Source organism: Macrosteles quadrilineatus, unplaced genomic scaffold, assembly GCF_028750875.1.
Source record: "Macrosteles quadrilineatus isolate MER2022 unplaced genomic scaffold, UCM_ALF_1.0 Scaffold_3__2_contigs__length_128488019, whole genome shotgun sequence".
Classification (NCBI taxonomy): domain Eukaryota; kingdom Metazoa; phylum Arthropoda; class Insecta; order Hemiptera; family Cicadellidae; genus Macrosteles; species Macrosteles quadrilineatus.
In genome coordinates, this window is record NW_026542596.1 from 83,365,720 (window position 1) to 83,509,898 (window position 144,179).

The 144,179-nt window shown below is 32.0% G+C and overlaps 1 protein-coding gene across 1 annotated transcript; it reads left to right on the forward strand.

Annotated features, from left to right (window-relative positions):
- Nucleotides 1–25,239: 25,239 nt before the first annotated feature.
- On the forward strand, nucleotides 25,240–101,874 carry LOC128990625 (serine/threonine-protein phosphatase rdgC-like). Its single transcript, XM_054413098.1, has 16 exons — nucleotides 25,240–25,409; nucleotides 74,725–74,888; nucleotides 75,552–75,727; nucleotides 77,615–77,742; nucleotides 80,288–80,387; nucleotides 83,035–83,192; nucleotides 85,773–85,940; nucleotides 90,213–90,379; nucleotides 92,144–92,180; nucleotides 92,596–92,745; nucleotides 93,502–93,588; nucleotides 93,995–94,180; nucleotides 95,062–95,317; nucleotides 96,162–96,325; nucleotides 96,680–96,764; nucleotides 98,148–101,874. Exons 2-16 carry the CDS (start codon nucleotides 74,827–74,829, stop codon nucleotides 98,369–98,371), a joined length of 2,148 nt encoding a protein of 715 aa, XP_054269073.1. The 5' UTR covers nucleotides 25,240–25,409; nucleotides 74,725–74,826; the 3' UTR covers nucleotides 98,372–101,874.
- The last annotated feature ends 42,305 nt before the right edge of the window (nucleotides 101,875–144,179 follow it).

The following is a 144,179-nucleotide window of genomic DNA, read 5'->3' on the forward strand; positions in this document are numbered from 1 at the left end:
CTTCAACTAATCAGCTATTCAGGCCAATTGTTGAGTGGTGCAATTAGTGGTTAGTACAACGAGTCTTTGCATCATTGTCAGTGGCAATTAGAGGCTATAAACGAAAAAAAAGATCTCTCTTGGAAGTTATGAGTAGTGATTTTTAGAAATTAGAAAACTGTCGTAGGTAAAGTAGTGTACGCAACTCGCGTAAATAGTCTTAACCACACTTGTGACTTTTTCGGGCAATATCTTTATTTGAGCGGCAAGTACCATAAATGATCCCGCAATATGCCAATGGGGAATATCAGATAACAACATTAGTTCTGTGGTCAATTCCCAAATCCGGCCTATAATTTGTCCCGGGGCGATTTATATCTGGCGTCAGGACAGCAGCTCCTTCAATTGATAACGCTCGACTGCCATCCCCCCTTATTATGTTATATATTTATACTTTAGAAAGTATGTGTCCTTTTTCTAGTTTTTAAAACATATAATTGATAACTATAAGCCTAATTACGGAACCTACAAATCGTAAGAGGAGTTAGAGTTTCAAAAAAAGTTTAATAAATTAAAAAGGTGAAGTGAGCTTCTAACAATTATGCACATACTTTAAGCTTATTATAAAATGAGTTTTCTAAACGTGATGGGAAAGAAAAATAACTATCTCAAGATTCTGTTTGTTCCCTCTAGTGTTTTCCAATATGAAATGCATTTGTAGAATTGCGAGTTTAGCCAACATAATCTCCCTGATGGCATCTTGAAACCGCACTTAAGAGAACACGTTTTACTTAAGTGAGAAGACTACCACTTTGCTCCCATCTAGTGAGATGCAGCCTTCACAGGAACCCATCTGTTATTGTAAAGTTTCATCTTGTAACGTTAAGTTACTCGTTTATTATTTAACGAAAAACATATTGACAATTACGTTTTTTTCATGGTACTATCCACGATCAAAATTTGACTCTATACGTCTTTTCGTTCCAAAATATAATAGTTATCAAAGTTATTTTTTGGAATAATTTTGTATAACATAAAAATATATGTGCTTGGTTTTAACTTTGTTTACATTTGGTACAAAGTATTATGTTACAAACATTATGTTACCGGACGAAAACGATTTTTATGACAAACTAGTTTGGACTAGGATAATTTAGTTTTTTCCTGATGGCCTTAGAATAAACTAGTTTTTCCTGATAGCCTTAGAATAAACTAGTTTGTCCTTATAGATTACAGGCTAAACTGTTTTGGCAGGGTCGCATTAGGACAAACCAAATTTATATTGTGTTCAAACCTTTACTAGAGTATTATATAAAGTTTAAGGGTAATGAATAGTTAAAATCTTGATATTCTGAGGGACAAAACTGAACGTATCTATTGTTTACTTATTGTTAGATTACAATCTCGAATAACATTTAGCATTACACAGGACATTTTTTCTTTTTTCAAAGACATCTATTTTTTCGCAGCCTAGTTTTCCCCTTAACCTATCTTAACCTTAACCTGGTTAGGTTAAGGTTAAGATAGGTTAGGTTAGGTTAGATTTAACCTGACCTTAGTAGTTTGACCTCAAATTTCAATCAGAAACTAGTTTATCCAGACGCTATTAGGCCCAACTAGTTTAACCTTTGAAAAAGATGGCTAAACTAGTTTATAGTAGGGTGATAAGGAAAAACTAGATCATCCTAGCCCAAACTAGTGTGTCCTAAAATCGGTGTCGTCCGGTAACATATGTTTATAGATACATTTTATAATTGAATATTACAACGCAGCTTCAGACGATTTAATGTTACTATAGAGGGTCATTGATATGATACAATGGTATTTGACTAACGAGTAGATAGGTGATACAAGTATCTTACTAACTGTCACTTGAGTTAAATTATTAGCTATTTGATCACAGTATTTTCGTTAATATATTGGTGCTATGTATATTATAGCTTCGCAAAAATTGCTTACTCTGGACACTAATTAAAATGACTAATCTTTATATATTTTATGATCACTATCCATACCTTGCGTCCTCATTATTTCATGGCCATCATTATACGTTCATCAATACTTCGGCCACGCAAAAGTAATTATTCATCACATGTATGCAAATTATAATCAACGTGTTTTAAAAGGGAAAACATTGGTTTTATTATGTTGGTATTCGTAGATTGCTAAACAGCTATGCAACAAAATCTTTTCCAAACTTTTTTGCCATTCGTGTTTTATTCATACTGTAAAAAAACCTAAATTATTTATTGGAATATAAATTTTTTCAATTAACAAAAACTTTAGCTAGCATTCGTTTAATGGTGAGATTATGGTATTTGTTTTTTTAAACATCAAATGAATGTATTGTTTCCTTTTTTAACACAACAATGTTTTTGGTGGAATGCTTGTTTGGAGAACACCATATACAAAAATTTCCGTAAAAATTTGTGTTTTACCTCTCGGTATTTCAGACTGGATGGTTTTAGTTTGTAATTTTATTTCAGAAATAACAACTCAACGTGCACGTATAAAACCACTTAATTTTTATACAGATTAAAACACACTATTAATCATTTGACAATTTCAAGCCAATAATAAATAGTTCCAACGTAGTAATCACGACTGGACGGGATTCCAATTTCCCAAAACTAATAATGTCGCCGTTAATTACCATTAAAGCTAACTATAGCTAAACTAAATTTATATATTCATGTAACATTTGTTCGCCAACGTAAGCACTACTGAAGTTTACCTAATAGTTTAAAGATTTGTCATTAAGAGCTTAAAGCAATAGAAAAATGTTGGATACTTTAGTAATTACCTCGTTGTACATTATAAGTATAAACAATACACAAATGTTCATAAGTACATACAATAACGGCAATTTACACGTATGTACTTATGGGGTGTACGCATTCAGTTAAAATACAATAGAAATGTTATGCAATGTAATATGTGCAAAAGGCAATAGCAACGATTGCCAGGAAAACATATAATTTAAGTTTTAATTTGTTCTTAGTTGTTTCTCGCTGTAAATAAATCATTATTAGCTTAACCATAACGTTTTGCAATTAATTCATGGAAACCTTTCTTACAAAAAAATTGTTTTAGACACATAAGCAATTAGTTTATCCTTATTGACTCACTTATTCGTACCAATAGTCAATAGTACCACCCTCTTTTGACAAGCAATAAAAGCAACAGAAATTAAGACAATTGAACTTTTATGGCTAAAAACACAACTATTCTTTTGACGTGGATTGTAATTACCAGTCCAAAAATTGGAGGTTTTCTATATCCACCAACATGATTGAAGGTGAAGGAAGATTGTCAGTAATCCTAGTTAATTACTACTTGATTGGCTCGCGGTAAGATATCTCACGTAGTGTATTATCTCTCACCGGAATAAAATGTAATCTATACGCGTATTGCAGACATGCACTGATAAGACAACAGCTTTCTATATTTTCAATATTCCTATAAAGTACAAAAATCTCCCTTACTATCAATGTCTCGAGGGGAAACATTAGGATCTCTAAGGCATTTGAACTGATTTATGTTTATACGTATATGTATATGGGAATGCCCCAAAATGTATTTAGATACAACATACAAATTTATCTTGACTCAATTCACCAAAACAATCATTTTAAAAATCCAGCTTTACTAGGCATAATTTTAGTAGTTTAGTATTTTATTTCTGTCTATTGTGAGAATGAAATAGTTCCTACTATAGTTACATAAGGCGCAAGATATGCTATACCCGCAGCACATGGCTGCATCAGAATCACCGCCAACGCCGTTGTAATTGTGTACAAACTACTCTGTAAATTTACTTCTTACGTATTTCATACCGAATTAACACGCCACGTTCAAGCTATATTTTTTAATTATTATTTTATGTCTATTTTTATCAGTGTTTCTGGGTATGTGAGTCTGTCTGACTGTGTGGGGCATATCTATTTATCTGCTTGTCACGGGGTTGGTTTTGAACTCAAAGATACGGAACCAATTAGGCCGTAATAAAAAAAATGCAGGTCAAGAACCCGGCCTACTCATAAACTTAAAATCCTCTATGACAAAAGATGTGTAGGAAGCTTTTGGAGGTTGTCTTTTAAAATAACAATATTTAATTACCCTTAGCAACATATTTTACACTCCTCTATACTATGTGATCTTGGTAGTCTCTTCACATTGTCAGACATTCCTCTCTAATTCATTTTTGTAGTATTTTAGCCTCCCAAAGGAGGTGTTTGTATTGTTACGTCTTTTCATACCTCTTACAATAATTATACACAAACAAACAATTACACATCAATCTCATGTCAAATCACACACGACGCGACGGACAAGTTGATTTCTGAGACATCCAATTTCCGCTTCGTTGCCAAGTTGATGTGAGCTGTTGTGACATGAGCACATTGTACAGTAATTCAGAGTGTAAAATACGTTAGGATGTAAAATATAATATTATATTTAGTCAACAATGAAGCGTTAATTATATGGCAATTTAAATTATATTGGAAATAGACATAGGCACCGACTAGTTTGAACGTGTTTATCAGTCAAATATAACTTTATCATTCATACGGAAATTTAAAGTGAAAGTAAGTAAAAACATGTTTTCAACTAAACATTTACCATGCATCAACGATTTTTTTGTCTTAAAAGCTTTTAACAACGAAATCACATGTTACTTCATAAGCAGTGTGACGCTTCCAATATGTCAGGTGATTTAAAGGAAAATCTTCTGAGTTGTGTGATGGTGAAATACACAAGTTGAAGTTTGTGATAATTTATACCAAAAGTATGAAAAATAGTATTGATATTTTAGCCGAGAAAATCCAAATTTGACATATTACCAAGGATATAAAAAAAAACCATCGACGATGATGTTCACACCGACACAAAATCAATTGAAACTTAAGTTGATTTGTATTAGATCCCTTAAGAAGTTAAGTACAGCACTTTTGTATAACAGTATTGCTCTAATTTAATGGTGGTTATAGTGGTGGTAAAACAATCTTGATTTGGGACATTCAAAATTTGCAATAACCTTAAGGAATGTAAACGATTTGCAGAAATCAATTTCGCAGTGCTTAAATGAGGAATTCCAGATTGACTAAATAGGTTCAGTCTTTCGAGGAGAGTCTGAAACCATGGAACAATTAGTCAATGTTGGCTGTCTGTCAATCTTCCCTGGAGGGATGAAAGACACAAATATGGAGGCAATTTTCAGCTCACCTCCTAGGGTTTAGCTTTACCTGGTAACTTTCAACTACTCCCTCTTGGAGATAGTATACTGTACGGTTTGTATTAATTAAAAATACTATGTGGCTATCCATAAAAGCATGACTATTTCTTATATAAGTGTGCATGAGAAACTATTTTATAAGAATACTAATAAAATAGTATTCTCCTTACCAAGAGGTTAGGAGATCGGCAAATAACGACATGTTTAAGATTAGTAGAAAAGTACGGAAAAGAGTATCTTCGAATTAAGTGTTTACATGACTCTAAAGACACAGCGCTGTGGGAGTTGATAGTGGCTAAACAAGGAGATCTGTCATAGGTCTTTAACAATGTAAGGGCAAATTAGATTTTTTAGAAGAACCCTAAGACTTACATATTTCTCTACCACATTAGCATATCGACACGTTTGCTTAGTGCTAAAGATAGACGTTTTGAAACAACTCTTATTTATTGGCTAGAGCTTGAGGCTTAATTGTAGTTATAACTCTACAAAAAAACGCGGTTCTACTAAAAACGGTTCAGGGTAGTATAGTAATTAAGTTCAAGATACAACTATATTTTTAAACATGGACCATTACTGTTTTATAGAACTTACTCCACGACAATCCATACGATATTTCGTGCACAAGGATACAGCGACAATATAATCATGTATAATCTGACGTGTTGTATCAGAGATGGGCATTTTAGGCCAGGCAGGAAAGAAAGAGAAACGGTAACAAATGTTAGAAATTGTTCACATAACTCAAAACAAATAACACCAGGGGGTTGATTATAGCCAATATAGAGTCGTTACCGATGTGTCCCGGTTGGATACAAATGTTTGTAAGTTGTTTCAGTTGGTTGGTTACGTAAAACGTGATGGTTATCACAGAGGTTCGTAGCCAGTTTATTCCATAGATTAGGACGAAATATTAACTTATAATAGAAGTTGTGTAATAAGATGGATTTTTAATGTTTTTAATTTTATATTTTTTGTGTATTTTGCCATTGGCATATTTTACATTTTGTAAGGTGACGGTCCAAACCCTGGTCTTGTTATTATCTACGTTGGCCTTTTTTGTTAGCATCATTAATTCATATCCCGATGACAAATGGCATCTGGGTCTGGACACGATCTCGCTTGGAATCGAACTAGCTACCTTCAGATTTGAAGTAAGCGCTGTAACCACTCGACTACCTAGACATTTGTTTTTTTATAAGCATTATATTATAGCTTAAACAGAATATAATTTGTAAATGTGGATAAAAATAAATAAATAAATTAATGTTATAATATGTTTCATACTCTCACTAGCTAGATAATTGATATGTTGTCTCTGTATTTATTAATGACTCTTGTAGATGACTTGATTAATTCACATTTAAATTTTTATTTGCAATTCCTTAATATATACGTCCGATATTAATTAAGGGCTTAATAACTTCCTTCTCTCAAAAGCAGAAATGTATTCGATTATGGTTTAATGATTGTGTGCTTTATACCACTACATCCTTTTACAATAAAATATTGTTGTAACTAATTATATTTTATTGCAAAATCATTCATTATAACCTTTAAACTAAACCTAATATTGGTAAAAGGGACTAATTTACTGCCCTCATAAGGATCCTAATGCAAAGGTGTTCACATTATCAAACAGCCCCAGGTTCAATGGTTACTGCTCGCATTCTATGTGTACATACAACGCAATATCAGACACTTCATGCAGAACTTTGAACTTTCGAAAACTCTTACGAGAATGTAATACTTCAAAACCGATTCCACCAAGTTATATCTAAGATGTGTTTCTATTCCAAGTTTTATATTAATACTGATATGCAAACAAAAATATCACAGCGAATAAGGATTTAAAATTTGACTAACCTTTTTCATAGTTATGTTTTGCATCTCAATTTTTTTTTGGTTTAGTCACAACGAGTTTTTGGATTTAGTCTTTGTGTAAAAGTTTATTCGTGAAATTGTAAAACTTCCGAAAACTTGTTAATTCATAGTTTGACTACACACGAAAGCCTGGCAAAAGATATTCTACTCAACGTTTTTTTACTAAGAATTTGAAAGTTACAAAAGTGTATACAAAATTAAAAGTTTGTTAAAGTATGATAAGTATTGGATAAAACTACGCCAAGTTAAGAACTGGTTCTCCAGAATTGGAAATTGTGTAAAATAGCTTGCCCGAATACAGAGGAAGTACCAGGGTAGTAAACCTTGTTAGTTATAATCTTAGATTTACTTGCGTCATTTGAAACTTTTTAGTAATAGAATTCTTTTCATACCTGATATAGATACACAATAGAATCTCTAGAAAGCTTTGATGGGTGTTCTCAGCTTTCATTTTAAGGAACATAGCTTTAAGATATTTCCGATTGATAAAATCTTAGAAACAAATTGGTAATGTACTTTTACAATGCTCCGCTATCCCATGAAGTGCTAAATAAGGCTTTGTATCGGAATTGGTTGTATTTGTTTTTCGATTAGAATAATTAAAATTGAAAGACCTTGCATAATAGCTCTCAAAGTATTATACTTTTTTGTACACAATTACTTTTAACTGGAATAATTTAAGGCGTTGAATAACACATACAACTCCCCTAAAAAGTAGACGACTTCAATCAATCGACTTCAAATCTTGTTATGGTGAACTACGAAATAGAATAGTTTGACGCCACAACCAATATCAAGCAGTTCTAACATGGACCAGATAGGTATATTTCCTATGTAAAAACAGGAACACAATTTATGAACATAGTTTTAAGGTTTCTTATTACATTTTAGGGAATTGGGACATACCACTTTGTTAGGTATATTTTAAATTAAATATTGTTGTTAATTAGTATGATAAACTTAAAAGAAATATTGGACACGTATTGATTTCAAACATAAAATAATTTCGGAGCTTTGTAAACACATTTTCACACACATGCCTTATTAATTCCTCACCAATCAAGTTGTAAGAGTACAGTTATTAACTGCAGCAACATAAGTTTCTATGCTAATAAAGTGAAACTCCAAAGCTCTAGCACGTCACAGAGTCATTTGTTTTGGTTGGTTGGCAACACTTGGAAACTTGCGACATCTGAGTGTCCTGTTAGTAAACAGAAGACACTTTAGTTAATGTTGAAACTAACAACTCAATACTCGTTAAACGTTAAAAGCTAAATAATACCCCCGCCGCAGCAAACCTGCAGACTAAGCGAATTTCCATTTGCCTGATTGGATTTACACTAAAATATCTCCTTAAAAATATCACATTTATTCTCTATTTAAATAGAATCAGTTTAACACATACTTAGGTTTGCTGCAACAGGGAGGGTAAAAGTGTTTTTTATGTAAAATGTTAATAGTTAGTAAGAAATAAAAACATTTTCCAAATTGGGGCAAAACATGTTAATAAACAAGCAAACTACAACAGTTTACTTATTCTCCATAAGAATAACATGAGAATTTTAAATTTAAAATTTTTTGGAATTTTCTCCGTAACCATTAGGCGCATTATAACGCTTCAATATACTAAATTATTTGTTTTTTTAAGCTCTACAAAATTGTTTGGAAAGAAATTAAAAAATTTTATGTTTTTTGGGTCAAAAATGGGAAAAACCCATTTTTACCCCATAAAAGCCCCAATAAACCCCCGTTCCCATGGTCCGATCATGCTGGTTCGCGAACTCGTTCGAATAAACGTAGGTTTACACGTTTGTACCAAATTTCATCAAAATCGGATCATTTTTGCTCGAGTTATCGCGCTAACGGACACACATATATATATATATAAATATATATATAAATATATATATATATGAATTTGAACGGATGGTGTTTTTGGCCTCTAGGGACCTCAAAACGAAAAAAATATCGGTCCCGGGTCCAGGTCTTACCATGAGTACTACGGTAATAGCTTATTCCCTATATGGGAAATTCGCTAAAAACAAGTTCTGACTGTTTATTTTATTTTACTGTTTCAGGTTTGGATTGAGGCAGTCCATTTGGAAAATATATTATTCAATGAAGCAGTTCTAAACATGAGCAGGAAATCTTTTTACTTGCAACGGAGCCAATATGTCCTCTTATGTGTCTAATGTTGGGGGAAAGATAATTATCTGATAGCAAGTAACCAGCGGTTTATGTTCACTATACTTTTCAAATTTGTATAGTCAAAGAAACATATTGGCTAGGAGAATTGCAACGGCAGTCCAGGAAATATCTATTTAATTCTCACCCTGAATAAATTTCCAGCAGAAATAGCACCTATTCATGCTTTGATGAATTATTAAAGTGATATATTTAAATGATCTAATATTACATTACACACCGTCACACCGAGGTATTAAAAAGCAAACATATTGGAAAACTTATGGAGTCATTATGGAGTCATTATGGAAAACCAAACTTATGGAGTTTTAGTTTAGTGACAAAATGTATGTAAAATACGTTGCACTATCTAATTAAGTTAGTTTGTGACATGTGTTCAACTCATCTGGCACTATATGTTCCATCCATTACTAGGTATTACGTTTTATTTTCTGTCACAAACTAGTTAGGATAATTTGACCGATAACTTTAAATCGAATTTAAACAAAACCTCCGCTTTACACCTACACAATCAACAACAAGTACACAATCACGCCACTTATTCACGTGTGACGTGGTCACGCAGTTCACACGTGAGTCACGTTAATGTGTTACTGGTTTGATTATTGTCGACAATAAAGTTCAAGGTCACCTTATCGTCTTATAAGCTCACATAGCTTAGCTGCCAATGAAGGTCTGCTTTGCAGTTATAAACGAATGCCAACTTCTAAGTTTTTTTTTGCGGATAGAGAAAGAAGTGAATAGAAAAGGAGGAAATGCATCAGAAAAGCTTAAGATATATTAAAGGTAACAATGGTTAAGTATCTTAAGTCAAGTTTATTTTAAGGTATTGCATTCAGTAGATCATCAATTAAAGTGACCTATTGATTTTCCGAAATAAAATTTTGGGACAAAAATATTGATTTACAACCATTTAAAAAATTACAAAACTTACATAACAATTGAGGTAACCTTGATTATAGATATTTCTACTCATAACTTCAGTACAGTGATACTAATAATTAGTGATGTTCTGTATGTAAAATATGTTCTCTTAACTTTGGTTCGAATAACATTGTGATAACAGTAAATGCATATAAAAAAATTTCACATTCGTAATAGCTGTTATATTAATGATCACAAAATCATAGTATTAGTTTTATTTAATTATAATCTTTACTTGAACGTCAATAAGATGTGGTTTGAAAATATATTTTTTGTATAGGTAAAGTTCTATGATTTCCCTAGCTTAATCTTGCCTCTCGATGAAGGAGTGATGGAGGTCATCAAGGAAGTGTTGTACTTGTACTCCCGCTGTCTATTTTATTTTATTAAACCTTCATTATTGGAAATCAAAATTTCTTAACCTGTAAATTTGTCTTTTAAAATATAACGATTGTAAGAGCTCACTCGTAGTAAAGTATCCTTAGGTATTACCAAGGTTTCACAAACACAAGTAAGTAAGAGAGTATGTTTTATCATAGATAAAACATAGTTGGTTAAACTATGGTTTTATCTTTGGTATTACCTAAAAGAAATAGATAATTTACTGTATAATCACGTTACATAGAATGGACTTTTTCCCAAAAAATGCTACGGGTAATTACAGTTTTGAATTTACAACAATTAAAAAAAATTAGCCAATACAAAGAGCATAATTAACATTATAACACAATCATCCTCAAAATATAAGACCTCTGAAGGAAATCCTGTATAGAGGTTCCATAATTTAAAATTAACATCGTAATAAAGAGTCAAAGCGAAAATACTAACACATTAATAAACATGAGACACAGTACCAATAATAATATTTTTAAATAGAACGCCACTACACAATAACACTAATTTAATTTGTATTTCAATAACACAATTTGGGAGCGTTTCATAAACTCCAAATTTCACAAACTCCAACGCTTAAAATATTAAATGAACAGCGTGTTTCATAATGTCCAAATTTCATAAGCTCCAAAACTATAACATTCAAATAATCACTAGTTCACAATGTCCAAGTTTCACAAACTCCAACGTTTAAATATTAAATAAACAGAGCGGTTCATAACCTCCAAATTTCATAAGCTCCAAATCTATAACATTCAAGTAATCACTGTTTCACAATGTCCAAGTTTCACAAACTCCAACGTTAAAATACCAAATAAACAGTGTGGTTCATAATGTCCAAATTTCATAACCTCCAACGGTACAGTCTGGGCCAGAAGTCTCTACAGTGGTTGCCACAGTCAGATATCAGGCACCGTTCGCCAGCGCTCAACTACTGATTATACGTGCATTTTAATGATTGAAGAACACTCTGCTGTGTGACTCAAATATGTGTTAGCACACAATGTGCAAATCAAATTTACATTTTTATATTTTTAATAGCTTTAATTCACTGAGTTTCTTAACTGTTCCGTCTCTCAATTAAAAAGCCACTACAAATATCGTAAGAGATTTTTTTTACCGATGAAAAATTTTAAAACATATAAATATATTTTATAAGTATATTTTCTAATAGGTGTTAAAATTTCATGATGATTACATCAGTAGTTTTTTTTGTTATGGCACGGCAACCTCTGCAGCGACTTCTGGCAGAGACTGTACCGTTGGAGCTTATGAAACTTGGAGGTTATGAACCGCTCTGTTTATTTGATATTTAAACGTTGGAGTTTGTGAAATTTGGACATTGTGAATCGGTGATTATTTGAAAGTTATAGTTTTGGAGTTTATGAAATTTGGAGGTTATGAAACGCACTGTTTATTTAATATATTAACGTTGGAGTTTGTGAAATTTGGACATTGTGAAACTGTGCTTATTTGAAAGTTATAGTTTTGGAGTTTATGAAGTTTGGAGGTTATGAAACGCACTGTTTATTTAATATTTTAGACGTTGGAGTTTGTGAAATTTGGACATTATGAACCTCACCCCACAATTTCTGTCCATATTTTAGCTATAAAGAAAAACTAAAATATTATGCGTGGATTTTTTTATAAGAAAATCTGCCAACATTTTCATTGAACAAAAGCCATATTTCAATCGTTTAGAAACAAACTTAAACTTTTACATTTTGTTTATGCTTCAGGAATAACATTATACATTTTTGAACCTAAAAAATTGTAACAATTTGTAAAAATACTGAATTAGGTTTGTGTACTAATACTTTTTGCTTACTTCTTAATTTGTCTTTGAACAATTATGTATTATGTTCAGTACAACTTATAACATAGACAATTCTTTAAAATAGTCACCTGTATGGCGGGGTAAATAAGTTTAACAACTGATAATAATGAAACAGGTTCCATAAAACAACTTGATTTTACAGAGGATCCACTTAGTTATACGTTATTATGATACACGACAACTCACGCAGCACGATGTCGCCTTATATCTTGCCACAGTTGGCTGCACTGCGTCACCAGCTGTTTGACTAAAACTTCATAGTTTCTATACTATTTCCCTGCATCAATATTTTGACAACCAAATAGGATTCACGTGTTTAGGCCTATAAATGTTATAAAGCTACGTATGCAATGTTTAGTTTATTTTCATAAAATCCTTTGATATTTTGTCTTTGAGTAGTTTGTATTTTAATGATGACCAGCTTTCTTGGTCTACGATATTTTCACATTTCATAGCACTATTTAGTGTATTGAATTAAAAAAAGTTAATTATATTTACTGTAAATGGCTTAAGAAGTTATCTAAGTTAAGATTACAATGGATTCAGTGAACCGCTATAATGCAATAAATACATAACACCCCCTACTGTCATTGTCAAGCATTACTTATGTATGTAGAAAAATGTACCTTTACAAAATTTGAGAACTTTTAAACTTAAATATAAAAAAAACCAGGAAACTTACAATTTGTAATATAAATCTTCCTGTCGTTGTTTTAGATGTAAGGTCCATCGAAGTATATGTGTTTTGTTATATACCTCGATGATGAGGTCCCTACATTTTGATTTCATACATTAACCCTTTAACAAATTCACAAGCCTTGCGAATAATTCAAAAATTTATACTTAAATATTAAAGTTATTAGTTTCACGTGCACTGGTATGTGTCAAGTAATTATAATAACCAGAACCAATAAAAGCAAATTTTAAATATTCAAGGTATCGTGACAACGAAAAAATCCATCATTAATTTCCCTTGAGTATGATCACGCAATGTGGGAATTCTATCTGATAAATAACTGAATAAATAGGAGATTTGAAAATGATTCTAACTTTACAATTTATGCTGGTACTTTATTGGCTATTAAGGACTGTAGTTTTGGAATAATTCTGTAAAGCTAGTTTAGAGAATAGTGTCTCACATTATTTTAGTCTCTTACCTTAAAAATGCGTGGAAGAAATTATGAATCTCAGTTAGAAGAATTGTCTCCATTTTCGAAAACTTTCTCCCATTAAAGGTTTTTCAATGTTTTAATTCAACAGACAACCAAACAAAATAACGAAAAACATGTAAAAACTATCACTAATTGAGTATTTGATTATCTTTATTAACATACAATTGATTAATGTAACAAGTAATACAGAAGAATATGTATTGTTAAAACGTGCATCATTTTTATGATTTATTGTTGTGAGGGTATAACATAATGGTTTCAGCTAATAATAGAGTGAACCATCTGGTCTCATTAGTGCTTTATCGAGACGAACATTGCATTTGCCGCAATGATTGAAACCCATAATACATAATTTATCTATAACCTTTAATAGGGTAATAACCTTCACTCTTTATTGTACCGTTTCTGTAATAATTATCTATACAATGATATAACTCTTACAAGTGCCCTTGAGACTTAAAAGTAATTGCTTGAAGGTGTAGTCGGTTTATTGGTTAAAATGCGGAAAATAAGTAGTACAGGTTTCTGTTGTAATCCTGTCAAACACGAAAACAAAAAAAGCTACACAGATTTTGCACATTATCAGGGCTTTATTTGGCCTCCTCCCTACGGCTTGATTTTTACAATGATTTGTACATTTTAAAAAAGCATTTAAATGCATAAACTAGAAGTCATTTTAACATACGATAGATCCAAAAATATCGATAGTACTCAAGACGGATTTTCTTACTATAAAGAGCAAAGTTGTGCTATAGAGGAGAAAAAATGATACAGTACAAATTATTTATGTAGAGTTTACAACTAATTTACTTTAACCATAGACAAACTATACTCTTTTAGTAAAGTTTCCTTCCCTGTGGATCAGCTAAAGACAATTTTATTGTTAGTTCTGTCCGGTACACTGTAGAGGTCGTGTTTCTTATAAATTTTTTTATTGTTATTTCAGTAATTTAAATCCTCGTTTACCCAAATAAAACGATCTATCATAAACATAAACTCGTCTTCTAGTTATATAACCAAACAGTAAAGCACAAATCATGAAGTTAACCCTAAAATAATGGAAACAAAATGTCATCGACACTAGCAATCAGTGTCACCAACATAAACTAGACACGAGAAACGAGCTTCAAAATTTACAACGGGATGAGAGATGTAATTGTGTTGGTTATTCTATGCTATAACTATTTTCTATAATAACATTTATAAAAATGAAGTAACCAAATAACTAGCCATTGAGTCATCAATTGCAAAGTCAATAATAATATACCGTTTTTCTATTTTAGATAAATAAACCAATCCATCTCTATTTATGTAAACATATAACCATGAGTCATCAACTGCTAAGCCTGCTCTGTTTTAGATTATAGTATGAATCTCCATTCGAAAACATGCAGAAAATTATAACTAATATGCATATTACCATTGATTAAGATCTGACCTGAATAGTACTAAATAGAGTAACTAAGCGATATATAAATACCAACGTGTAACATATGTATAATTTATTACCACCACTACAGCAACATGCTACGTTTACGCATTTTTATTTTATATAGGTTTAGGTAATCAGAAGATGAAGTTTATAAATTCTTTTCAAATAAATCTAACAAACGTGAAATAACTAGATAATTTACGGAATGTGTAACATTTATAAGTTGCAGACTATACATACGGAGTTCACTACAAGAGCGCATAAAAGTAATGTAAATTAAGTAGTGGCTTCATCAGGCTTATAAATATGTATGTTGGTCTGGCCTAACTAACTCATACCTCGAATACAATTTGTTTTAACCCATTTATTACTCTTTTGCTTGATTACTTTGTATAATATTATTGATGAAACATGTAGTGTATCGTATTCTTTTTAAGTTTTAACGTTACTGTGTGTTGATGTTTTACAATCCTTATCAGTTCGTATATAAATTAAATGTTAAGTATCAAGTTTATTTTTAAATGATAAACTATTTTCATGAGACTAAACATTTTAGTATGACAATTGAATTGTTGATAATTATACTTCTGTCTGAAGTTTGTTCAAAACACCTAAAATGTTATCATAAGTTGTTTTCTGTTTTAACAGCAGAAAAACTGTGTCGATCATCTACTTCAGCTATGGAACCAACCTAGTTATAGAACTATTTGATAAACAAGCAAATGATCATCACAGGCCAATATCCAGCTCTCTATTGTTTGAGGATATGACCAGTGTTTGCAATCTCCAGCACACAGGGACATCAATAACTGCTTGTTATGTGGATAGCCTAGATAACAACAGCATAGTTGATGCTTCAGTTATGTTACGTCATTTGTGAAATTGCCACCGGCATTTTCTATCGCGATTATGAAACATTTTTGTCTACCTCGTCTTTGATCCTCTTATCATGTTAGAAGTTATACAAGTTTTTTTGTTTGTGAAATGGGGTAGAATAAGGCAGAAGCAGGTCAGGTTTGCCCCATTTCACAACTAAAAATCATAATATTTCAGCTATTTATTTTGCGATATTTTTGAATTTTATATCGTTTGATAGGAAATTAAAAATAGTAAATTAACAGTGTTCGTGACTTTTTTTCATAAAATCAGCCGTTTTTGAGTAATTTAAGCTTAAAAAAGGGGGGATGTTGAATATTGCAACCCAACTCATCTAGTCTGGATTAGTGATGGACCATCATATGTTTTTATATTTTACATATGCAGTTGTTTACTAAATATATTTTCAGTGTTGTGTTTGTAAGAAAATAAAAGAGTTTATAACAATTTATTCTTTCATTAACTTTAATTTCACCAACAGAATCAATTAAGATGATTTTTTCTAACATGGGTCTCTTTTTACCTTAACATACATACCAAGTTTCATAAAGATCGGTTGAAAATATTAAAAGATATAAAAAAATGGTGGATATCTGGTTAACGAAGCGATTTTGGAAATAACGTTATTCTTGATTTTACCTTTATTTTGACCCAAGGAATTACTAGGTAAAATATGTCCCCAAATTTTTTGAACACCCTGTATTGTCTTATCGATTAAAAATAGTTGCGTCATTTAGTATTAAATTTCATCACTAGAGCGAAAAGACACCTGTGACCTATGTCCATGTGATGAACTATATTTTTCGTCATATTGTACATTTATTAGGGCAAACGAAGTTAAAAATACGAAAATAATTTTCATATAAAGAAAACCTCTAAAACCGACTTCCTTGTTTTAAATTTTGATAATGCAAACAAGCAGCTGTTTTGTAAGTGATTCAATCATTTCGAATATTTTGATTGTGTTGGTGTACTTTATACTATCGATATGTCAAACTATTAACAAGAATGCAACAATTAGCTTTAAATTAACCGATACATGCAATTTAATTTATTACAATCGAAGCTTACAACTTGGGTTTACACAAGGCCACACTAAAAAATCTTTTTTTAGTGTGGCCTTGGTTTACAACAGCTGACTTTTACTCCCTAGGGACTAAAAGGGGGTTAACTCCCTAGGGAGTAGAGGAGCCACTTCAGACCCACCCGCAAAGCATGTAGTAAAATGCCTGTTATTGCTGCAGTATGACGAAAAATTATTTTATGTTTTAAGTATCGTGTTGTATGTTTCAATACATCGACCTTGACGTAAATAATTTTGGTAGATGATTTATAAAGGTAAAAATGTAGCTTGTGTTATTATCATTTTGTTTATTAGCTTAGACAACGGTGCATTATGATGTTACACATTTTTTTACACGGGCCATAAGTGACTCTTCGACTCCTTTTCATTTCCCAGCGTCGGATTTTATTCGTGAAGAAATAGTGTTCTCTTTGGTGTTTTGAAATTGGTCAGTATTGTGAATGAAAGTTGTAGGGTTGATATTACATCAGGTCTATGTGATGATATCAGACAAGGTCAACATAAGATCCATGATTGTCGAATTTCAGAATCACCGTTGACCTGGAAAAATATAACCCTTCACAACTTTCCCCAATGTCATAAAATATTACTCAAATATTTTCGCGTGCTATGGGTTAACATGACGTGTGGTTTTAATGTAATTTATTATTAATAGAACGTGACGTTTACACACAAGTTGAAATTACAGTTAATTTATAATGTGTTACCAATGAACTTCAACCGTTCTAATCGCACATTTGCATGACTCTAGGTAGTCTCTATGATCAGATAAAGCTCTTAGAGAAACACATTTTTTTTACTCTGCACTATGGTGATAGTATGTTCAAATGGAATACAATTATTATTTAAATGTATCAATAATAAACTCAAGCCAGAATACTTCCAAAGCTCATGGTAAAATCTGAAAAAAATAAATCCGCAACACTACTTATTACCTGCGAAAGTTCATCATAACATTGTTTTTACACAAAAATGAGTGTTTAATATGCAAAATCAGTGATCACTATCTTTTGGATCTTTCCGACATTAACGAAAAATATTTGTTATTGTTTCATCAAATTAATTTTATTTACAACAAAAACTGTTCAATCAATGTAAACTTGGACATTAAATATATGGCCTCACCCAAAAAAAACTTCAGTTTGAAAATGTTCCTAAATGTAAGAAAGAAATATTCTTATATATATTTTTAACAAAGAAATAAAAATTAGACTTTGTAGTGTAGCGAAAGTTAACGTTCAAAACGTGAGTAAAAAGGGGTGATTACATAATATACTCGACCATTTGTAAAGTTCTCGATGCCTTGGACATGTAATGTCCACATTCTCCTCTTGTCATGAAATAGTTCTGTTCTTTAATAACAAATCTTTCAACATGGAATCATACAACATTAAGTTCACAACTTTGTTATTTTTTCTTCCCTGTATTCTTGATCTTTATGAAGCTTAACAGTAATAGTTAAACAATTTTAACATTTGTGCTATGTAGCAAATTTTGTGGACGAATCTTATTCATTCTTTCTTTTATGTTTTTAGTTATGTTTTAGGAAGACAGTAGTGATAATTAAAAGAGAAATGGATTACGATTTAACTTAAATGACCTAAACTGTGTATATTGATTGACCTTTAAGTAGTCAACAAGATTTCACTTACAAATATCGTAAGAAATAGTTAAAGAATCTAAAGATCCTGCTTAGATACACTCTGATCCTGATACAGGATCAACAGTAAGGTGAACCAATGAATCTTCCATGAGAGAAAATCGGGACTGTTTTGAATTTCCACTACCTTGGAACTAAGTAGCTCGAAAGTTCCTATTCACTTAGAACTATAAAATAAACATTGCAGTATAGACAATTCAACTTTGAGTTCCTTTGAGTAACCCTAAAGAAAGTTTGTTTACAAATAAAGTGGACTGTATAAGAAGGGATGATTAATTTAATTTTGGTTACAAAAAAATTATGTTTTGGAATTTTGATTTCAATTTAGATACAGTTAAGTAGTTAAGTTACCACACATGATGTTCTGGAAGGTCTGGTAGAGGATGTACGAGTATGTTTCTTCTTGTGAGATGATATATTCTTCAAATAAAAATTTTAGAGTTTAGATTTTATCACATACACAACTTAAATTCAAAATAAAGTGGTTAATTTGTTAAACAAAGAAAGGGTTAATTGAATGAAACAATATTAGAAGAGAAAATAATGAAATAGCTACACAAAAAGGTATGAAGAAGGTAAACATTTTTAAAAAAAGGGGGTGTTTACATTAATTTTTAAATTTTTATTATCGTATTGTTGCGGCCATGAGGGGGATTTTGTAATATGCTCTATATCTCTCTCACAATGATCAGCTGGCCTGCTAATGAATATTGAACAGTTATAGTTAACAGAACTTAAGTTATTTTATTAATCTATTCTTGTTTTGTGTTATTTATCTTTCCATCTTATAAAGCCAAGATTTATTTTGAGAAGAAGGTAAAAAACACTTTTTCAAGACACATGCTTTTAGCAAAGTTAATTGTTGTTTATAAATACACATTTAAACTTATTTTGTAAAATATTTTTATAGTAGTTTATGCATAGGCAGTTTTAAATGTTTTGCAATAAAAAAATAACCAGTTGCAAAAGAGTAAGGTGCCTTGTTTTTGTACAAAGATTGAAATTGTTATTTCATAATCACCTTAATTGGGAATCTTAATTTACTTGGCCTTACAAGTATATTTTATTTTCATTGACTTAAAAAGTTTTACCAAAATGGGGGGAATGTGAGATATACATGCTCCTTGGTTTTGACATATACCTAATATATCTTACTACATTACAAATATTTAATAGCACTTTTCTTCACCATTAAAACTTAACTAATAATCAATAAAAAATCAAATATATTTTAGATTGTGTGTATGGTATTTAATTAATTGTCACATTGGAGGAATCAGTACTAGAATAAGTGCAAATTTAAGAGTGGTATGTAACATAGTAGGTCTTCAAGCTATTGTAAGGTGGAATTTATTCTTCGATAACCCCATTTCATAACATACAAATATTTCATAAACTGTGACTATGTATACAATGATACATAATTAATTATAGAAAATACAGTATTAACTGGTACGATATTTTACCATGTTTAGTAAATTTGTACGATTTTTGAAATATTCAGGATGAAAAATATTTATCAAATTCAAGGAGAGAAGAGACGAGTGCATTCAGAAGGAAAATTAAATTTGTCAAGGCAGCCTTAGGCAAGAATGTGATTGGTCGACGAGATTTTTGGACGAGAGGGTTCTCTTAGTGGAGTTTCCCCCCTCTGTAGGATTTCACAACTTTAATCATTTTAACGAATTTAAAATTATCTATTCATTCATAGCTATATTGATTTTGCGTAAAATTAACACAGGGTTCAATCATTTCAAATACACTGTTGATTCATATTGTTGAAGTAAATTTACTTCAGAAATATTAAAATGGAAAAAACGAGTTACCAATAATTTTAGAAATATATACAGTGGTAAAAGTAGGGATAAGTGGTACAAATGCTTAAATAATGCATAAGAGAGACATTTTGGTCAATGAATTTTGTAGGTATCAAGCTTCCGCTTAGGTTCATAGATTACGCCTCAGTTTGTTAAGTTTTCAATCGCAAAAATAAAATATCCATCATTATTTGGAAATACCAAAAGTTTTTATTAAAGAATAAATGCCTGTTTTTCCATAAGCGGCTGGTGCGTCTAACGCCCAAGTTAGATATGGAGCACATGTCTAATAATATATAATTTGGTGTTTACATTAATTTTTAAATTTTTATTATCGTATTGTTGCGGCCATGAGGGGGATTTTGTAATATGCTCTATATCTCTCTCACAATGATCAGCTGGCCTGCTAATGAATATTGAACAGTTATAGTTAACAGAACTTAAGTTATTTTATTAATCTATTCTTGTTTTGAGTTATTTATCTTTCCATCTTATAAAGCCAAGATTTATTTTGAGAAGAAGGTAAAAAACACTTTTTCAAGACACATGCTTTTAGCAAAGTTAATTGTTGTTTATAAATACACATTTAAACTTATTTTGTAAAATATTTTTATAGTAGTTTATGCATAGGCAGTTTTAAATGTTTTGCAATAAAAAAATAACCAGTTGCAAAAGAGTAAGGTGCCTTGTTTTTGTACAAAGATTGAAATTGTTATTTCATAATCACCTTAATTGGGAATCTTAATTTACTTGGCCTTACAAGTATATTTTATTTTCATTGACTTAAAAAGTTTTACCAAAATGGGGGGAATGTGAGATATACATGCTCCTTGGTTTTGACATATACCTAATATATCTTACTACATTACAAATATTTAATAGCACTTTTCTTCACCATTAAAACTTAACTAATAATCAATAAAAAATCAAATATATTTTAGATTGTGTGTATGGTATTTAATTAATTGTCACATTGGAGGAATCAGTACTAGAATAAGTGCAAATTTAAGAGTGGTATGTAACATAGTAGGTCTTCAAGCTATTGTAAGGTGGAATTTATTCTTCGATAACCCCATTTCATAACATACAAATATTTCATAAACTGTGACTATGTATACAATGATACATAATTAATTATAGAAAATACAGTATTAACTGGTACGATATTTTACCATGTTTAGTAAATTTGTACGATTTTTGAAATATTCAGGATGAAAAATATTTATCAAATTCAAGGAGAGAAGAGACGAGTGCATTCAGAAGGAAAATTAAATTTGTCGAGGCAGCCTTAGGCAAGAATGTGATTGGTCGACGAGATTTTTGGACGAGAGGGTTCTCTTAGTGGAGTTTCCCCCCTCTGTAGGATTTCACAACTTTAATCATTTTAACGAATTTAAAATTATCTATTCATTCATAGCTATATTGATTTTGCGTAAAATTAACACAGGGTTCAATCATTTCAAATACACTGTTGATTCATATTGTTGAAGTAAATTTACTTCAGAAATACTAAAATGGAAAAAACGAGTTACCAATAATTTTAGAAATATATACAGTGGTAAAAGTAGGGATAAGTGGTACAAATGCTTAAATAATGCATAAGAGAGACATTTTGGTCAATGAATTTTGTAGGTATCAAGCTTCCGCTTAGGTTCATAGATTACGCCTCAGTTTGTTAAGTTTTCAATCGCAAAAATAAAATATCCATCATTATTTGGAAATACCAAAAGTTTTTATTAAAGAATAAATGCCTGTTTTTCCATAAGCGGCTGGTGCGTCTAACGCCCAAGTTAGATATGGAGCACATGTCTAATAATATATAATTTGGAGTTAGCTGCTTTGCATTGTTTCGGGTTAGTCTATTTTGCCAGGAGCGTCTATCGCGGACCACTGCTCCTATTTTTGGGTAAATAATACAGTTTCAAAAATCATAGATGTGTTCTAGAACACATAACAGATTGGAATTCGGACTGAAAGGTTAGTGAATAACTTCCATCAGCATCGTACGTGTTTTTAAATTACCTGAAAAAATAAGCAAATTATATGTCTAATAACACTAGTAAAACACACTAACACTAGTCAACACAGTAAAAAAAAAACTAGTGTAACACAGTAACACTAGTCTAATATAACTAGTGTAGACGTATAATTTGTTTATTTTTTCAGGTGAAAGTATAGTGGAATCGCTCTCAATATATTTTTCATAAAATATCAAGATAAATAAATAGATAAATTGCAATAAACTTTACTTTCACATGATATCACTTGGAGGGTAAATTTACTTGAAGATAAAAGATTACGTCAGAAAATATATTTATAGGACTTTTATTAGTTCTTCAGCAAAGTCCATTAAGTCAGTCGTTTTCCTTCACCGAAGCTGCCTCGCCTAAGGCTGTGTTTGCTGAGACGGATTTACTTTTACTACTGACAAACTTACTTTCGCTTATCTTATTCTGAACATTTGAACGCTGAACATTCTGAACGTTGAATTTTATATCTTTTGGAAATAAACGTTATCATTATAGAGTAGAGGCATACATTGTGTGTAACTATAAGTTTAACGGAAGGTATATGTATAAAATATAATGATTCACTATTTTACAGAAGAATTGTAAAGTCAATTCAGAAATTTTATCATGGAAAGTGGTATATAAATATCTTATTTTGTTAATACCAATGGGGGAGCGAGCTGGCGTAGGGGTTAGAGCGCGGGACTCCAGTCCCTGAGGTCCCGGGTTCGATTCCCGCCAAGTCACCAATGGATTTTATCCAAGTGATAACGCCGCAACCCATAGGTCTAGCTTGAAGTAATGTGAAAAACAATCCCAGGCTCGTGCCTAGGGTCCTAGGAAAAAAATACCAATGAACATTTTAGGAGGAAACATGAAGCAAGGTTAGATCTTTGGCTACGATAGCTATTTCACGATTTATTGGTATATTTATTTAATACTGTATAATAGAACATCTTTTTTATAATAGATTTCAACCTACAAGTATAATAAACAATATTTAAATTGTATTTAGTTATGGTAAGATATAAGACGTCCAAAAGATATATCTGAAACTACAAGATTGTTAAGCCTAATAACTGTTGATATACTACGACAAAACATTAAAAATAGTCACTTACGAAAATTAATCGTACAAGCAATGAAATAATACCTGAACTATAGTAGTACACTAAACTTAGTTTTAGTAGAAAATAATTTAACGTGATACATATTTTAAACAGTAAAAATAATATTATCACGAAATGATTTAGTTTACTTTTATATAATATTGCACATTGGATACATAGGAGACCACGTTTTTAACGTAAATAAATCTTAACTTTGATACATCGTCCAAAGGTAACTCGATGGTTTAAAGCCCAACTGAAGATAAAAGACCAACTATAAAAAAAACCTTTCTCAAATTCGGGGAAATCGTCTTCTGTAACAAAGGAGATTGTCTACACTTAATCATATAATACCTAGAGGGGAAAATAATAAACCCACTACAATAATAAACACTAACATCATTACGATATTTTTCATGAGCTCTCAAAATAAAATTGGTGTTAGATCTAAATCTTGCGAAACAAATATTGGAGTATATAGTGTTTCTCAGTTTCAGGAAGTAAAATAATTTAGTAACATTTTTACTTCCTCCGCCTCTACCATAGTTATGGAAAAACTATTGTTTTCGTCAACATTTCCGAGTTTGAGTTTTGGGTCCCCATGAACAAAAAAACATTGTTTTCGAAGTGATTTCTGTCTGCGTGTCTGTCTGTTTTTGTGGATGTGTACAGAGCTATAGATTACACATATGGTCCGATTTTGATTAAATCTGGAAAGTCACTAATCCATGTCATCTCCAGGAGTTTTACAATTTTTTTTTATTGTTTATGGTGATTTTCTCATAAAAATCCACAAAACAAACAAAAAATCAAATGTTATTAAAATTGGACTGAACGATTTTGATTAGACCTTGTATATACTACTTTTGACCAGAACAAGTTGGTATAACCCCAATAGCTCCACAAATTACTGATAAAAGGTTATTGCAACTTTTGTGATTATCCTCATAAAAATCTATTCATTTTCAAAATAACCAGTTGAACTATTATTCAAATTTTGTGTATGTTATAGCCCTTTTAACTCCAAATGTGTTGATACAACCTTTATTGCGGGGCTTACAAGTTCTTACAAATTTTGAGATTTTCTCAATAAATTATCAAAGTTTCGCACACTGATTACCCATGTGCCATGATATACACACACATGCTCTCTGTTTGACATTCTTACGGGAGAAAGTATGTGTCAGATAGCTGATATCATTTATTATAATCTTTTGTTGCCATATTGTTCTTAATATTGTATGTTTTAGTCACCGACGTGCATTTCACCTCATTAAGGCATTCGTACATAATCTGCCTCATTATGGACACTCTTAAAATACCTCAATGAGACAAAATACGCATCAGTGACCAAAACAAAATCAAGGCCCACATCAAAAAGTATCTTAAATATTTGTGCAAATTAACGCAAAAATCTCTTTATGCGACCCATCTACGTGCAACGATGGTTCAACAGTATTTAATGATTCGGTCAAACGTCCAGTTTATTTATTTCATAAATTGTCTTCTGAACAATGTCTCAACAGCAAATCCTCTAATACTCAAGAGCTGTGGACGGACATGCGCATGGCGGGGGCGGCCAGTCGTAGGCGTCGCGGCGACAGTATCGCGTCGTCTGTACGACCGACCGGACGTGACATAACGTGTACGTGCTTTGTACACGACGTACTGTACATGTGCGACTGTGACGTGCAACTACGTGGTTCAACCTGCGCTGACAAGTTTGTGATCAACTGAAATCTCTCAATTTCAACTCACCTTTTGGACTTCCCTCATTAAAGGAGGTTGCAAGGTAATGTTGTTAACATTTTATGGGGGATATATTCTTTAAAAAACTACACTTGATTGTTATACCTTTCAAGGTTACTTTTCACTCACTTATACGCTTAAAGTATGAAAAATAATTATAAGTAGCATTGACTACTTTATACCATTTCGTAGCAAGGAGCTATGTTTCAATTTAGAAGAAAATGTTCTTTAAGAGGCTATTTTTATTTGATCAATGGTAATTATTATTATTTTGGCGTTTTTACTCTTGCTTTTTATACTGTGTCTATCTACGAAATTGCCGTAACCACGATATTGTTACGATCAAACATCAATCTGTTGTTACAAAGCATCATTAAAATTTTAGTAAAAAAATTGTAATCTGGGAAAACAAACTTAAACAAACTTGATATATTATTTTGGCAACTAAAATAAATTTATTATCTGTGGACCAGTCATTAGTAATGAGGGTGGAATTTATGGATCTATTTTTTTATCCACTATAGGCTATCTACCATGGGTTTTATACAGAATCATGAGTTCATAATGTTAAAAATATATGAAATTATCAACAATCATTGAACAAAACTGTACATTAAAACAGTTGACACATTTAAGAATACAAATAATCAGTTTAGTTTACAACAAGTTTTTTTCAACCAATAGTTGTTATTTTGATGAATTAGTATGCGCATTACCGTCGCGGATTAAACAAAATCCTGACCCATCCCAACATGAAGCCGTTGAGACCCTATCTATCCGTGGTGAGATGTTTTATGCTCCAGTGACAGATTGGTTTCTTTGTCAATCTAGCTTTATGCCTCTCTCCACTCACAAAAACAGCCTCCACTTTCATGAATGTTTGAATATTTGATCCCAACACGTTGATGAGATATTCAGGCGGTTTCAGTTTGTTTAAGAGAAAAATGTCTACGTTACTTTAAATCACCACCATAAATAATAATTGAGCAATCAAATTAATCCAATTTAAACTACCCTTGTAAATGAGACTGTGTTAAAAGTCTGTCTTCCCTATTTATGTTTTTTATGCCCTTCACGTTCTAGGACGCTAGGCTCTTGCCTAGAAATATTTTACACATTAGGTTACTTTAGGCTAGTCTAGGAAGGTAGTGTCATTATCACATATACAAAATCCACCTCTGATTGACGGAATTTTATCCTGGGACAAAATGCCCGCCCTCTACCACTATACAGTGCGAATTATCTTTAGAATATATTTCCTTGTGATACTTCAAAGTCAAATATAGCTTCCAATTTCAAGGATTTAGACTCAAGCTACCTCAAATGATAATACTTGTATACAAGATTGTTCACTATGTGACTCATACCAGAGTTCCAGCCCTCAGTAGCTTTACAGCTTCATTCACCTATCCTTACAAAATGTTCAATAGATGTCATTAACGCTTGGGAAAGTGAGAGGTAGGAAATTTAATCCTAGGGGAAACCAACCCCTCCATAAAATAGTGCGCGCTTAATAATAATCGGTGACGGCAAACTGACACATACTTTCTCCCATTAGTCTGACGGAAAAACTGAACTCCCTACTACTTTTATAAAGAAAATAAATTACAAAGGAGAAGCGGTGGGATTAACTACTTGTATGAGGTTTTTATGGGGAAATCACAAAAAATTTTATAACTTGCAGAGCGGTGGGGGTTGCCTATTTTGTTTAAAGTACGATAGACTCTAACATACCAAGTTTAATCAAAATCGGTCCTAAGTTGGAGTCTGTACCTCTCAACACACACACAACATCACTTTGAAAATCCCCTTTTTTATCAGGGGGGTCCTAAACGAGTATTTCTATTTAAAACTGAAAGTCGGAATTGTAAACGAAAATAATACCGTATTAAAATAGTGATTTGTATTTTTTATACTGACAACTATAGTAATTAGTAAGGTAAATGGCTACTCTGGTTGTAATACATATGATTCCTCAAAAAGTATATATAACAAAAATTTGTCTAAGTAAGCACATCTGCCAAGTGCAAATCTAACATCAAACCCACACAGAGAGTATATCATGTTGACATTGGGGATTGGTTTACACATCTGTCACATATACATCGAGATATACATCATTGTGAATGTAGCATTGTTGGTCCAAACTATTCTGGTTGTGTAAAGGATTTACACCTTTAGACAAGGAGGGGGTTTTATAAGTATATTTTTTGTGGTTATGCTAGTTAAGTATTATAACGATATAAATAAGGTAAAAAATAGACTCGGCTATCAAGGCAATTGCTCAAAACTTCTCAGTGAAAATTCTACAACTGGTTAGGTTTTATGCATTAGCATTTATGATAAAAGTAGAAAATGGAAAACTTATAAAAATCAAAAATATAGTAACATGGACAAGAAAACGTATAGTTTAAGATTTACGGGGCAACAATGTGAAAATTTTGATTATAAGGGATGTTGTGTATTCGAAATTGGATACAATACTACAATACTATTATTTAAATATGAATTATTCCTTCAATAAAAGGATGTCAATGATAGGATTTAATATTATAATGTATCATGTATATATCATGTAGCTTGGTCATTCATTAAATTAAAATTGTTTATTACTCTAGGAGATAATGGATTGGATAATTCATCAACTTTGGGTAGTATCTTATGAGTAGGGCCTACACATAATCTTGAATTTCTCACTTATATTTTATTTGTTTGTTTTAAAATTGCATCGACAAACGGCAGCATAATCTGGATTAATAATATTTTCCTTCTTCACAGAACATAGCTAAGCGTTTATGACCATGTACATTTCGAAGCACTTAGCTTAATCAGATCTGAGTACAAATCTTCATCCGTTTTGTAGCATAGCATTTAAGTATCAATTTGAATGTTTAAAATTTACATAGTTATAAGAGATTAAATTTTACGTGAAGACGGACGAGTTTAGTAACTTAGATGATTCTGGTAATAGCAGGTAAGAAAGCAAAAATAAATATATCCAACCATAGCTGCTTGGTTAAATATGTATTCAGTAAATAGTAGAAATGAATAATAAAATATCTGTTTATTGTAAAAATTGAGGAGACATAGACATTAGTTTGTAAAATAACTGAACATATTGGTTTCTTGCGTGTTTTATAGCTTCTACCATTGATCTCGTAGGGCCATTAAATATTACAGGAGGCCACACCTACCATATATTTCTGCGATCTATTTACTCGGTGATGTTATTAATAATAAATTAGAACGAACTATCCGCAGTGGTGGAAACCCCTTACTGCATTGACGAGACTCATCTAGCTTTTGGAATATAATTTCATTTTACATTTTTATTTATTTTAATAACACTATCATGGACAACAACTAAACTAATGAAACCGCAATCCTCTTGCTTTATGTAAATTTGTATAACTTTTATGTGCAGTACAATATATCTGGTATCGATACATTAATTTATGTAATCGGTTGCCGATTCGGGTAGAAAAATACTGATGATAAAAATTACCAAAGCCATGTGCTTAGTTCAGTTATTTATATTTTTTACATACATTATTTTCTTAACAATAAAGAAGTATAATATTTCAAAGCCAACTTGAAGAGTTAGTGTAATCAATGTGTTTAATGAAAAGATTACTTGGAACAAGTAATTACACTCGTTTTTTCAAAAGGTATGTTACAGAGTGAGGTTTTTGTGTGTAAAGGTAAATCTAATTAAGTTTGTCCATTATATGGGATAATTATTCTTCCTCTTGCCGTGGTGACAGTGTGAATAAATGAACAGTGTCGTTAGTGGTTGTCACTTCCCGTGATTAAGACTTGTTTTAGCTTAATTGGTAGTTTCTGTAGTCAATGTATTATTGCACCTTGCTTTGGATTGCAATCCTAATTTCTTGTTTGATTATATGATAAAATGCAGAGTTAGGGGCTGATTATATGAGTCATTATTACTATCACCTATTAAGATTATTAAGCCACCAAGGTGTATATTTTACCCCAAATATGAGTGAAGGAAGAGTGTAGAATGGTGTGACGCCTTGTGTGGCTTTGTTACTTACTAAGAACATGTTTCATTAGCCAGGACCGTTATAAAAAGTCCAATTATCAAGGAGAGCTAAATCTAGTTTCGTACAATCAAAAAGCTACACTTGCTATTCTTATTTTTTGCTTCATTTATTGTAGTTTCACTGGAGTAAAACATATTTGAACCAAATTCCAATCCATACAAGCTCTTGTTTGCCCCTTCTCTTATTGTTGTCAAAGAACAAAGCACATATTGTAATATCGACTGTAAAATAATTGATACAACACTTGAGTCAACATTAGTTCACCAACAATGAAATGTAAAGCAAACATCAAAACAGACTTTAGATTTTACGGTAGGATGAGAAGTATGTTTGCAGCATCCAACAAATGTCACTCATTTTTTATAATATAACATATATGATATGTATGATATATGATATGATATATAAGATAACAGTTTTTGAACAACAAATACAACCATTAGTTTCTTATTCTGTTTAATATTAAGGATACAATACACAGGCTTAGAATAGTTCAAAAAACTGAATCATGTGCTGTATTGGGTACAAGTTAACTCGGCAGCCACATCTGTGATAAGAATACAATGAATAATTATTTGTGTTGTGGCACAAATTAATAAAATACAAATGTTCTAATAATAATTAATTTAAGAAATTTCTAACCGAAATTGCAATAAAAGGATGCAGTATTATGTGGATGTGATCTGTGATATGGCAGTGTTTTAAAATATGTGAGTAGAATTTATCCCTGAAGATGCCACACGCCGTGGTGAAATATATTGGAGGATAATACAAAAATCTTGTAAAAGCAAAGGATAGCAAAGAAGGTAACGAATAATTTAATTAAAGTTCATCTGGTGATTGGAGAGTACAATGGTAAATGAAAGTGGGCCAGGATGGTTATTTTAATCTATAAGTATAATAGCTGAGTTCCTAAATATCAAGTGGATATTTTTCATATTCAATGTCCCTGATTTCATCGTGCTAAAAGTCAGTTGCTTTTTGAAGGTTTTAAACTAGACCCACCTGTCTTTTGACTTTGGGCTTTTGATAAATGATTAAAATAAATTCTCTAAATAACAAGTGGTTTTAATCAGAAAAAAGATACACAGACAATCTCATGCAAAACCACTCACTACACTCACAAATTTGTTGTGATTTCAACCACATCCGTCATACTTAAAACAACATCAATAATTTACGTGATTTTCACCTAATTCTTATTCAACAATACGCGCCCATGTGTGCATAGTTATTTTGAAGAATTCAATTAGGAAAAATCTTTTATCGAGAAATATGTAACTAAGTTCATATCGTAGAATACGTAGGTTTCAAAGTTAATAAACTCCTAATTTACATTTTAGGTACTCTACTTGTGAAAATTGTGACATTTTTCATTATATAGATTTAATCTTTTATATTTCATATCCAGTAGGCCTAGTTGGTGAATAGTGTTTATTTATCATAAATAAAAAAAAACATTGAAATATTTCATTCAATAACTTAAAAATGTTGACTAGTTAATTGTTTATTTTTAGTTGTCTTCCTGACGGCCTCATTTACTGGACTTTATTGTGTCACTCTCATTAATTCTGCGTTGGCAATTCTTTTGAGGTTAATGGATGTTCAATATCCTTTGAAGGCATATATTGATAAAAACAGTCTTTGTTACTTTCCAGGTTTGGAAGCCATATAAGAGTACAGATTTTAAATTTGATTAAAGTATTTTTAATTGACCAAAATGCTTCCTAAATATTGAAATTGCTTAACTTGATTAATAGTTTTGTCGTTCACAACTACAACAGCTTACACAAACGCCACTCAATTACGCGATAAAGCTATATTTATTATTGTCAAATTTGCAAACGATAATGCTCATAGTTTACATTATTGTCCTAACAAAATAGCATTTATGTTTCTCACATCCTCTACCCATTATGCAAACCCATTATGGTATGACAAGAAGTGTATGGAGGGATCTACAGGCCATTATTTACCCATCAGTCCTGATGACAGAGGTGTATTTTGGCGGGAGAAAGCTCTTCCCCACCTGGATGTTCTGGATGTTTGTTGTTTTATGTGTATCGATCCTTGGTATACATTGGCCACACCATCAATCTCGCCTGTCGTGTAGGATGGACAGCACTCTATCATATTGAAGGCCTGTTTGTTACTTAAGCCTGAGGTGTCAGTAACCACCGCTTGTCATCATTTATGTTTTGAAAACAATCCCTAGATGAACACAGTTGAAAGGGAAGCTATGTTTACAATGTGACAATACATCTGTATTTATTTATGAGTATTCTGTTAATGTTAATTTTAGTGAAATAAAAACGCGGAAGTTATGTCCGTGTAATGGTTCCTAAAACTAGAAAAATTGTAAAAAACTTAGAAAAAATTGGTCTAAAAATTTAGTCCGATATTTAATTTGTGGTACTCATAATCTAACTCTGAAACGTAAGCTTAAACGTTTTGATAAACACTTTAAGTTGAACATTGCAGTTTAAATATTTGAATCGATTTTTAATTGTGAAATAAGTAAACTAGAAACAACTATTCCGATTTCCTGAACTGAACCTGGGCTGTCCAACTTTTCCAATCTGAGGAAGTGAATTGCAAGACTCAAGTTGTGTGTCGTGGTGAGGCCTGAGTAAATATAGGTCTAATCTTGTTAGGTTAGCGGCAGCTGCAAGGCTTCGTAGGCTTGCAGACCACAGTTTGGTCTTAGCATATACAGTATATAGCAGCGATATGTTGTCTAAGGGTATTCTTACAAAAGTCTTCGCTACTTACATAACTGTTGGGTTTTAACAATAAATACCTATACAGATAATGAAACAGGAGGTGATGTAATTGCAATAAAAGTATTGTAACACATTTTGTGAACATAACTAATGGGTAATTACTCTTTTTTTGGGGGAGCAAAATCTTTGTCAAAAGGTTAGTGTGTCCCGGCTGGTTTCGAACTGGAGACCTCCTAAACACTAGTCAGACTCGCTATCATCTATGCCACGAACGGCGCTGGAATCAAATCGTCTCGTACGGTAATCGTGTTGCCTCAAGAGAAGACATTTGCCACTAGAGATATTACACCACCATAGCCATAGTCCCTCCCGTATGCCCATCCGCACTAATTGCAACACTAATTAACAATTATATTTGTCTTAACAGCTGATTAGTTAAGTGAAGCAATACAATTTTCTTTTCTCTCAATCCTTGAACCTTATTGGTCCGTTACTCGTGTTGTTAAAAAACAATGCTGTTAAGTGAATCTTATAAATCCTACGAACTAAACTGAACGACTAGAAAAAAAGGTAAACAAGTTAATCTAACTGTTTTAGTATCTAACAGTTTGTACAGAATGTCTCATTGAATGGTATGAGTCATAACTTCAAACAAACACTTACTTTTTGACCAGCCTAGTCTTACTGTGTATGGAATTTCCAGAACCATACTATTAAATAACAAACATTTGAGTGTCGTATTGAGCCAAAAATATTACTATTATACGCTTAGCTAGACTCCATTTATTCTTGATTTTAAACTTGTTATATTATATATTATATATTATATATTATATATTATATATTATATATTATATATTATATATTATATATTATATATTATATATTATATATTATATATTATATATTATATATTATTATATATTATATATTATATATTATATATTATATATTATATATTATATATTATATATTATATATTATATATTATATTGTTCTCTTGGGTAAACTTGGTAAAAGTTTAACTATTTATCCATAATTGCAAGTTTAGATATGAGGTTATATTATTTCTGTCTATCTAAGAGTGTATTAAAAACTTACTTGAACGATTAAGAAAGAAAATTTAAGTAATGAAGGCAAATATTTTCACTCAAAAAACATCTTTTCCTACTAAGAGAAAACAATCAATACATTTTAAAACATATGAATTTTGAAAATCTGTTGATGTTAATGACGTTGGCGATTGGATTACCAAAAGCTCGTTGCGTAACATGTAAAACTCTACTTCTCGTTTTACCAGGATTTGCTTTTATGACGTAATATGTTTAAAATACATCGCTATCTGACTTCGGAAAGCAGTTTTCCCCATGGAAAAACTAGTATTGGTACAGTTATTGAATTATTTTGAAATTTTTAGTAACAAAGTAATAATTTTTGGGAATATACATCTTTACAACCGTCTTGTTTTTAGTACACCTTAAACTTTAAAAGACCATACTATAATATTACCAAGGATAGTAAAAATTAAACAAACTTAATTATTAACAGTTACTTAAAGGGATCAACCCCCTTAGCTGATTGAATAACGCTATAATAAGCTGTGTTGAATAGGTGTTGTTAAACTGTATTTAGGCCTTGACCGGACCAAACTTAATGCGTAATAGCCTTCCGCGAACCAAACAATTTCATGCTCTGGTAACTCTAAATTGAACCCACTTGATCCGCCTAAAATAATTGTATTAAAAATATCAATTTTTGCCTCCAAAAAGTGAACAATAGAGAGAAATTACGATTGAAGTTGAACAGTTCATACTAATTGAAGTTATAGTTTACAACTTGAATGTACCGGTACAATAGTACATGTTTATTTATTCTCGAATATTATGTTTAATGTACAATTAATTTCTTATAGTTATTTTGTTATAGCTAAATTCGTATTTAGATATATAATTTAAGACGTTGTTGGTTGAATGACAGTATTTTAAGTAATCAACAAAGTGTTAAAAATATGTACATCCAACATATTTTTATATGAATATGAACTAATCTTTCAAAGGTGTACACAACAGAGAATTCTGTACGTTGTAGGGCATGTGTTTAACAATTATTTGGCAATTCAATCCTATCTTTCTAATATTATAAATGTGAAAGATTGGATGTCTGGGGGACATGGTGAATCACGTTGGACTACTGGACCGAATGATCTGAATGTTTGCAGGAATACAGCAGCATACCACAGATTGTCATAAGTATATTTTGAAATTCTGTTATGCCTCTGCCCCCCTGGCCTCCAAAGTTTCCAAATTATTCCTATGAATATGCCTCATTAATATTAGAGTTAGCATATTGGTCTAAACCAGCTTTTTGTAATTTTTTTATGTATATTTTTGTTGTGTAAATTTGTATGATATTTCCTAAAAGGGCTATGTTTCAAAGCAATATAGTAAATTCTTTTATATTTTTGCTTAACGTTTTCTTTGAATCTTTTTTATGAGGTACAAGTAACAAGACTTGACTTTGTCGAAGTAATAGAGTAAAACATGTTTAGCTTATGTTGTTAGATACCTTTGGATCTATATTTCAAAAGTAAGAAGGGTTTTAATAAAAAGTAGGACCAGATTGATTTCTTTAATAATACACAGCATGGATGAGTAGATTCCACAAAACTCACAACTTGAATACCTTGTTTACAAACATGTCTAATATAGAAAACCAAATTAGTAGTATTTTCGTTAAATCTTGATAGTTAAAAAGATGGACGAAAGAAACTAATAAAAACAACAAGGGACCTTACTTAGAATGATATATGATGAAATAGAAATATTTCACTGGTAACTCATGATACGTTACAGAGTAGACTATGCAGACATATATATTCAAAGTTTTTTCGTAGGTACCACAAGATATTCTCTTTTTACTTCAAGCAAATGCAACTTAATTTTAATTTAACACCTACCTACCACAGTCAGAGCTAAACAACACTAAACAACAATTTAACCCCTCCTGGATTCTTCTGCATCCAGAAACATTAATTGTTTTTTTTTATTTTCAATATGAAAATGATAAATAATTACCTGATAGAAATGTCAGGAGTGATTTCCCTCAACTATTAGTGAGCTCTAGATTACAAATTTAATTATAAATGTCAGGTACGTGAGCCTCGCGTGATTTACCCCCCCCCCCTTAAATAACCCCCCGGTAACCCCCTGGGCCAACAGTAGTGCGACCGCGATATATATTTTCCCTTGATTGATATTGCAGACTGAAATATAATCAGGAGGTAGAGTTGAATAATTTTAAAATGTCTGACATACTTTCAGCGAATTTCCCATATAGGTATTAAGCTATTACCATAGGTCTCACGGTAAGACCTGGGCCCGGGACCGATATACTTTTTCGTTTTGATGTCCCCTGAGGCCAAAAACACCACCCGTTCAAATGCATATATATATATAAATGGGCGTATTTTTATGTGTCTGTTAGGACGATAGCTTAAGCAAAAATAATCCGATTTCGATTAAATTTGGCACGAACGTGTAAACCTACGTTTATTCAAACGAGTTGGCGTAACCAACATTATCGGACCATGGCCACGGGGCTTAATCAATTTATAAATTTTTGGGGTTAAACTTTTTTTCTAATTTTTTTACCCTTTAAAAATATAATTTCACAATTTCTCTCTAAACTATTTTGAAGGGTAAAATAAATTATTTATATTGAAGTGTTTTGGTACGGTTATTGGTTATGGCTACGAACTACGAAAAAAATTAAAATTCCCATGTTAATTTTATAGAGAATTGGTAAACTGTTGTAGGTTGCTTGTTTATGGATATATTTTGATCAAATTCATTTATTTTATACTAAGCTATTAGCCTAATATTTTATTGAAAAACGCACATTATAACCCTCCCTGTAGCATAACACCTAGGTACTCCTTGAACTAACGAAAAAGTATTGAAAAAGTACTATAAAAAGTATTGAAAAAGATTTATTTGAAAATAAAATTAGGTAAATGGAAATTAGCTTAGTCTTCAGGTTTGCTGCGGTAATTTAATTTATTTCAGGTTTTATAGATGAGTTTGACATCATCAGCTGGAAGTGAGAATGTGAACAAATGAGAATGATTTTGCACAAAAAGATCATGACTTTCTAAAGAATCAAATGTTCAGTTGGAAATAATGTAGATGAGAATTAAGTTTTGCTAATGATCAAACATTCAGATAAAATACCCTGATTATATATTCACCCAAACTAACATAATTTTTTTTTCGTTCTAAAACCACATTATCTCCTTGGAATCATCATAAATATAAATCCAAATGGGAATCGATGTTAAACAAGTTAAAGTCCTTATTTCTCTTGACACACATTTTCATGAGTGACATAATCTTTCAATCTACTAATGGTAGAGAAATTGGCAGACAACAATGAGGAAGTGCGCTCTTTGCGCATGTCAGGTCACCAGTAGTCTGTGTACTAGATATGGAGGGAATTATATTACTCCTCTAAAGTGATTGGTGCGAAATTGCATACTACATACAGTACATTACTTCAGGACGTAACCTAGCATTAGGGGTGCGTCTGAGCTATTTGCACTTTATACAATACTCAGAAGAACTTTGTAATAAAATCAAATAATATCCAATTTTCTAAATGGAATCGTTACATCGATAAAGTGTACTGAATTGTGTTAGATTCCCTAGCACATTTTGTTGATGCACTCATTGGATATGCTACAGTTCAAAAGTCTACTCCCCCGCTTAGCCTTTGTTACTAGGGTAGATAATGAAGTTATTAAGTTAGTTGGGTAGTTAATATAGTGTAATAAAAATGAGTATTGCTAGTTTCGCCGATTTATTCCGAATCAGTTCTGTATCAGTGTAATTTATCAATGGCTCAAATAAACTACATCACTTTTATTCTAAACCTGGCTGCATGTTTAACATGGGAATGGAATGGATAGTTCCATCCAAGCTAAAATATTTGGTCTAGAAACATCTTAAAGAGATTTTATCGAATGAACGCGAGTGAAATCCATTGATTGTGAAGAATGAGGCTGTTTACTGCGAGCGGAATGTCGTCACCAGATCGACACAGATTCTGTTGTCTGTTTGCCAAACTTCCCAAACTGGGCTGTGGAGTTTAATTTATCTTAGAGTAGCCAAGGTTATGACTACTTTTCGGAATATTAGTGTAACGAAACATACTTTAATTTCAGATTAAATGAATATTAAATCTTTTAATTACATTTATTTAATCCTCTGGTAACTTTATTTCTGAATGTAAATTAAATTTAGGTTTATATTAGAATGACAAACACATATATGTTTTTTTTTAATATTATCTTGGAAAATATTTCTTTGATTATTTGTGTAGAGACAAATTATTTTCATTTTAATTCACGAAGGTTACATTAGTTTAACGAATCTTAACGGAAATTTAAACGTAAGTAAAATTGTTTAAAATGGAGTATTTAAGATCTAAGGTGTTGTATCATTTTAGAATATTCTCTTGAGTACATATCTTCTAAAGTAGAAGAATGTCTCTAAGAAGAAATGTTTTTCCTGAGATTATGACGTAATTTCATTGCCTAGTAACTTAGAGTTACGGAACGTAAATTTTATTTTAATTTGAATTCTAGTAACCCCGGTGTCGTATACTTCTTAGAATTTTCACTTGAGAATATCACTTGGATTAAAGTTATTGTGACAAGATTTTTTTATATTTTAAAGTTGACACAGATTAACTTATTTGTTGTGTAATTACGATATAATTACATTAATTTAACTGCATATAACCTAGAAATATATATTAATATTTATTACATTAAATAAACCATGGTTCTGTACACGTTTTGAAATTTTCACTCGGAAATATACCGTGGATTGACGTCCTTGGAATTATAAATTTTTTTATATAAAAGTGGAAGAAGATTCGTTTTTTGGAGGCCGATGTATTACATAGTAAAGTAATTTTGGAACGCAAATTAATTTTCTGCTTACTTTGGGTTAACTGAAGTTGTTTGTACTTTTTGGAATATTCGTTTAAGAATATCATTGGATAACGGTTGTGTAACGCGGCAAATGTTTTCATTTCGTTATTGTATTACTTATTATGTTACTATTTCATTCATGTTTTTGTCAAGTAATATAAAATTTGAATAAAATTAATTTCTGTTCATGTTGGAGTAACCAAGATTGTATTACTGCTTGCAATATGCACTTCAAATAACGTAAGGGATTAACTTTCGTGTAAGGATAATTGTTTTTGCTTGAAAGTGGGTGAGGAGTAACTTTTCATGCTAAAGTATAATTGTTGCATCAGTTTGATTACCGTATAACGTATTTTTGGAATACTATCTTTGTTTGTATTATTAATTATTCTAAACGAGATGGTACTTAGGATTTTTCTCAAAGATTTACTCATAATTTGTATAACGTAAAATGATACTGCAATTTAGAATAAATGATCCTTTAAAACGTAGAATTGCTATGACACCTATATTAATCTTAAACGTCGATTTAGCTTGGAAATACCAAGGTAATTTTGTTATAGTACGTTTTTTTTCTTTTAATCAACTAGCTATATACAATAAAAGCTGGTATATTCCCATATTCCTAAGGAACCTTAAGCATGGACAAGTTCTGCGAAAATAGATACGAGTTATTTATCAATGTAGAGGGTTATTTTACTTGTAATACAAACTATAGTGACATTATAAATCTTTTATTTTGTACAATGTCTATCGTATATTGTAACTTTAAAAAGTTTAATATATTATTTTAATTATGATACGCTATGGCAAAACACGTAAATAACACCTCTAGCATTAACATCCACACCAATTTAATGTGAAATAAAATTTCAAATCAATTGACTTTGGACCTACTCATATATTTTAAAAGCTACAGAATATTTTTTCACAACGAAAGGACTGAAGGAACGAAAGGATTTACAAAGGGGAAATAAAAACTGTTATTAGATCAGAAATCATAGAAATGTGACAGCGAATCAAATTGGTATTGCAGCGAGAAAATCACATATGCCTTTGTTATATTGTAAATTTATACATCTCTAGCCTGGTACCCACTAATTTGTACAACATTTGAAAAATATAAATGTTTCACTGTACTACCATGTCAAGAGGCATTAAGTGAAAACATTGCCAACTATAACTTATATGGTAAAATTAAAATGCAAACTACACAAAAATTAACACATTTGAGTCGAAAGGAATTTACCCAGCATAATATCTATTTCAACTATCACAATTAGTCCGTGTAACATACAGGTATTGTGAATATATGGGTATTAAAGAAGCGAAATATCCGTATTAGGCTACAGGAATGTCCATTTCAACACGTGTGGATATGTGCTGGCCACGGTCCAGTGGATATTATAGATTTGTTATGTAGATGTCAGCTTGTCCTGTTGGAGGTATTAAAAATATTTATGAAGGCGGGCGATGTAAAATATTGAATACTGCAGGAAAGTCAATCACAATTTGATGTATGGGGGTGTTGGTTGCAGTAAATCAAATAACCTGTGGGTGTTATATTGTCCTGTGAGAGTTATTTCTATCAAAACACCCGGGTGGGGATGAAAAATATCAATTACTGCAGGGAAGTCAATTTAAAAACCGTGGACATGTGTTGACTGCAGATCAGTAAATGTTGTTGACATGTGTGGCTGTGACATCGTCCTGTGAGTTATTGTACAGGTTTCTTACGCAAACATGTGGAAATGTAAATTACTATTTATAAAAAATACTACAAACTAAATATAACCAATCGTGTGTTGATATATGAACATATTTTGGTTGCACTTAATTTTTTTTATAATATGCAGATATAAGAATTCCGTGATCCATTTTCTGTCAGAGTCATTAGAGATTCTAAGAAAGATGTTGATATAAAATATAAAATACTGTAAAAATAGTCAATTTCAAAAATCGAAAGTCCAATCAAAACAAAAAACCGTGGACACATGTGTCGGTTGCAGATGAAGGATGTTCAATGATGTGGCTATCTATTGCTCTGTAGAGTTTTTTTTTTTAAGTTTCTAACAAAACAGTTGATGATATAAATAATTTAATAGGTTCTTAAAAATCTAAATTAATGTGTTTATTAACACTTGAAAATTATGAAAAATCAAATACGATAAGAGGTAATCAATTTTAACTGGACATTCCGATCATCAGACCCAAGACAAAAATAACATATTTGGTTTAAAATAATTAATCAGAAGTATTATTAATTTCCGTAAAACACTGATCGCCAAAGTCAATCACAACCGCGTGGACTTGTGTTGGTAACAGATGGGTGCATGTTGTTGACATGTGTGATCATATCGTCCTGTGAGAGTCATTGAAAAGGTTTCTATCAAAACATTTGGTCATGTAAAATATTTGTTGATTTTCATTTGGTTGGTAGTTATAATTGGTATTTTAATTTTGCTAAATTCGCTTGTGTGGATTTTGCAAAACAGTTAATAGCAGTGTTATAAAACTTATGTTTTTTCAATAAGTTATATGTTCAACTTTGTATGGTCACCATTTCAATGAAAATTATTAAAGTACAACAGTTAATGGGAGCCCATTCGTTTATTAAACTTATTAGGCGTCTATTACTATTCCAAGACGAGGTTACTTACAAGAGTAGATCATACTGGAAGGAAAGAAGAATGTAACTATAACATATTTGACACAAGTAAAATTAATGATTGTGGCAAGTATATTGTAATGAAATATGTGTCCACATTTTGAAAATACCCTTTACGATTTACAAGATAATGAATCTAAAACAATTTTCAAACTGTAATTAGAGTATTTTACGGCTGATTGCTATTTCGTTTATAAATTATCACTGCAGGCAAAGTCCAAAATTACAAACAATGTTGCCACTATGATAAAGATTATATACTCAGCTTAGCATAAAAATGTTAAGCACACTGAGCGGAAATAATCGTACTCTGCTTTCAATTGCATCATTTCGTATTCTGATCTGCAGATATCTTATATAGGCTGCATCTGCATTCAACCTGTACTTGTATGTCAATAAGCTGGTGGGAGAGATTACGTTAGAGTGCAGCAAAATATTAAGAAATACTGCAGAAGGAAGTAAAAATTAAATTACATTTTGGTTTCCAAGTGGTTACGTTTCTTAGAACTTTTGTCTTTCTCATATTACCCATGTAGTGTTTTCTAATAGTTCAATTTGTGTACAAATAACTTTAGCAGTAGATTAAAGTGACGAAAATAATCCTTTCCTTAATTAAATATGTTAAAAGCGTTTTTTTACGTGATAATCATTATATCAACTGTTATACTTCTTTTTTCACTTAAAATGACGTTGGGCATTACTAAAAAGATTGTAAAAGATGAACCCAATTTCGTGTGGAAAGGATCTTTTACTTTACAAGTTCACCCTAACTCAAGGTAGAACAATCATACAGTCATTCACGGTGAAAATAAAAATAAAAAGTCACAACTATTTATTGCCTATTAATTATTGCCTGTTTGTTTATTTTGTGTTATTTCTTTATTCTATAGGATGCTTTGCTTACATTACTTTAGTCATGTACAGTACCATGTTGCATTTATTGCATTAAGTTAGTGCTATTTTATGGTAAATTAGGCCATATTGGATTGCATGATTATATTTGATATCTGCAATAATGGTGTACACCGTATAAAATAAATAAGTAAATTGTGAGATCTAAGCTCGCGCCTTTATAATAAATCTGTAACTACTAGACCAGCAGTCAAAGAAAATAAAGGATTATCATTTATGTTTGACTGGAAAGTAGTTTCGTTTAAATTAAACAAGTCTTGCAGGTTTCTATAACAGCTTGTCAAAACATATGGCTTATTGTTGTGTTGTTAAATGGAGGGGACTTAAAAAATGACTCATCTAAAGACCACCTACACTGAATAAAAGAAAGGATACGCAGGCTATGAGAATATTTTCTGTAACTAAGTACTCTTTCCTCAAAAGCTAGCCAATTGATTTTTTCAAACAATAGTCAATATGCTATGTGCTATTGCCGGAAGGGGTCTTATGACTCACAAAAGACCAACTGCACTTAATAAAAGAAACGATACAATTCACATCCTATTAGAATTTCTTTCTGTAACTGAGTACTCTTTCCTCAAACTCTAATTGCTTTTACAAATAAATAGTTTATATGTTATATAATATTAGTTATATGTTATTGCCGGAAGGAGACTTAAAAAAATGACTCTCCTAAAGGTCAACTACACTAATTAAAAGAAAGGATACATGTCTTAGGTTACGATAATATTTCCTGTAACTAAGTACTTTCCTCAAAAACCAATTGTTTTTTTTCAAATACGTGCTAAAGACAGGCTAAACCTCAGTCAAGATAGAATGAGGTGATGTTGCTGAGCTCCACAATTAAAGTATGTTTATAATGGCGAAGTTTGAGTGAAGTGATTGTGACGCCAAAGTTAAATATAGACTTGTGAACAACAGAAACTAGAGGTGTGCGACCATAAAACTCGGACACCGAATATCTATCTGAACAAAACACGTTTGATGGTAAGAGACGTTATATTCAAATCACAGTGACTTTAAAGTGATTTAACAACATGTCAAGATCAGCGGTTTCGTTAATTCAATGTGACGAGTTGAACATATCTATGTGCAATCTGGGGTAGAATAATATACCTCGATTATTAGGGTTTACTGCAGTTAGATGATTATGCTCATGAGAAACATTCTATGACTTTTGTTGATGACTCTAAATCATAATTAGGTCGAATTGTATTTCTAAAATAACAAGTGTTTAGTATCACTGTTTACAAACAAAATAAGGTAATTTCCTTGATTTTTTCTCTAAACAGTGAATCTCTGTAGGACTTGTAATTTGCGTTGCGTAAAAAAATACACTGTAGCCTATATTATATTTTGAGATGAATATTATCAGGAATCTAAACAATATTCATAGTTCTTATACATTTAATTCAAACAAAATAGAAAACTGATGAAACTTTGTCCAATATTTAAAGGCTTTGGTAATTTGTACTATGAACTCATCTGAGGCTCATAAATTATTGTGTAATCAAAGCTATCACAGGAGAATTAAACTCTAAATTGCACCACCCATTAACAATTAAATTGGTCTAAACAGCTGATTAGTTGACGTTCGAAGCTTTACCACTTTACTTCTTCTATGCCAATCCTGAAACCTCGTTAGTCCATTAAAATAACAATACTGTTAAGTGATTTTTTTCAATTCTAAGAACTGAAATAAAACGGCTACGTTAAAAAACATTCGTAGGTAAAAGTACATTTTCGAAAATCTATCAACGTTTTATCAAGTATGACTTATTTTATTTCCAAAGTATCTTAAATATTTTCATATCCCGTCTTTGTAAATGCAATATTTATGTAACCGTTTACAAAATGCAAACAAAGACATTTTGGGTAGAGAGATTTAGTTTAGTGCACTCGTACGACGACGCACCCAACAATGGGGTCATCTTGACTGCACGATGTAATAAATCAGTAATAAATACTGATTTGTTACCTCTGAGGTGTAAAGATGGCAATAAAAAACAAATTATGTGTGTTGTAAACTTTGTTGACTCATTAAACCTAATTTGATTTAAACAGGAAAATCCAATATGTTTAAGAACAAACTTTATTTGAAATCCATTGAGACAATGGAATACACTTAGTTTGCAAGTCTACTGTGGTAGGGTTTTTTATTGTGCTCGAAAAAAAAAATAAATGACTAAAAATATTATTATTGATTAAAAATAAAAGTTGTGTGGTTTCATGAATAAAGTTTTTTCAACTAAAAACAATTCTAATCAACCATGTGACAGTGTGGGATTGGATTCTTTTTGACCAGAGACACACCAGTTTTGTCCGGTGTGGGAAGCAATTTTCAGTCCGAGTATTGATGTTGTTTCTCTCTACCAATATCATCGAAGGTGAAGGGAGATTTGTAGTAATCCTAGTAAATTACTACGTGATTGGCTCGTGGTAGGATATCACACGTAGTATATTACCTGTATTGCATGAAAAGTAGTTACCTTACCCATAGATAAACCCGATCATTTGCATTTCATAATATTGAATTTAAAAAATTAAGAATCTTTATTTATATAATACAGAGATTTTGTATGTGAAGCGTGATTATTTTGATGAAATATTCTTGAGTTCGAAGCTAGAGCTTTTTGTTCGAGTTTTGTCCTTTTCGTAGGAAGATTCACTGTTGTCTACACTCATCTCCATTCATACTTGGCTTAAAATACCTACTTTGTATGGTCGCCATTTGATTGAAAAGTATTAAAGATAATTAGACTACATGTAAACTAACAACTTTCGCCAGCGATTTTGTAAAACAACTAATAGCAGTTTTATAAAACTTATATTTATTTAATAAGTTTTATGTTTCACTTAGTATGGTCGCCATTTAAAAGAAAAGTATTAAAGTACAAAAGTTTATGGGAGCCCATTAGTTCATAAAATGTATTATTACTATTCCAAATGAGACGAGGTTACTTACAAGAGTAGATCATATTGTAAGGAAAGATGAATGTACAGTAAATACATTTATGACCCAAGTTGAATTAATTAATGTAAGAATATTAATTGTGACAAGTATATTGTAATGAAATATGTGTCCACATTTTGAAAATACCTTTAACGGTTTAAAAAATAATGAATCTAAAACAATTTTCAAACGGTAATTAGAGTATTTTACGGCTGATTGCTATTTCGTTTATAAATTATCACTGCAGGAAAACTTCAAAATTGCAAACAATTTTGCCACTATGATAAAGATTATATACTCAGCTTAGCATAAAAATGGTAAGCACACTGAGCGGAAATAATCGTACTCTGCTTTCAATTGCCTCATTTCGTATTCTGATCTGCAGATATCTTATATAGGCTGCATCTGCATTCAACCTGTACTTGTATGTCAATAAGCTGGTGGGAGAGATTACGTTAAAGTCCAGCAAACTATTAAGAAATACTGCAGAAGGAAGTAAAAATTAAAGTACATTTTGGTTTCCAAGTAGTTACGTTTCTTACAACTTTGGGTTTCATCATATTACCCATGTAGTGTTTTCTAATAGTTCAATTTGTGTACAAATAACTTTAGCAGTAGATTAAAGTGACAAAAATAATCCTGTCCTTAATTAAATATGTTAAAAGCGTTTTTTACGTGATAATCATTATATCAACTGTTATACTTCTTTTTTCACTTAAAATGACGTTGGGCATTACTAAAAAGATTGTAAAAGATGAACCCAATTTCGTGTGGAAAGGATCTTTTACTTAACAAGTTCACCCTAACTCAAGGTAGAACAATCATACAGTCATTCACGGTGAAAATAGAAAGAAAAAGTCACAACTATTTATTGCCTATTAATTATTGCCTGTTTGTTTATTTTGTGTTATTTCTTTATTCTATAGGATGCTTTGCTTACATTACTTTAGTCATGTACAGTACCATGTTGCATTTATTGCATTAAGTTAGTGCTATTTTATGGTAAATTAGGCCATATTGGATTGCATGATTATATTTTATATCCGTTATAATGGTGTACACCGTATGAAATAAATAAGTAAATTGTGAGATCTAAGCTCGCGCCTGTATAATAAATCTGTAACTACTAGACCAGCAGTGTCAAAGAAAATAAAGGATTATCATTTATGTTTGACATGAAAGTAATTTCGTTTAAATGAAAAACGTCTTGCAGGTTTCTATAACATACGGCTTATTGCTGTGTTGTTAAAGGGAGGGGACTTAAAAAATTACTCACCTAAAGACTTACTACACTGAATAAAAGAAAGGATACGCAGGCTATGAGAATATTTTCTGAAACTGAGTACTCTTTCCTCAAAAGCCAATTGTTTTTTTTTTCAAATAATAGTCAATTGCTATATGTTATTGCCGGAAGGGGACTTAAAAAATTACTCACCTAAAGACCAACTACACTTAATGAAAGAAATTATACAATTCACAGGCTATGAGAATATTTTCTGTAACTGAGTACTCTTTCCTCAAAATCCAATTTTTTTTTCATATAATAGTTTATTGCTATATGTTATTGCTGGAAGGGGACTTAAAAAATGCCTCACCTAGAGGCCAACTACACTAAATAAAAGAAAGGATACAAGTCTTAGGCTACGATAATATTTCCTGTAACTGAGTACTCTTTCCTCAAAAACCAATTGTTTTTTTCAAATACGTGCTAAAGACATGCTAAACCTCAGTCAAGATAGAATGAGGTGATGTTGCTAAGCTCCACAATTAAAGTATGTTTATACTGGCGAAGTTTGAGTGAAGTGATTGTGACGCCAAAGTTAAATATAGCCTTGTGAACAACAGAGACTAGAGGTGTGCGACCATAAAACTCGGACACCGAATATCAATCTGAACAAAACACGTTTGATGATAAGAGACGTTATGTTCAAATCACAATGACTATTTAGAGTGACTTAACAACATTTCAAGATCAGCGGTTTCGTCAATTCAATGTGACGAGTTGAACATATCTATGTGCAATCTAGGGTAGAATAATACACCTTGTTTATTAAGTTTTACTGTAGTTAGATGATTATGCGCATGAGAAACATTCTCTAACTTTTGTTGATGACTTTAAATCATAATTAGGTCGTAGTGTATTTTCAAAAAAACAAACGTCAAAATAAGGTTTTTTTCTATAAACAGTGAATCTCTGTAGGACTTGTAATTTGAGTTCCGTTAAAAATTACACTGTAGCCTATATTATAATTTGAGATTAATATTATTAGGAATCTAAACAATATTCATAGTTATTATACATTTAGTTCAAACAAAGAGAAAACGGATGAAACTTTGTCCAATATTTAAATGCTTTGGTAATTTGTACTATGGACTCATCTGAGGCTCATAAATTATTGTGTATTCGAAGCTATCACAGGAGAATTAAACTCTAAATTGCACCACCCATTAACAATTAAATTGGTCTAAACAGCTGATTAGTTGACGTTCGAAGCTTTACCACTTTACTTCTTCTATGCCAATCCTGAAACCTCGTTAGTCCATTAAAATAACAATACTGTTAAGTGATTTTTTTCAATTCTAAGAACTGAAATAAAACGGCTACATTAAAAAACATTCGTAGGTAAAAGTACATTTTCGTAAATCTATTAACGTTTTATCAAGTATGACTTATTTTATTTCCAAGGTATCTTAAATATTTTCGTATCCCGTCTTCGTAAATGTAATATTTATTTAACAGTTTACGAAATGCAAACAAATACATTTTGGGTAGAGAGATTTAGTTTAGTGTACCCGTACGACGACGCACCCAACAATGGGGTTATATCTTGACTGCACGATGTAATAAATCAGTAATAAATACCACGAATACTAGAAAAATACCGGGATGGATCATAAACATAAACAAATGACGTTGTGGGCCTGAATCCTATAATAATTAAATAGCATTGAATATATGTTTTGGTAGTTAAGCAATGTTAAATAATGTTTATTTTCGGGAAAAAACAACATTTGTTTATGTTTATGATCCATACAGGCATTTTTCTAGTATTCGTGATAAATACTGATTTATTACCTCTGAGGTGTAAAGACGGCAATAAAAAACAAATGTATATGTGTGTTGTAAACTTAAGTATTCATTAAACCTAATTTGATTTAGACAGGAACATCTAGTATGTTTAAGAACAAACTTTAAATGGAATACACTTAGTTTGCAAGTCTACTGTGTTAGGGGTTTTTATTATGCTCGACAAAAAAAATTGCTCGACTACAATCATTCTTATTGATTAATAATAATAATCCTGTCGTGTGGCTTCATGAATGCAATTTTTCAACTAAAAACAATTCTAATCGACCATGTGACAGTGTGGGATTGGATTCTTTTTGACCAGAGATACACCAGTTTTGTCCGGTGTGGGAAGCAATTTTCAGTCCGAGTATTGATGTTGTTTCTCTCTCCCAATATCATCGAAGGTGAAGGGAGATGTGTAGTAATCCTAGTAAATTACTACGTGATTGGCTCGCGGTAGGATATCTCACGTAGTGTATTACCTGTATTGAATGAAAAGTAGTATTACCCATACCTTAAATAATGTAGATAAAACCCAATCATTTGCATTTCATAATATTGAATAAAAAAAAAGAATCTTTATTTATATAATTACAGAGATTTTGTATGTGAAGCATGATTAGTTTGATGAAATATTTTTGAGTTCGAAGCTAGAGCTTTTTGTTCGAGTTTTGTCCTTTCCGTAGGAAGATAATTAGACTACATGTAAACTAACAACTTCACCTATATTTTCGAAGTTTTTAATTTCAAGAGGCCTTTCGCCAGCTATGCTGGCACCAGACACATCACAAGACTTATATTAGTTTATCAGCAGTTTTAATAGTAGTTGTGAAGTGGGCCTTGTTATTATTACAAGGTGTGGATGTGTTTTGAGGTTCATTGTTAAATAATTCAGTACAAAACATGCATTTTAAAATCCACTTTGAAAGATTTATTTGTGGTTTAAAACACATAGCCTACATTCAACACACAACATAAACTACATAGTAAAAAGTCAAGTATTTTCAAAGATAGTTTAATGTTCAATTTCGTTCTTACATGTTGAAGACTATACGTTTTGATGTATACTTATTTTTGTATATTTCACCAAATTTAACCAAAATAAAACTTATATCGTATCAAAGATAAAAGATAGAAGTTTTGCAGACATCAATGTTTTACCATAAACTAACATTAAAAACGCCAAACAGGCATATTATATTACACCAGAGTGAAAATTCTATGATCATAACCAACATTCAATGATTAAAAAAAGAGATTTGTATTAATATAGTAGGACGGCAAACAGTAGATCAGTAAGTTATTGGTTATGTTATACCACGATTACTAGAAAAATACCGGTATGGATCATAAACATAAACAAATGACGTTTTTGGCCCGAAAATAAACATTATTTAACATTGCTTAAATGGAACTGCCAAAACATATGTTCAATGATATTATAGGATTCGGGCCAACAACGTCATTTGTTTATGTTTATGATCCATACCGGTATTTTTCTAGTAATCGTGGGTTATACTAACGAGAAAATATGTGCAAACGTTTAAATCTGTAAATTATTCACAACGAACTCCCAACGTCATAAGGTTGTGGCAATAATCGTTTCAGCTGTTTACTACAAACACGTATGAAAGTTTTGTATATTTTCACTCAAAGCGAATTATCGCAGCAAGCCAATCAGCTGAGCGTTTGTCGTACATAAATAAACAAGTCGAGAGTTTGGCGGAGTTGAACCAGATTTCTTGGCATCGTCGATGTTCTAAAAATGATCGGCCATCATAGTGGAGTTGTGCAGTGTGTGGCAAATCTAGCTTAGTGGGTCCATAGACAAACGTGCTTTGTATAGCATTCAAAAGGCACATCAGGTAGCTCTAGAAAATATGTTTCCCGATCATATTGCTATTAGGTCATTATTATGCTTTTGTGATGACGATATCACTAAAAATTCACTAATGTAATCTAAATTTCATAAAACATTTTATTTTTTAGCATCAATAGTAAGATTTACCCTGATTACTGAGCTTATAATAAACTAGCTGTTGTACCCGTGCTTTGCAACGGGAAGAGAACACGAAATAGAAACATTTTGATCTTTACATCTGTTGATAAAATAGTTACACATAAGCCTTTTAAAAACAAAATTTTACCTTTATGGCCTTAATAGGATAGCTGTTGTCATAAATGTAAAAAAATAATAGTACTGCACCCTGTTGGCAAACCTTGTAACTTTTTAATGCCATTCAATATCATAGAACCAACTTGTGTAGTTCAAACAGCTGACAAAATTCTTTTATTCCTTTTAAATACGATTACTCATAGGGTTGACATGGAAAACTCCAGAGCCACTGGGGCGGAGCCCGAAAGGACTTTTAAGATAAGAATGCGTCGATATGTTAATCGGGAATGTGAGCTATCATCATACCAAATTTCAGCCCAATCCGACCAGTATTTTTCGCGTTTACTTGTCACAAACATACATCCATCCATCCATACATCCATACATCCAAACTTTCTCATTTATAATATTAGTAGGATAGCACTGGCTAAAAGCCGAATGATATTAGTATAACAAAGCAATAATATAATTATAACTCATTTTCGCTTTGAAAATACACACTCATCAAGATACAAATACGGATGCATCCGAAATAATCTTATTTTAATTTCCGTTATGGATAAATATTTAAAATATAAGAGTAGTTTATGAAAATCCAACCCAGCAACTAGGGTAGAGCACTGTGAATATTCTCTTAATCCTAAAGTACCTCTAAATTATACAGTACTAGCAACTATACCCGTGCCTTGCAACGGGGTCAGTATGCAAAAGAGACATTGTCTCTGTTCTTTGAAAATGGCTTAAAAATTGTTTCACTTAGTAAACATTTTCTATTTAATTTAGAAACTAATTTGAAATGAATTCCTGTACGTTTCTCAGACTGTAAACACCTAGTTTAGGCTACATAAGATACAAAAATCAATGACAGATTTAAAGGTATATAATCAAATAACATGTTGAATGGTTTGAGCTATAAACGAAAAGCTATCACAATAGTTCCAAACCTGTCAATAGTGTATTTTTCTAACTATTTTTTTCAAATTATAATCAGGCAAATGGAAAATTTCCTTGGTGTCTGCAGGTTTGCTGCGGCAGGGGGTATCTTATTACTATTTACACAAAAATGCATTTAGAAAATAATTATACAAAAGGCCTTCAATGTTCATAAATATTCTCAAAACATAGAACACATTTAAAACACACATCATAGACCTTCTTTCATTGTGTGTTTTAAATGTGTTCTATGTTTTGTAAATATTTATGAACTTCGAAGACCTTCAGAAGAAGCAATAATATCCTTGAGAAAACCTGAAGAAGGATCCTTAGTGAGCAGAAAATAGTTGAAACACAACCATTTGGATTATCAACATTACAGGTATTTAAACCAATTTAATCGTATCTTGATAATCCGGAGGATAACCGTTCTGAAAATAAAATAGTTATCAGTTTATCATATCAAGCAAAGTTTATTTATGAATATTTTAATTCATTGTGTTTGGTTAGTATGTCTTTAGCGCATCGTTAATTACAGATACTTTAGTTTACAATTGATGACTGTAACAATTTTTGAAAACTATTTCATCCGTAAAATGTATTCTTTTTGTAAGAAATCATCCTAAGAAATGTTGCACACATTTGTGGTCTCAGCGTATTGGTAAAATCAGCCAAAGCCACGAACTTCGCAGTAAATTGTATCAGTTTATTCCTGGAAATCTTCACGGCTAGGATTGGAATCCCTAGTTCACACCACTATACGAAGGAAGTCACGTCTTGGAAAATAGTTACCCAACGATGTGCCACTTAAAAAAATAAGTAATGTAGAAAAAAAAACATTTGTATACTACAACTGAAGAATATACTTGATTCTTACACGATTCTGTATTCTCAGGTCTGATTCTTAAATACGGTTTGATAGTTGTTAAGTGGGTGTGCAATTTTGTTTCTTCATGGACCCTGCTTACTTAAAACTGCGTTCAACAAAATACACATGTTCTTTGACGATCTACCAGATTAATTTATTTGATCGGATAATTTAATACACTACATTTTTCATCACTTTTGGTTAGCAATATGACAAATATTCATCTCCGAATTCCGATGTATATGAACAAAACGGTGTTTAGATTTCCATTCCAATATTGTTTGCATTCTTCAAACAAGCATTTCCAGCCTAATCGTTGTTAAAAAAATACAACGTAAATCGTTGTTTACGTCCTCCAAATACAACCTAAATAACATATCATTTATTGAGATATGTTTTTAAGCCAAAGCAATACCATTCGTTGGACCTTTTTGAATATTTGTAAATTATAAAGCAATTAATTTGTTACAATAGATGGTTAACAATCCCGTTTTAAAGCAATGTTCACACTAATAGGATCGGTTTGCTCGTTTTAAGAATAAAACATGAATGTTAGCTACAACTATGTATCCAATACATAGAATAGAATACTATAATTATTCTATTAATAGACACAGTTTGATAATGAGTGGTTGAAATATTAATGAACCACTATTGCATACCTTATTATGTTGTGTTCGTAGTGCATTAAAATGTCAACTAACTATATGTATGGTCGAAATTATTAGTTCCAAAAATTAGAGATTTAAATAGTGTTCAAGTGTTGAATTTTCTTTACGGGAAGTAATTTTCTTTCTAAAAATTATATCGCAAAATTGATGTTTCCAGTGAGTAATATTAAGAAGCCCACAATTTATACTACACCATCTTTCATTTTTCTCTCGTATAGCATCAGGTGCGCTCTACGCAACTGACCTATTGCATTATTAGGTATCAAATTATTAGGTATCAAAACCTATTTGTCATTGGTGGGACTTATACCCAGGTGCAAACATAATATAGTAATATAATAAAGAATGACTCAAATAGCACCTAAATCTCAGTAAATCTGTTAAACGAAACGTGACTTATGTTAAAGGTGAAATTGAAATGTTTAAACATATTGTTTGAAATGTAAGCCAATAAAATAACTTTTGTTTTTTTAATGCGAAACATTGAACTTTAAAAGCAAGATTGTACTACACGAGGGTTCATGTAATGACTGCATCTTACTGAGAATGGAGAAAGGTGTGTCAGTGTTCTAGTTTAATTAAAACGTGTTGTCTGAAGTTACCTCAGGGAGATTAGTGTTGACAAAACTCACTATCAGACAAATGCATTTCGATTTGTAAAACTAAATGGAAAAAACACAACCTTAAGATATATATATTTCGCTAAGCTTGAATGAGTATTACAAATTAATACCTGGTAAGGGAAGACTTCACATGAGGGTGTTACTGTTGCAATATATTCAGTGTGTCCTTAAAAAAATGTTTCAGGACTTTGTAATATGAATCCTCATACTAAAAGGAAAAAAAAAGTGTCAGTGAAGGTATGTCCGAAAATGCATATTTACCTAGATATCCGCCGTTTTTTTTACATAAATATTTTTATCTTTAAAGTTTTTCTACCGATGATTATGAAACTTGGTAAGCATTGTAACGTACTAAAGACCTATTATAGAAAAAAATAAAGCTGGTCCGATAGGAAATTTTAAAATAGCGGTCGTTTTAATTTTTATAACTTAAATAACTCGAAAATGGACGATTTTATCAAAAGATGCCAAGATCACTTTTTTAGCATTAAATTTCCCATCAAACAACACCAATATAAAAACAATCGGGCCGCAAATAACTTAAATATAACGGTTTTTATGCTTACCTAAATTCATAATGATCTGTTAAAAAGCTTCTAAGATAAAAAAAGTTATGTATAAAAAACAAAAATTGCGGATATTTAGGTAAATATGCATGTGTGGACATACCTTCACATACACCTTATGCCACCTTACGCCTTACGCCTCTTAGTATGAGGATTCATATCCCAAATTCCTGAAACATTTTTTATTAACACCCTGTATATACTTTATTTACTGCCTGTTGAGATTTTAGTATACGATATAAGTATATTGGGTCTTTCTATGTAAAGTTACCTTGTTTAAAAATCTCTCTGAATGGAACCTCCCCCATGAAAAGCCACAAAAACACACGTAATACGAATAAAAAAAATATTGTTTTTTTTTGTCCTTTAGTAGGAACATGACGCCGTGGTACTTATCGTAGGCTCTTGAGAATTCAAAAGAAGTGTTAGTAGTATTGAATTCAGCTAATAAAATTGTACGTTCTGATTAAAAAATAATAATGACACTTTGCAAACTTTTCCTGTATAAGGATTGACGGTTATATTTTAACACAGAGTACTCTGTGATTTTACAAATGTCTTTGGTAGTTTTTATTTTATCAGCTAATCTTCTTTATTCGATTGACTTAATTGATCAATTTATATATTATTTATTATTTGTTACAGCACGGCAGTAAAGTCTGTAGCTATTTCTGTCTTTTTTGTTCAAAAACGACTTTACATTTTAGTAAGAAAAAAGTAAAAAGTAAGTAAAAAATCCTTTACATTTTAATCAATACATTAAATTTATACAATTTTACAAAGAAAAATGCTTCCATGGACCACAAGTTTTAATTTATATCATGATAGCATAGAATCTAAAATAGAGCTTCCTTTTTGTTGTTACAACAGATCTCGGTAACATTTGATAGCCCCGAGATTAATACTTTAATACTTTTAATTGAAATTATGACCATACGAAGGTAGGCATTTTAAGCCAAGTATGAATCAAACTAACGATAAATATTATTTTCCTACAGTTACCTGACAAAGCTGGCTTCCTTGTACTGTTTAAAGCACGCAAAGTAGCTAATTGCTGCATTTACTTATTTTTCCCGCACTCATTTTATTTTTACCACACTCCAGTATTTCAACCAAACAACATCAGTGTGGTTTTAATAGGCACGTAATACATGTACGTTTTAAAATAAGTTGACAACATTACGACAGATACTACGACTACGATCAGCTGTTGCAGTGTTACCCATTTCGTCCAACGCTTGCATTTAACCCTAACCTAAAAGCGTGTTGCTTAGTGTTTGAAAGACTAATTATTTCTATGCTTTGTAATAACTGTAGGAAAAATATAATGAGCAACACCAGCGGAAAGTGCCACTTCACACACTAGTTACACAAATAACTATTGTAAATGATATAGTCAAATATAAAACTGATTCTCGCACGGAGATACCTTAAAGATTGGGAGTCTACAAGGGTGTGTACAAAACCAAGTGTAGGGAGTGAGGGTGTATAAAGTGCAAAGAACGCATTATGCGTCAAAACAAAGGCACTTCATTATTGACAAGGTTCCTTCCTCTCAAAGGAAACTCGTTAGGAAAAATTATTTCTAAAAGCGTTTGTAAATTTTACTTCGAATTTTACTTTAGAATAAATTGGCTGCCACCGATGAACTTTGTCTATGCTATAGTCACGGTACAATCACGTAGGAAAGTCAGAGGTGATATCAGCGATAAGCTAAAAGGTGAACCAGCGATTTCTGTGTTATCAGCCTAAGGCTCTCAACCATCAAGACATTATGATTAAAATTTAAAACAAAATTAAGCAGCTCTTTTGCTATATTTTAGAACCGAAAGATACTTGTACAGTTGTATTTACTTTACAAGTATTAGAAAATGGCGGTTTAGCATTCATATATACGGAGTGTTTGGCAGTCAGTATAAAACAATGTATGCACGCAAATTGAGATAAAACTACGTATTTAAGAAAGTTTAATCTTGTTCCTGGTAAAAAAAAATCATTTTAGATTTTTTTTCGTGACATTGTCGATTAAAATATTTTCAACTTTTATCCAACATAGCGATAATATTTACCAAGTTTTTTTACTTTACATGGAATTACTTGCATTTCATGGAATTTACTTTACTCTCACGAAAGGTATTGCTTGTTACTGTTTCACCCATATAAAGCCTTGTACATTCAACTTGTACAACAAAAATGTTGGACATGCATAAAAAGGGAGTCCTTACTGCAGGGCATTACATTTTATTCCTAACTTACATTGTCTGTTTTAGTCTCCGGATTTTATATCGTTAGATACTTCAACATTTTAAAATAAATATCACATAAAAAGTTATTTTACATTTTTAATTGTAGCACACTATGCCAAGTTTTCATTAGGAACATTGGAATTGCTTTTATAGCATATCTACGAGTAGGACTATGGGCAGCGTATTCGATCTATTCACAACAGTTATAATATCCTGTTAATATTATAATTTCACTAAATATAATTATAAAATTTTTAATACGGCATTTTATACGTATTTTCGTCATTTGTAAATATTTTTTGCAGGAAGACCGTTTCGTGTTAAAACAAGTTATTTAAAACAATTTCAAAATCTGAAACTCATTGATCGCTGTAAATTGATGTTTAAAAGTAGTCGTGCCATTTTCTTTGTTATTTACTATCATAGTACCTTCTAAATTTTATGCCAAACTAAAAGGGCAACTTATTTTAAACTATACACCGTTTTTGTACATACTTTCCGAGTTCGCACCAAATAAACTGGACCAATTTCAGAAACTGATAAACTAAATAAACTGTAAGCAGCTCTCTCAACCCGTTTAAACATACTTATAAAAAATACTATAAAACACGGACTTAACTGGTTTAAATGAACTGAGAAACTATTCAGTATTTAAGGGGATTCGCCACTGAAAATAGGTAAAAATCATGAAAAATTGTAAAAATATTTTTTTGCATTTCTTTGTACATTGGACCCTATTACATCCAAAAAGTATGATATAATCCATGTAAGAATGTTATTATATGTTATAACCAAGGGGTTTCGCTCTTTACGATAACTACAAGATCATAGGACACCTTCTTATTCAAACGCGGTTTTCCGCAACATTGAAATTTCACGTAGTGGCGAATCCCCTTATTTAATATATATCCGTACTCAGTACACAATCCTACGCTATACTCTTATATGAGCACCAAAGACATCGAAAATGGCTTCGACGATTTCCTTCATATGTTGTAAATAATTTACATCTGGCCTAAAAACGTGATTACTGCAGTTAAAACTGCCAAAAAATCTAACTACGTAATAAATGAAATAAGGCAACATTTTTTTTACATTGACCTTACGGGTTGCCAAGTACCATGATGGTCGTACAAAATATCAAGTAAAAAGTGTTTATAATAATCCATCCACAACTAACAAATTACTAAACACAGTACAAAAGGTAAAACATCAGTAATTGTTATTGAGTAAAGATTGCACCGAAGATTATACTCAATATAGGGGTACAATGGAAATAAAATATACAAATCTACCGAACGTTTCCTGCCAATGACTCGGTCTCAGGTACTATATCATAATATACATACATTTTTATATGAAACGATTAAATATAATTCGTTCATAAAAAACCAATATATAAGAGTTACATATTCAATAGACTACTCTTGGTCAAATGTAGAATAGGCTACTGTAGAAGTGTAACAATGAGCTGACTGTACCTCATCTCACTGTGTAATGTAGTCTAGTCTCATTGTATTCAAACTCATACATTGTACTCATTCAAGTCTGTTGTGTATTCAGTGTCTAGTAAAAGTTGGCACCAAGTTAACTCCACAATAGTCACTGCTTCAGATTTAATTATCCGTTACCATTGTTCATAGACTTACGTTTTTTAAGCTTGAATAAAAATCTTGAGAAATTACCACATTGAAATAATTGATATCTAGAATTACTTACTGTCATTAAAATATTTTGAGCTGATGGAAGTAAAAACTAACTTAAGCCGTTTATTACACTACCTAATTAATTCGTGTCATTTCTTTTTCAATAGTATAATTTTTATATTTTAAAATAGAATCTAGTTATCAACTTTATTTGAGTTAATAGCCAATTATATAATTGCATCTTTTAACTCAATGAAATCTGATTGAGGGAATACCTAATTGTAGTATTATGATCCTAGTTTATGTGGTTTTCAGTAAAGATGTTTTGCTAAAGAAGGATGGTCGTTAGTTGTTGTGTAATGATGTAGAAATAATGAAGAAGAATTGTTTTAGCGCTAAAATAAATTTTGGTGCTACATGCACCTTAGTCATAGGAACATATTCTTTTGGCACTGGGAAAACTCTGTTGGGTAAACCAAACGGATGTTTTGTGCCAATCAAGAAATCAACTCATAAAAACATGGGAAATCGATGGGTTTAAAATTGATTTGAAGAGCAATACAATGTAAATATAGATAAATAATGGTACTCCTGTATACATCAAAGTTTAAATAAAAAAAAATAGGATTACTGTTACTTTGAAAATTGTTAAAGACTCTACATTAATAAGCGTAGAGTAGTTACGCTTAGGTCAGTGGCATCCAAAACTATTATTTACACGAAGTGATCGTCGCAAAAAGGAAAAAGATTGTTTTGGGAGAAGGAACTTTAAGTCAAATCCCCCCTAACCTAAGACTGGACAAAGTAGAATCACCGGATATAAAGTTCAAAGGTCTCCAAAGTAATTGGCCCATTGTTGAAAACTGTGAATTATAGGGAAATGAAACTTATTCGAATGAACCTTTTATCTTATTGTACTTACCGGGACTAGTCATCAAGAGATTGTAATACCCTGCAATCATTCTTATAACTTGTGTCTTTTCTATTCACTCCAATAAATCGTTGGTGAGTCAAGATTTGTCTTCAAATATGGCACACCTTTATATAAACAGTAAGAAATTCCTGTGTTGTTTAAGAATTAAAGTTAAACGTATAGTTATGTGTCAGATTTCACATTTATATTTAATCTTTATTTTTCAAACTACTTATTCAGTTACTAGTATAAATATGCAATCTATTAGGAGTAAGATTTACCATAAACCTGATAGTTTTTTTTTTTTTTTTTTTTTTATTAAGGAAAATGTAAACCGTCTATACACGTGGAATATTTTATAAACATAAGTTTTACTATTTAAGATTCTTCTCAGAATAGATAACATATACTGTTCAATTTAATACTTATTTAAATGATTTGTTAAAAAGTGTGTTGATAGTTTATTTTTTATAATAATTAATAAACGTATAAATGTGACAGATTCATATATGTCCTTTGATAAATAAAAGCAATAACTTTCTCGTGTTGATTTTCTTCCATTACTTTCAAGACTGTTTAAATATTAACGAAGATAAAAAAAATCTTAATGTATTATTAGTTTTCGAAAACAAATACTTTTGGCTAAACCACTTTCCTAAAAGTAGTAGAAGATTACAATTTATACGAAAACAATTTTAATAAAAAAATTGCCTAGTTTTGTAATATTTTCTTTCTTCTTACATATTCAAGGTAATGATATAGATTTATATTAATGAAAGCTTAGAATCATCCAGAATAAAGAAGAAATAATTTTAAATTTCATCCAACCATTGATACTTTATTGTTTGGCAACCAATTGAGCCCCAATAGCCATTACTGAAGGCTTATAACTGTATCATGTGCCAAAGCAGTTTGGCAGGTATCGAGTGCCATACAAACAAGCAGATACCGTATCATACTCCTACAGACTTGTCCAGACTGTATATTCCACTTACATCCAGTTGAAACCAGTATAACTAGAGCTTTACTGTGTATCTAAATGTACGTGGATGATAAATATATAAATATACAAGTAAAAATCAGCGAATTTCCATTTGCCTGATTTGATTTTCAATTAATTCTATTTAAATAACATTAGTTTAACAAGTACCAAGGTGTGCTGCTACAGGGAGGCTAATAAAGTGTGTCCTTAATAGAATATTAATAGTTTAGTATAAAATAAGTAAATTTACTAAGATTGATTAAAATATAATATAAAAATATATAACTACAACAGTTTACAATATTCTCCATAAGAATAACATGGGGATTTTTTAAATTTTGTTTACACTTTTTAAAATTTCTTCGCAATATGAATTATTTGCTTTTTCACTCTTCAAAGTGGTCTAGAGATAAATTGGGAAATGTTTTGAGAGTCAAAAATTAGAAAAAAAACAATATTTACCCTACAAAACCCCGTTCCCATGGTCCGATAATGCTCGTTCGTGAACTCATTTAAGTTTATCCCAGCCTTGGCCTTCAAGACATATTTAATTTTAATCGGACGAAAATTACTCGAGTTATCGTGTTTTTGGACACATATATGTGGTCATAGTTTCAATTTTTCATAGTTAAATAATTCACAAGTGTGAAGTTAGTTGATCTAAGTCATTCTTAGTTTACTCTTTGTGTAAGCTTTTTAACACAATATATGAAACGATAAAGATTTCTGATTTCTGATATATATATATATATACATATACAACATTTTGAAAGGATAGTGTTTTTGGCATCTGGGGGCATCAAAATTAAAAAGTTAATTTGGCCCCGGGCCTAGGTCTTACCATGAGACATACGGTAATAACCCTTCCCTGTAGGGATATTCGCTAAAAACCGAAGATAAATTAATCCGGGAGATGTAGAAGCTGAGATTTTGAAATACACATATCCTCACAGCCATACAAACATTAAGCAAACTGTAAGAAACATTCACAAGTTGATTGCAGTAAGAGAATTCCAGATTGTTTTTAAAGATAAACATAGATGTAAATTGAAAAAACTTATTACCGCTGGTCTATGGCACAGGAAAAGCGCACTTAAAAAATCAACCAGAAAGGGAACACATAAATCACCTCTTTGATAGTAAAAAATATACATGGGAAGCACATCAAAATACGTCGTTAACCCGAAGAGTGCTATATGTCTAAGTTTTCAAACCCTAAAAAATATAAAACTGGTACATACAAGCTCTGTAATCAAACTTGATTAAACACGTATCCGTTAAACCAGCTGATTCATCCAATGGATCAGCTTGTTGCTGATTAGCTGGGAATCATCTATATGTAAATCCTCATCAGTGTTAAGACTCGTTCACCATTGCATAAACTCGATCAAAATTGAGTTTAAATACTGATCCAATCAACCTATCAGACACAGGCAGCTGAACAGTGAGTTATCTGTTTGCTAACATGGATTGATCACTGGTATTTATCAAAACGGACACCTAATCACACATTGAATACATCCATACAACACACAGCCCTGGGATGTATTCAGGTAATATACTACTCTATTTTGGGATCATTTTGTATTAATTTATTTTTTTAGCTTTACAATAAAAATGACAATTATGAAATTGATCATCAAACATGACATGTTTACCAATAAAGATGTTTCTTATCTTAACCCTAATAATTCCTCACAATAGTGCATTGTTGTTAAAAATGTTGTAATAACAATGGCAGATTTAGCTTTTAAATGATGAAGAGACTAGTATAATCAAGAAGGGTTTTCAGACTAGTAATATACGGATTCGAAAAGAATGTATTCCGATTGTGAATGATCTATTTATTATTATTAAATGATTAAAATTTAAGGTTGTACCAATTGGGAAAAAACTGACCTTCGTTATATTACAGATTACAAGACGTAAAAATAAATTACCATACAGGGTGTTAAAAAAAGATGGGGACATAATTTACGTAGTGATTCCTTGGGTCAAAATAAAGATATAATCTAGACTAAAATTTTTTCTTCATTAATTAGATATCCGCCATTTAATATTTTTAACATAAACATTTTTATTTGAAATATTTCAACCCATCTTTATGAAACTTTGTATGTATGTTAAGGTAAAAGAGACCCATTTGCGAAACACAATTCATCTTAATTCAACTTGAAAATTTAAAATGGTGGCCATTTTAATTTTTAAAACTATAATAAAAATAAGGCAGATTTTATGAGAAAATGTTAACGCTCTTTTACTTAGCAATTTTAGTTCCCTATCATACCAAGCTCAAAAAAGTCGAATAAGAAATAGCTAAAAAATATTACGATTTTTAGTTATAAAATGGGGCGAACCTGACTAAGTTAACCTTATTCTACCCAATTTTACAACTAAAAATCGTAATTTTCAGCTATTTCTTATTCGATTTTTTTTACTTAGTATCATTTGATAGGGAATTAGAATTCCTAAATAAAAGTGTTCTTGTTATTTTTTATTTCATAAAATCAGCTATTTATAGTAATTTGAGTAAAAAAATTAAAATGATAACCAATTTCCGCCACTTCTAAATACATACCAAGTTTCATAAAGATCGGGTAAAAAAGTTTCAAAGAGAAAAATGTTCGTGTAAAAAATACAAAATGGCGGATATCTGGTTAACAAAGCGATTTTGCAAAAAAAATTACCCTTGATTTTATCTTTATTTTGACCAAAGGAATCAGTACATAAATTATGTCCCCACCTTTTTTAACACCCTCTTTAGCTTCAGGGTAACATAAAAAACATCATCTATAGTAAAAACCTTTAACTAATATTTTTCCATCGTCTGGATAGCCTCTACTTTAGTATCTTGGGTCTTTTTAAGTAAAAAGAATTGTGAGATATAATTACAGGAAATGCATACTAAAAAAAAAAAAAAAAACATTTGTTTATGGGTTCCAGGGCTCCAGCACCCGAGTATATGTTTTATTTTTGCAAAAGGCTCTTGTCTGTGCACATGCTTTTGTAATGGTCGAAGCTGTCAATCGTCATGTTTTGATTGAAGTATTGAATACGATTAAGTGCCTTTGTATTTTATGTAAAATTCTTTCTTTATTTTTTTTAGATATGAGTTTGTAAAATAAAATATTTGTTTTTGTTACTTACATTCATATCTACATGGTGCGTTGTTGTGTAACACTAAGCAATCTGATTTTCCTGTTCAGTGATTGCGTATCTTATCCATTCCATCCCAACAATTCCTTGTATCCGTGTTTGTTCTAGTTCCTTATTCGCACATTTCCTTGGTTGCAAAAATGAAATATACATGATGTTTACATTCATTATAGTCATAAATAAATTGTATTCACGAAGATTATACTATACTGACTGAAGGAAATTTAAAATAGGTATAGTTGAATTGTTTATTTATTTATACTCATCATCTTCCTGTATGAACTAAATAGAGCTTTTTAGGGTTGATATATTCTTATGTACATTTAACATGAAATTTATAGAATAAGTTATGAGATAATGAATTAAATCCATGCGTTGGAGCGTTGGACATCTGTACTTTACATAGTAACAAAACTGTTCTAATTAAAAACATGAGCATTCTTATGAATATTATATAAACCATAAACCTTAGAATGTTTAATTGATAAAAATTATCTGGAGAGGCGTGGGTACAAATATTCTCATAACAAGTGTTATACTTTAAAATGTTCTAAAAAATTACAAAATGATCTTATCGGCGTCCAATATTACGTAAAAAACACGTGCTTTGCAAAAATGTCTTTCACAGTTTTAATTTATAAAATGATGTTGTACAGTTAATTTTTACTTTAATATCTATAACATTTTGAACAATATAAAAAAAAGAATATACCTATTTAGTTTTGGACCAATCTTACTGTCTCTCAAACGGATTTTAATTATTATCTGGAAATAAAAATAAAAACAATTTCTAGATTGCGAAAAAATATTTAAAAGTTAACAAAATATATGTTTTTCCTCATCTTGAGAAACGAAAATTATTATTTGACTAAAACCATTGTAGCATTTCATACTTCTGAAAAAACCGTAATCACCCATTGGTCTCTTTAATGTTTGACTAAGTTTCAACAGGTTAAACTACATGTATTATAGTTTAGATTATACTTTAATTATTTACTGTATAATATATCAATTCATATCCTTATTTGTTCCTTAACGTGTGTTCAAACAATAAATCAACAATTTTTCTCTCATCGTGTGTGGTAGAGATAAAAGTAAAACACCACCAGCAATAGACAGTCACTGAGGTGCGATTCCAAGAAGTCTGTATCAAGTAACAGTAGCTCTTTGCTCAATAGAAAATGGAGTCCTTTTGTTTTAACTGGTCTTTTTCTTCTCTTGTTTGAAGCCAGTCGTCCTTGTTTAAAAAAAGACAAAAATACATCATAAAAATTCTGTATTCATTTTACTTTTTTTTAAGTATAAATATTTCGAGAAATGTTTTAATTAAATACACCAGACTAACAAAGAGATGTACGTTTGAAATTCATTTTTATGTGATGTAGAATATTAGTTTTTAGTTCTGGAGAAGCATCATGCTCTTAAGTCCCACTTAAAACATGTATTAAATTTACTATCGTAGAATATGATTAATTTTTCAAATACCTGCAGGTCAAAAAGCTGGAAACATTAAACTTAAGTAGGCTGGTACAAAAATTTGAAAAAGTCTACGATTTTGATACTCAACCTCTTTAGTTAATACGATTGTTTTTATTGCCCGTCATTAAGTTAAATTAAACCTGACAATGATGTTACAACAAATTATTTCTGAGTAAAGGTTAAACATAGGTCAATATGTCTTTTGACGGAAAACTTATTGTGGTAATTTTCATCTGTTAACATGAAACAGCTACATGCTACATTAGATTAAATTACGACCTACTATTAATGCTACAATTCCTAAAAAACTAAGAACAAAAATATTCTTCCCTTACAGCACTGTATCTCATATAAATATCTAAAGTGGTTTGTTTCAAATTAAAATCCATATTAGCTTAAAGATTTTGCAAATTATTTGTTACCCTTCACTATTGGTTGTTAAACGTATAAACCTGTTTGGAACATAACAGTGTACAAAGTACTGTAAACAACACTTGTAATAAATGCCAATCTGTAAGCACTACTTGTAAAATATATTATCTAAGGTAGGACAAAAATTCAATATATAAGAAAACAATGTCAAAACATCACGTTCACTTGGAGGGTAACCAATAGCATCTTGTCCACCCTCGCCATGTTAGCTGAAGAAGACACACACCAGGATATTACAGCCGTTTGTTATTATATATGTGACGTTTACGAGTGAGGCGGGAGCCCTCTCACCCCCCCCCCCCACGACCCAATACTATGCTTTATGTTTGTCTTGGGGATGTGAAAGAGAGTCAATTATGACTGATAATACAAATGTATAACTTTATCAAGTTATACACTATCAAGTTATCAAGTTAGTCAAAGTTAGTTTATCATGTTTTAGTTCGTGTGGTATTAACGATTAAATATAGAGTTTAAATATAGCTTTTTAAAACCCCTCCTACTTCTTTCTGTATATGTAAATTCTCTATAATTTTAAGAGGATATGATATATTAATAAATATTCAATTTCCATTAAATAGACACTTACTATTGCATTCATGTAAAAGACCAGACGACATGTTGATTAAAGAAATATATAAGTTCATCCTTGTATCGATTTATATTATTGTAGTATTGACGAGATGGAACTTTTACGTTAAAACTGAGATAAAAATTAAATTTACTGTATTTTTCATAGACCTAAGCTAAAGGTGAACCGTCCCATTAGATTATTACATATTTATTGTTGTTACTAGTAGTTGAAGTTATTTTTAATGGTGCTCTGTGTGATATTTTATATTCTATAAAACTCAGTACATCTTTTTAACCTATATTGTGACTATAGTTCGGAAATATTGGCCATTAATTCAGTGGATTTCATATTAAAAGTAACTGAATAAAATATTTGATTATTTTCTCAATTTAAACATTGAAAATAATTACTAGTACTTACACCAGAAATAAATTAACTACTACTAAAATCTAGTTTCCTTAGATTACTGTATTTTAAATACTAAACTAATTCAGTTCAAGGTAATTTAAAAAATACAACTATGGTATTGTTGAAAGATAAAAATATCATGCTAGGCTACCTGTTAGTTATTCTGTCCACATAAGACCAAAGTGAGCAACAACAACTTGTTTCAAGTGGTAGTTTCATTTTATATCGCAGCAATTGAAAGACTCAGCAAACCGTTGCATGACACGCAGAGTTTTGGAGGGTGTGGCTGACTGTTGTTTCTTAGATTTTTAGCCAAGCCTACCTTTACCTCTAGAAAAACTTGGAACATAAGAAACCATGCAAGTTTTGAAGTAACCTAACAGTTGTTTTATCGCTATGTCTATACTATTATAAAAAAGAGGTGGTTGCTGTATGTGTGTATGTGTGTATGGGAAAAGTAAACTCGAAAAATACTGGTCGGATTGGGCTGAAATTTGGCATGATGATAGCTCACATTCCCGATTAACATATAGGCATATTCTTATTTCAAAAATCCTTTCGGGCTCCGCCCCAGTGGCTCTGGAGTTTCCCATGTTATCCTTATGAGAAATGGAATTATTGAATCTTAACAGCTGTTTCAATTAAACAAGTTGGTTCTGTTCTATGATGTTCAATAGCATTAAAGTTACAAGGATTACCAACAGGGTGCAGCACTATTATTTCTTTTACATTTATGACAACAGCTAATTTGCAACCAAAAGGTGAGTGAGCGTAGCGAACGAACTTCAACCTGGAGGCAAGTGAGCGCAGCGAACGAGCTCCAACCTAAAGGTGAGTGAGCGTAGCGAACGAGCTCCAACCTAAAGGTGAGTGAGCGTAGCGAACAAACTTCAACCAGGACGTGATTGAGCCATGCGAACGAGATAATCTTGAAAATTAAGAAAGTTAAACGGGGCAAAGCCCGCGGGTTACAGCTAGTACGTTATAAAAAGGGGGCAAGCTGGTCAAGAGCGTGGGGCTTCGGTGTCCGAGGTCCCGAGTTCAAATCCCGACAATCACCAATGGAAGATAATGCCACAACTCTCTAGCACTAGCCTGTAGCAATGTGAAAAATTTTCGGGGCTAGAACTAGTGTCCTAGGATGTAAAGGTTGGGCATAAAAAAGTCTTACCGGGCGAGTAGCGTATGATCACATATGATGATCACATATAATGAACATCATACTACACCGAAAAATTAGTACAATTCAAACTCATAACACAATTTATTTAAGACATAAAATAAATTATAATATTTTATATTTAAGAAAATAAAGTAGGCCGTTGCGATTAGTGGTTTATTTCATCAGCTGACTAAGTGCACGGTAAAAAAAGTAAATTACGTTACTTTACCTTGTGTAGACACGGCAAAGGGCAACTTTCCAGCCTATCAATACGGACGGAAAAGTACCTGTTTCTGTGTAGTATAATGTAAAATAAATTACTAAGTCGACAATGACTAAACGGTAAATAGAAGATAGTTTGTAAACACAGTTTTTACTTTTATGAATATACTTTTTAAGGAGTCATGGGGATGAGGGTCAACGTTCTTTCCATTGGTCCTCTGAGACCTCAATCTTGAACTATAGACCACCCTAGGGATCAGTTATTGAACAGTGATCCCACTAGCAGAACACGAGTCGACAAAGTAAAAACAAAATTAAACAAAAAAATAACTGCATACTTTTACATAATTTATTTCATATTATATTTAGCTTTGGTTATCATATTAACATAAAAAAAAAAACGCAAACATCTTTTTACATAAAATTGGGACATGTTGCATAGCTTCCATGTACATTTAACTATAATAACTCTGAAGAAATTCCATTCCTAAAGGTCTGGTGACTAAATTGACATAATAACCTAGATTTGACTATAGAACTATTTGAACAGACCCGACTAAGCTTTCTCTATTCATGCCATATGCTTAAACCAAACTGCCCCAATTGCATAGTACCTCTTTATAAATTACTCTCTGACACTATTAGCTCCTTAAAAATATTTTTTCTAACGACCGATGTCTTCATTATCAATTATGACGATATTTTCACTTTAATATAGGTGAATATATACTTCATCAATAAACTGACCAGTTCACTATTACATCAACCAATCAGTAAAAATCAGTGAAATAATAAACATCAGAGTTAATATATTATAAAATTTATGAATAACAAGATGACAAATAGAAATTTTTTTTTTCATTATAACCTATTTAATGATATTTTCGCAATTATTTGTACCAGACTTTTTTAAAAGTTCCAAGTTAAAGAGTAGCTTTAAAAAATGCACTTTAGTGGTTAAACAAGGTAAAGATAATTCTGCCTGCATATATTATATTTAGTGAGATACAAAATAATACATTCTTTACAGCAGTTGATGACAAAGTTTAAAAACCACTACCACAAAATGAAGAATACGAAAGTTTTGGATTTTGTAGGTAAAGATACCATGTAATAGATTTACCCATGTAACTATGATGACGTTCCCTCGACTAAGGGTCGGGTAGGTGAGTAGTATAGGTTCTACAGTATTATAGAATAGCTTGATAAACTTCAAGTTAGCAAAGTCAGCTTATAGTAGTGAATAAGTTTACTTTGGTTACGAGCATATTGAATAACCATCAGAAAGGCAAACTTTAGACTTCGGTAATTACATTGTAACGAGATTATTATATACGAACTAAGAAGTGAACAAGATCTGAAACCTCGTTGTATTTTATTGTGACGGAATCCTGGTTATAATTAAAAATATACAGTTGAGTAATCCATTAACAAAATTCAATAGCTCGTTATGCAAGGCAATAGAAAATTTACATTCAATTGTCTGTAAGTAACTAATTAATTTATCCTATATACAAACTTAAGAGTTATTTTTTCCTCATAAAAATTACAAACATGTATTATATTGATAAAGCAGTTAATTATAAAAAGACCTATGATGTAATACAATGTTCATTCCAGTAAGGGCTGGCAGTTTGGGTTGAAAAAAACTTATATTGAACATAAAGAAAGAATTCTTAATTATTGTATGGAAGTCTTTTTACATAAGGCACTTTAGTTATATGACCTAATGCATTTGTCACACAAAGCATATAAAAGTTGCTTACAAATAATTGGTAAATATGACGTAATAAATTAAGCTTATAATTTATTAGGCAATCAAATAAACTGCATAGTTTGTTTCATTCAGTATGGAATAGCATCACTAAAGCTGCAATCTCTTTTGAAGCAGGGTTGGGTTTGTGTTGATGAACTAACAGAAAGTTTCACCACAAGAGAAGCCCTTTAAACATGACCATGAAAGGATTCCCTGTAACTCGACTATCTGCCTTTCAACTGGCTTTCAACTAATACTTAAATTTGTTTGTATGTGAAACTATGAATTACAACTTTAAACTTTCATCAAGATTAGGCCTATTAAATGAATATTGGTAAAGCAATCTTTTGTTGTAGGGTAGTTGACTGTAGGGATGGTTAGCTCGTGTTTAAAAATTAAATACCCCCGCCGCAGCAAACCTGCCGACTAAGCGAATTTCCATTTGTCTGAATTGATTTTCAGTTAAATATATTTTAATAACATTAGGTTTAACGAGTACCTAGGTTTGCTGCTACAAGGAAACTAATAAAGTGTGTTTTTGAGTAAAATATTGATAGCTTAGTAAAAATTAATAAATTTGCCAAGTTTGATCAAAATATATCCATAAACAAGCAAACTACAACATTTGACAATATTCTCCATAAGAATAACATGGGAATTTTAAATTTACAATTTTTTAAATTTTCTTCGTTACTAATAATTGAACAAAAATACTTTTATATACTAAATTATTTGTTTTTTTAAGCTCCTTAAAAAGGTCTAAAGAGAAATCGGGAAATTTTGTGTTTTGAGGGTCAAAAGTGAAAAAAAAACCAATTTTTACCCCATAAAACCCCCCGTAAAGCCCCGTTCCCATGGTCCGATCGTGCTGGTTCGCGAACTCATTCAAGTTTATCCCGCTTTACACCTCTAAGCCAAATTTCATCAAAATCGGACAAAAATTACTCAAGTTATCGCGTTCACGGACGTATATATATATATATATATATATATATATATATATAAGTCTATATATATATAAATATATAAAAATTTGAACGAATGGTGTTTCTGGCCTCTGGGGACATCAAAATGAAAAAGTAAATCGGTCCCGGGTCTAGGTCCTACCGTGCCACCTACGGTAATAGCTACTTCCCTATAGGGAAATTCGCTAAAACTATTTAAAATTCCAAAAGATTAGGGATGTCTAAGACTTTTAAATTATACGTAGATATAGTTATTTTTAACAGACTTTCTAAAATATAATCCAATAGTTCAATAGTTATTAAGATAAGATTAAGACTCAAAGTTTTCTCATAATCCTAAAACTCTAAGAAAATTTTTTTACCAAACAAACTCAACAATGTGTCATCTAAACTTATTGGTTGATAAAGTTATAAAGTTACAATTTCAACTATAATCTAATCTGATAACAGCATGAATATAGGTCGAAAACGTGACAAAACGTCCAAGTAGCTTTGTAACGTTCAGTATTCAGCATGTTGATGTAAATTTATACTCTTAACCCTTTACTTCCCGGGATTATGAAATTTAAAAACAAAAACTTTTATTGTGAATTTTATTTTAATTTTTTTAATTTCAAGGCTTAACATGTGTTTTTTTTTTAATTTCCCTCATAGAAATAAAAGTTAGAAATATGTATCCATATGGATACCATGGAAACCTAAAGTACCAATGTTCGCTAATTTTCATAAGTTAATAATTTTAATTTTGCCTTGACACTCCCATGGTATCCATATGGATACAAGTTTCTTAGAAGTTGTATCGAATTGAAGAATAAGTTACTTGTTCATCAATTAAAACAAATTTATTTATAATGAGTACAAATAGGCGTATTATGTAAACAAAAATATTACAATATCACTAGATGGCATCATAAGCCACTCGTCAATTTCTTCATTGTCATTCATCTGTAAGACACATCATGATTTTAATAATATTGGACTGAAACAAGCATTACAACACTTATAGGCCTATATTTATCATTGTGCAGACTTAAAAAAAACAGACTTATATCGAAGAAAATACAAAAGAAAAACAGTATCCATATGGATACTATGGGAACACAGACGACTCACCGTAGCTATTATTAAAAATAACCTGTATCCAAAAGGATACTATGGGAGCACAGAGGACTCTTTAAATATTGTCAGCATACTCTGTGTTCCCATAGTATCCATTTGGATTCAGTTATTTTATACCAAATATATAAAAAGTAAGTAACAGGAGACTGTAATTCTATGTATATTTCAGTTGCTAAAGGTGCAATGAAGTGAAATGTAATTTTTCCCAGTTCCCTAACTAATTATAAACATAAAAAATCTTATCTTGAACATCTTAAATTTCAAGATTTGTCAACAACCTGGTTTGCATCACTTTGAAATTATACTTTTCTTCTTTTTGCAGGCTTGCCAACACTAAGAAAATTAAATACCCTTTCTAATAAGCCTAGAAACAAAATGCATAGAGGTATAGACTCAAATCTCTACCTACAGAGAGGTAAAAAAATTAGAAATAATATGTATCCAAAAGGATACTATGGGAAGTAAAGGATACCGAGCGAATATAAATGCTCACCGATCGTTTGAATAAAATCGGGATTAAAAAAGTTTATTTTTTAATACAATGAAATTGTTTTCTAATTGTAAAATTGACTGTCAACTTGTCGGAGATAATGTGAAAACTCTAAGAAAATAAATTACTATTCGCTTTGGAAACAATGGAGAGAAATCTATAACCAATGTGGCATATTTACTACCTAAACTAAATTATTGAATACGTGTGAACATGCCTAAAACATTTACGGCAGCATAAATTATTATCCATACTGTAATATTGGTACGTATAAAAATTTGGATTTTTAACTTCATATTTTGAACATGGAAAATTAAGCAATAATATTCAAATTCTACGAGGCCAAATTAAAAAGTTCATGCGTATGTGATTCTTGTACTCCAAAGTTCAGGAAGCTGGTGGTTTCCAGTGGAAATTGCGCACCCAAGGTTCAATTCTTGACATTTTCCAATGGCTGTAATCCATATCACATCATAAGTTCTGAATCTGTCTACAAAGGGTAAAAAAGCTAAGAAAATTGCTTTCGTTTCGATATTACCAAAGATATTAACACGTGAAATCGTTTAACACAAAACATTTTAGAATTTATTTTAAAAATTATTTTTATTCATATAAATACAACATATGATTCATCTGTAGGTCAAACCAGTTTAATATATTACTATATATTAAAGAATATAAACAATCCTGTGTTGTACTTTTTACAGTATTAACAGAGTAAAGTCACAAGTCTTAGCTCAAGGCTTACTGGCTTAGAACAAGCTAATCAAGTTTCTTTAGGGATTCACTTCCTCCAATAAAATTAGGCTCTGAATAAACAACAAGTTAATGGAAACTCCTAATACAATCAAGACATTCTACTCTTTCGTACGTACCCATAACAATCTAGTGTAAAAAAGTGGTTTGTAAATTTACTGTCTGAAAAAATATCTACCCCTTTTTATCTCTGAAAATTAGTTGCTTATTAGATATAGTTTTTAAACATTTTTAAAGGCCTTAAAAACTGTACACTTTAATGCCATATAGTAATGCACGTATCCCACAAAACTAGCTCTATTTATCCAACTATCTCCAATGAATGGTTCTATTGGTCTTACGTATTGTTATCTTATAGTTTATTATTGTTAAATCTTGAGAGAATATTTGTTGATGTTGCTTTCAAAATCGTATTCCATCATTTGTCTGAAATCCGAATATTAAATATTTTTATGTTAGCAATTCAATATTGTTGTTGTTATTATCTATACTTGTTACGTTTATGTCTTGTTTGTTATTTTTTGTTGCAGTCCTGTTTTTTATGCTTATGTAGCTTCTTTTGTTATTTACAAGGCAATTGTTTCCATTTAATTCTGATCTTGTGCTTAAAATATTGTTTTGTAAATAGTGTACCCGTTTATATTAAAAAATACTAAATGAAAAATATGAGTGGGCTGAAAAATACTATCGAAGCCAACAGTAATCAACTTGTTGAGTGAGCTGTCAATAACTTGTCGGATTGCAAAACATGTAGATCCTGACGTTTATCGTTAAGACAATATAGGCTTCAATATAAAACAAACGTTGTCATTGTAGGTTGTCAGGATGCATCAATGACGTTGATAGAAACTTATCTTCTGTGATGTAAAATACTTATGTTTGTGGCTTGAATATATCAAGTTAAGTTAAAGGGATGTCTTTCAGTACCTTATCCAACTTCATTGAGTTATCTTTAGTTGTTGTAAAAAGTGTTTACTATCTTCTTCTTAGTTGTAAAGTATAATAAATATCTTATCAATTATAACGAAAGTAAATAATTTGTTGAACCTTGTAAAAGTAGCAAACAGTAATTGGTTCACTGGATTGTTAAAAAATTCTATAAAAATGGAACTTAAAGAACAGAAACACAAAGCACATATTTAACTAATTATCAAACAATGGACCGTTTGTAAAAAAAAACTAAAAGCAATAGAATATGGCCTTCAGATGGCAGCTGAAAATGGGTATTCTCATTTTACTGACAAATCGTGATGAAATAAAACATGATTATATAATGAAAAATAAAATTTGCAAGAGTGTCTTGGGACTCTTGGACAATATTTATGAACATTCCAAATCTTACTGGTTCACTACATATTAGATTTAGAGCTTGTCATTATTTTTAAATAAAACAGTTAGTTGGTACAAAAAAGTTAGTTCTCGAAAAAAAAGCTTTAAACCATGTCTGTTAATTGTTCGGAGAGAAAGAAGTGATATTTGGTTTACAAATGTAAATCCCGATCGAGGTTTTGTGTATGTAAATAGGTTTATGTTTCACTTATTTGTCGATCGTCTAAGTTTATCGTTAATAACTATAATAAAAATAAAACCCGATAATAAAAAGTATTACATTTGTTACAGCGGTAATATGAATTAAACTTTACATTTGATAAAGATCTATCATAATTTTTTGGGTTTCAAGGTAATTTAAAATCAACTCTATCTCAAGACGTGTGCTACTAATGTCAAAACATGCTGATAAGTTAGAGACAAGCTTTTAAAGTAATTTAAACATAGAAAATAAGTCCTTTGACGAGTTTCCTTTTAGTTTACTTTCCTTTATTAACTCAAGATTCATGACAAGCACACCTTCACGTTTAGGAATTTTCAATCACTCTTGATTGATCTTAAAACATAACAGTTCTGTCATTGACGTTCCACGAAACTGTTATAGTATGTTATTTTCTCTAGACAGTTGGTTTTCCAAGAAACTAAAACGTAATCTCTGAATTCTCAGAGAAGTTTCCATATTTTAAATGCATAAAAAGAACTTAATAACTTGACTGGAAAATTTTGAGACTTTAATTTTGCCAGAAATCCATTTAAAGGAACTAGCCTACATTCATAACACTATTGATCTATAAACATGTTGTCGCAATACTGATTATATCCTCACATTTATTTGGATATTTAATGATTTAAAATTGTTTTAAATGTGCTAAATCTGTGTTAAATCATTAAATTTTTAATTTTTTAAATATTAAAACTGTATATTGTCTAGTACTTACGTTACATGGTCTAAATTACATTCCTTGCTTACACTGTTGATATAAGGAGTCTCGTTTGGAGTAGCCTACATTTGTACTTCAAGTACACTGATGGATCTAATTAGATATTAGACAAAATTTTATATCATTTTGGAGAACAAAACTGTATATCACTCAAAAAATTAATGTTAAAAAAATATTACTTCTTTTGTTTCTAATTTGTGAAAAATGGATTCACATTTCCCATCAACATATTAAGAGTCTCAAAGATGATCAATTTAAGAAAATCGTTCGGATCAACGATCGTTTAGATTTTTGGAAGAATCTTATTGCTACTTATATTATGTAGGCAATATCTAAGTGATAAAGTTGTTGAACTGGCCCAGTTTCCATTATATCGCCACCCTAATGGCATAATACCAAATACGATATTGTTCCACACATGGATTTTTACTTAAAACTTAACAAAACTTATACAACTAATATTATTTAGAAAGTCTAACATTATGTATCACTGTACAGACCAATGTAAATGTCCTTAACAATACTGTGTCCCCACTGCTGTAGTTTACCCCACTGCCATGCATCCGTTGCCGTGATGCCCGTTAACTTACTCCACAGGTCTAATATTATTTCTTTCCCCACAGAGCCATGTTGATGCCCCCGACACTGCTGTGTCCCTCGCTGCTGTAGATTGCCCCACTGCCATGCCCCCGTTGCCGTGATGCCCGGTGCCCCGCTGCACCGACATGCTTGGCTGTGGAACTCTGCCAAGCTGCGGGTGCCACAACACGACTTCCTCAGACCTCAGGTAAATTTCGTTTACTTTACAGTGAAAATGTTGGGTTTATTCTACGCTGACGCATCAGAGTTCATCACGATGCATCAATATGCATCAGAATTAGTTAAATATCAGTTTTGAAAGAATTAGATACTAGCTTTGTAACTGTCTATCATATACATTTTCTGTAGCCATGACCATTTCTTAATAGCCTAATAATCAGATGGCTCCATTCCTATGAACCATAAAAAAGCTTAAATCCTTTTAATGGTCGATTTACACACATCAATCCAGTCATAGTTCAGTCTCAGTTGCATCCACGATTCCTCAGTTAATCGCCTGTCAATTGGTTTCAGTCAGTCCTCCGTCACTGTATGTTACAGTCAAGAATGTTTAATTAAAAGACAATAAACTCTGATACTAAATCTTAAGATTTTCTAAAAAGCCAGTTTATAAAAGTTTAGGACGAAGAATAGTTATTAATAGATGTTGAGCCTGTGAGAATATTGGTAATTTATGAAGGTCAAGAGACTCTAAAGAAAATGGCAAAACTAGGCTATACATTACATAACACAACACTTAAGAATATGTCATATAATAATTTTTATTCCGGTTGATATTTTTATTGAATTAATGGAATATGAAATTTCAAAATAATACAAATGTTATTTTGGTACCTATGTAATTTCTCAGCTACTCGTCTGAGAGTTCGTCTTCGGACGCAGACATGCGGCGAAACCAGGGAAGCTCCTGCCAGGAGGTGGTCAAACACAACGGCGTCGGCGCCTTCCTGGCAGCGCTGTCCCCCAGGAACCTGTTCCGGGGCTTCAAGAAGAACAGCGAGTTCAGCATGCCTAAGGCAGAACGAAGTAAGTTGAAATACATACAATTGCTGTAATATTGAAAGAAAACATTTAGATGTATTTTCTTTTCGGACGGATGATGTCAAAAGTAGTAACACCTCTTTAAACTTTCATACGGTAAAATTGATTAGTTATTGCTCCAGAAAAACGTTTGCAAATAAAATATACAAAATACTTTTTTAATAACATATACTGAAACTGTTTTACTTTTCATAGTGGATTGAAGACCGTTCATTCAACAAGAAAATAATTACGACTTGTAAATGTCATTACAGATTTGTAGGGAATTTTTAAAGTTTATCCTCACTTACTCACAGATATGCTAGTACTTTAAAATTTAGTGTTACTAAATCTAGCATATACACCAATTATCTGAAAAGCTTAAGATTTTAAAAAATCTTAATAATTTATTAACTCATATATTCAACGTAACGTGATTAAACTTAACTTCAAGACATTTAATAAAAAAAACTTTAGTTAGGTTTTTATCTCGTTGTTTTTAATTAGAGAAAAAGGCAGGTGACACAAGTTTGTTTAGCTCAATTTGTTTGCCACCCCTTTCTAATTACTAAAACAAATGCCCCTATCAAACGGCTAATTACGTTTTGAGACAGACGTTCTTGGAACTGCACTTTCATTGAATTTCTCTTGGTTCACTCGTGCCATGAAAAATTCCATTTTCCTGTTTACATTTTTGTCTTTAATAAGCTTGTTTTAGCCAAAAAAACACTAGAACTAGAACATTTCAATACGTCAAGTTAGGTCGGTTTGTTGATATTCAAATTTAGTGATAACTAATGTACAGAATGAAAATCAATGCATTTAATGTGAAGTTGACACCATCAATCGTCAAAAGTGACAGAACATTCATTTAAATATGAAATACATGTTTGACTCAATGAAAATCGATTTAGAAAGGGAATTGAATGGGACGTGGGCATTGTTGGTCCTATTATTAACCCCGTTGAACTCTCTGACAATAGAACATGGAAGTCAATATTGTAAACCTCAGTTGCCACTAGAACAGGCACGGGTATGGAGACTTCACCGGCTTGTGGTAAAACAATATAATTAATCAAGTTAAGCTGTAGATTTAATGTAAACAATGAGGTATTGGTTTGAGTGCGTGTGTTAGTTGTGCACCTGACGTTGAATTAGATAAACCAACTGCCATATAATTGTTGCAACACTTTGTTAGACTGTGTTTAAAGGTCAAATTGGAATCAAATAATTAAAGATAAGAGGTAGTATGTAGACTGCACTTAAGTGTACGTTCTACGATGTGAGAAACAGTCTCGACCTAGTTGTATAAAATATTGGGCTTTTAAATATTTCTCATTGCTCATAAAACCACCTTTTCTTATAAGCACTTCTATGATTTTAAAATTAAAATAATAAATTAAATCAGTTTTTCATCCTAAACTATCATATTTTAAATAAGTCCTTGAAAGAACCTAGCTCATTTCATACATCATTTATAATTATTGAACCGAGGTTCTTTTGCACACTAGATTAGAAGAAATAACATTAAACACTACATAAAATGAGGAGAAACTTTGTATCTTTCGTTCTTTTAGTACAACTAGACTTAAATTAAAACTTTGCAGACAGTTAACTCGTTACCCTCTTCTAGGCAGAAATGTTCTCGATGAATAATGTCAGTGCAAGATTCCTGGAAACCAAAAATATCTGCTTAATGTTTTCATGTTTAGTGTACTGTGCAAACTCAAATCACAGAAATTCCTTTTAACTATGCAGCAGTAAAATCACTTTAAAATAACATACGGTCATTTGTATGTGGTAACGTAAAGTTTTCTAAACATTAAAACGCATCAATAAAGTAGTATCATATATTTACTGATCGTTTTACTAATAACGATATTTTCCGGACAGCCATGAAGGCGGCCATCTTGATACAACAATGGTATCGCAGATACCTCGCCAGAATGGAGGTACGTCGTCGATACACATGGACAATCTTCCAGAGCATAGAGTATCAAGGCGAGCAAGACCAAGTCAAGGTTTGTACTATATGAAAACCGTTAAGCCTTTAGAGGATAAAATCATTATATAATTTGCATTTTTTCAGCATTTTCAGTTCCTTTCACAAATTCTATAACCAGTTAATCATTTAATCTGAGACTATGTGGAAGTAGTGATAAGTAAGTTTTAAAGGTCAGTTAATTTTTTTTTAGAGCACAGGCTCTCGTTCTAGGACTTTCTTGCATCAGATAGATTTATTACGAAAGGGTTTGCGATAACATACTCATGAGAACCTTCCTGAACATACTGTCATCACTTATACTACAATTATACTATTATAGTACAATTCATATGACAACAGATTGAATAATTCAATAAGTTATTCTACAACAATATTTGTATCTATTGTTTATACATTTTCAGGAAAATTGTTTCTTTTTCCTAACAATTTAATATAAAATGGACATCTATTGTTAAAATCAAATAAAAAGTTCTTACATTTACTGTATTGTAGTAAAACCTTAGCAACAGGGTCCTCGATGCGATAACGTATAATAAGATAAACAAATACATAACAACTAAATTCCTAATCAATCTTTTATAGAATATCTTATAAAAGCACAAACATAAATATTAGCATGGTTCCAATAAAAACTCGTATCAAACGAGTGAAAATTAATTTATTTTGAATAACGGAACGAAGTTGTTTCCTTTCAGTTTACATTGTTAACAGTCCTATAAAACTAAGTTTTCAAGTGGTTTTAACAATGTTTTGTCGTAATCAATTAAACTCAGAGCTATTCTGACAGTACGCTATTGTTCAAGTTTTATTGTTGTTCTTGATTTATTATATTTTATAATTTCGTTATACAAGTTATGTTTTATACTTATTGCACTTTTTTATTTAGTGAAACTATTTAAAAGAATGATATTTTCCATATCAGTGATAACTGATAAATGGATTTGTGTAATGATGGGTTCAAAAAGTGTGTTTATAATTTATGTTTTTGTTTAACAGCTTTTAATTTATTATCTTTAACTATAAGAGAAAACTGCATTATAATTACTACCTAATATCGTTTATGGTATTAAAAAATGTTTATACGATATTTATGATTATTATTGACTTATCGTATTGTATGATATTTTTAACTATAAACAATTTAACTTACTAATCAAATTTCATAACTCATTAAGAAATACTGTTTAAGATATGCAACTTAAGCTACCATATTTTTAAGTGCCTTGGATTCTTCAACCTTTGTTGTTACTGGGCCTCTATTTGTTAGCTAACGTAGAATTTATGATTTTTCTCAATGATTGCTTTTGCAATATTTGAGTCTTGATTCATCATTGTTAAAATTATTTGTGCTTCACATAATGGCATTTTTGATCTGAAGTAAACATCCCATATACATGTAGAGATTTAGCCACTTATTTAAAATTGAACAAAATCGAATGTGCCACTCACATTGTGTTTCAATGTCATTATAAGATTTCCTGTTTTGGTTAAAGTACTCGAAATATGCTTAAGTTTACAGTAAGCTACTCTTACTCTCTCTAACTTTGACTTGCTTTAAAAGTCGATGTATACTTCAACAATAATCAATTGTAATTTCCTTACTTTGTCGACGGCTCAATTCAAATGCGCCCATCTTCAGTCTACAAGCTTGATAAGATGATATTTCTCTCTATACTCAAATCGGGAAGCGGACGCTCTGCCAACGCTGCTTTCTATTGTTTGTTGTGCAGGGTATGTGTCTAGAGGATGCAGGTACCTCACCTCAGCTTGCGCTTTACTCGATAAATCCAGGAATAAAAAATAAAAATAAAAAAATAAAAAAAAACTCGGAAGTAAAACCATGTTTATTTACAACTGCATTTACGACTCAGGAATGACAACGGGTTGTGAACATCAGCTTCAAATAAATCTCGGTTTTTTTTATTCAAGATTTAAAAATATGGAGAAGTGCATAACTTTAACCACGCTTCACAACAATACGCTAGCATAGAAGAGAAAAGATGCCTTTAAAACTATCGTAAAAACAGTTAAAAACTCAATTTATTATAAAAACACGAGTGAACTACGCTGGAGTAAAAATTGTCCGGGCTTAAAGTCGAGAACATCAACTGTAAATTTTTGTAATATATTTGTCCGTACATTTTGCCGAATAACATAGTTTAAATACTAATGTTTTTATATTACCTAATTATTTTGTTGGATTTATGTTTGCTTTGTAGCTTGCTGTGCCACACACCCTTTATTTCCTACTTTCCTTTTACCCACAAAACCTTTTAAAATAACCTATAGGGAATCTTTCGGGGAGAACAGACACAGAGCTATCTATGTGCCCTATTGTTTGTTGCTGAGGGTTGGATTCTTATAATCACTCTTGGCAGACTACACTCGTACTACTAAAACTTATGGATTTTAAGTACATTTATTATTGCTTACCTACACCTATTGACATACAACATAGATTGTTGTAGGGGAAAGCATGGAAGATGCATTTATCCACTTGACTTTAAGTTATTAAAATGTTAAAGTTATAACTCGTATTATTTTAAAACTGTATTTTTCAGCTGTACAATTTCTTCAACGCGCTGCTGACGCACATCCCCACGACGCCGTCGTCACACAAACCTATAACTAGTGATACCACGTCAAAGTCTTCCTCTACAGGTGAGTTCAGTTTATCGCAGGAAAGTGTTATCATCATTTTCTAAGTATACGTTGTATATTTTTTTAACCATTTGGAAGTATTATGTTAGATTTTCAACATTGATGTGCTTATATACTGCTGTAAGTGAAGAATACTATGAACACTATTTTGAGGTAGTAGCTTAAAGCTACACAAATACTCGTTGCAGGGTATTAATTAATTAAACATCCAAATCAATAACTTTCCTCGTTTGGTTTCAATAAATTTCGAGGTTGGAGCAACAAAATTAATGTTCTTTTATACATTTCAAAAGTAACATGGAAAGCGTAATACTCAATACTCAGACTGTAAATAAATACAGAAATGTAGCCTATGTTTGTTTGAACCATAATTGTTTTTATGTAAGTTTGCATGTATAATTTGATCATTTATATACTGTCAAACACTTCTCTACGACACACCTAGTGAAAATTAAATCCAACGTAAACATTATTATGTTACCTATACAATATACATTTTACATCTTATCTAGGCACTGTTAATAGATAAGGTCAGCCACTATAACACTGAGATGAGAACAATAGTGATGTAATCTATTCAAGGGTGAGATGTAACGTTGGAGATGAGAGGGTTGTAGGCGTCGCTCTTCTGCAAGTAGCCTGGTGTCACACTCATGAATTTCACTTTATACAATGTGTATAAAAAGCAGGTTTTGTATCACAAGCTAGATTGTTTAGACTATCACATAGGTCAACGTAGTATGTTTCGAATTAGTGTATACATTTTTACATTTTTATGTTTTAGAGAGATTTAGCCCAGTATCAAGAGAACGAATGAAATGTTTATGGGATTGAAACAACCATTTCTAGTCTAATAACGTAATGGAAATCAATATTGGCCATACTTATTATCTTAATCTCAACAACATACAAGTATAGATTCTTTGTCAAGTCTTGATCTAACTATAGCTCTAATAATCAGAGAAAAATGAAAAAAAACTTTTGGCGCTTGTCGATTGCTAACAAAGTTTAGTAATTAAAATAACCTTATTATTTCTCCCAGGGAAAAAATTGATTGGGTTACGCAATGAAAATTCCTTCTTTGATTTTTGCATTTGTAAAATATACCTCATTAGTTGTTTAAATTATTTTCGGAAATGATCGATTTCCAAAACTGTTTTTTTATTCCAAACAAGAATTGAAACTAAGGGGAATAGTATACGAAAAACATTGTGGTTTTCAACATTGGCGACACAAAATATCTAAATATTAATATCCTCTATTACACACAAAGTATTTGATTTCATTATGTTTATAAAACCTTCACACATCCGACCTTTTAGGTCAGTGTACTTATTCTTTATTCAGGATAAATAAATAATGGGTAACACTGCCCCAGCCTTTGAATATAGAGACTCGACAAAGAACTTCAAGAGTAGGGGAATGTTAAAGGGATTGGTATCTAAGTATCTCTGAAAGATGGGGGCTGTCTTAGTGGAGGGGGGGGGGGGTACAAAGGGAGATTTTGACGTCGCTATATTTTACAAAGGCTTAGCATCTGTCGTGGGGTAAAATGTTGATCATTAACACCCGTTTCTTCGTCTAAATGGCAGAAAAATGGCCTTAAAGGTTAAGCTCTGCATCTTCTTTGCAGTTATCCTAAAGTTTATAATGTAATGTAAACATAAGTATGGAAATTTGTCTCCATTATAAGTGTTCATTACGTGTAATTAGTTTATAAGATTAATTAAGATAGGGATCTGTCCAATCAATGTTTAATTTATCATATGTCAGGTAGACAATGTGCTTAATCAATCTGCATTTAGCTATTTCATTGCGATAATTAAACGTTGTGTTTAATTTAAATTAATTATTAATTGATTGCATTTAAATTTATGGATTTGTGGAGCGAAATTAATGAGTAAAATGCAAATCTAAATACTTTTATACGTTTATCTACATATCTTTTTCTTGATCCATGCAATCAACGTAACTTCTAAAAAATCTAACAGAAAAAGTCATTTATCTGCAAAAGAAGTTTTACATAATTTACCACGAGAACGGTGACGAACAATTTTATTGTTTGTCAAGAACAAAACTTAAAACGAAACATGAAAGAGAACTTCGTGTTTGAGTCGGTGGAGTCATTAATTCTACCTCTCCCCCAAAACTAGTACCAGCAGACTTTGTTAATTTACATCATTTATACCTTACGCTTTTAAGGTTACAAAATTCTGAAAGCAAAGTATAATTGTTTGTAAAATTGAATGCTTTGTTTGTACATGAATAGTTTTACAAGAGAGGGTAAAAGTGTTACCGTCTTAGAAATATTTTTAAATTTAATTGTATTGTGCCTCAATATATATGATACTGAAATATTAGGTTAATGAGGTAAGTACTAAAGTTTTTTTTTATACTTAAAACCTAAGCATTGCACGATATTTATCATTTAAGGAATGTAAAACTCTACATTTAATTACGTTTAATGTATATTTGAAAATTAATAAATTTTACTGTAAATAAACTCAATATGCGTGCAATTTGCCATCTTGTATCATCATTATATTAAAGCCGCAAGGCCTTTACTCAGCTACCAAACCAATAACACATAAGGCTGGATTGCTTAGTAAAGTAAACTTAAACAGACTATAATGCCAACTGATCACAGACACAACAGTAGAGACCAAGTTTGAGGACGAATCTCCTAGTGACGGTGGCAGTTCTCCTAACCAGTTTGTCGAGTCCAACTACAAGGGGATCCATCTAGGAAACCCTCTAAGCCGACAGGACCTTGACAACCTTATAGAGTCCTTCCGCAAGAAAAAGGTAATTTTATTTATTTTGAGTAAATTACACTATCAGGTTTTGTTTTTGTAAATGTACTTAGTCAGCTCTTTAGTACTGTTATAACAATTCAGTGTATTTACAGAGTGCTGAGTACACCGTTTCATATAAGTAAATTTCTCTGATTTGTACACTTTTAACTATGTGACCTATTTAGCAGAGATAACTCATATTATATTTGATCTAATCATGTTAAAATAGTAACAATGAATAGGCAACCCCAAAAATAAACACCCATATATATACTACACTTCTATACTTCAGTAGTAACAACGTTTGATTGAAGTGTGGTATCACAAAACAGCGGATTTTATCTAAATTTTAAATCCATATCTCCTAACGTCAATGAAACGTTTACGTCCAGGTTTATTACATTGTAAAACATCAGATTTGCTAACCCTTGTCAATTCTATCAGTGAAGCTTCAGTGAAGCGGAAAACAGTTTGTATGTGAAACAAATTATTTTCACTATAATACTTTTTGATAGGTGATTTTCTAGGTCCAGCTTGGTTAAATTATTGGTAATCAATCCACATACTTTATTACAAATTACAATCAGTCAAGCTTGGCGCATTAATTTAATTCAAATAATACTAGATTATTTATCTGGTTGTTTATAAATGTTGGTGGTGTGCGACAACGAAATAGATTTTTTCCTCTGATGTGTAAGATAAAATATCCTTTTGTTTACTTCTTTGGCAGTACAGTTTCATCTACTATAATGCTTATAAAAATATTGGATTTTCGTTTACAAAAGTCCCACACACACATTGTATCCACAACTTACCTAATCCATTCCTCACTCATAATCAATTCAGATATTATAGATGCCAAGCTGAACCCCTTGTTCCTTACCTGTTACAACATAACCTGTAATTTTTAACTTGCTCAAAATCATTCATAACCCCTAGGACCCCCTGTGGAAACGGTGCTGCTGTGTGTGTTCTCCTCAAATACATCCAGAGTTTGTAAGTTAGATATTTTCCAAACGAGTGACTTGTTCCCCACGTTATGTCATGTTGTGTCATATTGCTGCTTGGGTGAGAAAGAATCTTTCCAGCTGCGTTCATAAGATTTCATACTTCTTCATACCTTGCACTTTCATATTATATTACACTTTTATTACATAACAATATTCACTTTAAACATTTTTTTCACGACAACCTCAATTATTTGTTTGTAATCATTTCAGTCTCTCTATAATTCACGTTACTTGACTTTTCCTCATTATTATTGTACTTTTTCATGTTAGAGTTACCATTCTTAACATATCTGGATGAGTTTTTATATTTAATTAAATTTGTTCTTAGTACGTAACAAAGGTAAGTAAGGTTCTTGAAGCGTACAACAGTATAAGGAAACAAAATATTAGTTAAGTCTTGTTTTGCTGCCTGTTATTGCAGTATACAATTTAAAAAAAGTGTCCTGCTAGGTGTGAGGCACTAGCTGTAATGCACATTTTGATGGCCATAAACTTTAAACCTAAAGACATTTCTCATTAAGTTTATGGAAACAATACAACAAACATAACATCTGTCCTGGAATGGAGCATTCAGTTTCAAAATGGCCAAATCAAAGTTGACGCCAAAGTTCATATGACCCCCAAAGCACAGTGCACAGTGGCTACGGGCGACAGTGCGACATTGTAGCAGAAAGACGGCAAAAGCTGCAGAAAGCCTAGCCTGGCAAACGAAAACTTTTTTTTATGAAAAATAACTTATTTTTACAGGAAACGTTAGGGTCACATGGTCCTTTCTAACACTTAACCTGTATACATTTCTGCAGAAAATGCTACATAACAAGTTTGGCTAGTATAATTGTTTTATTTTCATACGAACGGTTTTGACACGTAAAAAATTGAGAACCGTTTCGAATAATTGACATAAAAGCTAGATTTTTCATTCGTCTTTTACAAACATTCAGTATAAAAAAGTCTAAACTAATAAGGTGGGCGTTAGATCATTTTGTCATACATCCCTTGAAAAAAAAAACACAAATTACACAAATTTTACCAAATCTTAAAGGTGAATTTGTCTCAATATATTTCATGTTCCTTTATAAAAAAATGTACGTTTTGTCAAAATTGAACACAATTAAGTCTCAGCCTTGACGTAGCTCAAATGACCTCACACAAAATAATTTTGGCATGTATGCCTTAAGGGCAATTTATGAAATAATGAATAGTTTGTCTCGTCGTGACGAACATTTTAAGTATGTGGTTTATGGGGGTGTGACTTGTAGTTTTTAAACGTTCATGGGTACTTTGGGATTTGGATTGTATGTCAACCAACAGACGGCCTAAAAAGACCATTGTTGTAAATGCTAGGCCAACTTGAAATTTCGTAACTGTATAGTTAGGTTCTTTATTTGATATAGTATGCTGGAAATCGTTTATTTTGTTAAACAAAGCACAATTCATTAATTTAATTTCAAATAATAGCATTTGTACAAAATAAGAAAGTGTGGCCACCAACGTCATATTCTTCGCTAATATTATTTACGATTCTTATAACTTACAACTGCTGAATGTTATTCCACTACAGTTAAAGTGTATTGTTTCAGACTCATAGACTACACGCCAAATACGTAGCGACAATACTGAAACAAGCAACAGCAGCTCTCAAGAAACTGCCCAACCTAAATGTAGCCTCTACCGCCATCTCCAAACAAATAACTGTGTGTGGAGACCTGCACGGCAAGTTGGAGGACCTGCTTATAATCTTCCATAAGGTAAATTATGAAGATTTTTTCCAAGTGATTATCAACTAACAAATACACTCATAATAATATCTTAAGCGGAAATAACAAAACTGTACAAAAATAAATAGGCCTAACAAAAGCAATTATTTTCTATAATTATTTGAACAGATAATGAAGAAAACAAATCAATCACTGGAAAATGTTGGTATTTGCTAATAAAAAAGGTTTATAGTTGAGATATAAATTTAATATCATTAAAGGATGTGAAAAGTTGTGTAAGTTAGGAAACACGTATACTTGCTATTTGGCAAGGGTGGATACATTTTAATATCTTAACCATTGCGATAAGTGTGATAAGAAGTGAGCACTGAGGATTTTTTTCTGTAAAGGGTGTACTGCCCTTTGTAAAACATGAATCCTTTCATGTAATGTGATAAAGATCCGGCTTCGCTCCAAAGCTTCGATCTCTTGACTATTTAGTGTTAAAGCAAGATGATTTTAGCCGATGTCTTGTGAACCTTATTTGCAGAACCATAAAGTTGGATTAAAACTTGACTGATAAATGAAAATTCTCTTTATTTTTTTTTCATAATAAATTAAGATGTTTCATAAAACTGGTCATGATTTGTCATTTGTTAATTATGTTGCTTTACATTCTTTGACCTATGAGCTTGGGTCGCTACTCAAATCTTTGGCCAAACAATTGTATGTAACATATTTTCTGGTTTGTTTACATCACTCCATCATAAATTTCCATGGCATGCAAAATGTCATGGAATTTTTTTCAGATCCCTATTTCACTTTAATATTAGTAAATACTCAAACCTGAGTACTGTAAGAAAAGAAATTCCTTTACAACAAAAACACTCTTACGTCTCTCACTTAAGAATGATTGAACGCCAAGATTCAAAGCGAGGTCGAGTATGAAGATGAAGTATCAGTTTTTGTATGCTTCACTTGATGATCAATCTTCTTTGAACAATCATTTATTTGGAATGTCAGTCTTGCGTTACAGTAAATGTACATTATGAGTAGGCTTACATTTCAATATGCCTCACTGGCTTGTCTTAATGTTACATATGCAATACTTAAAATAATACACGCAAAAATATTAAAAGAGTTCCCAACTAATTGGCAACTAATTTATTAGGTACCAAATTTATTATTGAAAGTATCCACAGTAGATTGGTTTTCATTTTACTTTATCAACAATCAGGTTTTTGTGACCATCAGTCTTAACTCCAAGAGTGTGTAGAAAGAAATTGTGATGAACACGATCCTTTTGTTGCCAGCTAATGCTGCCAATTACTTTCTGTTACTGTCTTGCAAAAATCCCTTTTCAACATTACTGCACCTTGTTCGCAAATATTAAAGAAACCTTTCTTTAAATTATGTGTGGGAATTAATACAGTATACCAAATGGCTAGTCGTAACGTGTAACCTTTTTTTAGTCTGTTTAATATTCTACAAAAAGTTGCTATATTACAAATGAAAAGGTCAAATTGCCTTGAACTTTTCTCATCATGAACTTGTAATACACCTATTAAGGCAAAATAAGCTTTATGTGACGATCTGATGATGGTCAAATATACGTAATGCACATTATCAGTTCAGGACGAAACTTGGGTCATAAGGCAACAACAAGTAGTTTAACCTTTTTATTTGTCAAATAATTGGTCACGACGAGAAATTAAGTTGCTACATTAATTATATTTTACAAAAATTTAATCACATATTCAATTCCACCCAATTTTGGACAAAAGGCTAAGAAAAATTCTAAGCCACTACATTTGAACCTACATTGTATTAATACTATTGTGTATCATAGCCAAGAACACAAACTTCGAAGAACTTAGAACCCAGTAAAACATTTGACCTGTGAAAGTGCTGTAAATAATATAAAGTAACTTAAAGTAGCTGAGGGATTTAGAGACCAAATTGGAGGCAAATCCTCGTAATGCAATGGAGAGCTGCAACGATATTCATCTAGAATACACCCCAGGGCACCCCTGAATATGGTTCAATCCTCTGGGGAAAATAGCAAATAAAACCGACCCTGTATGAACATTTAGTGTCAGTGCACTTTTCTAATTGCTAACCATCATTTAACCTTTAACTCAGAGTAATCGATTTGTTGATATTTTTATGGCATATTTTATTACAGATTGTTATAATACCTAATTAAGTCTAAATTATAATTAATTCTTAAACTATAATTTAAACCATAATTTTACAAAGCTCTTCCTGTTATGAACTTTTAATCATTTTATCAATACAGATCCTCTAAGATGTTTGAGATAACAAACGGAAAAAAATTCAATTGCTCAAAAATAAGCTGAACTACATTTCCAATCGTTTTTCAACTAAAAAGTTTACACAAAAGAAAAATTTACCCCATCACTACAACCTACGTAAATTTAACCTATTACTTCCTATAGGGTACCTGGAATTCTTGATTATGTACAACCAGATTGGGTGCAGCTGGCCTTGATAATTATGTTATTGATAAAATGACCCTGGCTCATTCATTCAATGCCCATTCTTCTCCCGATTGCCCTTTTTATACACTCCTGAGTGTGTCGGCGTTGGATGAAACTGGTCTAGTTTAGACAAATACTGAAACCCTATGTCAAAAGGCAAGGGCTATCCCTGCTCGTTTCACATACACCCGGCATACCATTAACCCGATTTCTAGCCGGCACCTGCACGGGTCTATTTCTAACTCCCCTTATAGCCAGGTGAGGTGTTATTGAAATAAGGAATATGGTGATGGTATCATATTTGACCTAACCTGCAATGGGAGTTCAAAGAAACCTTGATTTAAGGACAATCCTCTTTTAATATGTTCATCCGGGTTATTTTTACTTTCTCCACCTATAACGTATTGTATGGATAAAATATTGTTTTCGTCAAATTTTTCGATGTTTTGAATGGATATATTCGTTTTGGGCCCCCTGAACCCAAAAAAATGGTTTGCAAAATGTTATGTCTGTGTGTGTGTCTGTATATGTGGATGTGTTCAGAGTTACGCCTGTAGTCCGATTTTGATTAAATTTAGTATTTGCACACTCAATAAAGGGGTTGTAGAGGACATGGAGATACAATTCTAGGACAGTGCAAGATTTGAATGCAAGAAAATGTTCATTAATTGTTCCCCGTTATGCCAGAACTGCAAAGGGAACTGTTTAAACGGAATGTCCATTCTGATGAATGGGCATGATGAAGAATATATGAGCCACACTCTCGCATCAATAGCCGATACTGAATCTAAAACAAGAATTGGATTATGGAGATGCGCTCGAGGGTGATTCTCAGTTCCAGACTTGTTCAAATTTACATAAACAATTTTAATTTTCAACACAATATATACAATTGAGATGTTAGTGCTCTAAAACTTGTGTTCTTTTTTATCAATGTAAAACAACATTAATCTAATGGACTATATTAACTTATTTGATGAAAAACTCAGGGAAAATATATTTGTAAAAGAATTTCCATATTCATTTGAGAATAGCTTGGAAACTTAGGCATATTCAGAAGAAATAAATAAAAGTGTTTTTCTATTTTATCATCTTTATTTTTATACTTAAATTTCTTTCTGTACGGATTTAACTTTAATGGAAGATTTAAAGAACTAAACTAAACTAAATTTCCCCCTCCTCCCGCTGAAGTAGCAGGCCAAGGGGTGGAGACTTTTGTAGTTTTATCTTCTAACTACCATAAACACATTCCAGCAAAAAAATCCCCCCCTCCATGACCTTCAACCCCCTCTTTTGAGCATTCATTGACCGGACTGTATGTAGGGTACCTCCAGGTGTTTTTTAAAACTATTTTGAATTTTAATGGAAATTTTTGATTGACACTCATAAAATAACGAAAAACTCGAATTTTCCAAAAATGGTCCGAAGGATTTTATTAAAAATATAGAATGTAATAGTCCTTCTACAAAAAAATCTTACAACTCTCGTTGATGTAAAATGTACGGTTAAAAAGTTATTGCAAACTGTATTATTTCCCTATATTAACCCATATATAACGGGGAATCGGATAAAAATCTGTTTTGATTAAAATAAGTATGTTATTGTCATTATAATTAAACAAAATATTACAACCCACCATTGCTGACAAAAATACGGTTCAAAAGTTATTGCAACTTTTGTGATTTCCCCTATAAAATAGCAAAGCTACTCCCACCGCATAACCAAAACAAAAATTGTTGAACAGCTTATTGGAGAAAGTACTGCTAGTACCGTTTATTCCACTCTAAAATCTTTTAACTAACAAAATAAATCTATGCCACAGAACGGACTGCCATCAGCGGAGAACCCGTATGTGTTCAACGGTGACTTCGTCGACCGTGGCAAGAAGGGGCTGGAGGTTCTTCTGCTGTTGTTGGCTGTCCTGCTGGTGTTTCCTGATGGAGTGTTTCTCAACAGAGGAAACCACGAGGATCACGTCATGAACACCAGGTGTGAAAACATGTTAAGAACCACAATAGGCTAGCAAATACCAAATTCCTTGTGCGCTTTACTATGGCTTTTAAAATTAAATGAGCTTAGAATCCATAGTTGTCTGTGTTATCGTCTTCATTTGGAGATTGTTCCCAGACGCTTCGCTCTTACCTTTAACTGGTATCTTCAAAGGTTAGACTGCAACTGAGCGTATATTGATCTTTTCAATATGTTCTTGGGGGTTCTTAAATGAATCTTGGTTAGGTGTATTTTTAATTTTAACTTTCCAACTTTATAACTAAATCAATACTTGACACATCGAAGATACTATTATTTTCGACGCTTTAGATTACTTAGACCTATGTTTTTCACCAAAATTTTAAACGATTAGACATCAAATTTTTGTTTCCAAATGAAATAACACCAATCGTAATTGTATTAAGATTTGAGACCATAAAGTCTTCACCTGGATCAAGCTGGCCTTGAATATTACAGTTTAAATTTATGTATACTAGAGGTCGTCCAGTGGTCGAAAATTCGACCAAAAATATGTAATGTACGTACACGCATTGACTATTGGATACTGAAGTAGACAGTCCATCTATGTTGACCAGCTCTTGCCATTTTTTTAAAAAAGAACATGTAGTTGTGTGAGTCAGTCACAGAATGTGTGTCTAAAATCATATTTTCTACCTTATTTTAACATAATAATAAGTCATTCCATAAGTTTGATTTAGTATAAAACATCGTGTATTCGATAGAAATTAGTCATTTAGATCAATCTGTTGGTGACTCACATCAACGACGAAAAATTTAATTTAAAAACTGGCTACAACTTTAACATGGGGATGTAAGTCAAAGGAGTATGTTTTATCCATGGTCAAAGGTCCAGACTTCTCTATTTTCAACCCACACTGTAAATAAAACATGTGATTGTAATTTGTTCCATTTGTTTTGATTTTCTGTTTATATTTCGTTGTTATTTCGTCACCAGCATGGCAACTCATAAAGCCTATGTTAATTAGTTTGTAATTTCAAATTCATTTGTTGTGCTTATATTTGAGCCTATTTTAATTTTTAAAGGGATTCTGCACATCTACATGAAAATATCTTTCTAACAGTATGCGTAGATTTTCCCTGCGATGTGCGCGAGCTGAGAAAAAAGGTTTTAAAGAAACATGCTTGCCTATTAATATATAGAATCAAAATCTAAAACGGAAATATTTTATTTGCAATAAATAAATCCTTTATTCCTCCCCCTTTGAGTATTTGCATTAAATAATACTAAAAGCATGCATTACAAACAAATTGTATTGTTGTTGTGATGTAAACACATTTTACTCATTTTCTCTCACAAATGATACCAAACATATTTCGCATGTGAAATAACATCGATGATTAATATTATTACATCAGCAGAATTTTAAAATAAACAGTTTTATTTTCAAAATCTTAAAAGTAGTATGTTACAATACATCCTCAAGCAGGACAGTAATGTTTAACTTTCTTTGGAAATTGCAATAAAATACATAACAAAAAAGTGTTTTTCAAAATAAATATGTTAGATAATTTTGTAAATAAATAATAAACCCTCGAGATATACATTAAATTATAAATGAACAATATGCTGATCATGGATTACATCGTTCTTTTCCTATTGTAAAAAGTGTGCCCTGGAAAGCTTCCCTTGTGATTCGAATTTATTATTGCTTTTAGCGACACTAAGGGTTCTTGGTTTCTTGAAACGTTAACTTTAGACTCAAACTTTTGTCTTTATTTCAGATACGGATTTATCAGGGAAGTTAAGCTGAAGTACAAGGTAAGTTAGTTGTTCGGTATATATCAAGTGTAAGTATAAAAGTATTTGAGAAAAAAGTAAATTGGGTTTGTGATTATCATTTCAGTTGATAACTGGATTACGTTAAGCCTAGTGATAGCGATAATTAGTGTAATTATATCATAGTGTGTAATATGTAATATTATCATATTATCATTTATAATATTATCACTATGAAATATTATCATAGTGTGATAGCTCAATATATTTTTCACTCTTTATTTTTAGATTCAAAATATAAAAAAAACTGTACATAAAAAATGTTTATGTGAATTTACAAACTACTATTTAAATGACAACTAAGTATTCAGTGGAGTTAAAATGCTAATAATACCATTTTGATGATAGATTTTGATCTAAACTCTGTTCATCATGGTGAAATGTTGGTTGTTTTCAGCACAACGCTGAGCGGCTGCTTAAGCTGATCGAAGGGGTGTACAGGTGGCTCCCCCTAGGCACAGTGGTCAACAACAAGGTACTCATTGTTCACGGAGGCATCTCCGATATCACGGACTTGGACTGGGTTAGGAGTCTAGACAGACAGAAGGTATGATCTCTCTCTAAAGCAAGTGTAAATCTCTGGTCTCCAGAAATAATATCCCTAATTTTCTCTCTATCGTTCACCCTAAAAGTTAATCTTTCACTCCCATCTCTTGAAGCCTATAAAAGTCATCCTCTGGGGTATTAAAGTCATGGATAACATGGGGTTTTGGGGGTCATAGAGGTAATTCATAGCTTTATAGAGCTTTTTTCCTTCTTAATTGCCTTATGACCCGCAGTGAATATATTCTTTTCGGTAGTTGAACTTGTAATATTTTAACATGTTCTATCACCCTTAAACGCCCAAACTTATTTTAATTATGATAACAGACATCCATTTGTACAACATTGATCGTACACAAGGTTACAAAACGGGCTTAAATGTGTAAGAGAATGGGGAAAAAGAGCATCCCAATGCTTCAGTGTCTTGGCGGTGAAGTGTTAAGTAAGGATGAAGGAGAGATCCATGAATATTAACCAAGAATATTGTTCAAGAAAACGGCTTGGTAAATAATTTCCAACTTAAACCAGGGGTGGAGAGGGGCCACAAGATTCGTTGTCACTTCTTCTCTATATACAACTCAACTCTTTCTTTGCGTGCGTTCTCCAAATCTCAAGCTGAACCATCCCACGATAAATTTGTTTGTGTATTTTTTAAGATCTACTTGCCTTACACTTTGGTATTTACTTATCTTTCACATTGATCAGTGCCAAATGCATGACTTATAATATGTTTGTGATTATTAAGTCGTTTTTTCTCCAGTATGTATCTCTGCTGAGGCCACCAGTTGTCCCAGAGACCAACAACGCCGTCGCCACAGAGGCCATTGATAAGATGGAGTGGAAACAGGTGCGTTAGTAAAAATTGAAATAATAAATTTATTTGAGAATCCTTTCTATTACCAATTCAATGAAGACCAATTTGAAGTTAGTAAAGCTGCTTGGGTCAACGACTTAAATTATAATATGAAATTGTACTTCACCATTTGAAATGTCTGTTGTGAGTTAAGTTTAAGAGTTGGTGTCTATCTTGCGTTGGATGTAAAAGTTTAGTTTATCTTAAATTATGATAATTACTTCTAATGGAATTTGTATTAAAAACAACCGAACCGATAAAAAACTAGATACCTATCCACGTAAGGCTTTGTTTTGGTTATTTTGACTGCCCATTCAGGAAGTATTATCTTTAAATCATATATTTGTACGCCATGTACAGATACAAAGCTTTGATTTAATTTTTGTACCACTGACCACAGGTGTTCGACATCCTCTGGAGTGACCCGCAAGGCACGGAAGGCTGCATACCTAACTCCTTACGAGGGGCAGGCACCTACTTCGGCCCTGACGTCACTGAGCAGTTCCTAGCCAAACACAACCTTATGTTCATCATCAGATCGCACGAGTGTAAGATTGATGGATACGAACTCACTCATAACGATAAGGTGGGTCTGAGAACTCATGTAAAGTGCAGTACAAAGTTTAAAATGCGTATATTAAATGAAATGTTTTACGACAATAAATGATTAAAAGCTTTCTATAAATTCGAAAAATTTGTAAAAATAAATTTGGTAAGGTCTGGTTAAATTTACAATATAAACTAATACAAAAACTATTAAAATCTGACTCACACTAATAAAAACAAATATATTAAATTTGTTTTTATTAATGTGAGGCAGTTTTTAAAGAATATAACACAATTCAGAATATCGTTCTTTATGTCCCTCCTTCATATCCAAGGACGTTGGTTCTAGCTCGGGACCCTTTAACACACTATTTCAGGTTAGATCCAGAGGGTTGTGGAATTATCTTTTCAATCAAATCTATTGCTGATTGACGGGAACCAGGATTTAAAAGACATACTGTTACCAATATACCAGCTCGCTCCCCAACTAGATGTACTGCACTGGCTTATACAGTTAGCCATACAACAATCCAACATTTTGGGCTGACTTTATACTCGTATTAAGAGAGTAGCGTGTGAGGGTCATCAAAATAAGATAGAAAACAAATGCTATGATTAAATTTCACATCATGTTTACTAACGTAGGTGCTCAGCTACCGATTCAGACTTACTTGAAAACAAATGTTTTTTGCGTCCAAATCTTACTAAACCTGGTTAACACTAACGATTCATTAGGTGTGAAAAAATCTACTTAGACAACTTTCATAACCAAGTATGCCGGGTAAGCGAATAAACTCTTGTTTAGGACATTTCATCTAAAGATTTGCTGCTCACAATATCACTGTCATTTCACTTAACGATTCTTGTAATAGAATGTTTAAACTAAGATAATGAAACTCAAATTCAACACTTTTTACATAGGTGGTGACGATATTCTCCGCGTCCAACTACTACGAGACGGGATCCAACAAAGGTGCCTACATGAAGCTGGTAGGCCCTCAGCTGGTACCGCACTTTGTACAGTTCAACACAGCCAGGTCTGTGGCCAAGGCACTCACCTTCAGACAGAAGGTGGGGCTGGTGGAGTCGTCTGCCATCAGAGAGCTGAGTACCAAGGTCCAAGCTCACCGGGAGAAACTTATAGTAGCCTTCAGGAGATCAGACAACCACGACACCGGTAGGTCCAGAGTAGATGTATGAATATATAGTAGAGGGATGATCGTGTCAGAAATGCAAATTTTCAATACGCTAGTAAACGATACTGGTTAAAACAAGTATTAAAAGGTTGGTGGCCTCTTTTAACTTGCATTTGCCCATCCACATAGGCTATGGGCCTGATGGAACGTATGCGGCAAAGCAAGCGGTGAGCCGGTACAGTAAAATGGTAAACTGTACTGATTAAAAGTAGCGGCAGTGAACAGGGTCCGAACCCACGACATCCGATTCTATTCTATTCTATCCCTGAAGTCCGTGACGCTACCTACTGAGCCAACGACTCAGCCAAATCTAGTCTGTAGATTACTCTACCGGGCGACTCTAATATAATTTCCTTGTATTCGCATTTATATCAGAATACTTATTTTCAATGTCAGGATACTTTCATCAGAGTACTTTAACTAGTTGTCAATCATCAGAGATTTGCACACATTAACAATAATAGTATCAACAAATTTGACTAGATCAAGTAAGTGTAAGTGATTAACGTTACAAACATGGATTATATTGACAAACAAAACAATGAAGAGATGAAAAGATTAAATTGTAGGACACTTGATTATGTATGAAGCCTGACTACATTGAGAAACAAGAAACAGTTGACACAGAGATACAAAATAACAGCAAAACAACAGCAACAAAAGGGAGATAAATAAAATTTAAAGTTTAAAATGTTGGTCCCTAGGATAACAAATATAAATGACTCAAACTTCTCAGCTGGTTTAGAAATAGTAAAGTGGTAATGAAAACAAACATACAAGCAGCTTGCTCCAATTTGATATTCTACTTGCTTGCCTTCTATCCAGGACTGGTGACGGTGTCGGAGTGGTGCTCCGCCATGGAGGAGACCACTGGTCTCAGCCTTCCCTGGAGGATGCTCAAGGAGAAGCTGGTCTTGATGGACCCCGCTGGCTCGGGAAAAGTCCGCTACATGACCACCTTCCAGGACATCGAGCCTGCCAGGCGAGGGGTGAGTCAGGGGGTGGCAGAAGGGAGTTTCATGGTGATACATAGTAGAAAGATTTGACGATTGAACTAATCGTTTCCAATCCCTTTAAGAATTTTTATATATGATGTTGGAAATAAAGTAGAAAACTAAATTCAAGAACAACCTTTCTTAAATTTCTTTCTAAACCTTAAGTCAAAACTATTTTAATACAAATTTGTACAACCATATTTTCGTTCTTGGTTTTTTTAGTAGTTGGAAAGGGTTTCTTTCACCCTTGTAAACCATTGTTAATGTAAATTTTTCTTTGTTCGAACCGTTTTAAAAATAACTTAAAGTTTCAATATTTAACGTTTTAAAATAATCTAAATGTTTCAGCACGGGGCCACCGTAGTTGAGACGCTCTACAGGAATAAGTCGAGTTTGGAAGCCATATTTAGGATAATAGACAAGGATAATTCAGGTAAACCATACAGAGAAGATTGGTCCTTTTTACATTCCTAAAACAAATTTTTCTCCGTACACACAATTACATATTTATATTTAAAGCACTGAGAATTACCGTGGCACTTTATATAAAGTTTATACTTATATAAAATGGTTATAAAATTTATGAACTACGATAGCAAAGTAACAATCTTGTAAATGAACGCGAATCTATTGCAATATCCAATTTAAGCATGAATTGTAATATTACCACGCCTTTGAGGGATTTCCTTTGAAGGCAAGAGTCTTAATTCAATGTCCTGATTGCTCAAGTATATTGAAGTTATACGTTGATTTTCTTTAATAAAAAGTTTTTCATCGATTGAACGAGTAATGTTATTGATAATTACGAGTATAGTGCTTTATTCATCTGGTTTTCTACAATAAAATGTAATGTAATGTACGTATATTTTTACTTCAAATTAACATTTATTTTTTTCACAAATACACATTGGTTACACAGGAGGCAGTTTTTCGTAGGGAATAAAAGCACATTGGTGTAATCCTGGTGTAACCTACTGTGTATCCATGTATTTGCGTAGGGTCTTAGGGGGAAAAAAATGTGGGACGGTTAAAAATTGTTACTTAACAAATTAACAGTACATAATTCAGGAGTTACTACATTCTAAATGCAAATAAACTTAGAATTTCCCCACCATAATTTTGGAATGCATTTTACGAGGTTCAGTGGTGCAAGACATTTTTACTTCTTCAAAAAATTCAGATCGAATTTATTGGAAAAGACCAAGAATAACCTACAACTCTACTCCACTGACCACTTGAGCATCGCAATACGCCACCAATCTTCTAAAACATCCTAACATATAGCCACCACAACGAACACTGACCAAACTATTAACCCATAACCACATCTGCAACAAGCCGCTAAATGACAATCCCACACCTCAACAACAACTCACAACCACAACCAACAATAACAACAACACACAAGAACACGACCTCGAAGAGGTTACCAGTCTTCGCTGGTAAGAGGTTACCTACCTGGTTCGTAACGCTCACAACTCCTATTAAATATCCTATAATACTAAAGGAGAGTCTTAGTACAGCCCCAGCGAACTAATTATCTCCTGGATCATCATGACCACGTCACTTTAAGAGGTAAAGAACGGTTAAAATATATATTAATTATTACAAAAAAATTATCACTGGACGAAAGTAAAGAAAAAATGAATTGATAACGTGTTCTTTTATGAAATTAACATTGTATGCTTGAACTAAAATTCAAGTTCAAATGCAAATATAGATCAACTACTCACCAAAATTAATTTAGTATTTTTTTAGAAAAAAAAGTTAAACCCACTTTTCTGCACTTTTTCACCTCCACTGTTTTCTCTTTCAGGTTACATATCCTTGGAGGAATTCAAGGACGCGTGTGAGTTGCTGGGAGAGCATCTTCAGCATCCCCAGGACGAGGCCCTGGACATCTGCAAGAGTATGGACATCAACAAGGATGGCCTGGTGGACCTCAACGAGTTCCTGGAGACCTTCAGGCTTGTAGACATGGAGGTCGGGAGAGGAGACTCCGTGGATGTTGACTCTGACGACGAAGGTGACCGGGACTGAACGGGAGAAACTGCAAATGGGGATTGATAATAACGTCATGTCATAGAGAAACATGAAAAGAATTACGGGAAGATTTACTGATCACATATTATAGTTGTTTTCATGGATCACGTTAAATGGGATAAGCAGGATTACAATACCATAATGCTATACTGCGTTGATTCAAGTTCCAAGATTTAGGATTTCATCAAGCTTTTCGGTCATTGACGATTGACCAAGTCACTAATAACATAACAGAGAATAATGCCCTGTTGACTCACAAACAATGTCGTAACCAGACCTGCAGCTTGGTTTGTACAGGTAAGGTTAATGGTTAAAAGACCATTAAACGTTGGTCTAATCCACTAAGATCAACTCAGGATCACAAAGCAAGGTAATCCAAATTGTAACATTTTATCATACATGAGTTGTTTACGTCGATTTTACGACAGCAATGCGTTTTGAACACTGGAAATGCCGGAATTGTTCATTGTGTTAACAGTCATATTAATTCAAGTGGGGCCATACGCCAAACTTGTTTTTGTCGAGCTAACATTTCGTATGTTTGCAGTCAAATGATACAACAGGACATGCCATTATTCAAAAGAGAACTAACAGGACCTTGCCATTATTCAAATAGTTATCAAATAATTCTTTAATAATCCAATGTACACGTGATAAATTTAACCACCACATATTTTGTGAAGCATCAGCCCTTCTAGCCAAGCAACGCTTTACAATTTTCTTCCTACGAATTTCTTCAACTGCCTTAATGTTTGGTCCATGTAGGCGTTGATAAAAAATAAAAAAGGTCGCGTTAGAAATGAAGATTATGTTGTTAAGGCTGCGGGTATAAAATTATGTATTGATGAACACGTCTTATTAACTTTAAAATGTTTGAGATACTCTTGATGTTGTTTCTTCATGAAAATGTCCCTTATTACATGTGCAACATTAAACTAGATTGTTAAAAAGTGGTAAATCTTATTTGAAAATGATGCTTTCAAGAATTAATTGTTTAAGACAACAAATATAATATTATCCAAAGTGAGTGAATTCAGTTCCAATTCTTGAGTTTAGATGAGTTAAACAGTTGAGAATAATTAAAATATGTTTTATAAATTTACAACGAATACTCTTTGTAAGCATCTGGTAAGCATGCTGTTTTCTTGTTACATGTAATATGGAAGCCAAATAGAAAAGACAAGTTGATATTAAAATTGCAACTTCAAAGTAAAATGTCTTGTATTTGGTGCTCAACTTCTAGTCGATATATTTTAGTGATGTGCCAAAAGACAGATAGATACCTTTATGGAAGTTGGATCTGTAAATAGTTTTGAGAAATCTAAGTTGTAAATAATATTAGTTATTATGAAGGAATTGTCCATCTGTGTAGATTGTATATTTCAACCACTGGCTGTGTTTACTGTTGAAGTGTCGTATATACTTTATATACGTTTATATACGTGTATATACGTTTATCATATACTGTATAGAGAATGAAATACTTATATGATATAAATGTAGTTTTTTCTTAACAATATAGTTAAATGTTCGATGTTCTTCAATTATTCTCATGTAAACACCAACTCTATTGTAACCATTAGCTCTGTGTATTCCAGTTATTAGGTACTCTAGTATCTTCTTACAAACACAAGATAAACGTTCTACGTTTTGTCGTCTGCTCTTGGGTATTAAGATAATGATAACTGTAAGTAATATCACTAGATCTATTCAAATTTGGTAAATTGCGTTAAAAGTGAAACTTCAATCTCGTAAAATCTATGATTTAATAAGTTTTTAAATGACTCTTTTAGTAATAAACAACCTCAATTATGACGTAACAAAGTGCTAATTTAATATGTCCTAATATGTAAAATATAATGAACACCACAATAATAATAAACTTTTTTAGTATCGTGCGAAATCAATAGTTAAATGTAAAACCTCTTCAATTTTGTTCACTGTATATTCTGGTTAGTGTGTCTTATTTTAGAGATATTTAAAAACAAACTTACTTCTTAGTTGTTCCTACTCAGTTCAAAGGTCAGCTGATTATTACGTTTTGTGAACCCTGTGTGTATTTACTGAACAGTTTCCATTTTTTATGCAATCGTATTTATAATCAAGCCCTTCTATCTATGTCATTCTAGCAGAATGAATTCAATTTTATGAAATTTTTCCCAAGTCACCTATTCCCATTTTTTACTGATAATAAGTGAATGGCTGGATAATTATATGTAAGAAATAATCGTATAAATTGGTTGTGGGCCGTACTCAGTTAATATGTTTTATTGTCAGTGTTATCAAGGGAAACTCAAGCCAAATTAAACTGTTTTCTCAAAATAACGAGCTATTGATTGGAATTAAATACAAAGGAGCTTACTACTACTGGTCCGTCCACATATAATGATCAAAAACCTAATATAATTTATTGAAATAAATTATATTTTTTGTAAATACATTTATTTCATTTATTCGTGATTCCCCTACGTTTTCGAACCGGGATTGATCTAAATGGTTTTTCTTATCAAATGTGTAACTGTATTAATGTAGAGAAATAAATATTAATGTTTGATTAAAATCGTGATATTTTAAAATTAAAAAAAAAACTATTGAAAATGTAATCTGTTGTATTACCTTTAATTAGGGTAATAATTGACACGGCTAGCTGGGTGGATAGTTACCATTGATAGGGACCATAACAATATTAACTATTATTTAGATTATAGTGTAAATATTTGATGTAAATTATTTTTATGTAAAATTTATTAGGAGGTTACTATACGTATTGGTGGGAATATTAATAAGTTTATAAACTTAATAAAAGAATAGCATGTCAATGTTTTGTTTTAGTTAAAAACGTTTGTATTTTTTATTTTACGTTAAAATAAAGCTTTGTTCTCTGTAATGTCAATTGTAATTTAAAACAGTATTTTAGTTGTGTTTATAACGTTCATTGTCCAGAGTTTGTGAGTGTTTAGATTTTAGATTGGAATGTTAACTCGTTTTATAGTTCCACATTTAGTTCTGAATCTTGGTAGGAACTTTAAGGACAAAACGGGTGCTTCATGTGGTTTTTGTATAATAGTTGTATTGATGTTTGTTTCGTCATTGACGTAATTTTATTTATTCAATTTAAACAAGATATAAACAACAGATGGCTCCAAAATATGTTTTACTTTTCAAATGATGCATGATGGTTAACCTATAAAAGCACCTAAATATGATTAATATGAAAAAGTTTGACGACTATTAAAAAATATCACACACACACTTTGTAATAGTATGCATATAAGTAAACATATTCCAAATAATTTAGGAGTTGATTAAAATATATGAAAATATATTTTAACAAATCAATGAATATCTTAAAGTCACCCTATTAAGTCGAAGACTTTCGTGATACAATTTTGGTCAAAGTGTATTTTGTTTTTAAATACGTAAGTTAATTTGATGTAAGAAAAAAGTTTATTTTTTAACTCGTCTAAATAAAAAATCTGTTTAATTGTATCTTTCAAAATATATCATTAAATACATACAGTATAAAACATGCCTATGATATATTTACCCTTTTTTCATGAGCAATGTGTATTTTTATTAATCATGTGTTATGAACGGCAATTGCTTCGAAGAAAAGTGGACTGACCATTAAGACCAAACTAATGTAAAAGTCAATAAAAGGCTACAGATAAAAGTAATTGTCGTCCTAAAAGGATTGGAAGTACTAATTCCTTTTTTTATTATCAAACAATTATAAAATATTTCGCAATGCAATTTGGACGTTTAAGAAAATAGAAATAGAAGATTAATTCTCAAGAAAAAATGTATTAACAGCTTTTTTCTTACTATAAATAACATATGTGCATTCTACTTATTGCATATACTTAAACATACTTATACTACATACTTACTTAATTACGTACATACGTACTTACTTATTGCATTTTACTTCGTGCAGTTACTTATTGTTTAAATTGTAAGAATAGAAAGATTTTATTATTCCTGTAATGTTATTTTTATCTCCGTCATAACATTTGTTTGCCACTCGTTATTTTTGAAATAGCAAAAATTGGAGGTTGGAGACACAGAGAATCAAAGGAAAACTTTGGGATTGGCTTTGTGCCGCTCAACATATATCTTGGTCTAGAGACAGTTTGAAGACGTTCTTTAGGAAAGTTTGATTTTCTTTTACAACTTTTGGAAATAAACTAAAGCAGTTTCATAACGGACAAACGCTATACAACATTTCCTTAACAGTGGTCAATCTATACTTCACAAAACGTGAAACGTTCTTTCACTACCACAAAATTATATTACTTTGAAATAATTCCATAAATTACGTTTTCTTGGGGTTAATATTAGGTTTTTAACAAATTGAACAACATCTGCTAAACTTTTTAAAATTTATAATAGTACACTTACTAAGTCCAATTGTTTGTTTTGCGTTTTAGAGATTCAATATGAACTATATTGGGACTCGGGAATTAGTTATATTTGCTTAACACTCAAATATTTATAGTATGAAACATAAGTGAAAGCAACATAGTATTCCTAAGGCACTAAAGATGCATTAAGAAATTTGTAAAAACTGATAGTAAAAAAGGGAAATTTATTAATAACAAAAAATTATGATGAGGTCTTACCTTAGCAATCATAAATGTTGTCGATCCAACGAAATCGATTTCAAACCCGAAGTTCATCATCAGTTGGGATCTAGTTCGAACAAATTTCAAAAGTCCTATTCACCCGAAGGGTTTCGTAGAAGAAAAAAATAACACTGAATAATGTACAAGAAACACGAATTTGGCATATAAATTTGGGTCATAATCCATGATTTAAAATATGGTTTAACCTCATTTTTACTGGGAAACATTGTACTTAAACTGTTTTACATATTCATTATATTTTCCTATTCGATCAACTTAAGAATATATTATGTTTATTCACATCAAATAACTTACATTTTATCAACTTTATTGAAGTTCTTTATGATCACATACAACTACAGATTTCCAAACAACTGCTTGGCCCTGTTTTTCATCATCAAACACATTGTAGACATCAGCAAACTGAAGTATAAAAGTACACGCAGATATATTTTATATTTTTTAAGAATTAGACGTCTTTTATGTATCTAAAGTCGATGGTTTTTGGTATTTAATAAATTTGTATAGTCACGTAACTACAAAGGGAATAGAAAGAAAGTCATTTTGACAGTAAGCAAATGTAACATAGCAATAACAATAAGATGGCAATATTACATTCCATCGCATCGTTATGAAGATATTCTTCAAACCATTCCTCATGTATTCTGACACAAAGGTAATCATATTGTTTTGATTTTCCAGGGATCCCTGAATCAAGATATAATGAAATTGGTCTTTGACATTTCTCAGTTTTCCCCCTCGAGAAATGCGACTAATCGAAGGTGAAAACGTTTTAGGAAGATGTGTTTTCTAGGTTATGCATAGATGAAGATATACTACTGATATACATATACCTAAATAATAGTAAATTCAACGAAATATATTTCATTCAGACCGGAAACAACGAGAACACAGGTTATGGATTCCTGCAAAACTGAGTAGTTTTATCATTTTGTAGACGAAAGGTAAATATCAATGATATAAGAATACCAAAGAATAAACTTTATGACCTGAAATTTAACACTATTTTCCATCCTGCAAGACTATATACCCCCATGTTTCGTAAATGTATTAAGTTAGTTTTAAGTTAATGTTAGATACACTTATAAATAAAAATCTTAAAAACTGCTTCTTTAAATATTAGGACATTTTGCAGCTACAGTTACTAAAAGGCCGCAATTGCACAAATGTGTGTGTGTTTTTTTATGTAATAATGTTCGAACGTTCCTTTGCAAAATACAGGAGATATAAATTGAAGCGAACTGAAGGTTCTATGTAACAAATAAACATACAATGCTGACATGAAGAATGTTACTAACATTTCAAACGATAATATCCCTTCTGGGAAATGTTTCATAAACAAAAGGTTTCACATCCATTTACCATGACACATCATGCTTTACATAAGTTCTCAAACAATTTCCTATGTTGTGACAAACAACAAGAACGTTTTGAATTTAATTTATTTGGTGTGGGTTTCTCATCATTTGAAATTATATTAATCATACACATCAATTTATATATAACTAGCAGAGTACCCGTCCTTCGTACGGGATTGGCATATAAGTATAAAATGATTATTGCATTAATTTATACTCAAGCTCTGCGTTTACAATGGGGGAGGACGCAGTTTGATGAAATTTCTTTCTTTAAATTTACGGTATTGTATAGTATTACACATCTACCATAGCCATAATGTTCTACCACTTCAGTTAAACAATTAGAGAAAAATAAATTATTAAAGATTCGCAAAATATCACAAATTATTCATGAAATTAAAAACATAAACATAAGTATTAACAATCTAGCTTTGACAGTTCTCATTGCGTATCACGATTTTTTGTTGCTGCTTGATTCAAATTAGCTGTTTTCATACATACAAAAATAATAGTGCTGCACCCTGTTGATAAATCTCATAACCTTTAATACTTTTGCATATCATAGAACCAACTTTTTTAGTTGAAACAGCTGACTAAATTCTTTAATTCCCTTTAAATATGACTACTCATAAGGTTAACATGGGGAGCTACAGAGCCACTGGGGCGGAGCCCGAAAGGATTTTTGAGATAAGAATATGCCTATATGTTAATCGGGAATGTGAGCTATCATCATGCCGAATTTCAGCCGAATCCGTCCAGTAGTTAATGCGTGATTGAACTTCAAACAAACAAACAAACAAACAAACAAATAAACAAACACACAAACTTTCACATTTATAATATTAGTAAGAAGTAAGATGTTACTTAACTAGTTTATGTCAATAAAGGTACAATTACTGTGTTATTTTATCATGACACTGTTGATAAATGTATATAAATCCCCGCATGAATTTATGTATTATATTTTTTGCTTTAATTTTTAAATTAAATAGCCTACATTCTGTAAATGTTTTAAGAGAAAAGTAAACTTTAATAATATGTAGCGTAATAATACGCAAAAGACTTTACTATCCTAAGAGCCTAGCCCGATAAATCAAATAACCTTTTAATCCCGTGCGTTTTAGAACAAATCTGCATAAGGCGAATTCTATACACATTCACTTAAGAGATGTAGCCTATATGTGCCCTTAATCTACGAAAAGGTTTGTATCTAAAAAATGTAAAATTTAATTATATTAAAACTTAACTACATTAAATTACATATAATTGCTTTTAAATAATTCCTGCAACCAATTAAAATAATATAGGGCATATGTTTGTGTTAACACAAAAGCAGATAGTATTCGTTTCTTTTTCCTTAGCCCAATTCGGTTGTACACACAGATTCCTGAATAATTGTCCATACTCCCCACTGCCCACGTGTTTGCATGATAAGTTGATTTTGAAATTAATTTACCGAACCTTATAATCATTTGTTGGTGCCATTCGATGCAAACCAATGAATTTCATGTGAAAAAACTGCATTGCGGAGTGAATCCCAGTACGACAAAATCCTGCTAAAAGTCAGGCAGTATATGATGGCCCGATACTTTTTAATAAATCAGAATCGGTAGAGGCATAACAATTTTTGTTGTCTGTTAGTAGATGTAATTTGGGAGCAATCGTCAGGCTTTGGGCGTGATTAGCTGATTTTGGTTACACTCAATGAAATTTAAAATCCCTTTTTAACAAGTTAACAAAAATTTATTCGTTTTATATGACTGTATTCCGCTCAAATAGGAAAAAGCACAATTAAAAATTAATAATGGCTTGTCGATGAACAATTTCTTTTTGACCCTCTAAAATCAGCAGGATCTTTAGGCTGTTTTTAGAATACATGCGGTAATCCAGAATTTTCTATATTCCAACCTCACCAAAGTGCCGGACTAGCTTAAGGCAAACTATTTCATTTCATAAGCGTTTAGTTCATTTTCTTCTGCCAATTGATTTTAATTATCTTACATGTACTTTTACTATGGTAAATCGTGGAGCTTCGGTATTCAAGGTCCTAGGTTCGAATCCCATCAATCCAAAATTGTATTAAACAATGCTGCCCTCTAAGGCTAGCCTGAAGTAATGACTAAAATTGTTCCTGAATGGAGCCTTGAGTACTATAATTTGAAGTAGGACATAGATGAAAACCATCATTGCCCTGCAAGTAGACCTTTTATGTAGAATAAGGTTAGTAATTTCTTAAAGACGGAACTGTCAGATCAGACTCAGGATATATAGACGGACAGCGCCCCGCCCTAGTCTGGCACGCCACGTTGTGCGTGTGAAGTCTGTGTGAAGCAATAACTTAAGTCATTAATTAGTATAAACACCACTTAAAATAGAGCAGTTTTACATCACATTTTAAGCTATACTACGTGTACAATGCAGTCGTCTGCCTGCAATATTGATCGGAGCTAGCATATACATCCAATACTTTCCTGGTCAATGGTACATCTGTGTCTCGTAAATGAGATTAAATACTTGCAGTTTCCAATGTCAATGGAGAGTGAGATGGTCTAGTGGTTAGAGCACGGGACTTCGGTTCCTGGGTTCCCGGGTTCAAATCCTGCCAAATCATCAATGGATTTTATCTAAGTGACAATGCTGCAACCCCTAGGTCTAGCCTGAAGTAATGTGATAAACAATCCCAGGCTCATGCCGAGCGTCCTAGGACAACAAAAAACAAAAAAGCTAAATAAACTTTAGAGGTCGAGGGTTTTTTTAACATTTTGTTATTTCAGTCATTTCAAAACCTCATATAACCAAATAAAATTATATAATCATACAAAAATACTCGTCCACTAGGTATATAACCCAATAGTAAAGCACAAATCATTAAATGAACCCTAAATTGATACAAACAAATTTCGTCGACACTAGCCATCAGTGTCACCAACAAGAACTAGATACGAAAAACGATCTTCAAAATTCACCTATATGAGAACCTATGTGAAAACGCTCTAAACAAGAATATACAAACTATATTTATTCACAAATTCTATTATATTCTTAATGAGTGAGTAAAGAAAGAAGTAGTTAATAGCTGAGATTCGACGCTTATCTTTTAAGCAGCTGCTGATGTAATAGGGTTAATCTACGCGGAAGTTGGATGAGATCAACACTTTCCGGGTTTAAACTGAAACTCGCATTTTCTTGGTGTAATTGTGTTAGGAAAAGATGACATTTTCGTTACAGTTATCTAATTAAAGCGTTAAATAAAGTTTGTATTTAAATTTACTAAATTCCAATTTATACAGTACTTTGCATAATTGAGCGTACGATATAAATTATGACAGCGCTATGGGTGATCTTCATTTGCAATCTTTCATTTGCATCTTCATTTTTTTTATGTTGACTGGTTGACAAGGTTGACCTACCTATTATTATTAGAACGCAATCTATATAATCTTATATGCTAAAAAACATTTGCAAAATTTATGACAACTAGCCTAGCCATACTCTGGACCGAATTACACGTGGTTGGTACCAAATGGAAGATATTTTCCTATAGATGTGCAGAATCTCTCTATAAATTGAAATAGATTCAAAAATAGGCACAAACATGAATTTAAAATTGAAAAAAAGAAATAACAGAGGCCTTATTAGTTGCCATGTTGGTGACGAAACAAAATTAAACCGAAAATCAATACAAATAGAAGAAATTCCAATCACAAGTTTTATTTACAACGTTGGGTGAAAAAAGAGAAGTTTGCACAAAACATACTTTTGGTCGAGTTAATGTGTTGAGAATAAGTTCCATATTTGGCACGGGGTGCATTTTATATTTTTAAGCGTCCAATCTTTTCACACGTTGAAATACTGAGTTGAAATACTAACTCAAAATCAAACTTTCAGTCTAAAACATTCCAGTTTATTACAACAGCTGTCTACCTGACTAAATACAATTTAGGAAGCCTCAAGATAATTTCTAAGCTCCTTACAATATATTTCATATCAAAAATGTTATCTGACTCAAATTATACAAATTATTACAAACCTCTACTCGTGGAACTAAAGGGGTCAAAGCTATTGCACTCCAAATATTGTGAACTGAATCCATCCTACTGCATCTGACATAATTTTGTAGTGACATAATAAAGGTTGCAAAACGATTTTCCCCACAAACCATAGGCAATCATAAAGAAACTTTTAGAGTTTTATGTCAGGCATTGAGTGGAAATATGTAAACCGTACGGTACCTTTATTTATACCAATACCGTATACGTAAAGCAACGATTGAGGAAACTGGTCTACGCCTTTTAACAACTAAGCCGTGTGTTAACGGTTGATCACTGCAGATACGTTTATTATGCATACGTGCAGTCTGTGTTGCAGTATGGCATACTGGCGTTGGGCGGTGTATCTGCTGCCACGTTGGCTTCTCTTCACGTGACGCAGAAAACCTTAATTAAAATTATAATTAAAAGGCCGAAATATTATTCAACGAATTTTCTTTTTTCCGAATTCCTAGTTTTAAAAATTAGACAATTGTTAATCAAAATACTATTACCTACTTTTTATTAAGAATAATAAGGAAATGATTTTTTCTAGCTTACATCACAGTTATCACACTAGATACAGACATAACTTTGGATACCGCACTCCACAACTAGCCTATAGTTAGTTAAAAAATGACGTATTATACATAGCTCGCATCCTTTACCGCAACTTGCCGCCCAACATAACTGGTGCTGAATCTGGCAGTGTCGCTGTGTATGAACGCAAGGTCTGTGAGTGGCTGATGACTGTAGGACGAGAGGCTGCAGAGGCTATAATTCGCTCACCTTACAAATTCACCTCTTACCTCAAACACCACCATAATAGCTATCAACACACACTTTAATTCATATGTAGAATAATATACACATATTTTTATTGTTGTGCTTATGGTTGTTTATTTGTAAAATAACATTCTAGTATACATATATTTTTTTAAAGCTCCTCATATCTAAGAGTGATATTTAAGACGTACACAATATTTATAAACTGTGCAACTGTGTTTGACCAATGGACAATACATGTTTCCTGCTGATAGGAGCTCTTCCACGGCCTCCTTTAACTACAGGCCGCGGCGTTCGAAGTGGCAACACCGCATCGGAAGGCTGGATGGCTAGCTACGCTACATCACTACACCAGTGAACGCTCGCGCTCGCGCCGCGGAGGATTGGAACAAACACGCTAATTATCTATTAATTTAGATGTTTTATATCTGATAACACTGATGTGTAGGAAAAGGAGTAAATAATTATGTGAGGCTTTCGTGTCAATACAAGAATGTAATACAATATTTATTAAAACCTTTTACGGTACATTGAACATGATTGAACGTATAAGTAGGCGCATGATTGTAGTTTTCTTCCGTCTCTTCTACGTATTTACTCTATGATTTATTAATTGTTAAACACTTAAAATTTAAATCCTATCTGCAATGTTATTTAGTTACAGCTTCTGTGTAAGCTATTGTTTTATCATTGGAATGATGACGTTTACTATACAAAGTAAAAATTAACAAAAGCAATAAATAAAATCATTTTATTCAAGAAAGGATTGACATTTTTCAATGGTTACAGTGGCTATTATTTCGGTCTTTTTTACTTTCGTGTAGATATTTAAAAAATATTGCTCATTCTCAAAATAATTGTTGATACTATTTCCTTCAAATTATTTATTCCATATCGATATTCGATTCGATATCTGACATAAAAACGACTTGTCATTAAAAACCAGCCTACACAGAAGAACAACTGCACGCTAATTATAGGTACAGGTTGTCGCTAATTTTAGTTATTCGCTAATTCCACCTAATTCAATTAAGATGGTGGTCGCCACGCCACTATTGGTTGATGAGCGCTAAATTAAAAGTTTTCGGTAGCCCCACCTTCCGATTGTCTGTTGCAAGAATATGGATTAGTTATTAATGGTTGCGCAATAACAGAATGAATGGAGTAATGTTTTTATTTCTCATAATACTACATAATAACGTGTAAATAAAACACATACTTAAAATTCATAATAAACTACAGCAAATTATTAAAACTAAAAGGAAAAGGCATTTTTGTTTTAGGCTACGGTATTTAATTATGAAGACATTAAGTCGTGAAGTATTTGATACAAAAGTAATATTCTTGTGGATAACCAAAAGGCATATTAAATGGTTTTAGCAAAAATCCAAAATACATATAATTTATGAAGAAGTAAAAAAGAAAATGTTTTGATAGAAAGAAAGAAAAAAATTTATATATATATATGTATATATATACTATCTCAAATTTAGACCGGAAGGTGTTTTAGATTTAAGTATTAATTGATGAGCTTGCTCAAGCTGTCTTAATTTCAAGTCTGGTGCGTCTTTTGCCAATTTTCTTATTCCTTTTAATGAATAACATTGTTCAAAATTTTGAGAATGCTCTCTCGCATGAATAGCCACAGGTTTTTGTTTATCAGGATGGTTTACATCATATCTGTGGCCATTCATACGAACTCTTAGAGCATTGGTGGTTTTGCCAATGTAGTCTTTAGGACAATTTTTGCATGAAATTTGGTAAACTACATTAGTAGACTCACAGGTGATGTTACTATTTATGTTATAACATCTTTTTGTTTGCCTGCTTGTGAAAGTTTTTGATGGGATGATTAATTTGCAAGTGGCACATCGTGGTTTGTTGCATTGATTACAGCCCGAAGGTTTTGCTGAGGGTTGGGAAGTGGGAGGTAGTTTGGGTTTTGAAAGAATGTCTTTTAAGTTAGGAGCTTTTTTGTATATTAGTCTTGGGGGTTTGGAAAACAAATTATGGGTCAGAGGTGAATTTGAAAGAATATTATGTGCCACTCTTAAAACATTATTAACTTTGTAAAGGCCAGGAAAGTATTGGGTGATGAATTTTGGATCTTTTTTGAAATTATCTGTGTTAGGATTTTTTGAGCTTTTTATTTGACTGTCTATTAAATTTTTAGGATAACCTCTTCTGTTAAGTGAATTGCTGAGTTTTTCAATATAATTTTGGTAATCACGATTTTCAGAACAAAGGTTTTTTGCTCGTATTGATAGGCTTTTTGGTATGGATTTTTTAATGTGTGCAGGATGACAGCTTGAGTAAGCTAAGTAATCCATTGTATTCGTATCCTTTACATGGATTTTGGATTTTAACATACCATCTCTAACAAAAACGTCAACATCCAAAAAAGTAACAATATCTTTTGAGAAGTTCCAGGTAAATTTAAGGATTGAGAATTGATTTAGATTTTCAAGGAAAGTTTGCAGGTTTTCTAGTCCATGTTCCCAAACCATGAAAATGTCATCAATAAACCTATACCAAATTGAAGGTTTCAACATTTGTGAATTTAGAAAAAGTTCTTCAACATGCCCAACAAATAAGTTTGCAAAAGAAGGTGCCATACGTGTGCCCATAGCTGTCCCTTTCACTTGAAGGTAATTTTGATCAAGGAATTTAAAATTGTTCATGGTTAAAACAAAATAAATTAAGTTTATAATAAAATTTGCACTAGGTTTGGAGTTAACTGGACGTTTTTCTAGGTATTTCTTTACAGATTTTTCTCCTTCTTCATGTGGGATGTTAGTATATAGTGAAACTACATCAATTGTCACCAATATAGTATTGTCCGTTAGTGGGGTGTTTAAGTTCTTAATTTTATTAAGGAAGTCTTTGGAGTCTCTTATATATGACGGTAAAGTTTTCACTATTGGTTGGAGGGTGTCATCAACGAATGCTGAAATCCTTTCAGTGGGTGATCCATATCCAGATACGATAGGTCTTCCAGGTGGTGGTCGAATGGGTTTGTGGACTTTAGGTAAAAGATAAAAAATTGGTGTTCTTGGATTTAGAGGGCTCAAAAGTTTTATAGTTTCTTGACTTAGGTCTTCATTTGGTCCATATTTTTGCAAAAATTTAGAAATGTCATAATTGAAAGTTAAGGTAGGGTCATTTGGGATTTTTTTGTAGAATTCAGCGTCATTCAGTTGTCTTTCTGCTTCTTTTATATAATCTTCACGATTCAAGATTACTGTACTGTTGCCTTTATCTGCTTTTACAATTATTATGGAAGAATTTTCTTTCAATGAACGTATAGCTTTTCTTTCATTTTTTGTAAGATTATCCTTTGAATGTAGTGAGGATTCAAATTTAGGATCAGAAATGTTGGAGATTACAGTATTAATGAATTGCTCTACTGGATGGTCAGGAGGAAGAGGATCAGGTTCCCAGTTTGATTTAGGTTTGAATTTATCCAAGCAATTGGGCGTTGAACAATTTGGACTGTGAATTTGGACTGTGTTTGGCTGTTGTTTAATATAATATTGTATTCTGACATTTCTAGCAAAAGTTTTCAAATATGGCTAATCTTGATTCAAAATCTTTTTTTCTCAATCAATATTCTTATTTTTCTATCAAAATTATTACTCTTGAATGTCATATACTATTTATGACATCTTGTTTGAACTACGGTTTTGCTCCAAAAGGTCTTAGACCTAAAATACCTCTCACTGGTGTTCCTCCTCAAGTTAGAGGTAAAATCACAGATTTCTCTATACGAACAAGTCTAGAACTTACAACACTAGTAACAGAAGAGTATAAATCACTAAAGAATGAGTATGAACAACAACTGATTGATCTTTATAAACTCATACCACCTCAACATGATGTGATCAATGAAAAACGTAAAATTGACGATCAAAACCAATTAATGAAAACTAAAAGATGTGAAAATCTAAACAAAAAATTGAAAACCTTGTTTGATTCCTCTTCCAATATTGGGCTATGCCCAAATACCAGTTTTAAAGGATTATTAAATTCAGATCCAAACAAAAATTTTCAGCAACCCAATACACAAAATTTTCAGCAACCTAGTACAACAAATTTTCAGCATCCCATTGTCCAAAATGAACTTGTAAACAACCTACAGATAAACAGTACTCCTAACCTAAATGAAGAACAAATTAAAACTGAGGGAAATGTAATGAATCTATCTAAATATGTTCTGAATGTAGATGAAATCTCTGTCCTCAATAAAGGTCTCACTTTCTCTCCACGTCCCAAGTTTAATCACTTTGATTTTGTCGCAGATGGTCTCTCTTTTGCTAGAAATGTCAGAATACAATATTATATTAAACAACAGCCAAACACAGTCCAAATTCACAGTCCAAATTGTTCAACGCCCAATTGCTTGGATAAATTCAAACCTAAATCAAACTGGGAACCTGATCCTCTTCCTCCTGACCATCCAGTAGAGCAATTCATTAATACTGTAATCTCCAACATTTCTGATCCTAAATTTGAATCCTCACTACATTCAAAGGATAATCTTACAAAAAATGAAAGAAAAGCTAAAACCACCAATGCTCTAAGAGTTCGTATGAATGGCCACAGATATGATGTAAACCATCCTGATAAACAAAAACCTGTGGCTATTCATGCGAGAGAGCATTCTCAAAATTTTGAACAATGTTATTCATTAAAAGGAATAAGAAAATTGGCAAAAGACGCACCAGACTTGAAATTAAGACAGCTTGAGCAAGCTCATCAATTAATACTTAAATCTAAAACACCTTCCGGTCTAAATTTGAGATAGTATATATATACATATATATATATAAATTTTTTTCTTTCTTTCTATCAAAACATTTTCTTTTTTACTTCTTCATAAATTATATGTATTTTGGATTTTTGCTAAAACCATATGATTCAGAGTGGTAAACACTTCTATTTGTTATTGTGTTTGTTCCTGAAGAAGGCTAATGCCGAAATATAGAAATTTCTATAAAAGTGTGTGATAAGTTTATTTTGAAAATGATTAAGCCGTTTGGCAATATTATGAAGAAACAAAAGGCATATTAAAATGCTTAAAATAATTGAGTTGGCCTACATTAATTAATTATTAGCTATGCGATAATACAATACAGTTGCGAGCAGCGCTACTCGCCGCGCCGCGGCATAAAACTGAGATTTGGTCACTCTGTTCAACCCAAAATTTTAATAAAACTAAGCATGATAGAAAGAAAAGTTAAATACAAAACGTAAAGTATATTTAATTATCTACAACTTTCTCACAGACGAAACTTCTCTGACCAACAAACAAAAATTTTAGTAGGCGACTAACTTTTTCACTTCACTGTTCCAAAAACTTTCTAATGTGTTAATTTTAAAAATATATATATATGTACTACCAAATAAAATTTTAATTTTCAAAACCATACCATTGGCATGAAGGGTTTATTCCCTAACTCTGTATAAAATTTCAAAATTTTATCTCAATTGTAAGGGTGTAAAAATGCAGTATATTTAAACCGCGACCACTAGTTTCGTACTACCGTAATGGTGAAATGGCCGGGAGTTAATACTCAGTGCGACGTTGCCAATTCTTGCTGGCCGCGGCCTGTAGTTAAAGGGGGCCGTGGCTCTTCCCTCAAGCACAGACTTGTAGTCCATTCGGGGGAATACTATTCTTACAATGATTATATGTTTCTGTATATTTCATGTTGTTGAATGAAGTGATTTTATTTTTATTTTATTTTATACTAAATTACTAGTTTTTTATTCAATTACATGTGTACTTAATTACTATACCAGACATACAGTACCTGACTTTCAGCTCCTATTGTATAATCACCCCTGGGGGAAAGTCAGTCAGAACTCCAAGTTAAATTGACTCTGACTCATTTCCATAACGGTTTATGCAAAATATTAATTCCTACTCGCTCCGCTGTTGTTCCGTTTGACAGTTTATATCAAGCTCTGGCTTTGATTGAGTTTTACTTAGATTTATTTTGCAAACAATTAACTACACTTTCAATTAATTAAGTTTCAAAATTATTCTTACTAGCTCACTATTTTTTAACGACAAAGAATTAAAATATCATATTTCCCTTTTAATGGCCAACATAAACATTATATTTATGTGTTTATTGTTATTTTAACTTTTTAGGTACTTACAAATTTTGCTGTTATAACTTAAACAGATTTAATAAAAAATATAACTTCATTTCCTAGGATATAATTCTTAATTTTGTAGTCAAATATTTTCAGATATTTTATAGTCAACAAGTCTTTCCAAACGAATGTATATTCAATATTAATGACAGTTATTTACTCATTAAGACAGTCAGAAAGTTTTAAATACAAAAACTCGATGCAATCTGGTTGGTGTTGGATTATGCAAAAAGTTTTCATGACTCTTTAATTTGTCATTAGAATTGTTCAAAGACAGAACTTTTCTCATTTAATTTTATTTATTCTCTTTATTGTCTATATCTGCAAATGTGGCCAAAGTCAAACTTATAGGTTGCTCATTTCTAAACTAAAAGTGTCCAGAATATGTAACCACTCAACTAGTTTATTATTGAATATTTCTCCATTATGTTTTATGGTTGAATGAAATAACCCCAGAAAGGCTTGGAAAGGTGTGACTATAAACTTAGTTATTTACAGTCCATTTTAGCTCAGATTTAACGTCTGAACTGATTCAGAGAGTGGTAATTCATGTTATAACTGATGTAATTTAATTAGCATTTGCTGCGTGGGTAATTAATCCTTAATGTTTTAGAATTTCACCGAAGCCACGAACTATTAAGGCCATCTTAAATAACCATTCAATTGCTCTAAAGACATTCTTCTTCCACGTTAATTATAATTTTAGGGTTTATCTCGTTAGACTTTTAAGTTAAATTTAGTAAAGTGACACTTCAATAAGACAATTGGAGGATTTGCAACATCCCTCCAGTAACAACATACCAACAACACACCATAGTTAAAATCATATGGTGTTTAAAAATTTTCATCCAATATTTTGATATATCTGACACAGTAATTTATGATAGAACACACTTGCATTAGTAGTAATTTTAAATCAAGTATTGGAATATATTTAGCAACGAGTTTTCACACTCGTGAATTAGCAATAGATCTGGGGCCACTGTAGGCTACTTATTTTTCACAACACTATGATGTTTTTAGCTGTTTTACATACGTTAATTAGTGGCTGAAAGTTACGTTTTGCTGGTCATGCCTGCTGTCATCGTCATTTGGGGACCGAGCAGGTTTTTACATCCCTAGGGCCGCAAAATCAGCAGCCAACTAACTTTCTTAAAACACGAATGCATATTAAATACACAATCAGTATCCATAGCATTGCAATAGAATTGTCACCGCTGCCTATCAACTATTTATTATTATTTTTGCTGATTCCTCAAATTATTTCTTCACATAATCTTTAAGTTGTAGTTGTGTTGACTATCAGTCTGCATTATTATTGTTGTGAATAGTGGTAATAGGGTATAATGTGGTGAAAAATAGTGTTCGTACCATGGACTGGAATTATTTTGCAGCTCTCGATCGTTTTAAGTTCTTGACTTCGCCTCGAATTTAAAAAGTATCTCGAACCGGCAAAACCTTATTTTCGGCCCTAGGTACGAAATATACAATTTATTATTATTTTTTATGTAGGTTACTTATTTGATGTAGGCTATTTAGAAATCTTAACGCACCCTATCAAAATATACTGTTTATGGTGAGTTTAGAGGGAAGTACGTAACTCCAATGTTAGTTTTACTTTTGACTTAAATAAATGCTGTTTTGTCATGTTGGTATTTATATATTATCTGTAATCCATATACATTCAGTATAAAGTTAGGACAGAGTCAAGTCAATCTGTAACTAGTGACGACTGATTCAAGACACTGACAGCGCTAGCCGCAAGTAGTTTTGGCAGGATACCTAATTACCATTATATTGTTTAAATCTTCTCATAGCAATTCCATCTATCAAAGTCTTGGAGACCATTTGTATTTTTCGTAGGTTTTCGATATTTTTCACCAAATGCAGTTAAATAATACACTTTTAATTCAAGCATAATTACATCGGTATTACTTCAGATGCTCTATTTGCGAAAATATTATTTTATTCACTGACGATTCCCATGTTCTTACGTTTTCGTTGCATAAAGTAGCATTGAATTGGCCGTTGGATTTGGTTGTGGTAAATGGTTGAATCGGGAGGGTGACAGGGTTTAGTTTCCAGCTTCCCACATGTTTGACAATGGCCGCCATTTTCCAATATAGCGGTCAACTTAGTTTTTTCTTATAGAAACCCCTGAATTTTATGGTGTTTTCGAATGGTAAATGATAATTTAAGATTTTTTTTATTCTTGAGTAAATCTTTATATACTCAACTGCTTACGAGCTATAGAGAGATAACGTTTTAATTTAGTATCTCTTGCCAGCTGTTATTATTAAAAAGAAAACAATTAAACTAGACAACTTAAAACCCACAAGAAATTATAAATAAATGGCATGGTGAACGACAAATATTTTCAGACAAGTTACACAGGTTAGTACGTGTACTTAGTGATTATTGTGTATTATTACAACAATGCTAGTAAACAGCTGGCAATGGAAATTGTTCAATAGATTTAATAACAGCTGTCAAGAGTGACTAAATTGTAACATTATCTCTCTGTAGCTCGTAAACGGTTTATTATATCAAAATTTACTCAAGAATAAAAAATCCTAACATTTTCATTTACCACTCGAAAACACTATAAGATACAGGGGATTCTATAAGAAAAAAACTAATCTGACCGCCATATTGGAAAATGGTGGCAATTTACAAAAATTTTATTTACTTATTTTTAAATCTCTTTAAAAACAAGGGAATGTTCCCCGTTTAATGTTTACTGTAAGATGTATCGTTTACAAAGTCCCAATGGTGGCTCAGTTAAAAAAAAACACCCTGCATAGGCCTATCTATATTATAAATTATTTATTTAACATTTGAATTAATTTGAAATAATTGTTTTCCAAATAACTTGGTGTTAACATAAAAGTTGATTAGAACACTTTTAAAATCTCTTTAACTTGCATCTCTTGGTATTATTTTTTAACAAAACTACTAATCAGCTAGTTAAGAACATATAACAATATTTCAAGATTGATAAAAATCCAACAAATTAAATTTAGAAAGATTTTATCTAGAAAAGTTTGGGCACACAGCAAGTTAAGCAAAGCTAATCAAGTTGCCTCAGAGGATTCACTTCTTACAAGATTAGCTTTGGCAAACAACTGCTAATGAGACCTTATCACGTACAAACCTTGCTGGTGATGTTTCAAGACATTTAATTATGCAGCCTAAACTACAAAAACCATTATTTTCCTGTCGTCGAGTATCAAAAAGTGATTTATCGTTTGTTTAAGAAGAATATCAACCGGGATATCACGAACCGTTTATAAGAAATATACGTGGTACTTTGGTATCACATCGACCACACCTAAATTGGGTTAGATTACCACACCTAGGTTAGGTTAGGTAAGGTTAGGATGAGATAACTGGAATATAACCAAACGTAACCTAACCTAACCCAACTTACGGGTAACCAATTTAGATGTGGTCGGTATGATACCAAAGTACCCATGTACCTTATTCACATTTCAGTATTTATAATACAAAAAAAAGAATTCACAGAGTCCGGAGTTAATGAATTAACTGAATATACCAAACTTGATATTGTGATGTCTAATTGGGTATTATTTCAACTCAAGTAAATTTTAATTAACTAACAAAGTTGTGTTGCTTCTGAAAGCTAATTACGTAAATTAAAACTAAGTGCTTTCTTCATGATATTCAAAGACAGGTTGGGATCTGAGTGAAACCCATTACTCTGTCACAAACATGATTCAATAGGAATTAATTATTTTCTTTTTGTTACTTTGTAAACTTGTGTTCTCTGTAAACATAAACGGCTTCAATTTGTCCGTATTTGTGTATTCTATTTAAGATCCCTTCTTAGCAAGGCAGTAAACAAGAAAATAAAGCTCATAAAGCTGTTTTATATGCAGAAATTATTTTTTGGTGGTAAATATTTAGTTTTGAACCAACGTTTATGTCCCAATTATGTTTAAAATTGGACCTATTCACACCTAATAAAAGTGTTGATTTAAATTAGTCCAGTAATTGAAATTATAATTTTTCGTTAATTCATTGAATGTTTATTTTACCAGTTTTGTTAAATTTGTCAATGGTGTAAGGAGTCTCTTGCCCATTACATGCTCTAAAATTATACAACTAATAAAGAATAAAAAAAACCTTAAGATGTCGATTTAAGTCTTTGGGAATTGAGGAAAAGGAATTGAGAAAATACACGCTAAATAGGAGTTGGATGGATCTTAAACTTTCCTTCTAAAAGGCCAATCAGTCAATCAGCATCAGACCAAGTCTGTGACTGACTCACCAAGACTCGACTTGAATTACATTGGGACTTGAATTGTGTTAGGTAAACTAACTCGGTTGGTTGTAACTTTGATTCGTGATAAATTTATACAGTCATGGTCTACAAGAATCAATGTGTCATTTATCTTCAAATATTATTTCATTTATTGATTTGCTGTAGTATAAATAACACGGGTTACTTAAGTTTGTTCTAGTAAAATCCGTATGCTGTTTTCAAAAGCTGCATTGATACATCACATCACTATAACCTGTTTAAAAGCTAACTGGTTAGAAAACAAACAGTCTGAACTTTGATTGAATAGGTTATATTTTATAATCTTACACAGAATATAAGACTTGATGTGTTTAATTTCTGCTTGTATTTCAGTCATTCTTGCAATTTCATCTTCATATAAACTAGCTGTTACCCACGGGCTTCAACCCGTTTGACTTCATAAGTATTAATAAAACTATTTATTTGTTAAGTTAAGCTGAAATAAACAAAACAGATTACAGCATTACAAACAAATAATCACACCAGATTTTAAATTGAAATAATGACATACAAATAAGAACAGCTGAGGTATTTTTAACATTAAGTATATGGAAAGTTCCCTTTGGAAAGCAGTTAATTATGCCCTTAAAGGGCTTAATTTATGAAAAAAATTTATAGTTTTGCGCAAGGTTTCTCGTCATGACGAACATTTTAAGTATATGGTTTATGGGGGTGTGACTTGTAGTTTTCTCAAAAGTTCATGGTTACTTTTGGCTTTATATATAGATACCAACATTGGTTTCTATTCATAACTAAAGTAGTTGTTCTCGTAAAATAACTCATGTCTTAGTTAATGTTCAAAGCTATAGCTTGTAATCCATTCGCTAGGACCTCTACCCCTCCCTTTACAATACACCATCATTACAAGCATATCTGGCTGACATCCCTATGTCTGCCTTTTTATATCAAAACATGAATATAAAGTTGACATGTAGATTGATATACATTAGCTATACTGTATACCATTGACAAAAAAAAAATTTGACAAACTGACGAAATATTAACAGGTAATGGGTTGCATTACGTTATAGCCATACCGTCTGCCTTCACTGCAGAATTTTATTACCTTATGCTGCAACTGCTGGGAGATTATTTTACACTTTTTTCAAGGCAATGCATAGTTCATCTTACACCTATAGGAGCCCTACGTTTACCTAGATGTTGTATTCTTTGTCCAAATTGTGTTTCGGTGAGTAAATGTGTTCGATCATATGTTTGGTCAAATAGATAGCCTTTGGATTACTTCGCTTGAGTATCTGCATGTCTGCAAGATGCTAAACTCTGGGGAGATTCATGTAATGGTCTGTCAACTGTTGTTCAAGTCACCTCAGGGTGAGATATCACAAGGGTCTGCCTGGAAGCTCGACAAATTTGATTTTATAGTTGTTTAAATAATTGAATTTATCTGTGTGATTTTTACAATACTGTGACCTTTTGTCAGTAATATTTTACATTGGATACTGAATCTCTTGTGATGGATCCGCTCCAGTCAGTTTTAATTCGTATTATTTAATTCAGGTTGGTACCTTTCTTTAACATTGCCATTGTAGCAGCAAACAAAAAAGTTCACTGAACTTAATTTTTCGTTGTAATTTCAGGATTAAAGTTATTTTAATTTGAAACAGGTTTAACTCTTTTAACAATTTAACATTTAGCCAGCAGTTTTACTGTAAGGGAGTGATTCTTTGGTCCTATTAGATTACATAGCGTAAAAAAATACTACTGGGACTTGTTAGCAAGGACGCTGTAAGTCCCAAAGGAACATCTCTTAAACGTGAGAAAAATGTCTGAACGATCGAGCTACTTTCTCGTGTCGACTATAGACTGAAGTTTACTTCAACGATCAGTTTATTATTAATAATCTGTTAATTGTGTATACTAACACTTCCTGGCGTAATTTTAATTACAAACATTAATTTAAGCTTGTTTTAGCGAATTTCCCTATAGGGAAGTAGCTATTACCGTAGGTGGCACGGTAAGACCTAGACCCGGGACCGATTTACTTTTTCATTTTGATGTCCCCAGAGGCCAAAAACACCATTCGTTCAAATTTTTATATATGTATATATATATATATACGTCCGTGAACGCGATAACTTGAGTAATTTTTGTCCAATTTTGATGAAATTTGGTTTAAAGGTGTAAAGCGGGATAAACTTGAATGAGTTCGCGAACCAGCACAATCGGACCATGGGAACGGGGCTTTACTGGAGTTTTATGGGGTAAAAATTGGTTTTTCTCACTTTTGACCCTAAAACACAAAATTTCCCGATTTCTCTTTAGACCTTTTTAAAGAGCTTAGAAAAACAAATAATTTAGTATATAAAAGTATTTTTGTTCGATTATTAGTAACGGAGAAAATTAAAAAAAAAATTGTAAATTTAAAATTCCCATGTTATTCTTATGGAGAATATTGTCAAATGTTGTAGTTTGCTTGTTTATGGATATACTTTGATCAAACTTGGCAAATTTATTTATTTTGTACTAATCTATCAATATTTTACTCAAAAACACACTTTATTAGTTTCCTTGTAGCAGCAAACCTAGGTACTCGTTAAACCTAATGTTATTAAAATATATTTAACTGAAAATCAATTCAGACAAATGGAAATTCGCTTAGTCGGCAGGTTTGCTGCGGCGGGGGTATTTTATATTTAATACAGTGATACTAAACAAAAAGGGAAATTTAGTCAAACATTGGAATTTCGGCTAAGTGAGCGCGTCTGATCTAGTTAATCACTAACAACCTAAAAAATAAGATACATAGCTGAAGTGAGTCAGACAAAATGTTATCTCCAACGAGAATATTTTACTCACGAATAAGCAAGGGATGCTGAAGAGTAAATGCGATTATCGTTTTCACGTCCCGGCGAATATGTCTGATAAACCCTGGCAAAACTGGGTGACAACTTACATGCGAGTCTTTGTTCTGAGTCTCGTAGTTTTGGAAAATATTAATGAAACTCTGACCTCAGCGGCATTATACTTAAAGTAGGCATACATGAATGCAATATGAATGATAAATTATACATTTTTTGTTTTAAAACTGTTTGGATCGACTCAATATTTGATGGAAACTAGCTTAGTAATCATTTATTCAAGGTTGGGTGTTTATAATTCTGGTTTGTAAAAATTGGGAGCTAAAAATCACTTTTGTTCCTTATTAGATGATACAATTAAGCTAAACAATACAGATCTGTTCTAATTTAATCACATTTACTTAAATTGGTTTACATTAACACCATATACATATATCCATAGTTCTTGGGGTGAAAATTATAATATCTAGGGGGCAGTTATGGCGATCCGAAAATTAATGGTTATCGGTGCAACCACTTGGGGCAGTGATTAAAGGATCATCACAAACCTGATAGCTTCCATCTCGAGGATGATAGATATTCCTAACTAACTACCACAACTCAATATAGTGCAAAGACATTTTGTAGCCAATGTCAAGTTGTTACTTAATGATTTGGTTAATTCCCAGTCGTTGTTTTCAATCTGCATAGCAAAGTAGCGTGTCAATCTCTAAATCTAAAAGTTTAAATTTTTAAACTTTTTGTTTTGTCTATTCACATATAACTATTGCAGTTACCAGGAACGACGACCCAGAACCAAGCCCAAATGTTCGGTAAACATTTTATTCAAGTTGTTAATTAAGAAACATGATACTTAAGGGGCTTTCTTTGATTCAAAGAAAAGCTAACAGTTTGTTATCCGATTAAACTGCTACGATTCCAAATTTATATTGTAAATTTAATACATGACTTTATATACAACGAAACACTTTTAGTAGCCTTACAACACAATTTAATGTAAACGACAACATTAATTTATTTGCAAAAAAATTAAATTTTAGAAGCTTGATAAATACATAACACTAATCTTCCGTCACGGCCCACAGCTTCGCGTCAGTCAGAGAATGTAATGTGGGATTAACGTTTTTAGGATTCTGCATAACAAAATCTGTGTGGGTAATATATTAAATGATAAATTTTATACTTGGTAGCTTAAAACATTTCTATTAGACACAAAAAACTCTAATTACAACTAAGACAAGATAAAGTTGTCATTAGTTGCAACTTAATAATTTAAATTTTCAACTATAAATTCACTACAATGAATTTGTCTCTAATATGCATTACTGAATGACAATAGAAATCACCTTGTAGTTTAAGAAGTTCACCTTAATTGTAGTTAAACATTGGTACCAACCTGAGTAAAATTATTCATTATTAAAAAACCTAAGGGTAGTTAAACATTGCTACAAACCTGAGTAAAATTAATCAATACTATAAACCTAAAGAATTATATTTTGTCGTCGTTTTCCGTGCTAAACAAAAATAAAATGTAAAATGTCTACTTATATGATTTGCACTACACATAAAAACTTTACTGTTTTTAAACAGCTAACCAATTTCTCTTCGTAATATTAGTACACTGTATACATACACTGTATGCCTATTTTATAGTGGTGGTTTCCCGTTACAAACAAATGTTCGTGGAAATCAGCTGTTAAGGAAACGTTTACCGATCAACAACTAACAAGAGCTTAATATCTTAAAGCATGGTGAACATGCAAGCCAGTAGCGTACCTAAAGATATATTTCTAAAAGTATAAGAATCAAAAATTAAGGTTTTCTTAAAATGTTTTTAAAATAACGGTTAATTAATACAACAACAAAATCTTATTAAAACCTCCTATGTTTGCTACATACGTAATACTAATTATAGACAATAAACATATATTAAGTATCGCTTTGGAAATCATACCCTGTAATAATGACATCACGATTATCAGATTAACAACACATTTTACCTAACAGAATATAAAAAATAATATATATTGCGTTATCTGGTAGGAGGTTTGTATTCAATAATTGTTTGAATGTTAGATGAGTTGGGTTGGGGTTATGTATATTTTAAATGTTGTATTCAGGCACAGTAATGCACAGCCATGATTAATGTAATGTTTAGATTTATTTAGATTAATTAAAACAAATTTAACCTTTCCTCAAACCATTTGATTTGGCTGTGTCAATACTAGTTTAGTAAGTCTTATTAATAAATTGTATGCGTAATTCATAATAAAAAATTAAGGCTTTTGCAGCTTTAAAAAATGGCATGGACAGTATACGGTATTTATTAATAAAACTTGTACAAATTATACAATGATTTTAATATAATTCATCTAAGTAGACGTGCAAATAATTTATTCACGTACAATATAGCAATACAACATTAAATAGTAAACGAAAATTATGATCATAAAACTGAATGTAATAAATCAAAATAAAAATAAACTTAAAAGACTAAGGCGGGTATTACTTTTCTTTCGTTTAATTTTCTTTAATGCACCTTGTTCCTTTGTGCAATAAAATACCTTGAAATGTGATCGTTACTTAGCATAGTCGATATGAATAATTTATATCACGTGAAGTATTCATAAATAGTCTTTATTTAAAACACGGACTGTTTCAATATATCCGTCGGATAGAAAACCAACTAAGTATTTTAAAGTCAAGGAATTGTTTAGTACATTTATTCTTTAAATTAACAAATTGTTGCCCTTTCACTAACGATTTCTCCCTTGACTTATTCAGCTCGTTACGTTCTCACCACACGTACATTGAATATTCAATGTAGAGCAATGTCACCACTCCACCACTTGTATCAGTTACTTGTGTTTCAGCCGTGACTTCTCCCTTGACTTATTCAGCTCGTTACGTTCTCACCACACGTACATTGAATATTCAATGTAGAGCAATGTCACCACTCCACCACTTGTATCAGTTACTTGTGTTTCAGCCGTGACTTCTCCCTTGACTTATTCAGCTCGTTACGTTCTCACCACATGTACATTGAATATTCAATGTAGAGCAATGTCACCACTCCACCCCTTGTATCAGTTACTTGTGTTTCAGCCCTGACTACTACCTTGACTTATTCAGCTCATTACGTTCTCACCACATGTACATTGAATATTCAATGTAGAGCAATGTCACCACTCCACCACTTGTATCAGTTACTTGTGTTTCAGCCGTGACTTCTCCCTTGACTTATTCAGCTCGTTACGTTCTCACCACATGTACATTGAATATTCAATGTAGAGCAATGTAAACCCCTCCACCCCTTGTATCAGTTACTTGTGTTTCAGCCCTGACTACTACCTTGACTTATTCAGCTCATTACGTTCTCACCATATGTACATTGAATATTCAATGTAGAGCAATGTCACCACTCTACCACTTGTATCAGTTACTTGTGTTTCAGCCCTGACTACTACCTTGACTTATTCAGCTCATTACGTTCTCACCACATGTACATTGAATATTCAATGTAGAGCAATGTCACCACTCCACCACTTGTATCAGTTACTTGTGTTTCAGCCCTGACTACTACCTTGACTTATTCAGCTCATTACGTTCTCACCACATGTACATTGAATATTCAATGTAGAGCAATGTCACCACTCCACCCCTTGTATCAGTTACTTGTGTTTCAGCCCTGACTACTACCTTGACTTATTCAGCTCATTACGTTCTCACCACATGTACATTGAATATTCAATGTAGAGCAATGTCACCACTCCACCCCTTGTATCAGTTACTTGTGTTTCAGCCCTGACTACTACCTTGACTTATTCAGCTCGTTACGTTCTCACCACATGTACATTGAATATTCAATGTAGAGCAATGTCACCACTCCACCCCGTGTATCAGTTACTTGTGTTTCAGCCCTGACTACTACCTTGACTTATTCAGCTCATTACGTTCTCACCACATGTACATTGAATATTCAATGTAGAGCAATGTCACCACTCCACCCCTTGTATCAGTTACTTGTGTTTCAGCCCTGACTACTACCTTGACTTATTCAGCTCATTACGTTCTCACCACATGTACATTGAATATTCAATGTAGAGCAATGTCACCACTCCACCCCTTGTATCAGTTACTTGTGTTTCAGCCCTGACTACTACCTTGACTTATTCAGCTCATTACGTTCTCACCACATGTACATTGAATATTCAATGTAGAGCAATGTCATCACTCCACCCCTTGTATCAGTTACTTGTGTTTCAGCCCTGACTACTACCTTGACTTATTCAGCTCATTACGTTCTCACCACATGTACATTGAATATTCAATGTAGAGCAATGTCACCACTCCACCCCTTGTATCAGTTACTTGTGTTTCAGCCCTGACTACTACCTTGACTTATTCAGCTCATTACGTTCTCACCACATGTACATTGAATATTCAATGTAGAGCAATGTCACCACTCCACCCCTTGTATCAGTTATTGTGTTTCAGCCCTGACTACTACCTTGACTTATTCAGCTCATTACGTTCTCACCACATGTACATTGAATATTCAATGTAGAGCAATGTCACCACTCCACCCCTTGTATCAGTTACTTGTGTTTCAGTCCTAACTTCTCCCTGATACTCAAGAGAAATAAGTCTACCTATTCCACTAGAACATTCTTTACAAAGGCTCCTTTGAACAGTGCGAAACATTTATCCTATTTAACTTTGGTAATGTTAACTTGACAATTAACTTGTGTCATGTACTCAGACATATCTACAATATTGCTTTGAGAAGGTCCGATAAGTGTAAGTGACATGCTCCAACACTGCTATCGTCACTGATAAGGTTGTTAGTCCAGCAGAGCTAATTAACATGATGATATGAGTTAGTCTTACAAAGGATGTGGAGACAGGAGAAGTTTCAAAGTGAGATGTGCTGGACGTACGTTGGCAAACTGATAAAGCTCTATTATCTTTATTCCTGTCTTGGCCATGACTTTTGAAAGACCATCTGTAGTGTGAACAATCTACCAACAGGGATGTTAACAGAGTGACGTCCGACTCTGAGCTATTTAGAGAAGTAATCTGGTTTTACATTATTTAATATAAGTTTAAATATTTTCACCCAAAATTGTTTACCTTTGGGATAGTGTACGTTGATTCATTGTAAAGATTGTTTAGCCATTGTTGACTAAAAAGGATGACAACAATTATCAAAATGTGTAAAATCCTCAATAAAAATATATATACGTCATATGTATGCAACAAATAATGACCTCACCTACAAAAAATGTTGTTTAAAAAGTATTGCATTGGGTCTTTGGTTCTAGATCAAAACTGTCCATCATAAAGCTACAGAAGTTGTTAACACCCAAAACCAGTAGCGCAGAACCGCCTTAAATTTTTCCTCCACCTATCTGAAAAAAGAGAGATATCTCAATTGAAAAGAACTGTTCTGTACCTATTGGAGGAATCCCATACTGTATCTATGCAAGTTGTAAACGACTTGAGGAAAGGCTATCATTCCTTTATACTTACTTAGCTATCACAAAATGCATTACAAGTATACAAGATTGTTACACTCCAGGAATAATACGTTCACATAAACTTAAACATAAACTGAATAGTTTCAGAAATAATTTAAAAGTTTATAATAGTGGCAAAATAATTTAAACCTAATTCGCATGGTCATTTTAAAATAAAATATTATTGTGTCTTATAAATGATAAAATTACGAGAAATTTAATTTTAGTTTGATTATGAATAAATCTTAAGTTTTACAAACTTTATGAAGTGGAAAATACTTGTTGACGCCTCAGTATATTGTCTATATAAACTTGTCTTAACATTACATTCTACGGTTACTTTACACGCTCTACTACATAAGTGCATTTTGTCTTACGTATCACATTAAATATTTGGTTGTAAAAAAAGTATTTCTTTTAAATAATCTGTCTAGCTGAGTTATGAACTACGATTGAGTAAAGGTTGTCACTGCAAAAGGTACAAGTTGCTCTATATAAACTAATCAACGAGATGCGGAAGTCATGCAATTCTACTCTAGTTGAAGTTTGTATTGAGTTAGCTATCTAGGATGCACTTGTTGCATTTGATATGAGATACATGTAACAGCATATACACACTACTGTATTTACAAGATTACCAGGTTATTAAAGTGTATACCTATTTGAAACATGTAAATCTTCCTAATGACAAATTTGTATTTATTTTGTGTCGCGTTGATATAACTGTATAAATAGTATTAAACTAATTGTTTTTGTCCGGATCATTTAAATGGTTTTGGTAGACCTACAGTTTGTTATACATGTGCAAAAAAGGAAATTCGTCAAAGCTTACTACGTAACAAACTTACATTAATGAATATTTGAACAAAATGGTGGGTCACCATTATAATCCAAACTCATGTTAGATGAAATCTGTTCAGTTCACCTACTCTCCGAGTTTTTTAGTAGACTTAAATTGAGTGGCGGAAAGAAATAAGTCGAATTTATTCGCCGAATCGAATTTATATATTTTGGTATTTATTTTTCACATTATGTCGAAACCTTGGAGGTCCACACAAGATTAGTACAATTTCATACCCAAGCAATATTGTTATTTTTTACGTACGATGCTCTACCTGTGTCAGTTGTTCAGCTACACACAAAAGTTTAGTTTTACACCCAATTGTTGGCCAGTTTGCTCGTATAAACGGATATTGTGACCTTAAATTTAAATTGTTGACTAGCAGATAAAATAGACGAGGTTGGCAAACCAACTAAGCTTATTTTCCTGACATCACCCCTTATGATAGGGCTTACCCTTATTATATCATATTGATGTTATTTGGTCCAGGATCACTTCTTGAATATTAAAATGGTATAATATTACCTGTTTCCGTCAGTGATCCTATATTTGTTGTATAGAAAAACCGGTTTCAAGGTTATAACCTCATCTTCAGGCTCTTGTTGTCACTCTTGCGAGATCGTCGACACAAAAACACTAACATTTAAATAAATAAACACGAGATATTGACAGACGTAGACGATTAACATAAACTAGCGTACATGTTGCTCGAATTCGAGCAATTGCAAAGTGTTACAGGATTTATTTCAAAACGAATAACAGTCATATTTACAATGAGTTTAAAAGAGTCAACTCAAAGATTACCGGTGTGTAGGCTAACTCAGACCAAGTTTATCTTCGTTATTGATAAACCTAAAGCATTTCGGCCGGTTTTCTCCTTCTCGAAATACCTTGCTGTACAGGCAACACGGGTCATTGATAGAGGGCCAATTGAGAACGAAAAGTCGTTTTGGGGTAGTGTTAGGGCACATTTGTAACCTAATAGTTGAGATTGTCCAGGGTCAGGTGCTGACTGTGATGAGTTAAACACAGAAAACATACTACTAAACCTATTACGCGCCACTGTTCTGTAGCTGCGGTCGTTTCGTTATCACGATTACGCCTCCTGTCTATGTTTCGTTGTCGTCGCGTCGGAGGCATTTAAAAGAAAAAACAACAAATAAACAAATTATAGCTACACAAAACAACGATAAATGCACAAATTTAAGTTACAATCATGCTAACACGATCCGTCATAGCGACACAAAACAACGATAAATACACAAATTTAAGATACAACCATACTAACACGATTCGTCTTGAGGGTTATGTTTACACAAACTCAAATAGTAAATAAACGTACTCAATGTGTTTCATTGAATTGAAAAATAAATAACAGCAGTTAAACTATACAGCTGATCAAAATGTAAACAATTATGTTCTTCATAAGGATAACATGGGAACTTTCAAGGCCACTGGGGCACAGCCCAAGGGACTTTTTCAAAAATGTAAGGCCAGTTTGCAAATCTACGCGACACGCTCTTTCCAATGAGATGTCAATGGATAAAATCGGTTAAGAAATGGCGGAGGAGTTCAACCGACAAAGTTTCATGTAGCGTATTAATTATATAGATTCGGGAACTAGTCATTACAAAACGTTTGCCCGTGCCGCGTCGTGTGTGGAACTATTTCCCGAATTTATGTTAATCGTCTTCGTCTGTCAATATCTCGTGTTTATTTATTTAAATGTTAGTGTTTTTGTGTGTTTGTAAAACTCGATGATCTCGCAAGAGTGACAACAAGAGCCTGAAGATGAGGTTATAACCTTGAAACCGGTTGCTCTATACAACAAATATAGGATCACAGACGGAAACAGGTAATGTTATACCATTTTAATATTCCTTATTATATGATAAATAAGTGGCATAGTCTACCAGACTAAACATCTCAGTTGATAAATTAAGGAAGAAACCTATGAAAGCATTTCTCTCAAATCGAAACAAAATGCTAACAGCCGATTTTTAACATAAATTTAAATGGAAATGGCGTTATTTGGAATCCTGGAGAAAAGTATTCATAATTTAATCTCTTAGTGAGACGTTTTTAACAAGTAGTCAATGTCCTTTATTCACCCAATAAGAAAAGCCCACAGAGTGATGTCGAAAAACTAGGAAGCCAGTATGCCAACCTCGTCCATTAAAGCTGCTGGTCAAAACTTTTTATTTTAGGTCAAAATATTCGGATGAACAAACTCGGCAAAAAAATATTAGTAATACTACCACTTTAGCATGTAGCCTATACAACAAACAGCATGTGTTGAAATGTATCAATATGACTAATGTATGAAATTTTGCTAATCTTTGGTGGACACCCTATACTATAAGACAATGTATAAGTCAGGTTTTACTTTTTCCGTGTGTTCAGATTTGTTTCGGTAGTGTAGCGTCCTAAATACAGAAAGTAAATAAAGAAACGTCTTATAACACTTAAAACATATATTTACGCTTATACTGTTACTCACAAGACGGTAAATATACAAAGGAGGTGGTAAGTTGTGATCGATTTCGATTGGACACTCCAATCATCATCAGATGATGATTCATTCGCCTATTGGGTCTGATGATGATTGGAGTGTCCAATCGAAATCGATCACCACTTACCATCTTTTTTGTATATTTACCGTCTTGTGAGTAAAAACAAGCTTTGTATAAGCTTAAATATATGTTTAAATTTTTATAAGACGCTACTTTATTTACTTTCCGTAAATATAATATCACGTACGATGCTGATCAAGAAGTTATTTTGTCCTAAATAAGCTAAGATTGGAACTTTGACATCGTATCTAGTATCAAACTGAATTACAAAAACTACTATGCGCCAACTTCGTTTAACAAGCAACACCTATCCACTCACAGCCGTTGGGGGTTCACTGACTGAGCAATAAACTTTTTCACCAGCTTTGTAATGGAACGCTGCTTTGATCTTTGTACCAGACAGAGTTAACGCAACCAAAGCACTTTGTGGTACACACGAGAAAATCGCACTTGAACAACATGTCATTATAATCCTATGTGGACAGTTACATCTATTTTGTACAAAGACCCGTTTAAAATAGCCTGAATGATGTTCTTTAACCATTCTAATATGGTATTATTCTAGAAGGGTATTATTCTAATGAATTCATTGTTAATTTCATCTGGTGTCCCAAAAGGTTCTAATTTAGGTTCTCTACTTTTCAAAATTTGTTTAATGACATTGTTGAATGTATTCATCATAGTAAAGTTCTTCTATATGCTGATGATTTGAAAGTCTTCAAAGAAATAAACACCGTTAATGACTGTATACCTCTTCAGGAATACCTAGATCGTTTTGTAGGCTGGAGTAATCAGGGCTTAAAATTTCATCCAGATAAATGTTCTGTGGAGTGGTACACAAGACGTACGCAGAATATAATTAATTTTCGCTACTCAATGAATGGTGAAATCCTTCAATATCTTTATAAAGCCAAAGATCTTGGAATTACAATTGATGACAAGTTTTCATATGCGGAACATATTGCTGAATCCTGTAAGATTGCGTATCGTAACTTGGGTTTTATATTCAGATCTGGGAATTTCCTGAAAGGAATAATGGACTCAAACTACTATATTTCTCCCTGGTTAGGTCTAGACTTGAATTCGGTTCAATAGGGTGGTATCCACATCATGCTTATCTCATTGAGATGATAGAACAAATTCAAATAAAATTCCTACGGTACCTATTTTTCAAAAGATTTGGCTATTTCACTTATGACATTTCATATCCTATATTACTGGATCTGGGGATGTATGATGTGTAATTTCTCTATTGCTTTACTGTAATAGCACAAGTATAAAATATTAATTTTTTTAAAGCAGAACAAGACTTAGTATTGATTCTGTTTTTTACAATCACCTAAATTGTTTGGAAATTTTAATTTTTGTAAACAGCTTATAAATAGTTTGTAGGTGTTTGTAAAAACAACACAGCAATGGAAACGTTTCTTACGACGTCGTCCGTTTAATGTCATTCTTAACGACCGAAGACAACCACAGTATTAATGCCAGGCTTCTCTTAAAGGTGACAGCTTTTAATTTAGAACGAAAAACATCCTACTTTTACATTCATTAATAATTAATTCTTTCCTATTTCATATCTACAAAATATATTCTAGTAACTTTTGAACAAATGCAATTTGTGTGAAACTTAACAATGCTATATGTGTGTTATCCTTTCAGATTTACACATATCTCCAGCTTCAACTCTTTATAATTACAAGTAATATGATTGTGTAAGTTAAACTAGTTTTTGAACCAGTTTTACAGACGTCCTAAATTCACACTAGCATACAAATATTTTAAAGAATTTTAGGGCATACCTGTACACATAAAATGCCAATTGATCTAATGTAATGATGGAGGATAAATTACGTGCCTTTTTATGAGCAGTTATGCAAACACGATTACATAAACACTAGATAACTCAGAACCTCAAAAGGGAGTTAAGGTTGGGATATGGCAATTCATATTGCCTTTAGTTTAAAGACAATTTTGTTATGTTGAAATATCTTGAAATTTGTCCAAACTTATATTTTACTGATATATAAATAATATAATTGAATCCTCCAACACGTTGGTGCTTTTAAGACTACAAGATTTTGTTTAACGTTTAGAGAGCGTTTTCTCTCATGTGAGCTTTTAAGCCGTAATGCAATTCCAGACGTCGCATTCTAGAGAGTCTCCCTGTAACCTGTCTTTCTTCCTCTCACTTAACTCTTCCTCTCACTTAACTCTGCCTCGCACTTAACTCTGCCTCGCACTTAACTCTGCCTTGCACTTAACTCTGCCTCGCACTTAACTCTGCCTAGCACCATATATAGTCAATGCTAGCACTTAACTCTGTCTAGCACTAAACTCTGCCTCGCACTTAACTCTGCCTCGCACTTAACTCTGCCTTGCACTTAACTCTGCCTCGCACTTAACTCTGCCTAGCACCATATATAGTCAATGCCAGCACTTAACTCTGTCTAGCACTAAACTCTGCCTCGCATTTAACTCTGCCTTGCACTTAACTCTGATTTGCACTTAACTCTGCCTCGCACTTAACTGTGCCTTGCACTTAAATTTTCCTCGCGATTAATTGTGATATACGCTAAGTATTCAAACACTGGGTATTGTCACATTTTATCACCTAAAACATTCATATAGTTTATCTCAGTACAAACCAAAAACTACGATTTCCTCAGGCACGTGAAAATGGCATAGTGGCTCTCTTGAAATAAGTCTTCAGTATTACTTTAGCTGCTTCCGATTTAAATCTAAAATTAAATGTTTATTTGATTTTTGTTTACAACATACAAAACAAACAATACAGTGGTTTTATGACGTAAATTTAAATTTTTTCATCAATTAATTGTAAACTACATGAACGTAACACATTTTGCAAATAATTATTAGATTATTTCCAATTTGCCTATTTAAGAGACACAGTATGTTTTTAGAATATACATACAGCCATATGTAATGTATTTTCTAAATATTTCTATCGGGAAAACAACAGTCATAATTTTACAGTGTCAAGTTTAACCAAATCAGACTCTGTGGCTAAGACAGCTAATGACAAGTCCAGCTGATGTTATGTCCAGCTGATGACATGTCCAGCTGATCTCTGTACAGTTCAATTACCATTCTATGACAGCTGGATGACCACAATGTGTAATTGATGGATGGTCCTACAACAGCTACGTCACAGGCCAAATATGATTACCTTACACCTTACCAAAGATAACACGTACCTCTTATAATTACCAATCGCCTATCAAACGTATGAAAATTTCGGTTTATGAATAATTTTTTAATTTGTAATATAAAGTTATCGTCTTAATGTGACGATATTCCTAATATTATTTGCAGCACATCTTATTTGTGAAACATCGAACAAGTCGAAATCAAATAAAACTTCTGAGGATGTAGAAAAACATCAAAAGGCTTTAGCTCACAGGATCAGATAGCTACTTAAGTCAATACATTTTTTTAAGTTTTTTTATAAATTTTTAAAAAATACAGCAAATTTTTTAACACGCAGATTATAAATGCCAAACACTTATTTAATTGTATATTTTAATTGGACCTTGCAGGGTCTGTTTTGATAACAGATTCATAATTACTTTCATTAATTTTTATTGTGGTTATATGTAGTTTTATCAATGATAAAATAATTATTGGTTCTTAAATACCACGTGATGTATTAAATGGAAGTACGTTTTAAATTAAAACCGCGTGACATATAAGACCACCCTGACCCCTGAACTACACAAATGTTCACACAAGCTGGAACCCTCAAACGTTTCATTACTGCTAAACTAGACCAGACACTTCCACAAAGTACAAAGTGCAATCCACAACGTCCTTAATGTAAAGCAGGTCTGGCTTCGTGGCACTAAATGATTTTAAACTACTAAAACCGTTTTAAAATGTGAGCACAGTCAAAATGAGCTTAATTTAGCTTAACTAAAAATTAAGCCATTAAATAAAATATTATTCTATTTCAAATAACATAAATAATTTAATTGAAGTTTTGAAATACACAGACTACACAACACAGCTTTTCTTTCTTCACTACGATAACATTTTACGACCAATTTCCACGTGAAACTCCAACAACCCTCTCTGCTTGCATTATTGAAATCGACGTTGAGAACTTGGAAAGGGAATTCAAACTTACTGGAGAGTGATAGGTCAAATATTACTACAGTAGTTGTAACCACAACTAGGGTTGTAAATTTATTTAAAGAAATATAATCGTCATACGGCTTAGGTTGAGTTTCTTCGAGAGAGGGGAGTTCTCTTTGCCCAGAGGAACCCTATACTTTATTATTTTTACTCCACCAAACTATACGCTATGTGTTGAGCGTGTCTTCTCGGAAATTAAGAAACTTGACCACTCAATTATAGTCAAAAGAACTATATAAAATGCACCTCTAAAATAAGACTGTACTTAACGACCGGTTTAGATGTTTGGCAGGGCTAGGAAAAGAAAATGAGTCGAGATTGGTTAAGAAAGCAAGTTCCACCCTTTGACCTAGATAAAACCCGTAGACTTTTCCAGCCACAGTAAATGAACTATGGCTTACCTTTAATAGTTCAGATACATATCTATGGGGAATATAAAAACTGAAACAGGCTCCAATCAAAAGGTTTGTTGAATTCTAAAAGGACTGAAAACCTGAAGACGATTATTACCAATTTATGTAGGTTTGGTAATGTAGGTTGAATTAAACTATAGCTAAAATATATATCAAATGTAGTAGTTTTAATTATTCAAAATAGATTCTAACCAGGTCAGGACGTAAAAATTTAAATTCCCATATTCTTATAAGTAAATACATTTTGAAAAGATTCTTCACGTCTTGACAGAAAATCGATCAAACGCAAATAGCTCGGTTTCAACATAACTAATCATATATTTGAATGTTGAAAGATAAAGTTAATGGCGATTCTGATGTGTAATATTCTAATAGGTTATTGTGCATGGTTTAAATTAAGCTGTGTGTATCAGATTCCCATAGCCTTATCAATCTTTCATGGATTAATAAATTGACTAAATATTTGGCAAACCATTTTTTTGTAAAACACAGCAAATTAATTAAGAGCTAGTTTAATTTAATACTTTTATCACTATAAAAACTTAGAATGTCGATAATATAAGTAAAAATATACGTAAAAATAATTGTTTCTCTTTAATTTAATCCAAGCAGTATTTGGTAGTCTAAAATAGGTTACGTTATTCACTTTAGTAAATCGAAAGCTAGCCGTATATTACCGTCAAGACTGTGGTGGACCTTGATTACTTGCAAGAGATATTGTCAAAGATATATCAAGCCCAGGTAGGGGCTGTTTCTACCCTTCACTTCAAAACACCTAACAACAATTTACCTGGCCAAACCTCATATGACCGCCCTGTGTAATATTGTCTCTCTTGGTGTTGGAGTCTTGGTTAAACTCTTTTTATACTAGATATCACACAGACGTCAACAAACTTAAATCTGAATTTTCATTCTCTTCTACAATATTTGTTTGAACAATTGAAATCAGCTCATATGCAGTGGTTATGAGGTTCTTTCCATACGTAGACTTTCTTGATCTTCAAGTGTATTGAGTTGTCCGGCGTTACTGGTCAGAGGCTCAGCCTAGCAACTACATATTTCATATTTCTCTGGCATTACAGAATTTCAAAACTCACAATATAGGCCTAAACTTCACAAACTTTGACAGATTACTGGGAAAATCCTCAAATGATTATGGTTTCGTTACACTTACCACATAACTACTGCAGTTTCTAGATGAATAGAGTCATAGGCAAGTATGTTTTTCTTTGCACAATAAAGTTCATTACATAAATTTATATTCGTCAAAAGTTTGGTACTAGTTTTAAAATACACTTTTTATAAACCCAGTGCCTTTTGTGTTTATTCTTTCAAATTTTAAGTCAGTTTGAGTTTTTACTGAGTAATAACTAAGAAAAAAATGTAAGTTTCACCCTAGTACTCCTTTTCCAAGATTCATGTTTTCAGCACCCCTTATCGAACTATAATATTATTGAAATCTAAAATTTTCCTGTACCTTAGCTTAAAATAAGCCAATAATCAAGGTTTTATATAAAAGTCTTTCAGTTTGAAATACATTCATGTGGGTCTCATATCTAAGTCATATGGATTTTAGTGGAGAGTTTTCGGACCCAGGGAAACTTCTTCCCAAACATACACGATCTTATTGTGTTTTTAAAAACGCATAGACGTACAGACAGCTAAGATAGGTTCCAACCATCCAGATAAATGTTCTGTGGTGTGGTACACAAGACGTACGCAGAATATAATTAATTTTCACTACTCAATGAATGGTGAAATCCTTCAATATCTTTATAAAGCCAAAGATCTTGGAATTACAATTCATGACAAGTTTTCATATGCAGAACATATTGCTGAATCCTGTAAGATTGCGTATCGTAACTTGGGTTTTATATTCAGATCTGGGAATTTCCTGAAAGAAATAATGGACTCAAACTACTATATTTCTCCCTGGTTAGGTCTAGACTTGAATTCGGTTCAATAGTGTGGTATCCACATCATGCTTATCTCATTGAGATGATAGAACAAATTCAAATAAAATTCCTACGGTACCTATTTTTCAAAAGATTTGGCTATTTCACTTGTGACATTTCATATCCTATATTACTGAATCTGGGGATGTATGATGTGTAATTTCTCCATTGTTTTACTGTAATAGCACAAGTATAAAATATTATTTTTTTTAAAGCAGAACAAGACTTAGTATTGATTCTATTTTTAACAATCCCCTAAATTGTTTGGAAATTTCTATTTTTGTAAACAGCTTATAAATAGTTTGTAGGTGTTTGTAAAAACTACACAGCAATGGAAACGTTTCTTACGACATCGTCCGTTTAATGTCATTCTTAACGACCGAAGACAACCACAGTATTAATGCCAGGCGTTCCTTAAAGGTGACAGCTTTTAATTTAGAACAAAAAATCCTACTTTTTCATCCATTAATAATTCATTCTTTCCTATTTCATATTTACAAAATATATTCTAGTAACTTTTGAACGATTGCAATCTATGTGAAACTTAACAATGCTTTATGTGTGTTATCCTTCCAGATTTACACATATCTCCAGCTTCAACTCTTTATATTGCAAGTACAGTAATATGATTGTGTAAGTTTAACTAGTTTTACAGACGTTTTACATACGAATATTTTAAAGAATTTTAGGGCATACCTGTACACATTAAATGCCAATTGATCTAATGTAATGATGGAGGATAAATTAAGTGCCTTTTTATGAGCAGACATGAAAACACGTTTACATAAACACTAGATAACTCAGAACCTCAAAAGGGAGTTAAGGTTGGGATATGGCAATTCATAATGCCTTTAGTTTAAAGACAATTTTGTAATTTTGAAATATCTTGCAATTTGTCCAACCTATATTTTACTGATCTAAAAATTATATGCTTGAATCTTTCCACAAGTTGGTGCTTTTAAGACTACAAGATTTTGTTTAACGTTTAGAGAGCGTTTTCTCTCATGTGAGCTTTTAAGCCGTAATGCAATTCCAGACGTCGCATTCTAGAGAGTCTCCCTGTCACCTGTCTTTCTTCCTCTAACTTAACTCTGCCTAGCACTTAAATATGCCTCTGACTTAACTCTGCCTAGCACTTAACTCTGCATCGCACTTAACTCTGCCTAGCACTTAACTCTGCATCGCACTTAACTGTGCCTCGCCCTTAACTGTGCCTCGCCCTTAACTCTGCCTAGCACTTAACTGACCCTCACACTTAACTGTCCCTAGCACTTAGCTGTGCCTAGCAGTTACAGTATTTAAAACCGTACACTAAGTTATGTAATATTGATTATTAATGATATGTACAGAACTTATTTAAAGACCTGCAATGCACAACTTAAGTTCAATTTTTGTCACGTTTTGGCAGTTTGAAAACTTTTAATTTGTATACTAAAACCTTGAGATATTATAATGTATTAAATATACTTAAAGTATTTAAGCGTCGTTAAAGTATTTTTAAAACTTTAAATTGTGATATACGCCAAGTATTTTAATCACTGGGTATTGTCAAATTGAATCACTTAAAAATCAACTTCATTCTTATAGTTTATCTAAGTACAAACCAAAAACTACGATTTTCTCAAGCACGTGAAACTTTACCTAGTGGCTCTCTTGAAATAAGTCTTCAGCATTACTTTGGCTGCTTCCGATTTAAATTTAAAATTAAATGTTTACTTGATTTTTGTTTACAACATACAAAACAAACAATACAGTGGTTTTATGAAGTAAATTTAAATTTGTTCATCAATTGATTGTAAACTACGTGAACGTAACACATTTTGCAAATAATTATTAGATTATTTCCAATTTGTCTATTTAAGAGACACAGTACGTTTTTAGAATATACATACAGCCATATTTCATGTATTTTCTAAAAATCTCTATCGGGAAAATAACAAACAGCCATAATTTTCTAGTGTCAAATTTAACCAAATCAAACTCTGTGGCTAAGACAGCTAATGACAAGTCCAGCTGATGTCATGTCCAGCTGATGACATGTCCAGCTGATCTCTGTACAGTTCAATTACCATTCTATGACAGCTGGATGACCACAATGTGTAATTGATGGATGGTCCTACAACAGCTACGTCACAGGCCAAATAACACCCCCTTGCCAAAGGTAACACGTGTCTCTTATAATTATCAATAGCCTATCAAACGTATGACATTTTTTATGAATACTTGTTTAATTTGTAATATGCAATTATGACTGAACCTAATGTGACGATATTCCTAATATTATTTGCAGCACATGTTATTTGTGTAATATCAAGTCGACATCAAAGGAACTTTTGAGGATGTAGAAAAACATCAAAAGGCTTTAGCTCACAGGATCAGAAAGCTACTTAAGTCAATACATTTGTTAACGTTTTTTTAGAAACTTTAAAAAAATACAGCAAATTTTTTAACACGCAGAATATAAATGCCAAACATTTATTTAATTTTATATATTTTAATTGGACCTTGCAGGGTCTGTTTTGATAACAGATTCATAATTACTTTAATTAATGTTTATTGTGGTTATATGTAATTTTATCAATGATAAAATAATTATTGGTTCTTAAATACTACGTGATGTAATGGAAGTACGTTTTAAATTAAAACCGCGTGACATATAAGACCACCCTGACCCCTGAAATACACAAATGTTCACACAAGCTGGAACCCTCAACGTTTCATTACTGCTAAACTAGACCAGACACTTCCACAAAGTACAAAGTGCAATCCACAACGTCCTGAATGTAAAGCAGACCTGGCTTTGTGACACTAAATGATTATTTTAAATTACTAAAACCGTTTTAAAATGTGAGCACAGTCAAAATTAACTTAATTCAGCTTAACTTAAAAATAAACCTATTAAATAAAATTATTATGCTTTTCAAATAACATAAAACATTTAATTGACGTTTTTAAATACACAGGATACACAACACAGCTTTTCTTTCTTCACTACGATAACATTTTTACGGCCAATTTCCACGTGAAACTCCAACAAACCTCTCTGCTTGCATTATTGAAATCGACGTTGAGATCTTGTGAAGGGAATTCAAACTTACTGGAGAGTGAAGGTCGAATATTACGAAATTAGTTGTTAAAGAAATATATTCGTCATACGGCTTAGGTAGAGTTTCTTTGCCCAGAGGAACCCTATACTTTATTATTTTTACTCCACCAAACTATACGCTATGTGTTGAGCGTGTATTGTCGGAATTTAAGAAGTTTGACCACTCAATTATAGTCAACAGAATAATTTAAAATGCACCTCTAAAATGGGATTGTACTTAACGATCGGTTTTCAGATGTTTGGAAGGGCTAGGACAAGAAAATGAGTCAAGATATGGTTACGGAAGCAAGTTCCACCCTTTGAACTCGATAAAAACCGTAGACTTTTCCAACCACAGTAAATGAACTATGGCTTACCTTTAATAGTTCAGATACATATCTATGGGGAATATAAAAACTTAAACTGGCTCTAATCAAAAGGTTTGTTGAATTCTAAAAGGACTGAAAACCTGAAGACGATTATTACCAATTTATGTAGGTTTGGTAATGTAGGTTGAGTTAAACTATCGCTAATATATATATATATCAAATGTAGTAATTTTAATTAATTAAAAATAGATCCTAACCAGGTCAGGACGTCAAAATTTAATTCCCCGTATTCTTATAAGTAAATAAATTTTGAAAGGATTCTTCACGTCTTGACAGAAAATTGATCAAACGCAAATAGCTCGGTTTCAACATAACTGATTATATATTTGAATGTTGAAAGATAAAGTTAATGGCGATTCTAATGAGTAATATTCTTATAGGTTATTGTGTATGGTTCAAATTAAGCTGTGTGTATCAGATTCCCATAGCCTTATCAATCTTTCATGGATGAATAAATTGACTAAATATTTGCAAACAATTTTTTTGTAAAACACAGCAAATTAATTAAGAGCTAGTTTAATTTAATACTTTTATCACTATAAAAACTTAGAATGTCGATAATATAAGTAAAAATATACGTAAAAATAATTGTTTCTCTTGAATTTAATCCAAGCAGTATTGGGAAGTAAATAGGTTACGTTATTCACTTTAGTAAATCGAAAGCTGACCGTATATTACCGTCAAGACTGTGGTGGACCTTGATTACTTGCTAGGAGATATTGTCAAAGATATATCAAGCCCAGGTAGGGGCTGTTTCTACCCTTCACTTCAAAACACCTCACAACAATTTACCTGGCAAAACCTCATATGACTGCCCTGTGTAATATTGTCTCTCTTGGTGTTGGAGTCTTGGTTAAACTCTCTTTATACTAGATATCACACAGATGTCAACAAACTTAAATCAGAATTTTCATCCTCTTCTACAATATTTGTTTGAACAATTGAAATCACCTCATATGCAGTGGTTATGAGGTTCTTTCCATACGTAGACTTTCTTGATCTTTAAGTTTATTGAGTTGTCCGGCGTTACTGGTCAGAGGCTCAGCCTAGCAACTGCATATTTCATATTTCTCTGGCGTTACAGAATTTCAAAACTCACATATTAATTACTGGGGAAATCCTCAAATGATTATGGTTTCGTTACACTTACCACATAACTTCTGCAGTTGCTGGATGAATAGAGTCATAGGCAAATATGTTTTTCTTTGCACAATAAAGTTCATTACATAAATTTATATTCGTCATAAGTTTGGTACTTGTTTTAAAATACACTTTTTATAAACCCAGTGCCTTTTGTGTTTATTCTTTCAAATTTTAGGTCGGTTTGACTTTTTACTGAGTAATAACTAAGAAAAAAATGTAAGTTCCACCCTAGTACTCCTTTTCCAAGATTCATGTTTTTAGCACCCCTTATCGAATTAAAATATTATCGAAATCTATCATATTCCTGTACATTAGCTTAAACTAAGCTAATGCTCAAGGTGTTTTGTAAAAATCTTTCAGTATGAAATACATTCATGTGGATCTCATGTCCAAGTCGTGTGGATTTTTGTGGAGATGTTTTCAGACCCAGAGAAACTTCTTCTATAGACACAATGTTATTGTGTTTTTAAACGCATAAACGTACAGACAGCTAAGATGGGTTCCAAACCACACACTCTAGCCATTTTTCTCATAGCTAAATGCAATAATTACTGTGCGGTATGGCATTTGTAAACTATCACAATACAACAATTTCATCAGTATAAATTCAAATAAACGGTATAACAGTACTTAAATCAAGAAGGCATGGTCTGGTCATCCAATAACTGTCATAGGTCATTGCTGTAATCTCGACAGTAACGACTTCGCGTTTCCGATCCGGATGAAGTCAATTTCACCTACTTCTGGTAACAATTCAGGATCATGAATTTTTGGATAAGGCGTACTTTACTTAAGACTAATTAATTATTGAGGCACCTTACAGTATACAATTGTATAGTCAATTGTCTAAGCCCAGGTAACATAACACTAGTCAATATTTTTAACTAAGGTTTAATAATGTTAACTTACCATCCCCCGAAATAATACTATAGAATGTTTACCATTCATTGCGATTACACTCATTGCGAACACTTGCGAGTTGTGCTAGAAACCATGCTCTTGAATAAGTGTGTGGAAATAAATCCACACAGAGCTATAAATAATGTGGAACTTGCTTCTATTTTAACGGGGTCCAATAAGATCCCACTAGTTAGCATATATGTAGTTTTTAGAAGTTTAAAGTTTAGAATTTTAAGGTGATAACAACCTTTATTGACCAATAAGTGGAAATGCTAAAATGTAAAAATAGTATTTATATACTTGTATAAGTATAGTACGGTAACTACCCCATTAATAACCATATTTAGGTTGGTGCAGCCAACCTTTTATTGACTCCAGAATCGGAACATTGTATTCAGGATGAATCCATTATTACAAATTAGTGAAAATTATCATTCCACTGTTGTGAAATTTACATTACTTACCAGATTAAACTTATTGGTTATTCAATTATTTAATTAAACCCATTTTAATCATGTTTTCCTTAATCTTATCACATGACTACAACAATTAAAATATTTTTTCGATGACACAAGTCAGTACGAATAAGGAAAGTTGTAAAAATTCCCAAAATACCAAGCACTAAGCGAAGTAAATTGGAAGAGACCCTATTTTCATCTTAGAGTTGGCTCTCGAGTCTTCTGTAAGAACTTCAAGGACCTCTCCGAAG

Excerpts from the sequence above, each read along its gene's own strand:
- LOC128990625 (XM_054413098.1), top strand. The coding sequence starts at position 74,827 with ATGCTTGGCTGTGGAACTCTGCCAAGCTGCGGGTGCCACAACACGACT. Across the intron at positions 80,388-83,034 it reads GTCAAAGTCTTCCTCTACAG|ACACAACAGTAGAGACCAAG; the intron begins GTGAGTTCAGTT and ends AACTGATCACAG. Across the intron at positions 92,181-92,595 it reads AAGTTAAGCTGAAGTACAAG|CACAACGCTGAGCGGCTGCT; the intron begins GTAAGTTAGTTG and ends GGTTGTTTTCAG.